At 40.4% G+C, this 144,179-nt stretch overlaps 1 long non-coding RNA gene across 1 annotated transcript; it reads right to left on the bottom strand.

The window, feature by feature from the left end:
* Positions 1-49,628: 49,628 nt before the first annotated feature.
* LOC110211161 (uncharacterized) lies at positions 49,629-133,922 on the bottom strand. Its single transcript, XR_002325289.2, has 3 exons — positions 133,619-133,922; positions 54,784-54,899; positions 49,629-50,977 (listed from the first exon to the last, which is right to left on the bottom strand). It is a non-coding gene; the product is annotated as an uncharacterized LOC110211161 (long non-coding RNA).
* Between the last annotated feature and the right edge of the window lie 10,257 nt (positions 133,923-144,179).

Below are 144,179 nucleotides of genomic sequence, written 5' to 3'. Positions count from 1 at the left end.
TATATATTATATGTGTGTGTATATATAATATACATAATATATATACATACATATATACACACACATAAAAGCTCTCACAAATATGTAACAAAATAGAAATGAGGAAATTTCCTCATTTAGAAGTGAGGAAACAAGACATCCTGCCATCTGCCTATTTATTTATGTTTTGAAATCATAGATCAGAGCTCATTAATATCATAGAACTTAAAAGAAAAAAAAAAGATCATGTCATCTAACTCCTCCCCTTCATTTTACAGTGGAGGGAACTGGAGTGTAAGAAAATTAAATTACTTGCCCAAAGTGGCTCGAGTATTATCAGAGATTAGATTTGCTCTTTGCATAGTTCCATGGAGTAGTAGATCTCTTCAGTTAAGTGACTTACTCCAGGTCACTTAGCTATTATCAGCAAATCCAGCACTAGAATTCGGATCTCTTGACTCCTAGTGTCAATCAGGTTTTTAAATAAACAAGAACAACAAGAAAAGTAGAGCTACAAGTCTTTCTTCGTTTCTACCTCCTGGGCAACAGAGATAACTGCCACCCCCACCCCAATCCACTCACACACTGACTATTCTTTATACAAAAGGTCTGGAAGGGATGATGCCCTCCAATCCCTTGATAAGGGACTCGTTGCATATCAAATGTAATGTTTAAATAATCCTATTCTTGCCTTTCCCTGACACAGCTGTGTCTGAGAACTGACAGGCACCGTGGGAGGTAAACAAGGATAGCAGCCGATCAAAGAGAGGGGGGTAGGGTAGGGCATGAGGCACCAGAGGTCTTAGTCCAAAAGAACTAAGACTTTCGATTAAAGACCCACAACATGGAGCACACATCTGCCAGTCAGCAGGGATGTAAGAACTGTTGCATTTAGTAAGACAAATCATTTGGACAGAGAGATGAACATGAGTAGATTAATACCAAATGTTTTGCTCCCATGGCATGGCAAAGAAATGGGGGGTGAAGTGGGGTTAAGGACAAATTGTTAAATGTCAATAAGCCAATTGCCAGCTGTGGTTCCAAGTGATTTCTCCAATAATTTGACATTCAGTAACCAAAAAAAGAAAAAAGAGAAAGATTAGGAGATGTGATATCAGTTTTTCTGGACTTGCTGGGGAAGACAAGTATATAATTTGACCAGTAAGAAAATAAATCAATAAAACAGTGAAGCTTTCCAAGGAATGCAACCCAGACGCTTATTTTCCTAATCATTACATTAGGATAAAGGGAAGCATGCAGCCTAGGGCTTGAGTCCCCAGTGACTGCTCAAAGTGGCGTGATCAGAGACAAGCACGTGTGGCAGTGGGCTGCAGCTTTGCCTATTTGTGGGTCCCGTGGTGTGTCCAGCCGGCAGCTTTCCCTTCTGTAAAGCCCATGGTACCACTGAGTGGTTAGGTTCTTTGAGTCTCTGCCATCGGAGCAATGATGTTCTGAATTTTTATACGGGCAGTCATGCTCAGTGTTTTGCAAGTCACTTGCCTCGTTTCAAGACCATACATGGTTAGGGTTTATGTCTATTTATTTTCAAGGTTCAGTTAGTTAGGTCCTGCAGGACTTCACATGCAATTCAGTGTAAACCTAGGGCTTTGTTATTCTAAAAAAAAAAAGTGGCTCGGGGGTGACTGGGAAAGTTACCCATCTATAAGACTGACAGAGAGAGGCTGTGAACTCTATGGGAATTTCTACAGGTGGGCTCTAGCAACATACTTTCCTCTAAAAACAATGTGTTGAGGCAAAGTCCTGATGTTTTAAAATGACATGGAGTTGGCAGAAAAATAGGCCTGAATTATTGCTCTGTTGATGGAATTTTACACTTGTCACTACAATGTACTTGCTGTTGGTGAAAAAAAAGGGCTGCGATTTTGTTCTGAGATAAGCACATTCAGAGTCCACTGGATGATTTATAAGCATCATGGTTCAGGAGGAGTCCTACCCCATCGATGATTTACAAAGTTGAAAGAGAAATCGAGCACTCTAAAATCTTTGGGTGGGGAAAGAATCTGGACACTGGTCTTGTGGCAGACCCCAGTAGCAGATCCCAACCCAATACACACAGAAAAGGCTATCTTATATTGGAATTGGATTATTGCTAGACAGCTTTAAAAGCTATAATATAGTCATATATAAAGTAAAGTGTGAATGTGTATGGAATTAGATCATTTTTGAGCTGAAAGTGACTTTACAAGAGATGACCTAATCCAGCTCCCTTATTTTATAGCTGTGAATGTGTTTGAAGGCTGTTAGGAGAAAAGTGAAAGGCTCAAGCAGGGCGCTGTTAGTATTATGTGTTAAATTTAATGTACAATTGAAAAAACAACACCCCAAAGCCACATGTAAGAGTTTCATCGTTTCTTGTACAATCCTCTGTCTTTTCCTTGCATATTGAAATGTTCATGCTTATTAAGTTCACAATAAGGTACAAAAAAAATTTCAAGACTGCTGGGAGTATAACAGCTGTTAGTTTAAAAAGCATGAGATGGAGCCTCTCGGGGGGAATCTGGAAAAAGCCTTTTTTCTTTTCAACTGACACTTTGCTGAACTTGTGATTTCAAAGGTGTGTACTCTCTCCACTGTATGGGACAGTTCATCATCTCCCACCTCTGGGCCTTTGTACAGGTTGTCCCCATTCTTGAAATGCTCTCGCCCATCAAATTCCTAAGCTCCATTTCAGCCTCAGTTCAAGTCCTATGAGAGGTCTCTCCAGATCACCATTCCTCACTCCTCCTCATTTATTTTTTACCTTGTTTATTTTAATTTTTTTGTATTTACTTATCAGTATATTTGCTGTGCCTCCCACTCTCAGTAGAAAGTAAACTCAATTCAATAAACATTTATTAAGCTACTACTACTGTGCTAAGCCCTGGAGATATAACAAAGAAAATAACAGTTGATATGCTCAAGGAGCTTACAATCTAACAGGGGAGTCACCAGGGGATGCCCCAGGGGGCACTAGGGATGTCTGGTATAGGGGCAATTTGTTTAGTGGAGTTGAAACCAGGAAAAGCAGGAGAGAGCTTAGAGTCCAGTTTCTGCCTCTATAAAGGAAGGCATTGGGAGGAGTTTGGTACTCCTCTAGTCCTCCAATCAGAAAGGAAAAGTGGCTGAGGGAGGTGATGTCAATCAAAGCTTGAGTTAGCATCAGGTGATAAAATTAGAAGTGATGAGTTTATCCTGGGAGGGGCATCTTGTTCCAGGGAATTGAAACCAGGAAGAGTAGCTGATGTAAAGTGGAGTCCCTCCTTCAGGGAAGGGATTGTTTAGTTTTTATCTCTGTATTTCTGGTGCCGAGCACCACTGCCTCGTAACTTGGTATCTGGCACATTGAAGACATAGAGCAAAGAATTGTTGAATTACTGGATTGAAATATCTCATCTGAGAGATAAGAGTTGATTCAATATTGGTCTTGGAGTCAGGAAAACCTAGATTTGAAACCTGCTTCTAACATGTGTGAGCCATGTGAGCTTGGCTAAATCAAGGTATCCTCTCCTTCAGTCTCAGAAGCTGAGATGAAGAATCATCTTGCCAAAATTCATCTCTCCACCTGTGACCTTAATCTTAACCCCTTGCATCTCTGTCAAGTGTTTACTTCAACTCATCATTCCAATTCTCTAATTGTCAATCTCTTTCTCTCTACTAGTTTCTTCCCTGCCTCCAAATGTACTCAGGCTTAAGAAACAAAAAACAACCCTCCCTTTATGAGCACACTAACTTTATAACCATTTTGATTTTCCAACCATTCTCGAAAACAATTTGAAATTATGCAAAAAAGGGGGAGGGGCTCATAATATTTCATTGTCTTGACCTTGCTACAGATCTTGCTACTAGGCTCATACCTTAAGGAAACTAGTGACAGCGAGAGAAGGCTCATATGTACAAAAATATGCAGTCACATTATTTGTAATAGCAAAAATCTGGAAACAAACTATGTTCCCAATGATTAGTAATGGCTAAGTAAATTGCATATAAATACAATGCAATTTTATCACATCATAAAGAATGATGAACATGAAGAATTCAGAGAAACGTGGAAGTACGTGTGTGTCGTGATGCTGGGTGAACACAGCAGAACTATGTACACAATGACTACAACAATGTAAATAAGGTCAGTGTCAAGAGCTGCTGACATTTAGGTCAAATTCAGTAGACAACACTGGTACCAAATGATTAAAGTCAAAACACACGTTTTTCCATTCTGTTATGAATTGGTTAGCTACAAAAGAGGAAAGTGACACGTAATATCGTTTACAACCACTTTTTTTTTCAGGTGACTCTGCTTAACTGTTTTGAGGGAATAGTCCGTACATGGATTTATGCATTTGTTTTGATGGGTCTGCTGGGTCAAGTCAAAATGTATCAATAAAATAAAAATTTCAAGCAACCTTTCCTTCATCTTGACATCCCCTCAAGTTCCTTCTTTTCACTGCTGAACTTCTAGAAAGAGTAGATTGGGCTCACTGCTTCTACTTTCTCACTTCCCAATTCCTTGAAATGTGTTTCCAGACCCGACTGAAATTGATCTTTTCCAAAGTCACGTATTCTCTGCTCATTTCTGATCCTTCTTGACCTTTCTGCAATATCTGATGCTATCCCTTCTCCTTCATGCTGTCTTCTCCTTTGGCTTTGGTAAAACTGCTCTTCCCTGGGGCTCTTCCATCCTTGAGCACTTCTCAATCTTTTTTTGCTATTTCATTGTCATCCTCCTGCCTCTCCACCCAATTACATTGTTGTCCACTAAAGTTCTGTCCTGAATCCACAAGTCTCTTCTTTACCTATGGTCTCTCTTCCATTATACTTTCATCTATGCCCTCATTTGCTCTGTGGGTTCAATCATCACTTCTATGCAGAAGACTTTCAGGTTTGTACATCTAGCTCTATTCTTTTATCCCAACTCCAGCCCCACACCTCCAACCTCCTGAAAGAGATCTTCACCTGGATTTCCTACCAGTACCTTAAACTCAACATGTCCAAAACTAACTTCATAATCTTCTCTCACCCCCACCCATGTTGTCCCTTCCATTTCCGTTGATGGTACCATTGGCCTCTTAGTCTTGAAAACATATTTGAATTTTCCCTCTCCATCAATCCCCATTATCTAATAATCAGTTTCTAAATTCTGTTGATTTTTACTTCTCTAAAATCTTTTCTCTTCTCTCCACTCACAATGTCACCACACTAATTCAAATCCTTATTGCCTTTCATCCAGACTACTGTAATAGTCAGAGCTGATCTCCCCATCTCCAGGTTATTCTCTCTCATCCATCCTTTACATAACTGGCAAAAATCATTTTTCCCCTAGGTACAGATCTGACTCCATATCTCAAAAAAATTGAGTGGCTCCTGACCATTTTTCCACTGCCTATAGAATGAAACACAATAAATGCCTTAAACTTCATTTAACTCTCTTCACAATCCAATTCCAAATGATCCTTCCTGTTTGGTTTCATGTTATTTCACTTCATGAGCTCTCTGTTTCAGCCAAATGGGATTTCTCACTTTGAACTCAACACACTGTACATCCTGTCTCTGTGTAGAATGACTTCATGGTTGGAATTCAGTCCTTTCTCATCAGGGCCTTTCAGAAACTTCCTTAAAAGCTCAGGTCAGGTGTCTGTGAACTGTTCCCTCAGACCACAGCTGAAAATGGTCCCTCTCCTCAAATATTCCTAAGACCCCACCACATCTTACCTCGTATTGACTTCTTTGAATGTTCTGCCCTTCCAGTAGGGGGTTACTTCCTTTGGTTTGATGACCGGGTCAGTTTTTCAGTCCTTTAATCTCCAATGCCAAAAAGAGTTCTTTGTTCCTTAGTAGGTACATAACAAGTGTTTGTTGTTGAATAATCATCAGGGATTAAAGGAAATATAGGTGCAGAGATTGGGACAGCTAGGTGGTGCAGTGGCTAGAATGCTGAGCCTGGAGTCAGGAAGACTCATCTTCATGAGTTCAAATCTGGCCTTAGACACTTATTTGCTGTGTGACCCTGGGCAAGTCACTTAACCCTGTCTGCCTCAATTTCCTTATCTGTCCAATGAGCTGGAGAAGTAAATGACAAACCACTCCAAGAAAACCCCAAATGGGGTCATGAAGAGTTGGACATGACTGAACTACAAAAGGTGTGGAGATTAAGGTCCATTTTCAAAAGGTTGAAGACATATCCTACAAAGGAGGAAACGAGGACAGGTATATACTGATAAATGTTGAACAACTGGTTCTCTGAGAAAGAAAAATGGGTGCATAACCCTGTTGGTAAGAGGAATTATAGAATCAGAGCTAAAAGGAACTTCAGGGCCCATCAAATCCAATCCCCTCATTTGATGCCCCAAGGGGGAAGAGTAATTTGCCCAATGTCACACACCTAGTAAGTGTCTAAGAAGGAATTTGAACCCAGGTCTTCATGACTCCAAGTCCAGAGTTCACCTGGTTTGAAATGAATGCTCCCCTTATGTCCCAGACCTCCTTCCTATACTCAAATCTTGCTGCATCACTAGACTAAGGGACAGATTAAGTAAATTAGGTAATTTAGAGGTAATTAGGTAAATTAGAGCCCTATTGGGGAGAAACTTAAAAGCAGGTGGGGGTTGTTGATTTTGAGTCTAGCCAGTTTGGGCCACATTTAGAAGATGCAGCAGCAGATCTAGCTCCATGCAACTTAGGCCTCAGACACTTACTAGCTGTGTGAGCTTGGGCAAGTGACTTAACCCCAAATGCCCCCCCCATGTGACATTATCTCCTGAGGCTTGACTCTCTCCCTTCCCCATCCGCTGTCATGAACTGCTGGTTTGTTCCCCCTGTACCTCCTCACCCACATTCCCTTCTCCCTCCTGTTTCCCTGCCCCATTCTCTTCCATCTCTGGTCCTGCTCTTCTGATCTTTCCACCCTGTCATCCTACCATTACTCACCATACACGGAATACTAACAGATTTCATGCAATGGAAAGATTAGGATAACTATATAACCTTAAAAATAGATTAAATAAACAAAACTACATGTGATAAAATGCTTCTACATTTTTTCCCCAGAACTGTAAGCAAGATTTATCTTTTCTTAACTTTGCATAAGTGAGTAGAGAGTATTTGTATCCAAGTACTAAATAATCCTATCCTGGAGGTGATGGTGAGGAAAAATGTGGATCATTTTTGGAAATAGAACAGAAGAGGGATTGAATTGAATCCAAATATGATCCAAATCAGCTTTACCTCTCAAGCCCTCTGTCAATGGTACTTCATTCTCCCAGTCATTTCTAATTCCTCCCTTTCCTTCATGTCTCACTTCTATTTAGTTACCAAGTACTGTCTCCTTCCCTTCTTTTCCATCCCCTCCCATTCCCTTTCTTTCCCTCTCTTCCCTTCCTCTTCCCTTCCCCTTCCCTTTTCTTTTCCTTTCCTCTACTTTTACTTCAGTCCTATATCACCTCACCATCCAAACTATTATTATTCCTTATCTTGTCTCCTTAACTCCCATTTTCCCCCAATCCAATCCATCCTACCCATAAAAGTCAAGTAATTCTTCCTAAAACTGCTATCGTAGCATTCTCCTGCTAGAAAACAAATAAAACAAAGATTCTTTTGGTCCTGTGTTCTGCCTCACTTTTAAGGCCCCATGACCCTCCATAGTCTGACCTTATTTCCCACTCTTACTCAATGAGTTCCATCCTCTCTAGTCAGGATGGTATTTTCAGCCCACAGCATAGGCCCATTTAATCCTAGGAAATCCCTTAAATTTAAATTAAATCTTTTCTCAGCCTCATTTTCCTCATCCATAAAATCAAGAAAATTATAGCACCTACCTCACATGTGAGGATCAGATATTTGCACATGTAAACCGTTTTGTCAACCTTAAAGCACTAAATAAATATTGGTTATGATTATTATTGACCTGGATCAGGAGATAAGATAAATTGGGGTATAAGGCTAGCTTTCATTGAATGACTAATAATAGGCCCAACCCAATGTGGCTCATTGTTTAGGTTTCTATGGCTTAGAATGAGAGTAAATAGCAATAGTTTTCTGTTCTGGCCAGAAACTCTGAGGGTCTTCCCCTCCCACATTGAGATCTTTGGGATGGTAAATTGGGACATCTTTTGTCTCAATTCTTGCCTAGCCCCTAGTCATTGAATGGGTGTGGCCTCAGACAAACTGAGACCAGGGAAAGACCCTAATATAGAAAGACCAGGGTCACCCACTACACCCTGGGCCATCACCAGTTATCCTCACCTTTGTCTTGCCACTGAACTCAGACAAGTGGAGGGGAGAGCAAGGCTGACAACTTTGCAAAGCCCTGCCTCATTCAATTCTAATTCACTCACAAGTCAAGATCACAGTCGACTGGTCTTCCTTGAGGATGAAGGATGAACAACAACCTGGATTGGGAGCCACTCTAAATTTGAGTATAAAGTTTGAAGTCCATTGTAAGGAGGGTTTCCAGAAACTGCTCTCTTCTTTGATTTGTTTGCCATTACTGTTCTCATAGACAGTCAGTCAAGTAAGCAAGCAAACATTTATTAAATCCTTGTTATGTACTAGGTACTGTGCTAGGCACTGTAGGTATAAAGAACCAAAAATAAAAATACCTGCCCTCAAGAGGCTTATATTCTAATGAAAGAGGCAACATATATGTAACACACAAGATACATACAGAATAGACGCAAAATATTTATTTGTATGCAGTGAAGGCAGGGCACTTCTAGGACAGTTCTAGGAGTCTGGCTATGCAAACACACAGGCTCCCTGCCTGACTATGGGGAGGTTTGATGTGTTCTTAGATCACTTTCCATCTGAAAGTGTGAGGGAGCCTCCAAGTCAGACTTTTCTCCAAAGGATAAGGAAGTCTGTAAGTCTCACCCTTATCATCTTGGCTGGTCTATGAAATTGCCTGTGGCTGGCAAGCTCTTCCTGGAGGCCTCCCATGGGCCCAGTAAGGGTGAGAGGAAGAGATGTCAAAAATTTTGATTGAAGGGCATTGGCAGTACACAGTGGAAAAGATGTTCCAGTTCCAAGCTTGAGGCATGGCTTTGAGTTCCTCCCCACTTTCGTGAGGACTAAATTCATGCTCTCATTTAGACAGGCATGCTAAACATTACCTCTTAAACATTCTGAACATTGCCATGGGGGCACAGTCTGCTAGAAGCCATGTGATCTCTTGCTAGAGTTCTGTGAGGTCACCCTGGCTGAGGAACAGGGCTGTGATAAATTACAGGGACACTCTTCCTTTGTCATAGGAAGAGTTCAAAGGACTCTTCTCCCTTCAGAACTCCCTCCCCCATTTATTCATACCATTTTATCTTTAAAAATATTTTTGTTGTAGACTTAATAACCATGAGTACAATCAAAATAAGCTAAAAAAAAGGGACAGAATCACACATAAAGCTATGAACTCCAAACTGTGTGTGTGTGTGTGTGTGTGTGTGTGTGTGTGAGAGAGAGAGAGAGAGAGAGAGAGAACCTGTGATTTTAGTTGTCTAGAGAGTTCCTAGTGGGGAGATTCTCTCTACCAATGCTAATCAGTCCCTAATCTGCCATTTACAGTCTCAGAAAGCTACTAAGAGTGTTGAGAGTCAGGGAGGGCACTGACTTACTTAGTTTGGGTCACACAGTCAATATGTCTCATGCAGGAGATGGACCCCAGTCTTCTGGATTCCAAGGCCAGCACTTTATCAGTCATGCCATGATTACCTCTCAATTTCTTAAAAGGGAAAACTCATATACGTAAATAAACTTTAACACCCCCCCCCATGCACATATAACCATTGACATCATTTGCTTTTCAGTCTTCTTCCAACCATTTTTTTGTGTCTATGATTTATCAGGGTTTTTTTTTTAATTGTCAAGTGTTATATTGTTGGTCTGATTCTGCTTTCTTTGCTTTGTATCATATGTATGAGTCTTTTATGAGTTTTAGCCAGATAGGACCTTGGAAATCATCCAATCCAACCTCTTCATTTTACAGATGAAGAAACCAAGACCCAGAGAGATTAATGACTTGCCCACAGTCACGTAGCTAATGGATGTCATTACCAGGGCTCAGACACAACTCTTTCTACTCCAAATCCACCAATCTGCTCCCTGTTTCTAGGTGCAACAATGAAAGACTTCAAACAGTATCTTTCCTGGAGTTTCTGGGGCTGATTGGAAATATCATTTGCAAGGAGATTTACTGAGCAAGTTCTGGCTGTAACCTGAATGCTGGCATTCTATGAAGTGTCAACATTGCATTTCATCTCAGCTAAATACACTAGAATACAACCCACAGAAAAAGGTAGATCAGTGTGCCTGGGGGCTACCAAGTGAGGATGCTAAAGAGGTAGCCTGTACTCTGATGGAAAAGCTGGGGTGGACTACACATTCCTGGTCAATTTCTTCTCTAGAGGGCAGAAGCCAAAATCATTCTCACCAAGTTAATAACTAAGATGATTTCATTATGTGCCTTTGTAGACAGCAAGAGTCCTTGCTATCTTAATGTGGGACAGAGAGGAAGAGATCCAGAGAATTAACACCTGTAATGTGGTTTATCTTTTTATCTGTATGCCAGAGCATAAGTGGGAGCTACCTATATGGTGTGATCTGGGGGGTCCTGGGAAGAAGCCACCATTGATTCAGCTATCATTTATTAAGTGTCTACTATCTGCAGAGTAAGTCAAGACAACAAGCATGATATTCCAGACACTCTGCTAAATGCTGGGGATACAAAGTAAGGCAAAAGCCCAGTCCCTGCCCTCAAGGAGCACATAGTTTAAAAGGGAAGACATATACAATTGTGTACAAAAAGAGATACATGTGCAGGACTGATTGGGAGTAATCTCAGAGGGAAGACACTGTCATCGAGGAGGACCAGGAAAGTCATTTTGCAGAAAGTGAGATTTTAGCTGAGACTTGAAGGAAGCCAGGGACACCAAGAGGTAGGAATGAGGAGGGAGAGAGTTTCAGGTACAGGAGAAAGTCATTGGAGGGCAGTAAGGTATAAAAGTATTAGAAAGGTAGGAAGGGAACTAGTTATGAAGGATTTTGAAGTCCAATCCAAGAATTTTGTATTTGGTCCCAGAGGAAGCCAGCCCATCTTTATCATTAAACTCTGAAATTCCCTTCGCACAGCCAACTCAATAGAATTTGTGCTCTGAAAATAATTTTCACAACAGGCTCAACATACTCACTATGTGATAGCATCCTGAAGGATGCAAGGATTCTTTCAAAAGCATCATTTACCATTCATTTCTAAGAATCATTTGGAAAAAAAAACACAACAACACTATCTTCCCCTTTCCCTAACTCCGCAATTAATATAAAGAGTCATGAGGAGGACAGGGCAACTGGGTGTTCTAGGGTGCTAACATGAGGTGGGTCCTTTCTCCTCATGGTTGTCATTTATCCTGCTGTCCTAAATCTCATGGTCCCCTGTTAATCTTGTGCCATGCAGTATAAATGTCCCACTCCCTCACCTTACCCAGGGCCACCATCTCCTAGGTCCTTTATCCATGGACAAGTCTCTTAGGGTTTGTCTCTTTCCACCATGGCCCCCATATGCCTATTCCTAGGAGTTAGTGGGGCTGTGGACAATTGGCCATGCTACAGGAGCATAGGCCAGACTCTCTGATTATAGTTTGCCCCTTCCTCCGATAAACTGTACCTTGGATAGACTATTTCATCATCTCCACCTCCTTCTGTTCCCCCCACTACTCTAACTGAAAGAAAAAAGAAAAAGGAAAAAAAACCCTGATTTCATTCCTGGAACAAGAATTCTCAGTTATAACTCTACTCATAAGTAGCAATGATTTCTAACCTGTAGTATTTGTGTGAACAAATCATCAGTTTGTTGACAGCTTTGATAGCATTTAAGAAGATGCATAATATGGCGCACCATCTCTTGAGGCATGGGAGAGACACTTTCTACTTTCAAGTTATGTTAAGACCCTTTAGAAACATTAAAGTACGAACATTTGAGGCTTTCAGTTTCAGAAAATCACAGATCTGAAAGAGAGAGGGAACAGTAGTCTCTTAGACAAATGTCTGAGACCATGTAATCCAGATTGACAAAAGACAAAGTCAGCTTTAGGGACAGATATATTTGGGAGAGGTAGCGTTGTAAAATAGATAGAGGTAGGCCCTGGAATCAAAAGGCCTGGGTTCAAATTGTACCCTTGATACATCCTGCCTTTGTGACCACGTCACTTAGTCTCTCAGAGCCCCCTGCAACTCTCCGAGACTTCAAATTGCCAATAATTTACCAAAGTGGAGAGTTTCCCATAGTGACAAAATCCTAGGTTATTTAATGAAAGCATAGCTATTTGCAAGAAGGGAATTACAGTGAACATGGGATGTCTTCATATATGAGAGGGAAAAGTAGCATCAACACGGAACTTAGGGAAATGTTTAAAGTCCTATTGTCAGAGAGGGAAGATGAGGGAGTTCTTTTCCCACTGTCTTTCTACCAGATTTACAAAAACCAGCTGGTCTTGGAAGTTCTAGGGAGATAGATTTCAGAACAACATAAGAAAGGACTGGCTAAAAATTCAAGCTGTCGGGAAGTAGAATGGGCTGCACAGGAGAATGAGCATAAACTCCTTGTTACTAGAAGTCTTCTGTGACAGACTAGACGCTTACTCGCTGAGTATGTCCTTAGAATGTGAGCTCCTCAATGTCAAGCATTGTTTTATTGCTGTTTTTAGTGCCTAGTGGGGTACTTGGTAACAATAGGCATTTAATAAATGCTTGATGAATTGACAGACTGATAGTGTTCATGCTTAAGATAACTCTGAGATTCTTATTTTAATGTTCTAGTTTGGGGAGTTCATGATCTATTTACAAAATAATCAATCTAGACTCAGTTAAACCTAACCTAAATTTGGCTCACAAATAGTTAAATAAGTCAAATAGAAATCACAAAATATAGTCCGTGTGAGAAGTGCACATATGCACGATTTTCCTCTATCTTCAAAGAAGAGGAATTTCTATAAAGTGTGTGAATGTGTGTGTATGTGCATGCACGCACATGTACTGTACATCTGGCATCAGATCTGTTCAAGATCACTATAAAAATATTATTTATAACTCAATAGCTACTTTTGTTTACTACATAGATTACATCATCATCCTGCATAGTTACATTAAACCACCATTTCCCACTTTTATTACATTTGTTATCCAGCGCATGGCTCCAGTACAAAATCCTTATAAAAAGTTATCCAGCAGGTAATGAATAACATTTGGTTCCAGTCTTCTCTCTCTCTCTCTCTCTCTCTCTCTCTCTGTCTCTCTCTCTCTCTCTCTCTCTCTCTCTCTCTCAGGAGCATGAGTGTTCTTTCCAGGGTCCAAGGGGGTGACATTCTGTATCTTTTTCTCTAGACCACCCTTCCCCAGGTATTCTACCCTCAAGCTAGGACTGTATCAGATAGGAATGGAAATAACAACAACGACAACAACAACAATTTGCATTTATCTCACATCTTATGATCCTAGATATCTGTGTATGCTCTGTCCTGGCACATTATCCACAGAAGAAGTGTTTAAAAATCATTGATGATGATAAGGACCTAATTTGATCCTCCCAAGAAAACATTAAAGAAATGATTATCCACATTGTACATATGAAGAAAATGAGTCATGGAAAGGATGAGTGCTTACCACAATGTGACAGCTAACTGGCACCAGAACTAGGACTTGAATATGTCCAGTATTCATTCTTTTATCCTAACTTGTCTTCCTTCATCATTCTGACATTTCTCATTTTCATTAGAAGCAGGGTGGGCAAAAGGTCATATCAAAGCCCAGATCATTTTCATCACCTCAAAATATCAAGAACTGCATTAAATAAGGTAAAACAACAAGAGAAGAGAAAGAAAAGCAATTTCATACGAAAATAACACAGAGAAAACACCAGAAACTGAATAAATGAAGCATCATAAAATTTTAAAAAATATTATGGGGTAGAAGACCACAGGAAAAATATCAAGAAGGATAGAATAACTTCACAGTAACTACATCTGGAAATGAGATGGATCAGCTATAAGAACACCTAGAGTGACTGAAAAATCCAACAAAAGAAAAAAAATGAAGCAATAAAAAAATCAAAATCAGAACCCTTCAATAAAACTCAAAAAAGGACAGTTTATGTAGTAGAATACTGAAAAAGAGGATGGAAGAAATGAAACATAAAAATTCAGAGACACAACAAGAAATATTAGAGCTAAGTTGTTGTTGGTTTTTTTTTAAATAGCTAAGCTAGAAGATATGAGATCAGTACAAGCCAAAATAATTGGTTTTGAAAATGGAACTTGACAAAATAAACTCTTTGTCAAAGAACTGAACTCAAAGTGGGTTCCTATCAATTGAAGAGTAGCTGAACCAACTGTAATATATGAATAAATGGAATAGTATTGCACTGTATGAAATAAAAATATAAAAAGTTTAGAGAAATTTGGAAAGACTTAAACTGAAATAGAGTGAAGTAAACAGAAGTAGAACAATTTATATGATGACCATAATACATAAAGGAAAGCAACTTTGGAAGATTAACCAATGCACTGAAGAGTATAATTATCAATTCAGTAACCAATTGTGACTTCAAAAAACTGTTGGGGAAATAGGCTTTCCACCTCTTGTCAGGGAGGTAATGGACTAGAGATGTGGAAGGAAATAAAGTTTCAGACATGGCTAAGATGCTGATTTGTTTTTTTCTTGACTTTACTTACATTGTGAGGGAGGGCTACATGGAGGTAGGAGAAGAATTAGTGGAAAATGACAAGAATGAAAGAAAGAAAAAAGAAGAGCATCAATAAAACAGAAAAAACATCAGAATAAAAAAAAGGAAATTGAGAAGAGGACATGCAATATACAAAATACAAAATAATGGAACAATTTTGTTGTTATTGACTTTTTAAATTTAATGTATGCTTTAGAAACAAACCATAAACCAGTATATAGTTTCATTCACAGTCTTCTTTTTAGTTCATCTTTGTGTATTTGAATATTTGTCTTTGTTGATGATTAAGTTCATAATAAAAAAGAAAATATTAAAATAAATTAATGGAAATCCTATAGAATTAATGCCGCTAGGAATTTCTTTTGAGAAAACTAAAGTTGAACAGAATATTTGAAATACAAATACAAGGGACAAAAAAGTTAAGGAAACCAGAAATGGCTTAGGGATAGCCCAGTGCTTAGATAACAGAAAGGGAAAACAACATGATTGTCCCTTAGGGGTCTCATCTTTTCTATATGTCATTGAGGGGATAAAGGGAGGCAAACCATAGATTTGCATATTCAAAGAGATATTCTAGATGAGGTGTGTGTGTGGGGAAAGAAAGACACGCAGACACACAGACACACACACACACACACACACACACAGAGAAAGAGAGAATATGTTTTGAAATTAGGGTTCAACAGGTGGAGGTCATTATTAAAGAGGGGAAAAGGGAGAAGCATATTCTAGCCTGAACAACTGAAATGTCAAAATAAAAGTTATAGCATTAAAAGTAGAAACAGAGAAAGGGGACTGTACTTGGGCTAGGGAGGAGGACAAGGGTTTCTAAGTCTAAGGATGGAGTCAGGGAAGAGATTGCAAAACAAACCACAGTTACCAAAGGCTGCTTACAAAAAATAAAATAAAAAAAAATGTGTGAAGTGCAAGATCCTGTGATTTGGATCTGATTTGAAAGGGGTAGGGGAGCAGGACATTTATAATGGAGAGAGGATGCTGGGATTAGATTGTTTGAATTGAAGCAAGGCATGGGTACCTCCTGATCAATTTTTAAAAAGAGAATTTAACAGGATTTTGTTGGGAAAAAATCTCGGTAATAACTTTGAATGTTAGGAGGCTGAACTCACCCATAAAACCAAAGAGAGCAGCAGAATGCATTAGAAAATACAATACAAATGTTTTCTGTGTGTAAGAAATATACTTAAATACAAAGGTTCACACAGAGTTTGAATGATGGACTAGAATAGAATTTTTCGTGCTTCACCTGAATTACAAAAAGTAGAGATGACAATAATAATTTCGGACAAGGTATCAGTAAATATAAACATTGTTAAGAGAAAAAATCAGAGACATTGTATCATATATAAAGGTACCTCAGTTAATATCAGCATAAACGTATGCATCAAGTAGCTTAGCATCTAAATCAAGGGAACTTAATCTTTTTTATATCATACACTCCTTTGGCAGACTGGTGAATCCTATGGAACCTTTCTTAGAATGATGTTTTGAAATGCGTAAAGTAAAATACATAGAATTATAAATAAATGATAATCAATTACATTGAAATAGAGTTATCAAAATATTTAAAAACAAAAAGCGAGTTCACATACCCCAGGATAATAATCCCTAATTTAAGCTGTAGATAGCTATCAAAGCCTAAACTACACTAAGACTTTGAGACACAATTTATTTAAAGGAAAGCCAACTGAATTACAAGAGGACTTGACTACAAAGGCAATTGACTTCATTCTGTTCCTTGACTTGAAATCATCTAGTACAGCCCCTTCATGGTATAAGGAAGGCTACATTGATTTCATTGTGTTTCTCTCATATGTAGACAACTCTAATAGAAAGTTAAACAAGAAAGGAATTATGGTTTTAACAGAATGCTAGAAAAAGTAGATATAGTAGAGTTGATTAGGCGTTAGAGAACACACAGAGCTCTAACAGACACTAGATAGGGCCTAGAGTACTCAAATAAATTCAGGAAGTCAAAAGAATTAAACATACTTATGGACCATCACAAAATAATCACTCTAGAACCTTATAATCTAAAAGAGAAAATCTTGATGTGGACCAGAAAAAACATGCAAATTGTATATGGTGACTACATAGCAATATGTTAACCTCAAATACAGGTGATGATTTGTGGGAATGGTCTATTTTTAGCACACATAAGGAATCTTGGCACCCTTTACCTATCCTGGTGCTTGTTCTCACAATGGTCGCACAGTCTGACCACACAGGGTCAACCCTGAGCGACATGTGTGGGTTGAATCAAGCTGAGGGAATGATGTGACCCAATAGTCTCTCCATCTGAAAGTAGTTCATTGTAGTAGAGAGAACTAGGAGTCTTGAGTTCTATCCCTCTTTCTTTCCCTGGCCATTTGTGTGACTTTGGGCAAGTCATTTAAATCTCTCCATGACTCAGTTTCTTACACCATGAAGGGGCTGTATTAGGTGATTTCAAGCCCCCTTCCAGCTCTAAGCTACTGTAACACCATGTACAAGAACTCCTGATGTGCTCTAAAAATGGACCGCTCCTGTAACAAGAAGACAGAAGAGGGCTGACTTGATGCTCTGACTCACATGCAATCCTCTAGTCTCTTCTCAAAGTCTTTTGATCCTTTGAGTGTCTTTAAAATCAACAGCAACTGAAGAAAATCAATATTGATTGGCAGGTTTTGTTCGTGGTGCCTACTACTCAAACTTCATGAGTATAATCATTGTTTCTGTTCTTCCTGTTAACAACTTTGACACGAATCCAGATGTTACCATGTGAATTTCCTCATATTGTTGTTTTCCTTCCTCCCCCAAGCCTACCTTATTTAGCTCAGGCTGTGATTCATGGCAGAGGCAGGAAGCTGGGGCAATGCGGAGCCCTCACTTATCTCTTTCATCTTTGGCTGCTCTGAGGGCCAGGAATAGCAAAGGCAAATCATTGTCCTCCCAAGCCTAGCTGTAGAAACACAATAAAGCCCAGGGAGTCACACATGAGCCATGTACAGAGTGGGAAAGGAAAACAGAGATGTTTGATGGAACAAAAAAACCCAAACCCACAAGTCTGGGTTTGAACTGGGATGTCACTCAGACTGGAGTCAAGCACCTAACCATTTCAAATGTATTTCTATGTGAAAAATAATATTGCCTGTTCACTGGAGTCAGAGTTTTTGATTGGCAAAGCACTTGGCAGGCATTATCTGGTTATACATATTAATATTCATCTTTTAAAGAGTGGAGCATGGGACAACATGATGATTTTCCAGGGAAGATAATTGGTAAACTCACAAATAGTATATTGGAGAATGACAGACTGAATCTGTTGGCAATCAAGACCACTCAAATTAATTCTGGAATCCAAACAAGATCATTAAAAGACTTTTTTAAAAATAAAAATCTATTTTCAATTTTTATTAAAATCTTTCTTTTAAGTCATTTTCGTTTGTTCCTCCTTCTCTTGACCAATGAGTCATCCCTTATAACAAAGAATTTAAAAAGAACGAGAAAAAGAAGAGTAGTTCAGCAAAATTAACCAACGTATCGCCCAACTCTGGTAGAGTCTTCCAACATTCCCCATCCACTTCGGCAAGAGAAGGAGGGAGACATATTTCTTCAACTCTTCTTCAGAGACAAGTTTGGTTATTGTGGTTAGAAAGCATTCAGTATAGTTTGTCATTCTTCTTTCTATTTACATGGTTGTAGCCATCATGAATATTGCTTTGCTGGTTCTGCTTGCTTCATTCTGCATCAGTCCATATGTCTTCCCATGCGTCTTTGAATTCTTCATATTTCTTTGTGTCTCATGATGCCATAACATTCCTTTCCATTCCTGTACCATAATTTGTTTAGCTGAGAGATTCTCGTTAACTTTGTTTTTACATACAATTGGCCTGTGAGGGATGTCTTGGTCCAAAAGACCCAGGACCAAGGTTGTTGACAGAATGATATGGCAGAGATACTATTATTACTCCGCCAGACAAAGCCTCTATCTAAACCAACTAATCTCAAGGATATAGCTTCCCTACCTCTTTCCTGTTGACTGCCTGGCCTCATGGGTGACAACCTAGAAGGTTGGGAATTAATCTCCCTCAATTCATTGCTCTTACAGTGCCCGCGTCTTGCCATGGACTCTAATGACTTTGGAGGATAGAGTGAGGCTGATGACTTTGCACAGCTCTGCCTCACTCAAATTCAACTCATTTGCAAAAGTTAAGACATCACCTTCCTGATATCATTGGTCCTCTTCAAGAAGGAAGTACAAACAACAATCATGAGTAATAATAGCTGCCCCTGGGGATCCAGCTGGCCAGTTCCAGTTGGGCAATGCTGCTATTTCTTCCTCCTCCTCCTGGTCTTCTTCCTTTGTCCACGTGGGGAGTCATGCCTTTACATGTGGCTGCTCTGTCCAAAGGAATATAAATTTTGATTGATTATACTTTGCGAGATATCTTGGAGTTGGGGGACTAGACTCTTTTTATTCCCTTTTCATTGCTCTTATAGTGATGTGCAGAAACCCTTCCAAATCTATCTAGGGCTCAAAGTTACCACAGAGTAGAGTGAGGCAGGGCTGGCTCCAGGCAAGATCTGGAGTAAGATTTGCTTTCACCTAAAACAACCCATGGCCTGATTCAGCAACTCTTTATTGTATCATGGACCCCTTTGACAGTCTGGCAAACCCTCCTGACCTCTTCTTAGAATAATATTTTTAAGTGAATACGTAGGATTACAGAAAAAAATAAATTATATTGAAATACAGTTATCAAGGTTTTAAAAAACAAACATGTTCATGTTCCCCAGGTTAAGGACCTCTGCTCTAGGCTCTCCTTTCTCTGGGACTGGTCCTATAATCCTAGCTTATGTATTTTTGCTTAGTGACAGCCATGTGATCAAGGAAATTATGTGTGTTAGTTCCTTAATGCCTAAGTGATCTCTCCCAGGTTACTTATTTGTGCTGTAATAGAAACCATGCTAGAAGGATTACCTTGTTCCAAAGAAAGAGATTAATAGGCTGGTTACAAGGAATGGAGGTTGGTGGTAGTTGAGCTGGAAGATCCAGGGAGTCAGGCCTAAGTTAGAGTATTGCTGCGTTCAATTTGGAGTGCTGTGGAGTTGTGTCAAATAGACTTACGTAACTGAGTGGAAGAGGGAGACAAGGATATGGTAATGCTTAGTCCAAATATGAGGTTAAAGGGCTGATTGGCATGTGTACATGTGGATGTATTCTGCCATACAAATAGCCATCTTGACCTAAGGGAAGCCAGCGCAGAATTAGGATGAGCATAATGGGTGCTCACTAGTGTTTCTCTGCTTGGAGAACTATTGGGAATGGAAGAACAGGAGATGTTATGAGGTGATGATATCAGGGAGAAGAAGGCAGTCCTGCCAGAGGAGTGATGAAGAACACCAGAAGTCAGGCGATGACAATGGAAAGTGACCCTAGCCAAAGGAGAGTGAGGCTGGTAGAGGCAAGGGAGACTGCCTCTAGCCCTTCCCAACCTCCAGCCTCTGTGCTTAAGCAGGTGGGGAGATTGAACACTGTGGACCACAGAAGGGAGGTAGGGTGGAGCTCCTGAGGACCAGCTGCTGCTTCTGCGGCTACAGTCTTGAATGAGAGGTAGGGGTGGATGGGAGAGGGGGAGCCAAACTATGCTGAAGTCACTGGGGTCAGTGCAGGAGAAACTATAGCTCTGTGTTTACTGAAAACTAGGATGGTGACCTTTCCCTTTCCTGTGTGCATGAATTTCATTTGCTTAAATGAGAGAGACAGAGAGACAGAAACAGAGAGAGGCAGAGACAGAGAGACAGAAAGAGACAGATGGACAAAGGGAGACAGAGAGACAGAAATGGACAGAGACAGAGAGAGACATAAAGAGACAGATGGACAGAGACAGAGAGACAGATAGAGAAAGAAATAGATACAGAGACGGAGAGAGACAGAATGAGAGAGTCAGAGACAGAGACAGAGAGGAAGAGACAGACAGACAGAGACAGGCAGAGACAGAAACAGAGAAGGAAGAAAGAGACAGGAAAAGGGAGGCAGAGAGAAAGAGACAGGAGAGAGTATTAATCACTGCAGGGAGCTCAAATAAACTAAAGAAATTTTTATTGAAAGTCTATTATTAAACTCCTAAGCAAGGAGCTTAAATCCAGACTACTCATTGATTCTTTAAGCAAAGAATGAACTAATATTTACTAATGGTGGCTATTATTAACATTACTAATAGGTGGCTGGAGGGTTGGTTGCCTTAGGGCCTCAGACATAATCTCCTCTTTATTATCTCATATCTTCCAACTGGTTAAAGGAGATCCCCACCATTCCCAGGGTGAAGACAGGCTGGAACTAGACAGAGTTGCCTGAAGGGAGCAGTTGAGAAAGAGTGGCCCCACCCATACAAGGTAGAGGTGGGACCAAAGGGAGGGAGAAAACAAATCTGCTAATGCAAACCCCTCCAAACCCAGCCGTCTTTACGCAAGGATATGTATGTGTTAGTACTTCTATAGACTTGTGATCTCATTGTGACTATTCATTCTACCAGCATGATTCTGGCTCAAGGCTTTCATTCCCCCAGAAGACCCACCCACTTCCCTTTTAATAGTTCACAGATTCAGTTCAGCACTTGGGCTGTCCTGGGAACTCACTTTCACTGCATGACCAGCATACTACTTTCTTTTACAGCAATATATGGTAAGTAACTCTGATGTAGAGAAGTCAGGAGAGATCTGGGCTCAGATCCAGTTTCTGTTTCCTTATCTTTAAGACAGAGAGCTAGACAGAGGATTTATTAAGCACTTACTTTGTGCCAGGCACTGAGTGAAGCACTAGGGATACAAACACAAGCAAGCAAGACCATCCTTGACCTCAAGGAGCTTACATTCTAATGGAGGAAGTCAACACATATGGGGATTCTTGAAAGGGAGGAGGAAGGCTATTCATGAAGGAAAGGGCTGTGCTGCAGGTGAGGAGAAGGAGGCTTCCAAAGAGAGCCCATGTGAGAGTGAGATGAAGCATAGGTGGGACCCTTTAAAAACGGTGGTGTTAGGGAGGGAGTCATGAAGGACGCAAAGAGGGCTCCAAGGTGGAGATTTCTTAGGTGGAGATGTGGCAGGTGAGGAGAAGGAAAAGGATTCTGGAGAGTGACCACCTATGCCTACCTCACAAGGCTATCATGAGGCTCAAATGACATAATGTTTAGAAAGCACTATATCAATGTCAGCTATTATTATCACATATGCCTTTTACTCAGCACCTAGCAAATGACTGTCAATAATAAACTACAGCCTGCTCACATAAATCTTTACATTGTCTTTGGATCAGTTACAACTTGGATTCTTCTGAGGTCATGGTGTTCTGTGATTTGCAGCCATCTAGCATTTGGTGCAATATGGGTGTTTTTAAAAGATGGGCTTTTTGCCTTAGTGAACAGCTTGAAATCGTCAAGGTGTCTTGTGTCTTAGACATATGTAGTGGTCATGATAGGGATGAATGTCAGTCATGGGCAACTCTATCCACTGAGTAGTGGAAGGAAGCCAGAGAACAGTGATAGGAAATAGTGATATTCGTGGTAACATGAATATTACATATTAATAGTACTTTGTATAATCTAGTGATAAGCTAATGGTAATATATTTTCATATTACATACTTGTAGCTCATCCTTCGTTTTGAAGAGGACTGATGACATCATGGGGTGATGTCTTGACTAGTGTGTGAATTGGATTTGAGTGAGGCAGAGTTGCACAAAGTTGTCAGCCTCAACTTCTCTTCCAGAGTCATTGAAGTCTGTTGGCAAGATAAAAGTCAGGCTGACTGGGATGGCCAGGGATGCAATGGATGACCTTGGCATCTTTGATGTCTGACAACTCTACGTGCTCTACAGCACATGCTTCAGTTGTCTTCCTGGCCATTGGAACACTTTGTTCTCATCTGCCCATTCCACCAGAGGAAGTCTTCACATGCTTGGGGAAGACATCCCCCTCACTCATTGACGGGTTCCCTTAACCTGATTTAGCCTGTCTGCCAAGATGGTTTTTATCAGGCTGTGGCTGCTGTACATGCTACAGCTTCTTGGAGCTACAGATGAGAGATGGGTGAAAGGTAGACACCAACGATGGATGAGCAGCCCTGAAAAGGGCTCAGCAAGCCTTCACTCCAGAGGTGCTGGTCCTCCCTGGACAATAACCCTATAAGGTAATGTGTGTATCACCTCACTGAGGAAACTGAGGAAACTGAGCTGTAGTTAAGTGGTTACATATGTCAGAGGGATCAGAATCAGAACTCAAACCAAAGTCTTTCACATCCAACTGCACTGCTGGTCCCATGACACCATGCTGCTTCAAAATGGAAAAAAAAAATCCCAATGTGAGGAAAGATGAGTAAAAGCCAGCTAGCTGGAGGGATTGTGGGAGGAGCAGTCAAATGTAAAGAGCAGAGACAGATGGGTCTGGAGTGAGAAGGTCAACAGCTGAACAGAGTCAACTCTCAGTCATCTGTGCCAACAAAGAGCTAGCATTATACAGGAAATGGATCCCTCACCCCCTTCTTCCCCACTCCACTCCCCAAAGGAGGGATAATCCAAAATTAGTTTCTCTTTTGATTTAGAATGTATCTTATTTTTGTATCTAAACATAGGGCATCTCTGATGTTCTGGGAAAATATAACACTTCCGGCTGAATAATGGGGCCCCACTCGGAAGGGCTGACTCAGCCAATGCTATAAAGCTGATCCCTTCTCCCTCTAGCACCTGTGATCACCCCACCTTTTTCTAGTCCTTCCTGGGAGTACAGGACATCACTCATTTCGCTGATGCAAATGCACCAGCCTAAGTAAAGCAGCCTTCTGGCTCCATGATGACTGCTTTTCTTACTTATACCTTCTTTTGGCAGAATTAGTGTTTCAGCAAAGGTCTTCAGCCTGCTACTGGATCCCATGAAGGAGCATGAGTAACTAGGATTAGCAGTGCCAAGCAAGGGCTTAAGAAGGCAAGGGGAGGGAAGATGTCAAGAAAAATGGAAATTCCACACTTTGTAGATTAATTGCAATGAGAAAACTCAGTTTCCTCTTATGGAAAATAAGGAGGTTTGACTGAATACTCTCTAAGATCTTTGCAGCTTCAAAGTCCTGTGAGAAGTGAAGATATGATAGATGTGAAAAGGGGGCATACTTCTATGGAAATCTATGAACCTTTGGGCAGGAAGTATGGTAGAAAAAAATGTAGATAATGATGAAAAGAGAGAAGAAAAGAAGTCATGTTGTTGTGGGAGAAAGCCAGCCACACGGAGGCTATGGGTAATATTTTCCTAATAACATATCATGAAACTGGCACAGATGCAAGAATGATAGCAACTTTAAAAAAATCCATATATGTAAGATGAGGAACTAGGTCTGATTTTGTGAAAAGTCAAGCATCTGAAAATTACTCTGGACAATTTCATCTCTTAGGAAATGGAGGAAGTATGTTCTGAGTCAAATGAATAACTGGGGTGGAAGAATGTGACAAAATCATCTTAGGGTTTGTAATAGCAAGGAAATATTGGGCATAGTGAGCTTGAATTTCAGCGTCATGGACAACAGGTGGAAGGTGAGACACACAAACCAAGGGCAAAAACATGAGAGGACCTCAGAGGTCCTTTATTCCAACTGTCTCATTTTTACAGATGAAGAAACTGAGTTGTAGGAAGGCTAAGGGACGAGTCCAAGATCACGGAAGTAGTAAATTGGCAAAGGTAGGATTCAAACCCAGGTCCTCTGATTTTAGAGAGTAGAAGAGAATTTTCTTGACTTCCTCTTTGTATCCTCCCCCCCCCCACACTATACAATACCAAGAATTGCATGAACTTATAAGAAGAGAGGAAGAGATTTTGTAGTTATGCTTCAGGTGAGAAAAATGGAGAAGGTCCAGGACTCTGAAATGGGGCAGATGGTTTAACTATAACAAATGGCAGAGAGAAAGTAGAACTTTTGAACTTCTAATTTTTATTCTGTCTTCTTTATCAAGCAGCTTTATCTTAAAACTGTAAAGAGTGGAATGGGAATGATTAAGAGGACATTAAAGCCCAAGATGGGTGAGGAGATAGTAAGAGAATACAGCTTTTTAAATGGATTCTGATCTCTGGGCCAAAGAAAGCAATCATTCAGCAAACATTTATTAAGTACCTACTATGTACACTGGGTCAGTTCCTGGTGACACATTAGGGTTATAAAAAACAGAAGAAAAAATAAAAAGGAGTCACTGAAATGTTTTTTAAAATGAGTAAAAGACAACAGAAGGAAGGCCAGAAAGAAACACAAAGAAGTAGGACAGCTTTGAAATTTTCACATTGAATTTCTTTTATATTTAAAAAGAAAAGGAAGTTGAATGTAACAGAGTGGTGGTTCCATCTAAAATCCTCTTCTTCTGTTCTACTTTGTATTTGGAAATGCTCATTTTGTTTGATATTTATTAAGCTCAGGATAAAAATTAAACTAAATTTAAAAATTTAAAAGACCTAATGAGTTTAGCTGATTTTTCCTTATGAGCCGAAGCTAACATAAACTTACTGAGGTCCTGAGGTTTCATTGGAACAACAAAAAGGAATTACCTCCACCAAGACTCAATAATAACAACAACCTTAGAACCTTTAGGGACTTCTAGTTGAGGCACATAGAAATGAAGAGATTGGCCATGGTCACACCTCTAGGAGACGTCAAAGGCAAGATTTTAACCCAGGTCTCTATGAGTCTAAGCCTAGCATAGTTCCCAGGTTTCTATGCTGTCTCTGGAATGTAAATATAATTTGCATTAAAAAGACAGTGACCAGATCAAGGGATACAAATAGTCCCACTGTACTTTTCACTGGCCAGAACATATCTAGATACTGCCTTTGTTGTCCTGAGGCAGATACCCCACCAAAGTGGTGAAGTATCTAGGAGTCACATTTTATGAAGAAACTTTTGAAGAAAAAAGGGAATATTTTGGTTTGGAGAAGAGAACATTTGTTGGGTGGAAAGATGATAGTTTTTTCAAATCTTGTTTCTTTCACTTATTATATTATATGATTTTGGGCAACTCTCTGGGCCTCAGGTTCCAAATCTGTTAAAAATGTAAAAGGAGGTTAAATTCAATGGCTTCTATGGTCCTTTCTAACCCTAAATCTTAGATCATAGCCCTGGCATTTAGCACAGAGCCTGAGACATAATAAATGCTTTAATAAGTGCTCGTTGATTGATTGAGGATCCTATGATCAGATGATTCAAATATTTTTAGAGGGATTAAATTTACCTGGGTAGCTCCAGAAGGTTGAGCTAGGACAAAGAGGTAGAAGCTATAGAGAAGCCAATTGGAGCAGATACCAAAAGGAATATCTTGCCTTCTGAAGTACTGAGATTCCTGTTGCTAAAAGTATTCAAACAGACGGTGAATATCAAGGATCCCAGAGAGGTTATTGAGTGGTTTCATTAGATGTTTCCTAAGTTCTCTTCCAACTCCAAAATTCTATGATTATTTGATTCTATAAGGCTATACAATGTCACAAAACTAGGGCATCTCTAATGAGAAGGATTTCAGGTACTATTGCTGGGTAGGAGGATATGTTTGGTGGGTAAACATTTTGGTGCCTCTCAAACCACACCATGAAAGCACCACCACCACCTTGACCACCATCTTGACCCTGATGGAGACAGTCCAGCACCTGGAACGTAAGAGCCTCAGGAACAACAATATATCCACCCAGCCCTGTTCTCAGTCCAACTCCAGTGGAGATGCAGCCTGGCAATTGCTTCTGTGGGCATTATGGCCAAAGCCACTGAAGACCCAGAAAAGAACGTTCTTCCCACCATAGTTCTTGGCATAGTCAAATGGTTCAACATCAGAAACTGATACGATTTTGTCAGTGGAAATGACATTAGAGTAAAGCCATTAGCATCTGCTTTGCCCCTGCACCCTAAGGATCATGGGGCCTCTCTATCCAACTTGTAGTTGAACTCTTCCATATGTCTGGCCTCCGCCATTAGAATGTGAATTTTCTGTGAGTGGAGTTTGTTTTCCTTTTCCCTTTGCATTCCCAGCCATTAGCACAGTGCCTTGCACATAGTAAGGGCTTAATAAATGCTTCATTCATTCTTACTTATTTCAGCAGCTGCCTGTTCTGTCAGTGCTTTGGGCCAGCATCCATCCCAGAATTTTATCCATTAAAAAAAAATCTTTTTGAAAGCTTGTGATTAATCAGTGACCTTATTGGGCCCAGACCGACGTCCTGGCTTCTCGTATTGGCAACCACAATCTCACCGTCACTGGTCTGTAATGCAACCGGGGTAAAGTTAACTCATTTTCCATCTGGTTGGGGGTGCAGAAAACTCAACTTTCCTGTTCATTTTTCCTGGAATGTTTGATCTTTTTCTGCATTACACATCACATCTGGGCTGTTCAGAGTAATAAAATGTCTTTCTCATTTATAGATGCAGATGATGAGATGTCCAGGGTCTAGGCTGACATTCTTAAATGCATTCCTCTAGTAGACTCATAACAGCGATAAAAGCCTGGCCCTTTTCTAGCAGTGTCATATCTATCTATCTATCTATCTATCTATCTATCTATCTATCTATCTATCTATCTATCTATCTATGTGTGTGTATAGGTATATGTGTATGTGTGTGCGTGTGTGTGTACACACACACACGCACACACATATACACACACATACGTATATTTATATATCTGTAATTTTCCACATATATGTGTCTGCCCTGACCTGAGGAAGCTTGGTCTGGATGCTCCCTTCACTGCAAAGCATGAACTCCATCAGATGGAGTTTGAGGTCATGAAGGGTAGCTCGCCAAAGCAGGTGTAGCGCAGAGAAGAGAAGAGAACTGCAATAGATGGGAGTGTCATCGTTTGGTTGTGTCTGGCTCTTTGTGACTCCATTCGGGGTTTTCTTGGCAAAGATGCTGGAGTGGTGTGCCATTTCCTTCTCCAGCTCATTTTATAGGTGAGGAAACTGAGGCAAAGAGGGTTAAGTGACTTGCCCAGGGTCACACAGCTAGTAAGTATCTGAGGCCAGATTTGAACTGAGAAGCTGACTACAGGTCCAGCACTCTAACCTCTGTGCCACCTAGCTGCCCCTAGATGGAAGAAGGCCCAAGCTAAGAGGCAGAAAAGGCTTTGAAACAGAATTTTACTTTCCAGAGTGCTGGGCTAAAGCTACAGGGAAGCTCTTGAGTGTATAGTACAGGGACTTTTGCGCAAGTAGTAGATTTCCAGATGTCAGTGGATCTGGCCTTCCAAAGGCTGTAGCTTGTTCTCATCGGAGATTCTACCTTCTCTACAAAGTCCTTCCATGATCCTCTGTCTCTGTCTGTCTCTCTCATTCTGTCCGTCTCTATCTCTGTCTGTTCTGTCTCTCTGTCTCTGTCTCTCTGTCTCTCTCTCCTCTGTCTCTCCCCCTCTCTTTGTCTCCCTCTCTCTCTCCCTCATCAAATTGAGTATAATAATTTCCCCCTCCTGGAATTTCTTCTGGCACATTGTCTAGGTTTCTCTTTTACATTTATTTTCAATTTGCATTATAAATATCAGCATACATATCTTACTCTGTCCTGGCCCCTTGCTGAGACTGTAAATACTGGGAGACCCGGGGCTGTATCTTTTTTCACAGGTCATCCAGTTCAGAGGAGCCAAACACACAGCCTGGGGCCTACATATCCTAAGTGAGGCCAGGACCAGATTAAAATATAATTGGGAAATATTTAATGAAATTAATCATATCTATATTAGAACATAGATGATGCTAACGTGTGACTTTCTAAGTCAATATTCAGCCTTTGGGGATTCTTATGTATAATGAATGGCCCCTGTTTCTATTTGAATTTGACATTATTAGTATAGTAACTCCAGGGTCCAGCAAGATTAAGAAAGAGACTTGCCCAAGGCCACAAGTGCAGCATCTATCAGAGGCAGATTTTGAACCCAAGTCCTCCCACTCTAGAAAAAAATGCTCTTCTCCCTGTGCCAATGCTGCTCCTGCCTTTGGCTCCCCAATACGCCCGATACAGAACCTTCAAAAAGGGCATTGAAGTGAAATTGAATATCATGTCTATTCTATAGTTTGAACTTCGATAGTTATTCATAGATACAGCAGACTTGCCCAAGGTCACAAGCTAACATGTGTCAGAGTCTGAACTTGAACCCAAGCTCTTCCAACTCCAAGACTGCAGAATTTTTAAGTATACTCCACTGCTTGCTGGCTACTATTACCAATAAGGTTACTGGCTTCTTTAGGAGATGCTAGTGCATTAAAATGGTTTTTGTTCGGTTGGGCAAAATGATAAATTCTGCTTGTGCTTACTATTTTGTTCCCAAAGCTAATTTTTTTAATTGTTAGCACCTATTTGGTGCCCAAATAATTCCTAATGAGAACATTCAAATGGACACGCTTTAAAGTTTAATCTATGGTATTAACATTTTTCCATCAGTTTTCCATCAGTTTCTCAAGGCTAGACAACCAACGAAATAGTAAGTCGAAGTCCTGATTTGTCTTATTTGTTAATTTCTGAGGTGTAAATGCTCACACTGAAAATTGAACCAGCTCAAGCTGGCTCCAGTGTACATATGAATGTAACATGCATAATATATACATATACCAAGGGCTTTGGGGCATGCAGGAACATACATGTAGGCATATATTTATATATGCACATTTATCACACACACTTGTATGTGTATACACGTGTATATATTCATGCATTTACACACATGTGCACATGTGCATGTAATTTCTATATGTCAGCACAAATTCATCAACATTTCTTCTTAATTTAAAAGCTTATTACTATAAATTGCCTCGTGAAATTCTAGAATTTAGTTGTCATATAACTGGATGTGAAACATGGGTGGAAAACCCAGAACATTTTCCCTGAAAGTGAAATTTAATTACTCAGAGAAAATAACACTTGTGATTCCAGGATGGAAATTATATTGTTCAGAACAATAGTTTGGGAAAAGAAAAGTCTGCCACACTTCTGTACAGCATTGGGCTTAGGAAAAGGACTCTATTCCCTCCCTGTCCCTCATAAGCCTCTCCACAATCTGCTGATTACTGAAATTCCCCAATTAGAAATTCATTTATATATTGCTAGACTCTAAAGACTTTTAAAAAGTGATTATTCCAGAGTGGTGTTGAAGGAAGCTTTTCTCAGTCCCCCCAGCTGATGCTAATACCTTCCCCTTACAGATTAACTTCCATGTATTCTCTCTCTAGGGACAGTTAGGTGAGACAGTGAGTAGAGAACTAGGCCTGGAATCAAGAAAGACCTGAATTCAAATCTGGACTCAGACAGTTACCAACTATGTGATCCTGGGCAAGTCACTTAACTCTACCTCAGTTTCCTCATCTGTAAAATGAGGTGGAGAAGGAAATGGCAAATCACTCCAGTATCTTTGCCAAGAAAACCCTAAATGGGGTCATGAAGAGTGGGATGTTACTGAAACAACTGAACAATAATAACTCTATCTTATATGTGTCTAATTATTTATACGTTGTCTCTGCCAATAGAATATACACTCCTTGAGGGTAGGGACTATGGGAGGTTTTTGTGTGTACGTTGTCTTGCCTTTCTTTGTATCTCCAGCACTCGCAGTGTATCTGACACATAGTTGAAGTTCAATAAATGCATACTAGGAGTTTAATGAATGCTTATTGACTTACTTAAGTATCATAATAAACCTTATCAGGCATTTATGTTTAAATGAGAATGGGTTTCTCAAACCTTTTCCTGAGAGCAGTTTTTAATAGTGTGGAACTAGAGAGTATTGGTGGAGGCAGTTAGGTGGCTCAGAGGATAGATCGTAGGACCTGGAGTCAGTGCTGAGTTCAAATTTGACCTCAGACACTCACTAGCTGTGTGACCCTGAGCAAGTCACTTAACCTTTGTTTACCTCAGTCCACTGGAGAAGGAAAAGCCAAACCACTCCAGTATCTTTGCCAAGAAAACCCCATGGACAATATTGTTGTGCTATGTTCCATGGGGTCATGAAGAATCAGACATGAGTGAACAACAACAGAGAGTCCTGGAACGTGGAGATGAGGTAAGTGGAGGGAGGAAATGCTGTTCTGCTGTAAAGAGAAGAAAAGAGGGGCAGCTAGGTGGCGCAGTGGATAGAGCAGCAGCCCTGAAGTTAGGAGGACCTGAGTTCAAATTCAGCCTCAGACTAAGCACTTGACACTTACTAGCTGTGTGACCCAGGGCAAGTCACTTAACCCTGATTGCCTGAAAAATAAATAAATAAATAAATAAATAAACAAACAAACAAATAAATAAATGAATGAATGAATAAACAAACAAACAAATAAATAAATAAATAGAAGAAAAGAGAAGTTCGAACTGGTGGTCTGGACTATGCTATGCAACATGAGTAGGGGACAAAGGACTTTGGACTTGGGAAGACTTGGATTCAAATCCTATCTTAGGTACTTTGAGAATCTGTGCAAGACACTTAACAGAAGAATTCCTATAAAGCTCATCTTACAGTGTGTCAGTGAAGATTAGAAGCAATAAGTATATGTGAAGTCTTTCACAAACATTAGAGTTCTATATAAATGTCAGTTACTGTGATTTTAGTGTTTGCTTCTTTCTTATGACCTGCATGTTTTGATGAAGCATTGGAAATGAAGGCAGTGATGAGGATGAGGAAAGAAGGAAAGTGGGGGGGGGGATCAGGACACCAGGGAAAAGGACACTCCCTACTATGGGTTTAAATCAGGGTCAAGTGCATGTGCATTCAGGGAGCCTTAGAAGCAAAAAGATGGGGGAGGGGAAGGTAGGCAATCCTCATGTTTCCCAGGCTGAGCAAGCAGAGGGAATGATCTGGCCTCTCTTTCCTCTGTGCATGCTTGTGTGAGTGTGAGCATGGCCGGCATGGGGAGTGGGGGTTGGGGTGAAGGCCCAGCGATACCAGCCAAAGACTGTCACTTGCAAAGGGATGTGAGAAATAAAGATGTGGATTCTGACCCAAAAGGCTAAGTATTATTCATTTGAGTCAGGGTTTCTTAACCTTTTCAGGGTCACGGACAGTCTACTGAAGCCTATGGACTCCTTTTCATAATATGCATCAAATAATGCACACAGGATTACAAAGAAAACCAATTATACTGAAATAGTGACATATATATATTTTGAAGTTCATAGACTTCAGGATATGAGCCCCTGATTTAAGCATGCCCTTTGTTTGGTAACTACTTCCAATTTGCTAAAGCAAGGTTAACAGCCACTGTTATTTAACCTTGGGGGTTAAGGAGCCTCCCTCCCTCCTCAGGATTTCTTTGCTCGGTGGTGGGGGAGGGGAGGCCAGCTACTGTCCCTCTGGACAGTCTTAGAAAGGGTGTGAATTCCTCAGACAAGTGTTTGTGTAGGGGGAAGTGTTGGGAAGGCATAGGGGTGTGCTTGCAGATTTCCAGATCTGGAGTAAAGGTGCAATCCTCCCTGTGGATGACCGAATAAGGCTTCTTCCATCTGGTCCCCTTGGGAGTGCCGAAGGCAAAGACAGGACTGTCTGTTCTCCCTGGCAGTCCCAAGAAAGTCTACAGCGTTTAGTTTTGCTGAGTACCGCTCTGTGTCCTGGCCAGACGCCCCACGAGATGTTTTTGTGCATCTCCAGTGAGGGCTGGGGAGCAGGATTCCCATGTTTGTCGCCTTCAGCATGGGGTTGTCCGATCCAAGAATGATGGAACCAGAAGGCAAAGGTGGGGGGTGAAACTCCATAGTTGGAGCATCATTTGTATTTGGACAAGTTTCCCCAAAACAATTAAAGCTGAAGGATGCTAGGAAGAGAAGAGGGGAGAAGGAGAGAGGGAAGAGAAGAGGTGGATTTAACAGACATTCAGTTCAACGAGCATTTCTTTTTTTTTTTTCTTTTGGTGAGGCAATCAGGGTTAAGTGACTTGGCCAGGGTCACACAGCTAGTGTTAAGTGTCTGAATCCAAATTTGAACTCAGGTCCTCCTGACTCCAAAGCTGGAGCTCTATCCGCTGTGCCACCTAACTGCCCCCAACAACATTTCTTAATATGGTCCTACTATGTGTAAGGAATGGAGCCAGTTAGGGGGATTTAGTTCATGTTTTATTTAGGGATGGGGGTTATTATTTTTTAATAGATAATCAGAACATCCATTTTCACAGTTACCACTAGAATCCTCATTAACACTGTCACTCAATGTTTGTAAAAGTTAAGGCATGCTAATGAAAACTTTTTTTTCAGTACTATACATTTATTTTATTTTTAGTTTATGGAATAAAACAAGCATTTCTGTAACATAGTATAATGAAAAAGATGATTGCACACAAAATGCCCTCTGCTACTCATCCCTGTGTGCCTTTGAGCAAGTAACAGCCTCTCTGGGCCTCATTTTCTTCAATCTATGAAATAAATGAGAGACTTGGGACAGATGACCTCTGGGGTACCTTCCAATACTCAATCTGTCCTTATAGTCTTAATATTTTCAAAGGCTTTCACATACACTGTCCTGTTTCATTCTTAGAACAACCCTGTGATATGGGTAGGACAGATGTTATTCTCGTTTTATATCAGAGATACAGAATCTTTGGATCATTGGTTTAGAAGGGACCTCAGAGTCTTTACAGATGAGGAAGCTGAATCCTATGGGGGGTAGGGTGTGTTAAACAATTTCTCTAAGCTCAGTCATGGTTACAGCCTAAGACTGAAATATTAACTTAGATTTCTAAAGAGTTGTCCAGTGTTACAAAGCACTTTCCCCATAATAATCATGAAAGTCAAAATATTATTATTCCCATTTTACAGGGGAGGAAAATGAGGATCAGAAGTTCAGGGAGCTAGGTGACATAGTAGAGAAAATACTGGACTTAGAGTCAGGAAGACCTGAGTTCAAATCCTACCTGAGACACTTATCAGCTATGTGATCCTAGGCAAGTCACTTAAAGTCTCTGAGCCTCAGTTTCATCATCTGTAGAAAGGGGAATTAATCATAGCACCTACCGCACAGCCTCATTGTTCTTCTGAGAATCACGAGATAATAAATGTAAAGTGTTTTGGAACCTTAAAACAGTGTAAAAACATTGTTGTTGTTCGATCATTTCAGTTGTGTCTAACTCTGTGACCCCATTTGGAGTTTTCTGTCAGAGACACTGGAATGGTGTGCCATTTCCTTCTCTAGCTCATTTTAAAGATTAGAAAACTGAGACTAACAGGGTAAAGTGACTTGTTCAGGGTCACACAGCTAGAAAGCATCTGAGGCCAGATTTGAACTCAGGAAGATGAGTCTTCCTGATTCTAAGCCCAGTGCTCCATCCAGCTGCCCATATAAACATTAACTATTATTATTATTAATGACTGAAGTCTTACCCTTCCCCTTTTCCATGGTTCTTTCCACAAGCTGTCTCTCCCAATTGGATCAACTACTTAGGTTAGTGAGGACAGGTTTTTGACCTGAGTGCACTTGGAGCTTTGGAGGGGATAGAGTGGAGTGGGTGGGGAAATTTAGGACTGAGATGAGCTTTGGAAATAGCCTTTTGCTGAAACTTCAGATATCCAGCCAGGAGACTTGGGGGTGGGTGTGGGAGGGGGATTAGGGGTATGAGAAGGAACCAGTCCTGCACCTTCCCCCACCATCCATGCATACCCCATTCAAGGCTTACTTTTATGGGAGCTCCTGACCAAACAGTTCCTTGTTCTGGTCATCACGTCCTGAATAATGCGTCCTAAGACACTACTTTAGGGCTGAGTCCTGCCTTTGGGAAGACATAGGTCTAGACACATTTTAACATGTCTTAAGAGCAGACTTTTAGTACCAAACATAGTGTTTCTGGGATAGCTGCATAAATCCTCCTCTCCTAGTCTGATGCGAGAAGTCCACATCCCACCCCAGGCCTCAGTCAAACTGAAATCAGCCAAGGTGTCTTCAATGCCCTGCTCTGTTGCAAATGACCTACTCCTTCCAAGGTGCCTAGTACTCTCATAGAGGCCTCTGAAGGCCCAGTACCTCACCTTCACCTTGGCCTTCTTGGGTGTATTTTTGCTCTGAACTTCTCCATCTTTCCTTATCAAAAGTTTAAATGTCTCCTATCAACTAATTTATACTAAGTTGGAGGTAATTAATTATAGCTGTATGGGTATCTGCCTCCCAACATATTGTCATTCTAATAGGAAACAAAATTCAAAAAAATAAATCTCTAATGGTAGAATATTAAGAACACTAATATTGATACTAAGTGTGAAGGAGCAGGATACTTAGTTTAGACTGCTTTGTTGTTCTCTCTACCTTGTTACTGTCTTCCCTTCTCTACCCTGGGGATAGGAGTCTTGCTGTGTAGTCAATAGCTCAGGAGCAGCTAGGGTGGCAGAGTGGATGGAGCACTAGGCCTGGAGTCTGAAAGACCTGAGTTCAAATCTAACCTCGGAATATTACTAGCTGTGTGACCCTGGGCAAGTCATTGAACTTCGGTTTCCTCAACTGTCAAATGGGAATAATAATAGCACCTATCTCCCAAGTTTGTTGTGAGAATCAGTGCCTGGCACATAGTAGGTGCTATATTGATACTATTTTCTCTATTCCTTGAGATGCTGACCCAAGACTTCCTGGTCCATTGGCAGCACTTGCCCAGAAACCTCTAGGAAGCTGTGATAATGCCTGTTGATTATTTCGTGAACCTTTTCAATGGCCCCTTTAAAAAAAATCAATGTTCTTTTTTTAAAAAAAAAGTTACACTGCTTTTCTTGTAACATTAAAAAATCCTGGTGGTGGAGGAGGGTTGTTTTTTTGTGTGCGGGGAGATGTGGAGGAGTAAGGACGAAAGAATACCTGAAGCATCATCTTCATTTGTAAAAATTCAGAAGAGATAACCTCTTGTGATCTTTCTGAACCTTAGTTTTCTCTCCCTTCTCTAGACTCTTGGTTCAGAGCATTTTTTATTTTGGTCCTTACTCATACACTGCCTTATGTCATCTTTTGTGTTCATGTCTTTAGCTATGCTATTCAATTGTATTGGACTGTCACAGAAAACCCCATTTGGGGTTTTCCTAGCAAAGTTACTGGGGTGGTTTGCCATTTCCTTCTCCAGATCATTTTACAGATGGGGTAACTGAGGCAAACAGGGGTAAGTGACTTGCCTTGGATCACACAGCTAGTGTCTGAGGCCAAATTTGAACTCAGGTCTTCCTGACCCCAGGCCCAGTGCTTTATTCACTGCACCACTGAGCGGCCTTGCTCTTGTCTTTCACTGTTTTTAACTCTTATGTTGCTATTTAACTTCTCATGTTATATATCTTCTTATGCATGTCATAATCTCCACAACAAGACTGATTGTGAACGCTCTAAGGGCAGGGACTTTGTACACATTATTATAATTCTTTTTCTTGCATCTCAAGGGGGAGGGGGAGAAAAGGGATTAAGCATTCTATAGCACCTACTATGTATACACCAGGCACTGTGCTAAGCGCTTTATAAATAATATCTCATTCAATAGTGTTATACACATGACTCTGGTTTGATAAATGTCTGCTGAATGAAAATGCCCATTGTACTACTATCACACATTCTCAGGGTTTCACCTGGAGAAGTTGCCTGTTGCCCGCTTACATTACTTTCCTCAATTGATTTCATAAGGGGCAGAGTTGAAAAGAAGGTCGGACTGCACATCAGAAGATTTGCCTTTAAGACCAGATTTTTCTACTCACTTGCTGGACCTTGGAAATCTGCCCAACCCTTGAAGGCCTCAAATTCTTCATCTGCAGAATGATGAGGTTGACGTGATGGTCTCCAAGGTTCTTTCCGGCTCTAAGAACACTGGACTACAAGTTAGGGGTTCTGAGCTCTAGCCCTGGCTTTGTTGTTCATTAGCTGTGTAGCCTCAGGCAGCTAAGTGGGTTATGGTATGGCAGAAGGGAAGGGTGGCTTTACCTTTCATTCCTTAGAGGAGGCTAGTTGGCACAGTGGATATAATCAGGAAGATCTGAGTTCAAATCCAACCTTGAACACTTAACTAGCTGTTTAACCATGGGCAAGTCAATTAACCTGTTTGCTTCAGTTTTCCTATCTGTAAAATGGGGATAATAATAGCACCTACCTCCTAGGGCTATTTTGAGGATCAAATGAGATTATATTTGTAAAGGGTTTAACACAATGCTTGGCACATAGTAAAAGCTATATAAATGTTAGTTATAGCTATATAAAATATGTACATGTACATATATGCACATGTGTGAACGCATATACACATATATATACATACATACATTGTATTGCATCTATCTGCTCACGTGTACACATATATTGGTACCTACATGCATGCATGTTTATGCATATATAGGCAACTACGTAGATCAGTGAAGAGAGCTCCTGGCCTGGAGTCAGGAAGACCTGTGTTCAAATCTGGCCTCAGACACTTACTAGCTGTGTGATCCTTGGCAGGCCTCTTAATCCTGTTTGCCTCAGTTTCCTCATCTGTAAAATGAGCTGAAGAAGGAAATGGCCAACCACTCCAGCATCTTTGCCAAGAAAACCCCAAATGGCGTCACAGATAGATATGACTGAAAGACGACTGAACAAAAACAACATATATGTACATATTATATGTGTGTATGGACATAGATATAGATACAGGTATAGATATAAAGTCTACTTGTGCAAGATAGTTTTTAAGTGCTATAGAAATATTAACTCAGCACGGCCCTTAAGTCAGGAGGACCTGAGTTCAAATCCGGCCTCAGACCAAACACTTGACACTTACTAGCTGTGTGACCCTGGGCAAGTCACTTAACCCTAATTGCCTAAAAAAGAAAAAAAAAAGAAATATTAACTCACTTTAGCTTCACAACAACACTTGGAGGTATATATTTGTAAAGCCCTTAGCATGGTGCCTGGCATAAGTAGGTGCTTAATAAATCCTTTCCCCCTTACTTACCATAAGAATGGCCTAGTCCAGGCTGAGGAACCTGTGGCCTCAAGGCCACATATGGTCCTCTTGGTCCTCAAGTGTGGCCCTTTGACTGAATCCCAACAGAATAAGATTTGTTCCGTGAAGTTTGGATTCAGTCAAAAGGTCGCACTTGAGGACCTAGATGGCTAAGTGTGGTCTCAAGGCTGCAGGTCCCGCACTCTGGCCTAGTCCATATGGGAAACTTTTAGGGGTTTAGGTGTAATTCTTAGTGAACAAGCTCTATGAAGGGCCCTGTGGAATAGCGGACAATGTGCTGAAGTTAGAATTGGTGGATCCCAGGTTTTGAGTCCCATTGTTTTGGGGAGGTCACTTGACCTCCAGTTCTCTTGTCTGTAAAATAAGGTGGTAGGTCTAGATGGCTTCTAAGGTCCCTTTCAGCTCTAAACATATGATACTACGGAATTTCGTGCATGGTGCCTCTTGGCTCATCAGTCACACAGGCAGTTAGCAAACAGGGCAATTGTGTGGCTGCGGGCACAATAGGTGTCTTTTGGGAGGGAGGTGGAGTCTTTGCCTAGCAGCTTTACTCGAAAAAGTGAGAAGAATGAGAATGACTACTTCAGGAAAAATCACCAACCCCAAAGAAAGGCCGAACAACTCAAACTCTGTCTCCATGAATAGAACAATAGAAAGAGGCAGCCAGTGAGTAACCAGGTTCCATTGCTTTCCCAGCCACACCAGGCACCTGTCCTTTGCCAGAATTCTTTGTGGAAATCACTCCTGACCCTTCTCCCCGGCTGCCCCCACTTGGGGTGGGAAAGCAGAACCAACCAGAAGCATGGGCGTGGTTTTTCATAATGGAAGAGATATTTTTGCAAATTAAAAAGTAATGTTTTAGACACTTAATAAAACACCAAGATGACATAGTTTAATCTGTCTTAAGAATATAGGCTGCCAGGGGCAGCTAGGTAGCTCAGTGGATAGAGCACCAGCCCTGGATTCAGGAGGACCTGAGTTCAAATCCGGCCTCAGACACATAACACTTATTAGCTGTGTGACTCTGGGCAAGTCACTTAACCTCACTGGCTAACCAAAAAAAAAAAGAATGTAGGCGGCCCTGAGGCATGCATGAGACATCAATTCCAATGATAAATCATTTAACTCAGGAATTCCATCCTGTTAATGAACAGGCTGTTGGAGGAGAGTCAGGAGACCTGGGTTCTAATCTGGTATCTGCCACTGACTACATGTGTTCAATTATACAAAACACTTAGAACAAGGGTTATTAACCTGGAGTCTGAATTTGTTTTTCATGTTTTGCTAACTGAATTCGGCATAACTAGTTTCGTTTCAATATAATTGGAGATAGGTTGGTGTGCATTGGATAAAATGCTGAACTTGTTGTCAAGCAGACCTGAATTATCCTCAGATACTAGCTGTATGAGCTGGGTGGCAAGTCATTTAAACTTTCTCAGCCTCAATATCCTTATGAGTAAGACAGGAATAATAATAGCACCTACCTCCCAGAGTCGTGAGGATCAAATGAGAAATACGTGGTAGGGGGGTGGAACCAAGGTGGCAGAGAAAAGATAAAGACTCACCTGGGCTCTCCCAAGTTCCCCTCCAAACAACTTTAAATAACACCACATAACAAATTCTGAAGCAGCAGAACCCACAAAAGGATGAAACAAAACAACTTTCCAGCCCAAGACAACTTAGAAGGTCAGCAGGAAAGGTTTGTTGCACCAGAGTGAGAGTGGAGTGCAGACCAGCTAGGGTTGTGCCAGTACCAGCTGCACCACAAGAACCCAGAAGCAGGCCTTGGGGGCAACTGAATCAGTGGCTGCAGTAGCTGCTTCTGGAACTCTCAGTCCACAGATGGTAAGGGGGGTCACACAAATAGTCAGCAGGGGATTACAGAGATCTCTTTGCTGGCACCTGGTACAGGGTCGTAGTCTTGGGTTGCAGTCTCAGGGCAAAAAGGATCATTAGCACATCAGAGCTTGCAGCTACTGGGGAGCAGGACCCTGGTTGCAGTTCTAGGGTAGAAAAGAGTGCTTGTGGTCACTCACAGACTATAAACACACCTCTCCTTAGATCATACTATTTTGGAAGAAATGGAAAGCTTAGAGATCCCCAGAACTAGCTCTGAAAACAGCTTCACAAAAATCCTAAAGCTTGGGATAGTGCCTCCTCTACCCCAGGAGCAGAGCCCAACTTTAACATAAAGTTAAAAGTCAAGAAATAAGCTGGACAAATGAGCAAACAACACCAACAAAAGATACTATAGAAAATTATTATGGTTACAGGGAAGATCAAAACACAAACTCAGAAAAAGACAACAAAGTCAAAACTGCTACGTCCAAAGCCTCAAAGAAGAGTGTGAATTTGTCTCAGGCCCCAAAAGAATTCCTGGCAGAGCTCAAAATGGATTTTAAAAATCAAATAAGAGAGGCAGAGAAAAATAGGGAAAAGAAATAAGAGTGACACAAGAAAATCATGAAAAAAAGAGTCAATAGCTTGGTAAAGGAGACACGAAAAAATACTGAAGAAAATAACACTTTAAAAAGCAAAATAGGCCAAATGGCAAAAGAGGAACAAAAATCCAATGAAGAGAAGACTGTCTTAAAGAGGAGAATTGTCTGAATGGGAAAGGATACACAAAATTAACTGAAGAAAAGAACTCCTTAAAAAGCAGAATTGGCCAAATGGAAAAGGAAGTACAGAAGCTCAGTGGAGAAAATAATCCTTTAAAAATTAGAATTAGGTAAGTGGAAGCTTATGACTCCATAAGACATCAAGAAGCAATAAAACAAAACAAAAAGAATGAAAAAATAGAAGAAAATGTGACATATGTCATTGGAAAAACAACTGACCTGGAAAATAGATCCAGCAGAGATAATTTAAGAATTATTAGACTACCTGAAAATCATTATTCAAACAAACAAACAAAAAGCCTACACATCATCTTTCAAGAAATCATCAAAGAAAACTGCCCTGATATTCTAGAACCAGAGGGTAAAATGGACATTGAAAGAATCCACTGATCTCCTCCTAAAAGCATCCCAAAGTAAAAACTCCCAGGGGTATTATAGCCAACTCCCACAGCTCCCAGGTCAAGGAGAAAATATTGTAAGTAGCTAGAAAGAAGCTATTCAAACACTGTGGAGCTACAGTCAGGGTAACACAAGATTTAACAGCTTCTATATTAAATGATCACAGAGCTTGGAGTATGATATTCCAGAGGGTAAAGGAGCTAGGATTATGACCAAGAATCACCTACCCAGCAAAACTGAATATAATCCTTCAGGTTAAAAAAATGGATATTTAATGAACTAGAGGACTTTCAAGCATTTCTAATGAAAAAAAGCAGAGCTGAATAGAAAATTTGACTTTCAAGTGCCAACCTCAAGAGAAGCATAAAAAGGTAAACAGGAATTGGTTCAAAAAGAGAATAACATACAGACTCAGTTGGGTATAGAAATCTATCTTATCCTACAAGAAAGTAGGAGGGAAAAAGATAAGAGAAGCAAGGGGAGCTGAAAGAAGAAAGGGCAGATTTGGGAAGGCAGTTGTCAGAAGCAAAACACTTTTGAGGATGAATAGGGTGAAAGGAGAGAGAATAGAATAAATGGAGAGGAAATAGGATGGAAGGGAAACACACAATATTCATAACTATGAAAAATATGTGTATAGTAAGTATCTCTGATAAGGCCTTATTTCTCAAATATGTAGAGAACTGAGTTAAATATATAAAAAATAAGAGTTATTCTCTAATTGGTAAATGGTCAAAGGATATGAACAGGCAGTTTTCATACACAGTATTCAAACTTATCTATAATCACATGGAAAAAATGCTCTAAATCACTATGGATTAGAGAAATTCAAGTTGAAAGAACTCTGAGGTACCACCTCATATGTATCAGATTGGCTAATATGACAGAAAAGGAAAATGGCTAGTGCTGAAATAGATGTGGAAAAATTGGAATGTTAATGCAATAATGGTGGAGTTGTGAACTGATTCAACCATTCTGCAGAGCAATTTGGAACTACGCCCAAAGAGCTATAAAACCATGCATACCCTTTGACCCAGTAATACCACTACTAGGTTCCAAAAAGATAAAAAAAAAGAAACAAACAAAAAAACAAACAAACAAAAAGGAAAAAGACCTATATGTACAAAAATATTTATAGCAGCTCTTTTAGTGGTGGAAAAGAATTGGAAATTGAGGGGATGCCCATCAATTGGGTAATGGTTGACTAAGTTGTGGTAAACAATTGTGATGAAGTACCATTGTGCTGTAAGAAAACACAATCAAGATGCTCCCCCAAAAACCTGAAAAACTTACATGAACCGATACAAAATGCAGTGAGCAGAAGCAGGAAAACATTGTACATAGTAACAGTGATATTGTAAGATGAACAATTGTGAATGACTTAGCTATTCTTAACAATACAATGATCCAAGACAATCCCAAAGGAATCATGATGAAAAATGCTATCTGTCTCCAGAGAAAGAACTGATGGAGTCAATGCTGATTGAAGCATACATTTCTTTGTTTGTTTGTTTGCTCCATGTTTTCTTTCACCACAAGAATAATATGGAAATATGTTTTGCATGACTGAACATAAAGAAATAGACTGGATAACCACTTTGGGGGGAAAAAGAAACACATAGTAGGGGTGGGGAAACTGGCATTTATTAAGCACCCACTATGTGCTAGGCACTGTGCTAAGCCCTTTACAAGTATCATCTCATTTGATCATGGAAAGCCCTTTTCAAACTTTAAAGCACTATGTAAGTGCTAGTTTTTGTTATTCTTAGTCCTTTGAAATCCCATACATTTTATTTAATGCATTTAAAGACATTACTCTGAGAAAGGTCTCTAGGCTTCACTAGACTGCCAAAGGAGTCCGTGAGACAAAGATTTGCAAAACGCTTTACAAACATTATCCCATTTGGTCCTCACAACAACCCTGAGAGGTAGACACTATTATTATTCCTATTTTACAGATGGGGAAACCAAGGCAGCCAGAGGTTAAGTGATTTGCCCAGGAATATACAGATAGTAAATGAGTCTGGATTTGAATGCAGGACTTCTTTTTTTCTTTTTTCTTTTTTTTCTTTTTGGCTAGGCAATGGGGTTAAGTGACTTGGCCAGGGTCACACAGTTAGTAAGTGTTATGTGTCTGAGGCCAGATTTGAACCCAGGTCCTCCTGAATCCAGGGCCGGTGCTCTGTCCACTGCAGCAGCTGCTGCCCTAGAATACAGGCCTTCTTGATGCCAAGTCCAGCCCTCTAAACACTGTACCGCCTAGTTAACTCTTTGTTGTTTGCTGTTGAGTCATTTCAGTCAGTTCACCTTGATTCTTCACGACCCCATTTGGGGTTTTCTTGACAAATATGCTGGGGTGGTTGGCCATTTCCTTCTCCAGCTCATTTTACAATTGAGGAAACTGAGGCAAACAGGGTTAAGTGACTTGCCCAGGTCACACAGCTAGTGTCTCTGAGGCCAGATTTGAACTCAGGAAGATGAGTCTTCCTGACTTTAGGTCTGGTACTCTATTCACCACCTGGAAGTCCCCTGAAGTTCTTTTCAAGCTCAAAGGTTAAGTATGATCTTTTACAAAATCAGAGAATTTCAGAATTGGAAGGGACCTCTGTGGCCATCTAGTTGCTCCAAAACATGGAGAAGAATCTTTTTTTTACAACATAGTTAACAAGTGGTCATCTAGCCTTTGCTTTAAGAACTCTCAAAGAAGGGGAACTTCCTACCTCTGAAGGAAGTCCATTATAGCTTTGGATAACTCCAGTTGATAGATGTTTCATGTACTCTCCTCACACATGGACCCCCAGAATAGTTACACACACTCTTTGAGTCTGAATCCCACCAGTTGTTTCCCGTGACCTCTTAAGGATAGGACTATTTCATTTTTGTCTGTATCCCCAAGACATTTAGTAAACAAGTAACAAAAACATGTTGAATAATTGTTTGAATCCACTCAATGCTGTCACTTCTCTCTTTATTTTCTCACTGAGTAAAATGTACTTCTACCATGTGGGTAAGTATATTTTTCTTTCCTTTGTTGAGGCTCAAGTGAGACAACTTTTGAATTCATGTTTAACCTGGGACCTCTGCCTCTGAAGATATTTGGTCCAGACCTGTGATTTGCATCATTATGAGGAACTCTGGGTGTGTGGAAACTTCAGAAATGAACTTAGAGAATTGCCTGGAGCCACAGTAAGGGAAAAGACTTTCTCACGGTCACAGTCAACATGTGTCACAGGCAAGATTAAAATCCAGCTTTAAATGACTTTTTTTGTTTTTGTTTTGATATTTTATTTTCCCCCTAATTACATGTAAAGTAATTTTTAACATTTATTGTTAAGTTCTGATTTCCAATTTCTGTTCCTCCCTCCTTCCCTTCCCCTCTCCCTGAGATGATAATTGATATAGGTTATACATGTGTAATCACGTAGAACATTTCCATATTGGTCATTTTATGGGAAAAAAAGCACAAACAAAACAAAACAAAAAAGAAAGCCAGAAGAAGGAAGGAAGGAAGGAAGTGAAAAAATAGTATGTTTTGTTCTGTATTCAGACACCATCAGTTCTTTCTTTGGAGGCAGATGGCATTTTCCATCATGAGTCTTTTGGAGATGTCTTAGATTTTTGCATTGCTGAGAAGAGCTAAGTCTATCAAAGTTGATCATCACATAAGGTTGCTGTTACTGTATACAATGCTCTGGTTCTGCTCACTTCACTTTGTATCAGTTCACGTGAGTCCAGGTTTTTCTGAAATCATCCTGCTTATCATTTCTGATGGTACAATGACATTCCATCACAATCATATGCCACAATTTCTTTAGCCATTCCCCAATTGATGAACATCCTCCCAATTTCCAATTCTTAGCTACTACAAAAAGAGTTGCTATAAATATTTTTGTACAAATAGGTCCTTTCCCCTTTTAAAAATTTTTTTCTTTGGGATACAGACCTAGTGATGATATTGCTAAATCAAGGGGTATGTACAGTTTGATAATCCTTTGGGCATAGTTTCAAATGCTAATTAACTTTTGTGATTATTCAGAAATCTCCAAAAAAAAAAGCAAGGAATTCACAGCCTTAAATCAACATCTCTCTTAGCATTTTGTTATCTGGAGGGTTAAGCAAACTCACTTGACATAATTCTAGGGACTAGTGACAATCCAAAAGTAATAGGATGGCTGGCCATTACTAGACTGGTCACTTGCTATAGACAGTGCATCTCATTCTATCAACATGTCGACACGCATACAAACATATATTTAAAATTTGGCTTATGGAGCTGGAGTGCCAACAAAGCAAGGGCACAGACCTTTGAGAAAACATTGAATCTAGCTGGCATTTGCCTTCTCCTCTGCCCTTGTTTGGTTTCCATGGAAAGTTGTGTTTGGACTAGAGCTCTGAGTATATTTGTTTCAGGCAGACAGTCATTTTCTTTCAGCCTCCTGGTGTGGAGAGCAGGTGCTACTGCCTCCAGGGAGTGAAAAGGACTATGGACCCCAGTGGGAGGTCTTGTGGCTTTCCTGTTCTGTGTACACAGGTAATCTTTCTTTGGGTGAGCCACTAGGGCCATGCCCCGGGCTTCTTTGTTGGCTTTAGTGCAAACCACTCTCAGCTCAGATAGAGCCCCTTGCCCCTCGTTGCCTCAGGCAAGGCACCTCTACTCCACCTTTAGGGGTAAAGAGCCTGAGCTTGGGATCCAGGAGGCCTGAGTTCTCAGTTCTGCAAATCCACATGGCCTTCCTCAAGTCACTGAACTCTCTGTTTCCTGGGCTATAAAATGGGGAGAATGATGCCCATTCAATTCAATTGTAGTATTATAGTCAGAGCTGTTTGGGACCTTAGAGGTCACTGAGTCCAACTCTTTCATTGTATAGAAAAGGAACCAGCTAGAAACGCCAGCTAGTAACCAGTCAGTCTGCAAGTATTTATTAATGTGCCTGCTCTGTGCCGGGAACTGAGCTATGCTCTGGAAATACAAAGACAAAAATGAAATGATCTCTTCTGTTAAGGAACTTATGTTCCTGGGAAATGGCGTGGGGGGTATATATATTAAAGAATGTTCTACATACATATATGTATATATACACATATGTGTATACATATATAAACATACATGCACATACACACATACATATATGTGTACACACACATAAAAAATTCAAGAGACATAATTTTTGGGTAATTAGCATTTTAATAAAAGAGACCAGTGGCATTCTCAAATATCAAAGACCCTCATGTCAGGCAGACTCAAAGCTTATATGGCCTTGGAAAAGTAGGTATTCCAGAGGGTGGCAATCAACTCTGATTGGTTAACAATTAATGAGACAATGAATATTATAATGAGGGGCAGGGCCTCTTCTAATGAACTTTGATTATATCATTTACTTCTAAATGGGGGGAGGAGAGGGACAAGCAAAGAATTTATTTCAACTCAAGACTAAGTAGAACACAATGAGATTAAATTCCTTGTAAGGCTGAGTGGGGTCCGACCAAGATTGAGGAGAGTTAATTCAACATCCTTTGAGAGACTGAACTTTGAAACGGGGACTATAGAAAAAGGGGAAACTCTAGATCTCCCCAAATCATCAATTATTAATAACCATTTCTCTCAGTAAGTATGTATCTATTTATATACGTACATATCCATGCATGCATGTATGCAATAGTAGCAGCAGCAGTTAATATAAGAGTATTGTGAATTATTTAAAAAACTGATTTCTATTTCCACTTTGCAGTTTTGGTTTGTTAATGAAGATCTGGTCATGGGCACTTTTTGTTTTATTTAATTTTACTTCTTGGAATGCTTTATTGACGCCTTTTTAAAAGCACTGCTGTAATTTTCCAATGATTCCCTCTATCCCCACCCTCCAACCCTACCTAGTAACAAAGAAATAAATAATAAAATAAATCAAACACGTTGGCCCATTGGTCATGTCTGACAATGTTATGTCTCATTCCCAAATTACTATCTATAGTTACCTCTTGATAAACTAAGGCAGTTGGCATTCTGGAGCTAGAGGACCTGAGTTCAAATCCTGCCTCATGCATATCTGCTTGGGGCACTTCTGAGTGAAGAAGAGTCTTTTGTTTGGCTGCTTAAGGTGGGAGTAGGATTGCACAAAACAGATCTCAGTGGAGAAACTTGGCCTTTCCCCACCTCATCTCTCTGAAGCATCTCCCCATATATAGCTTCATGAACTTAGTAGTAGCAGCAGCAGTGGTAATAGCAGTAATAGTAGTAGCAGTAGCAGTGACAGCAATACTAATAGTAGTAGTAGTAACAGTAGCAGTAATAGTAATAGTAGCAGCAACAGCAATAGCAGTATGCTAATAGTATTACTAGTGTAGTATAGCCACAGCAGCAGTAGCAGCAGTAGGAGTAACAGTAGCAGTAGTACCAGTAATAGTTGTAGAAGCAGCAGCAATAGCAGCAGTTGACAGTGAAGGTAGCAGTAGTAGCAGCAATAGTAGTAGTAGCAGTAATAGTAACAGTAGTAGTAGAAGTAGCAGTAACAGTAGCAAAAGTAGCTGTAGAAGTAGCAGTAACAGCAGCAGCAGCAGCAGCAGTAGTAATGGTAGTAGTAGTAGTAGTAGTAGTAGTGGTAGTAGTAGTAGTAGTAGTAGTAGTAGTAGTAGTAGTGGTAGTAGTAGCAGTAGTAGTAGTAGTAGTAGTGGTAGTAGTAGTAGTAGTAGTGGTAGTAGTAGTAGTAGTAGTAGTAGTAGTAGTAGTAGTAGTGGTAGTAGTAGCAGTAGCAGCTACAGTTTGTATAGTGCTTCAAGGTTTGCCAAGTACTTCATACATATTGTCTTGTTCGATCATCACAATGACCCTGGGGTATTTTATTGTTGTTATTCAGTCATTTCAGTTGTGTCCCTGTCCTGTGACCCCACTTGGGGTTTTCTTGGCAGAGATACTGGAGTGGTTGGCCATTTCCTTCTCCAGCTCATTTTACAGATGAGGAAACTGAAACAAATGGTGAAATGACTTGCCCAGGGTCACACAGCTAGTAAGTGTCTGAGGCCAGATTTGAACTGGTGCAGTTATTATCCCTGTTCTATAGTTGAGAAAACTGAGGCAGACCGAGGGTACATAACTTGCCCATGGTCTCACAACTAGTAAGTGTCTGAGGCTGTATTTGAACCCAGGTCTTCTTGACTCCATTATTTCATTGGTGAGTTCTAAGCAGTTTTACTGAGGCTCAGAAGGTTAAATGACTTGGCCAGGGGTCACAGAGTTAATAAATGTCAGAGGCAAGATTTGAACCAGGGTGTTCTTAAGGCCAAGTTCAGCACTTGATCCATTAGGTGAGACTGCTTCAATAACTCTACGTAACAATAACAATAATCGTCAGATTAATCTGACTCATAAAAATTAGGTAATGAAATCACACCATGCCAGGAGGATGTTTTGTGGTGATGAAGGAATAAAACATTTCTAAATGAGACAATAAAGTAATCATACTCTTTTGAAGTCAAGTTATGTGTGATCACCCACTGTCATCAGTTGAAACTAATAGAAAGGAAATAGAATGGAGAATTAGGAGACACAGGTTCTACCACTAATGAGCTGAGTTAACTTCTCCACCTCTCAGTTTTCCTAGCTGTCAAAAGAGGACAATAATGCCTGCTTTCCTTGCCTCCCATCAGTGTTGTGAAGGTCTACTAACATCATGCATATGAAAACGGCATCTATCCGTTATCCTCCTGTTCTTCCACACTCGTTTTAATTCCTTTGCTGGCCACATACACACTTATCTTCCCTGCACATGTTCTTGGGATGTTTCTGCTCAGTGGAACAGCCTTATCAAAAACTTGCAGTTTTATTAGGTTTTTATCAAAAAGCTGTGGACCAGAATTTATGATCAGTTACAGTTCTCCTCCAAGGCAATTTCTAGCACATTTTAAAGCCTTTTTTAAAAAAAATGATTCAGTGTTGATTCATTCTTAGTATTACCTCAAAGTTAGAGCTAACTATTGGTGCATAATCACTATGCCTAATCCATGGCCGCCAAATTGGCAGATCCTTTAACATCTTAAGGGATGGGCCTTAGCCGTGGCAAATCCAGCTACCTCTAGAGAAGTCTCAGGACTTAACTAGGAAACTTTTAATCTCAGGAGTAGTGTATTACAGTGTTCTTGGCTAATGCACATGGAATTATCCAGTGCTAAGATCAGGCAAATAAAAATTGAGTAGAAATGCAATTATAGTGTATATTGTTGTGAACGTGTAGAATTGAAAATCCTTACAAAGAAGAGGCCTGTGGCTGGCCCTCCTCGGCTCAGAAGGGAGAAAGAGATGGTCTCATCTTCCCACTGGAATGCTTCTGGGAGGCAGAAGACCTGAGCTGGAATCCTGATTCTGTAGCTAACTGGCTGTGTGAACTCAGGAAACACATTTCACTTTTCTAAGCTTTGGTTTTCTGTTTTGTAAAAGGAGAGGGTTGAACTGGATGATCTTTAGAGACCCTTCCAGGTGTAAGGGTCAACAAGGATGACCTTCCTTTCATGGTTCTCTGACTGTACCTGCTGTGCTGGTGCTGCCCCTTTTGGAGAAATTCCAGTTCCCTTCTGGGAAAACAGCCTTTTGACGGCTCTCAAGAAGAGCAGAGCAGGGCAAGAAGGTTTCTGGAACCCAAAATACTATTGTAGTTCCTTATACTTCCTGACACATAGGAAAACATTTTATTTTAATCTGCCCTTCCTCCTTCTCAGTGATCTGAGGGCACAAAGTTCCTAGAAAGTCTTAAGCCATCTCTATATAAGGGATTCCAAAAATCTCAGTGTAGCCATCCTGTGCTACTACAAATATTCAGATATTTAAGTATTGTTTAGAAACCCCTGCCTCCTTACATGGTGAAATCTGTGAGGGCAGGAACTATTTTTGCTTTTAGAGAAGGCAAGAAACAATTCTGGAAATCAACAAGCTTATGTTCTATCTAGAGAGACGACATATACATATATATGTACATATAAAATACTTATAAGATAAATATAAAAAGACAAGATGATATTGGGTGGGAAGGTACTAGCAACTTGGAGAAATCAGGAAAAACCTCATATAGAAAGTGATCACTGAACTGAGCTTTGAAGAAAGCTAGGAATTTTAAGATACCAAGATGAGGGGGAAGTACATGCCGGGCATGGCAAGGAGCTTAGGCAAAAGCATTGAGATGAGATATGAAAGACTGTTGCATGTGAGGAATAGTTTGGCTGGAACACAAAGTACAGGAAGGAAAGTCACTCATGATAAGACTGGAGAAAGGTAGGTTGGTGCTCTATTTTGAAAGGCTGTTAAGTCAAAGAGCAGTTTGTATTTGACCCTATAGGTAATAGTGGGTCACTAGAGGAGTGACCTGGTCAGAGCTGCGGTTTAGGAATATGATTTTGGCAGCTATATGGTGGGTAGATTAGATGAGGGGAGAGGCAAGATAGGGAGATCAGCTTGGCTTTGGAGCACCTAATTTTGAATCCCTTTACTCCTTTCCCCATTTTTATGGGTTTCCCTTCCCTAGTACCCTCCTCTCTCTGACCCTTCAGCAGCCCAGTTTCCTTATTTGATCAAAAAGTCTGCTATAGAAAAAAAATTTTAATGTGTCATTGATATCTTTCATTTAAAGTGAATTGCATGATTTCATTGGGTTAGATATACTTCTACCAACTCAGACTACAATAATCTTTCGATACCTCAACACCTCAGTGGGCAATTAGTTGGTGCAGTGGATAGAGTATTGTGCCTGGAGTCAGAAAGACTCATTTTCCTGAGTTCAAATCTAGCATCAGACACTTATTTCCTTTGTGACCCTGGCCAAGTCACTTCACCCTATTTGCCTCAGTTTCCTCATCTGTAAAATGAGCTGGAGAAGGAAATGACAAACCTTTCCAGTGTTTTTGCCAAGAAAACCTCAAATAGGATCACAAGGAGTGGGTCACAACAGAAAAAGACTGAACAACAGCATATCAAGTGATCTTTACGATTGCTGGAATCAACTTTCTGTCAAGCTTTATGAATGAATAAATGAATGAAAAAAAATTAAGTGTTTACTATAGGCATTATAAATCATAAGTGCTGGGAATACAAATAGGATAATACAAATAGAAAGGAAAGACGTTCCATTCTCAAGGAGCTTACATTCTAAAGGGGGAGATAATACATATGGAAGATTTCAGCTGCAGGTCAGATGGGAAAGTTCCAGGGTCCAGAGGGTGCATTGGCGAAGCAGATGTTACTGCCTTTTTTCTGATGTCATTTCTACTGATAAAATCATATCAGTTTTTGATGTTGAACCTTTTGATAGGGTCAAAGACTTTGGCGACCAGAACATTCTTTTCTAGGCTTTCAGTTGCTGTGGCTGTGGTACCTGTGGGAGAAGTTGCCAAGTTACATCTCCACGATCCTGGGTTGTTTTCCAAGATGACAGCTAAGGGCACTGGGTTGGAAACATTATTATTCCCAAGGCTCTTGGATTCAGGGTTCTGGGCTATCTCCACTGGGGTCTGAGAAGAGATAGTGGTCAAGTTGGTGGCGATGGTTTGACTTGCCTGGCACATTCTGCCTCCCATCTCTCCTATTTGCTCACCTGGCTTGCCTGCCTTGTGGGTGGCAGTTGGTGGGGATGACTGGCCCTTTCTCTAGAAGTTACTTCCCTGAATGATGACTGAGAGGGCTGGGATGAAAGTAAGACTGGTGGTCTGAGGAATCTACCCACTGAGCTCTCTGAACTTCCTCAAACAGCTATGTGGCCCAAGACAAATCATGTCACCTTACTAGGCTTCATTTTTCTCATCTGTAAAATGAGGAATTTGGGCTAAATGACCTCTAAGGTCCCTTTTAGTTCCAAATCTATGGTCATAGGATTCTCTGCTCCTCTGAACCTAGCTAGTCTGTTTTTTGCATAACAAATACATAATTCATCTGTCTATCTGTTTTTCTGTCTGTCTCTCTCTGGAAGTGACCAAGATAAAAACAGAACTATTGACAAAAGTACAGCAAATATAGCAGTGGAAGCCAAGACCCCCTTGGGTGGGACTGGTCCTTGGATGACAGATACACAATCCATTCATCTCTGTCCCTCTCTGTCTCTTTCTCTCTGGAAGTGACCAAGAGGAAAACAGAACTATTGACAAGTGGAGAGGGTGTGGGAGATATGGGATTAGAAGCCAAGACCTCCTAGGGACTGGTCCTTAGATGACAGACACACAATGTATCACCCAGCCTATGCTCCAGTTCGTTAGAACCCACTGAACTTGACCTCCACTGGCATAAATTTTGAGGACTGAGGCTCACCACAGCATGACAAGGAACGGGAGAACTTTAGAATTCAAGATATTTCTCCCATTGTCTTTTAAACCAAATGTCTAATTGTGGAATGAAAGATTTCTTCCTTGTTTAGGGATTTTCAAGCATCAATGGATTGGTTGGGGGGATATGTTAGAGGAAAGGGACCCTTCTTGGTACTCCTCCAATTCTATTTGGGAAAATCCAATCCTGCACAAGGTCAACCCTGCCCGAGCCTGGGATAGCTCCTTTGTCTGATTCATCCTCTTTGAGTCAGGAATTATGGAATCATAGATTTAGAGCTGGAAGAGACATTAGAGACTATTGAGTATGCCCATTTCATTTTCATATGAGGAAACTGAGGCATAGAGAGATGAAGTGATTTGTCCACGGCCACATGGCCAGTATAAAGTGGGATTTGAATCCAAATCTTTCTCACTCCAAACCTAGCACCTTTTCCATAGCACCACACTGTCCTTCTAATTCAAGTTGATTCACATGTACACTCCTTCCATGGATTTCCCTCCCAGGAACTGAGATTTGTTGCCCTGGCTGCTCTTGGTAAAATAATACCAGAAGCCTCCTTAGTCCCCTGAACCTCAAAGAGAAGAATCCAATTAGGAAGAGCCACATGCCTCTGACTCTTAACTAGGGGATAGAGAGTTGCTGCTATATAGGAGACAACTTGGCAATGAGGCTACAGGTCCTACATCCCTTAATCTTGATCCAGGAGCATTAATTATATTACTTGAAGGCAAGGGGAAGGACTAGGCCACCTCTGCAGGGTCTCTTTGCTTTTCTGAAAATTAGACCAGTTGCTACAATGTAGTATTTTAGGAGCAATGCTTCCTGACGTGAAATGGGAATGGATACAGGGGAACCATGGACATTGAGGCAGAGCCAAAGTGCTTGCTCATCTGAAAGGTTGGGACATGATCCTGCAAAATAGGCTTTTCTTGATGTTGTTCGGACTGGAAGTACCCTATCTGAACTACCCCAGAATGGAGTCCATCCCTATCTGTATCCTCTCCCTTTTGCTCCCCTCCCCCACCCACTTTTTCTGGGCCATTCTATTCTCACTCCCATTTATTTCCTTTCCCTTCTCTGTGGGATTGGGTTTCCTTTCCAGGGCCACAGCAGCCAATTGGAAAAGTAAACAAAAATAAAAGTCCTAGAAAATCAGTCTTGCTGAAGAGTTTGCTGATCTTCAGGGAGAACCAGACAGGAAACGTGGCCATTAGGCTTTTACTGACATCCCAGATAATGTAAATTCCCTGTTTCCTTTACAGCTGGTGTAGGACTTGGCCTCTTTGACACAATGAGGGAAGATTCAATTCCCCATTTATTTAGCTGTTGGACACCTCCATGATGTCTTGGCTTCTAATGGTCTATTTCCCACCCCTTCCCCCCTCGTTGATGGCTCTGTTTTCTTTTCTTTTCTTTTTTTTTTTCATCTTGGTCACTTTCAGAGAGAGAAAAAGACAGAGACAAAGACACAGAGGAACAGGGAGACAGAGAGGCATAGAAACAGAGAGAGACAGAGAGATAGAGGCAGAGATAGAGACAATGAGAGAGACAGAGACAGTGAGAGATGAGATAAGAACAAGAGTGAGGCTGTGAAAGACAGAGAAAGAAAGGAGAGAAAGGAGAGAGAAAGAGAGATAGAATAGAGAGCAAGAGAGTAAGGAGAGAGGAAGAGATAGAAGAGAGAGAGAAAGAGAGATAGAAGAGAGAAGGGAGAGAGAAAGAGAGAAGAGAAAGAAGAGAGAAAGAGAGAGAGAGAAGAGAGAGGAAGAAGGTGACAGAGAGAGAGAGAGAGAGAGAGAGAGAGAGAGAGAGCGAGCACTAATTATTTTTCATCACTGCTAAACCTGCCTACATCTTCCTGCATGTGCAGGGGCTTTCTTCTAAAGCAGAAGGGAATGTGATTCTGGACGCCAGCTCTCAACTGACATATTGTTGTTATTCTTTCCAGTAAAAACATTTCTCCAAAAGAGGACAACTGGTGGTAACTGAATATGTTTGCAGAGAAGAAGCAATTAATATGCAGTATGTAAAAGCCATGTGAAAGTTGAGCATCCTCTGGACCCAGGCCCAGGCTAGTCCTTGCAGTCAGAATCATCCATGTCTTAGGTGCTCTCATAGGTCAGTGGAGACAAGCGTAGCCCATCTCTGTTTAGCCAACTGGAAGCCTTGCGGGCTGTCATTGCAGTCTATCAGCTGGGTTTTAATGGCTGTCTTTTTTTAAAAAAGTAAATAAATAAAAAAGGTATTGACCTCAATTTAAGTGTGTCTATGAAAAAAATGTCCTCAGGGGCCTCTTTCTATGATGTAACAGGATAAAGTCAGGATCCAGAGTTAGACAGGACTGTGGAGGTAAACTAGTCCAACGCCATCATTTGGTAGACAAGGAAACTGAGACCTGGAGAGGTTAAGCTATTTGCCCAAGGTGGGTGACTCCATAAGTCTCAGAATGAGCATGGGGACCAGGTCCCCTGACTCCAACAACAGCCATACCAAGGTCAGCTGTCCCATGAAACAGACTTCCCTGTGCGGAGGATAGTGATAGATATTTCCTCCCAGAGGGGAGGCAGCTATCTTGTTTGGGACAGCACGATGCCAGTACTGTCTAATACTCTAATATCATAGAAATAAGAGATAATAATAATATCTAGCATTTATAAAAACACTTTTTAAGGTTTGTAAAGCACTGTACATAAGTGATCTCATTGGAGCCTGACAACCTTATGGGGAAGGTGCAGGCCTTATCCTCATTTTGCAGGTTAGGAAACTGAGGCTGACAGGGGCTAAGTAACTTGCCAAAGGTCACTTGGACAGTAAGTGTCCAAGGAACTCAGATCTTCCTGACTCCAACGCCGGTGTTCTTACCTACTGCACCAGCCACCTGCAGAAGGCCTTTGCGCTTTCCTAAGCTTGACGCTTCACTGCAATCTTTTCTCAGAGCATCCTTAGGGCCATGATTGAAGTAAGTAGAGACTTTTGACCTAAAAAGATACACAAATGACAGATATACAGTCCACAAATCTGTTTTTCTACGTTCCCTGAATAGTGAGCATTGTTCTACAATGCATCTTCTTTTGTCCCGCATATTCAGAATCACTTTAAAAGTTTTTTGGGGGGCATCTTGCCTAGTATTTAGTCAAGAACAATTTCATGTTATTATATTGACATTGATGTTTTGATACTTTGAGTCTTTCTTCATTGGGTGCCTCAATAAATCAGAGCTAGAAATGTTGACGCTACAGAATTTGACACAATGATCTAATGTTGGTCTCATGGTGTCCTCAAAGCAAGGCTAAATGTTATTTCTTTGTATGCTTAGAAACTTACTTTATTTCTTTTCTTTCTGAAGTCACACAGCCTTTCTCAAAGACCACGCTGTACCTGTCCTTTGCTCCAGAAACTTTGTGAGGGCCTACAGCCAAAAACAATAGAATTCTAACGTAGAGGGCTCTGGGCAGCTCCTTCCAACTCTATGACTCCATACCCCCAGAGAGCCCATTAAAAGAATTGACTGTCCAGTTGTTGGAGTGGCTGATTGTGTAGATGATGGGAACAGTAAGGCTGACATATGATGTGGTTTAGCTGCATGCAGTGAGTTTTCCAAATGTTGTATGGGACCTATGAGATTGACTTTCTGTCCCATTCATTGGGCACTTGCCCTGTCCTGCCTTGTATTTGTAACTATTTTCTTATCTCCGCACTTAAATAAAGTATATTGGGGGACCATATAAAGTTCCTACCCTGATCCTTATTATATGCCTTTCGCTCCCATGGTGAATAAGACTATATCCAACTTGTTTATCTGATAGATGAGGAAACTGAGGGAGACTCAGAGAGAGTGAGTAGATTACCAAAGGTCATACAGGTAGTTGGTGGCAGAACCTGAAACCTAGTTCAACTCCTACTTTTAAATATGAGATATCAGAGTAGGAATGTGAACACACTAGTTTAAGTGACTGAAAGGGGAACTCTGGTTCTCCCAAGTGTTGCAGACAAGCATTTAGATTGTTTAGTATTTTTTTTTTTCTCTTTTTGCTTGTCTTTAGGTACAATGGCTAATGAAGAAGAAAGGGAAATGTGCAATAAAAGAGTCCTGGTAATCCATGGAATAAACAATTCACCCTTGGATAATCCAGTGGTGTCAAAACAACTAACGGAACCTTTTAAGATTTTATATGAGATTCCTGTTTTGAGACATATTTAGTTTTTATATCAATAGTTTCCACACTTAAATAATTCCTTCCTAGGGTTTTAGTGCCAGAAGTCACCTCAGAAATAATCGTAATCTCAATATCTTCATTTATGGATGAGGAAACTGATTTTAATCTATTTCTTGGCAAGTTCCTCTATTTTTCCTAGCCTTTCCCTCTGGGACAAAGCAGAGTAGATCAAAACTTTCTTCCACATGAAGGTCCTTCAGGGTCATGAAGACTGCAATGATGCCCTCCCTGAATCTTGTTTTCTCTAGGCTAAATATCTTCATTTCATTCTACCCTTCCTCCTATGCATAGTCAATAGTTCTTTCACCATTCTGTTTCATATAATCTCATAAATGTGGTGCCCAGAAATGAGCCCAGTGATTCAGATGTGTTCTGATTAGGATAGAACACAACAGTACTATTACTTTGCTTGTTCTGCACATGATGCCTCTCTTAAAAAAGCTCAGGATAGCTCTAAACCTTTTTTGGAAGCCATATTAGCTTGTAGTTCATTAAAGCTCCCAGATCTTTTACATAGGAACTATTGCATAGCCCTGACTTCCTCATCTTGCATTTGCAAAGGAGATTTTTTCAACCTAAGAATAAGACTTACCCTATTAAATTTTTTCTTAGAAAAATTAAGTCCACTGTTCTAGCCCACCAAAATAATTTTGGATCCTGACCCTGCAATGGTTTCCTCTCACTTTGGGGTCATCTTCAAATTTGGTAAGCATGCCTTTCACAACTTCTTCTAAGTCATTGATACAAATGGCAAACAATACAGATCCAAGTACAGAGACCTGAATTTCTTCCCTGGAAACTTCCTTCTAAGTTGAGTTCAAGGCATTGGTGACTACTCTTGGCTTTGGTCAATATACCTAGTTCTGAATCCATCTAACTGAATGTTTATCTTGCTCATATATCCCCCTCTTGCCCATAAGAGTGATATGAAAGATTTTATCAAATATTTTTTGAAACCCAGTTGTTGTGTGTCTGCAGAATCTCCATGATCAACTAATCTGGTTACTGTCAAAAAAGGAAATGAGATTTATCTGGCATGAACTACTTTTGATAAAGCCACATTTGCTCTGAGTAGCCACTCTTTTCCCTTTCCAAACACTTTAAAAATAATATGTACTAGAATCTTTGCCAGGAATTGAAGTCAAGTTCATTGGCCTATCATTCACATATTCCAACATTTTCCCTTTTGAGGAAAAAACTGAGCTATTTGCCCTTCCCCAGTAATGTAGTTTTTCCTTCTAGACTGTACATGACTCTCTTTTTGAAAGAATGAATAGATGGATGATTTTCTATTCGTTAGAACACAGTTGTGATAGAAGCTATTTCCGTAAAATCATAGAACTTGGGGGCCACTTGAGCTCATGCCCCCAGAGATTCTTCCTTAATCATACCTCGGTCATCCACTGTCCCAGATTTATAAGTAACAAGCCACTGGAAGTTAAGCTTAGCTGTTCTCTATCAGAAACCTTTTCAATGTCTAACACTAACTTCTACATATAATAGGGGTTTGGCACATGTTCACAATACCTCTGATACTATTCAATACAAGGAAGAACCTAGGGACCTTGCTTTCGGGAGAGTTGCAGTGATATATTATGGAAATGCCTTGGAGAGCCTTGACAAAAACTGGAAAGGCTCTTTATTGGCTGGGTAGCAAGAAGGTGGGGGACTTTCAGAAAGCACCACTAACTCCAGCCTTAGACATTTTTCTCTTGTGCTCCTCATTCTTGGTCAAGCTTTTTGACTCATTTGTTGACTGTTGTCTGATGAGAGACAATGCTGAAAGAGGAGAGACCTTGGGTTTTTTTTTTCTCACTGAGGCTGACACAGAGCCTGAGAAAACAGGCCTGGGTTCTTTGCTAGCCTGCTTGTGTATTCTTTTATTTTAGGTGAAAGGATTGGCAATTGTAACTTTGTGAGGTTTGAAAGACTGGAAGAGGGAGCCATTTGAATTCAGGAGTCTTTGATTCTAGGAGACTTTGTTCATGACTGTCATGATAGTCAGACAAGCATCGATACCACGATAAACAGGAAGTGATCTTCAGGAATGACCTTTGGGATCCAGCCCAGAAATACCGGAGAGAAGGACTCATCCTGCATTGATGCCAAATTTGAACATGAAATTGGGAGGACAAATGCTAGGTAGGGATTGAGAGAAGAATGACCTTACTCTCTCTAGAATCTAAGGTTTGCTAGGGGAAGAGTGTGCCCCAAGGTCCTGGTGAAAATGTTTCTACTTTGATGCTTTATCTTTCCTTTCTAAAAGCTAACTGATACTAAGTTGTTAAGTGGAACTGGGGCTCTAGTCACTGGCATCTAAAAGTGAGGGGAATGCATCCAGTCGGGCTTAAGCTGATAGCAGGAGAGAAGACTTTACCCAAACCCCTTAGGGTACTCCCAAGACCCTGAGGGGGAGACTCAGCCTGCCTGGCTCTGTGATAGTGAGCCCAGAGCATACCAATTGCACATACATCACATTTTATGGTTAGGTGTAATTGGAGCCCAAAGTCATATAAGTAGTCAGCATGAGAGCCAGGATTTGAATCCTGTGCCAGGCCTTCCCCTCTATACACTTCCTGCTGCAATTTAATCATCAATTTCCATTTTACAGTTTAGTATTGCCCTTCTTAGAGGTGGAGCCCAACATTTTAAAAACATGACAGGTCTCTTAGCTGTGTGCCCATGTGACCACAAATCCTGAAACCTGCCATTGCAGTCTGTGGGTAAGGAATCTCAAATGCAATTTGAAATGGTTCTGTGTTTTCTAGAGCTCAGGTGCTTATGGCTGCAAACAGATCCACTATATGTTAGAGCAAACGTCCAGTTTCCTCCATAGAGGGTTAAGACATGCTTGAATTGGCTTTTCGATTATCCACATCCCCTTTGACCTGAGCCAGTAGTGTCAATAACATGTGGCTTTGGAGGGTTCAGAAGCATTTTGGCATATTATCTATTTGACAGTCCTCATAAGGGAAGAGAACTAGTTCTTGGTACTCTAGTAGGAAAAAGACACAGAAGACTATCCTTGAAAGGGCTCAAAGGGGAAAAAAAAGCTCCAGCATATTAGGTGAACTGTTCCTTTAAGAATTAGAACACTGTAAGTGGTAAACAGAGAAAGTGAGAAGGAAGCACAGTGCTTTGGTAAGAGAGCCGGTCAATGACATTGCACAGATAGAGTTTCAAGTTCCAATGAAATAATTGCTAATGTCAGAGCAAAGTATGCTGCTCTATGTCACAGTGGCATCTTAAGAAAAAAAATTCACAAATATTTATTTTCCAATCTGAATCCTTCTCATAAACACAGTATCTTTTTTTTTCTCTGAGGTACACAAGGGAATACAATGAAAGCAACCTGATGTTCAGCCTAGATCTGCCACAAAAAGGAAAAGAGAGATGCTGAATCAGTGACAATAACATAGTGTATATCCGTTGCCCCCTCCTGTTCCAGGGGAGTTCAGAGGGCTGAACAAAACTCTTCTCTGGAGGCTGCTTCATCTATCATAAAGAGGCAGGCCATGTGGTCCAGGATGTATGCATTGCTTTACAGATGTGCAACAGCTGCTGAAAGTGCATAAGATAAGAAGCAAAGGAGGAGAATGGTAAGTCTGTGAAAATTTAAAAGAGGATTTCTGTATTAGAATAAGAAGAGCAGAGGTTATGGCACCTGGCATTTGACAAGGCAGTAGAGAGCCCACGTACCACATCATTTGGGAATTTGTTTGTCTGAAGGATCTTGATTTTCCATTTCATTTGACAGATGCTGCCTCATGTGACACCAAATCTGCTTATACCTTGATAAAGGGGGAGATGGTAAGACAGGATATGGCTGCCCTCAATTAGATCAAGTCAGCAGGTCCCCAGAAAACTCCCTTTCTGAATCTTGAAAGAACTTGGAGATGTAATCATTGAGTTATTATTGATGATCTTTAAAAGATTTTAGAAAATGAAAAAGTGCCACAAAAGAGGAAAAGGCAACTGACATGCTTTTTCCAAAAGGGGAAAGAAGGTAGATACTTGCGACTATAAGCTAGTGAGCTTGCTTTAGATTCCTTATAAAATTCATAAAGGCGTTACTAAAGGGTTGGTTTGTACACAATTGTACAGGGACCCAGGATGTCTTCAGAGATTCTTTAAGACAAATTGTTACAACTGAAGCTCTCAAATATGCCCCCCAGATGATGGAAATGATGTCTCAGATAATCACACCATCGGATGTATAACCTGGACTATGCCTCAATTGCCTTATTATTTCAGAATTGCCCTCACAGTAAATTAGCTCTTTGTTCCAAGAGGTATCAAACACCAGGGAAACATGGACTCATTGACTGTGATCCCATTAATCACCCCATTGAGAAGGGCACAGGGAAGAATAACCCACAGAAAGGAAATTCCCTGGGAGACCCAAAGAATGGAACTGTACCTTTCCTGAGTCCTGGAGTCTTACGTGAGTCTGATCCTTTTTCTGCTGATAGTTTCCCAGATGCAATCAAGAGTCAAGAGCAACCTTAAAATCCACCAAGAATAACCAGCTTCCTCATACTGAAATGTCTCAGCTAAACACCACATCAGCAGGAGTGGTACAATCTCTGCTTACCCTGCCTGGAGCTCCACTCATTCTTCAGCTACTGTGCTAACACAATGCTAGAATAACCTTATTTCCATCTGGATAGGTTGACAAAGTAGATGGAAATCCATTGACAGAAAATACCTTGGTTTCAGGGAGACATTTGACAGTGTTTTTTAAAATATTCTAGTGGACACGATGCAAATATATGGGCTAGATAATAATACAGGTTGGTGGATTCAATTTAATGATGAGACATTGATTGATGGATTGAAGTCACTTTGATAGGGGGTGTTTTGGTTCTGGGCAACACTTTCATCTGTGACTTGGATAAAGCTATAGCAGATATGCTTCTAAAATTTGTGGATGACTCAAAGCTGAAAGGAATGGCTGACATGTTGGATGACAATATCAGAAACAAAAAAAAATGGCAGTCTATAATGTTGGGTTGAATCAACAAGATGGCCTTTAATAGGGAGAAATGCAAAGTCCTGCACTTATTTAAAGAAAAATCAAATTGACTTCATGTGTATAAGATGGGGGAGGTATGGCTGGTCTTCACTCCACAGCCATCTTCTCCCCAGTCAACTTGCTGCAGGGAATACCCTGAGAAGTTCAACCCTCTTGCCTCCTTTTAGATTCTGGAACCACAATCAGATCAATTCTGTCATTGCTCCTGGAAAGCATATGTCGATCTAGTTCCATTCACTATCCAAAACAAAATACATGCCCTTGAACACCTCTCCCCTCTATGTATTAGGACAGGAGTTGCTTCAATTTTGCATTTGTACCCTCAGGGTTTAATGCTCATTCATTCATTCATGTAAATAAGATCTGGGAGATTTAGTTGATTGCCTAAAACAACAATGTGATGTAGTAGCAAAAAACCTAAATTGATCTTGGTCTGTATTAATAGAAATTGAGTGTCCAGAACCAGAGATGAGTTAGTCCTGCTGTTCCTTGCCATTGTCAGACCACATCTGGACTGTTGCATTCAGTATTCTTTTTTAAAGGAATATCTTCTGCAATCTGGAGAGTGTCCAAAGGAGGGTTACTAGAATAGTGAGTGGGGCTAGAAACCTTGCCCTAACAGGATTAGAAGAAGAAACTGGATATGTTTAGCTTGGAGAAGAGGAAATGTAGGGAATGTGGACAGGAGAGCTGTCTTCAAGTATCTGAAGGGCCATCATGTGGAATAGGAATTCTATTTGTTTTACTTGGCCCCAGAGAGCAGAATTAGCAGTGATGGGCAGAGGCCACAAAGAAGCCAATTTTGGCTTAACATAAGGAAGAGCTTTCTAACAATCTAAGCTGTCCCAAAGTAGAATGGGATACTTCTGGATGTAGCCGGCTCATTGTCACTGGCAGTCTGAAAGCACAGGGTGGGAGACTTCTTGTTGAGAAAGCTGCAGAGGAGATTCCTACTCAGGTTTGGATTTCAATGGAGTCTCTCAGAGATCCTATCCTGCTCTGGAATTCTGTAATATTGACCAAGAGGAGGAAAAACGTATTTATTGCATGAACAATTGCTTGTCATATCATCAGATTTCTTGCATGATAACTCTTAGAGACATCCTGCTGATAGGCAATTAGATTGATCAGAGCTCAAGATTTTTACTGGGCCCTCCCCAATTCCCCCGCCATCACAAACATTCCACTAACCTTAACCAGCTGTCTCAAAAACATGTCATTGTCACAAGTGGGACTGCATCAGAATGTGAATGAATCATCCAAGCTCATTACCACTATGAAAACAATTAAAACGTATATTGTTTGCCTGCCACCAAACAAGCAAAAGGAAGCTATACTATAGTATCAGCGTCTGAGAGAGGAGGTGTGGTGTGCCGCACGCTAGGCAGGAGAGACTTGAGATCAAATGTGTTTCCATCAAATTTTAGTTCTATGCCTATGAACAGGCCTCTCCAAGCCTCAGTCTCTACATCTGTAAATTGGGCATAATAATAACTACAGTACCTATTTCACCAGGTTCCCGTGAGGTTCAAATGAGATAACATATGCTGAATGTTGTGCAAATGTCAGATGTGAATTCATCTATTATTATTAGCCATCTAATGGTATGAGTGTAGTGATGTAGTGACTTATGATGAATTATACTTCTCTGGGAGAGCTATTATTTGGAAGAATGATTGCAAGTCAGCCCGCTAGTCATTGGGAGTTTGTCCTTAAAACTGCAGGAATGCATCGATCTTACGCATTCTTAAAGGACCTATCACTTGAAAATGACTTCTTTAAAATTGTGATTTTAAAGGAAAAGAAATCTCAAGGGAAAGAAAATTTCTGAATATTGAATGATACTGGTTTCCATGATCCTTATAGTATAGTAGTTTGAAATGTGACAGAGGATGAACTGTTGGATCATAGGATTGCCAAATATTAGAACTGGAAGGGATCTTATAACACAGGACATCAGGGCAGGAAGAAAAGTTAGTTTTATTCTGGTCATTTTATTGTTGTTTTTCAGTCATTTTCATCATGTTCGACTCTTTGTGACCCCATTAGGGGTTTTCTTGGACAAAGATACTGGAGTGGTTTGCTATTTCCTTCTCCACCTCCTTTTACAGATGAGGAAACTAAGGCAAGCAGGATGAAGTGACTTACCCAGGGTCACCCAGCTAGTAAGTGTCTGAAGCCAGATTTGAACTCAGAAAGATGAGTCTTCCGCTGCAGGCCTGGCACTCTATCCACTGCAACACCCAGCTGCTCATGATAGGGATACAAGGCCAAAAAACTGCCCTCTAAGAGTTTACCAGAAGAAACAAGTCAACTAATAATGACTCTAGCTTCTATAGTACAATGCAGTTTACAAAATGTTTGACTTCTGCTAACCTTGTGAGACAGGTATTGTTACTCCCATTTTCCATTTGAGGTAAATGAAATTTAGAGATTGTAAATGACTTAAGATCAGTGACTTAGAGTCAGTAGGGACCTCAGAGGCCATTTAGTTCAATGCTTTCATTTTGACAAATGAGAAAGCTTCCAAGAGATAAAGAATTTGTCCAAGATCATACAGATAATGCCAGTAGAGACCAGATGGGAACGGGGTCCACCATTTTTCCTACTGTGGCATGCTTCTGACTTGCCCCATGTCACATAGATGGTAGTAGAACAAAGGATGAGTGTCTTCTGATCCCAAATCCAGGCCTCTTCTCTACAGTAGTGTTCCCTTTAACTCATACCCTGTATCTACTATTTTGGCAAATCTTATCAATTCTTCCTTCATAATATATCTCACTTGCTATCTCTTCTTTGCTCTGTCTCCTCTTCACTCAGAAAGCCACCACCCCGCTTTGAGTTCTTATCACTTCTGTCTTGAATTAAAACGATAGCCTTCTAATCTTGCCTCCCAACATTCAGCCTCCCCCTTTTGCCAATCCGTCCCACACACAGCTGCCAAATTAATATTCTTAAAACATAACTCAGACCATGTCGTTTCACATTCAAGAAGCGTGAGGGGCTCTTTATTACCTCTAGGACAAAATATAAGAAAACTCCTCTGTCTGGTATTTAAAGTCCTTTATAAACTGACTCCAATCTACGTTTCCAGGCAGATTTCATTTTATTTTCCCCATGCAATCTATGCTTCTGCCAAACTGGCCTCCTTTTGGCTCCCTGTATATAACACTCTGTCTCCTATTTCCATGTTGTTTCCCATGTCCAGAATGGTCTCTCTCCTCACCCTTGCTTCTTAGAATCCCTAACTTTCTTTAAAGCTCAGCTCAGGTGACACCTTTTAGACTGTTTTCTCAGTTGTTGTGTCCTCGCCTCTTGAAATTTGAGAAATTACTGTTGGTCTACTTTGTGTACATACCCATAGTGAAATGTAAGCAATTTGAGGGCAGGGATCATTTTGCTTTTGTCTCTGCATCCCCAGCTTCTGACCCAAGACCTAGCTCAGTAGATCTTTAGTAACTGTTTATTGAATTTCATTTTATGCTTTGAATTAAAATTCAAAATAATTTGATATGATTCTTTAGGATTCTTAGTAACCTTGTGGTTTATCATTCTTTCATTCTTCATCTGAAGAAACTAGAAGGCTACTTGTGGGGGATGTTGTCAGCGGAATTCATGATTTCAGTAGGGGTGGGACTAGGTGACTTCTGGGCACTCTTCCAACTCTAAGACTCTATGATGTACCAGTAGAGATGGATGAGTTCTCATGTTTCCCAGCAAAATCGAATTCTTCCTTTGGCCAACGGCAAAACTCCCTACCAGGGGATTCACTATGGATGGGGGTTGGGGGGGAAGTTGTGATATTGTGCCAATTATAAGGCTGCTTCAAAACTTCCATTCTGCTCTATTGATTAAATTCCCCAATCGAAAAGAAACACACTAAGGAGGTGGAGGGATTAATGAGCCCATGAATTGTATACATCTGTAATACTTGGAGTCTACAAACAGTTGAAATGAAATGGGGTTGTACTTAAGCCCTTCTTGTTACAGATCACAGCTTTAACAACAAATCCTTGAATGGTTAGTAGGAAATACAGCTTTCTGACAACTCCTTCTCTGCACCTCACATCTGACTTTTCTTCTGTTCATTCATCTAATGCTCAGCTGGTTTCTCTAGGCTATAATACAGCCAGCTTACATCTGGTACTGATGTCACATGGATATTGACCTGGGCTATATGGACAGGTTCTCTAGAAAGCCTTTGATTCCACAACACAAAAAGAAAGCTTCTAAAACCAGGAACTAGTACCAACATTTGTACTGACGTTCCCTAAGCAATGACCAAGAGAATCTCTGTTGAGAAAGGAGCAATGTCAATCCCTTAGAATAATTTTTAATGAAAAAGAAATATTGAGTTACCATTAGGGCCACAGTTTCTGGGTGGTTGGTTTTCACTTTGGCAATCAGGACTCAAAAGGGAAAACACTATGGATTTAATAATTTCCAGATGTTCTCCTGGTCCCAGATGAAAACCTTGTCATCATTTACAGTTAATATTTTTGTCAGCGGCAGAGTTTTGTTATAATTCCCCCATCTTAGTTGCAGTGACTATTAGTCATCAGAGAAACACCATATAAGAACTTAATCCTGGGGTCACTTGCAGTGTTCCATCTCAGCTCATTTAATTAATAACTGTTTAGTGGTGTGGCCTTCAGAGCTCTCCTGTTTGTATAATAAATGTACATTGTGACTTTCTCTCTGATGAAAACCATTCATTGGAGTCATTTATAAAATGTCATGTCCTATAATAACAATGACTGACTTTACAGAAATCTCTCGATGGAATGAAAACAAGGATGTTTGTGCCAGTAACAGATGGCAGCCATCTTGGATGAAGAAGAAGAGCCAAAAAGGACATATTTTGCAAATCAAAAATGGCCTTTCGCATTGCAGGATTTAAGTCAGATGCTTCACACTCTCCTGAGAACATTTAAACAAGTCCTTCCTGAGAAGACCTCTTTGGAGGATCTGCTAAAAGGAAAATCTTGGTCATCAGTACAGTAAAATTATAGCCATCTGTACTCCCTAAGAAGGGGACAAAAGTTGACTAAGGCAGAGGTGGCTGTTAGTAGTTATGGCAGGCAGATAGTTTAATAATGATGAGCATGATTGCAGCTATGCCTCGTTTTCCCCACTGGTGGAGTAAGAACACCATAACAGGTCTCTCTTGCAAAAGTCTCTCGTTAGAATGGTTATTTCTGTGTCCCTTTTGGAATCACAATTAATGGCTACAAATTGCCCTGGATGATAATAAATGATTATCACCACTGCTAATCTCGGAGCAGAGTTGGGAGAAATAATCTGGTTGGGAAAAGAGTTTAAATAGTCTAAGGTTAGGCATGGCTATGGAAATTTCTTGAACTATATAAATTGTTGCCAAGTGTATCCAAGTTTAAACTGACAGTTTAAAAAAGTAGCGTATAAATAGTCATATTGATTGGCAGAAGGGACAAAATTTCTAAAGTTCACAAATGGGGAAATGTTTAAGTGGCACTGTGGATAGAGCCTGGAGACAGGAAGACCTGAGTTCCAATCTGACTTCAAATGCTTCCTAGCTGTGTGACCTTGGGCAAGTCACTTAACCTCTATGTGCCTCAGTTTCTTCAACTGTAAAATAGGGGTAATGATACCACTGACCCCCACCCCCCAAGAGTTGTGGTGAGGATCAAATGAGATATCTGTAAAGTGCTTAGCACAGTACCTGACACATACTATAAATAAATGCTATTATTATTATTATTATTATTGTATCAATAACTGTAAATTATAGGGTAGGACTAAAGGTCTTTATAGCACTTTTTTACTGATTGATTTTGTGAGTACAGGGAAATAATGGGATTTACCTGGATTGTTATAGTTCCATATACATATAGGTATATATGTACATATATGTGTATACATGTATATACTTCTTTATGTACATACATGTACACACATATATGCACAATACATATAGGGAGAATAAATCAGTTGCTGCATTACCAGGTCTTGTCTTTGATATCCTACTTGGAAGCCCATGTAATAAAAGTTTGCATTGATGTAGAGCATTAAGGTTTACAAAGCACTTTACTTGCTTTGCTTTATCTGAGCCCCACTATAACCCTCTGAGTCGGGTGCCTTGACTCTCCTCATTTTACAGATAACTGAAGCTCTTTCCAAGGTCAGACAATTGATAAGTGTTTGAGGTGAGATACATATGCAGGTCTTCCTGACTCGATATCCAGCACTCTTATCTACTTAATCCACCACTCTGCCTTCCAGTAATAGAATTTATCTGGGAGTTGGAGTCAGGAGAGACCTGAGTTCAAATTTCACCCTTGCCACTTGCTAGCTGTGGGACCTTTGAATCTTGGTTTCATTATCTGTAAAATGGGGATTATAATACCTACCTTGCAAACTTGGGAAGTAAGTGCTTTGCAAGCCTTAAATCATTATACAAATGAGAACTACTGTTAATAATGGACTAAAAGGGTGAATGTTTGCCCTTCCTGATTTTCCTCCTCACTGACTGTGCTTCCTAGGTCTCCTTCCCTATTTCATCTTCTGCCAGTTCTCTGTCTATGGTCCTCCCTCTCTGCCTTGATGTCATTCACTCATGGCTTCTATGCAGATGACTCCAAGAGCTACGATTTCAAGTATGACATATCCTCATCCATCCTTCATAAAACATTCATTCATTCCAAAAGCATTAGGCTCAAAGTAATCTTCCTTAATGCCCAAGCGGTCTAACCACGACAGTCTTTTGCTCAGCAATTTCTCCCATTGCCTGTACCTGTGGTTTCCAGACTTTTTTTGATTACACATTCTTATCAGATAATAGTTTTTGAGCCTGTGTTCCAAATATATATATTTATATATTTATAAATTGCATACAGGTGCTACTGCACCAATAATTTCATGTCTATGTTATACACGCGTATTATAAAGCTTACACAAAAATGCTATTCAGTCATGTTTGGCTCTTTGCGACTCCATTTGGGGTTTTCTTGGCAAAGATAATGGAGTGGTTTGCCATTTGCTTCTCCAGCTCATTTTACAGAGGAGGAAACTGAGGCAAACAGGGTTAAATGAGTTACCCAGAATCACATATCTAATAAGTGTTTGAGGCCAGATTTGAACTCAGGAAGATGAGTCTGACTCCAGGCCTGGCGCTCTATCCATTGCGCTACCTAGTTGCCCTTAAATGTCTGTACGAAAATAGACATTTTAGAAGGAGGAAGATTAGGGGAAGGGGGAGGAAATAAACATTTATATAGCTCCTACCACGTGCCAGGCACTTTGATAAGGACTATTTCATTTGATCCTCACAACAATCCTAAAAGGTAGGTGCTATTATTATTATTCCTATTTTATATTTGAAAAAACTGAGGCAGATGTATGTTAAATGACTTGCTTAAGGCCACTAGTTAATAAGGTTCTAGGGCTGGATTTGAACTCAGGTCTTCTTGACTCCATACCTAGGTGCTCTGTACTCTTTGCCACCAGTACATAAATGTGAAATAATGTTTGATCTTAGTGTCGAGAGTGAATCCCCGGAGTTAATTGAGCAGAGGGTAACATGGTCAGACCTGTGTTTTAGGAAAAATCCCTTTGGCAATTGCATGAAGGGCGAAGTGGGGAGAACTTTGAGTCCAGTCAAGAGCTCATGAGAGTAGTGGTTGATTGAGTAGAGAAAAGATGTGAGAGATGAAATGGACGTAGCAACATCAAGATTTGCTGATTGATTGGACGTGTGTTATGAGTGAGGGAGGTGCTGAGGATGATTTTAATGTTTAGAACCTGCATGATTTGAAGAATGGTAGAGCCTTCATGGAAAATAGGGAAGAAGAGAGGATTTGGAGGGAAAGGTAAGGTAATGAAAGCTGCAGATCACAGCCCTCCCATATCTGCTCAATTTTGGGGACTCAATCTGTGAGTGAAAGGGGTGAACAGCTCTCACAGGCTGCAGTCCCAGATCACTGAGCCTCCCTGCCATGGTCAAGAGGGCATTTGAGTACAAGGTGTGGATAATGGCTGGGTGGAGGAATTCTTCCTGCACCCCTACTAGTATAGGTACTAGGGTCCTTGTTAGGTTATAACCACCCCAAGGGACCTGTTCCTGGTGGAGAGAGGGAGAGGCTGGAAGTTTCTACAGCTACTGGAGGCCACCAGCAAGATAGGTGGAATAGGGAAGTGTTGATGATAATGGGTGAAGGGAGTGTTATGGTTGTGTTGGAGATAAACCCAAGAACTGACTGTCAAAGGAAGGGTGGGATATTATTCATCTTCCCACCTTCTGAATGGTTGACCACACACTTTTGTCCCTCCCCTTCTCCCAGCTCCAACTTTGAAAATCACTGGACTAAAAATAAGCCCACATAAATTATCAGCATTTCTATACATCACCAATAAAACCCTGCAAGAAGAGATAGTAAGAGATATTCCATTTAAAATGTGATGGTATAAAATATCTGGGAGTATACCTGCCAAGACAAACCCAGGAACCACATGAACATAATCTAAAACACTGTATACAAATAAAGTCAGATTTAAATAAGTAGATAAATACTAATTGTAAGTGGGCAGAGGCAATAAAATAAAAATGACAATTCTACCTAAACTAATCAACTTATTCAATGTTATCCCAATTAAATTACCAAAAAAATTTTGTTCTGAGCTAGAAAAAATAACAAAATTCATTTGGAAGAACAAAAGGTCAAGAATATGAAAGGAATTAATGAAAAAAAATGTGAAGGAGGGAGTTTTAGCAGTACCAGATCTTAAACTACATTGTAAGGCAGAAATGATCAAAACTATCTGGTACTGGCTAAGAAATAGAAAGGTGGATCAGTGGAACAAAGTGAACATACAATACATAGTAGTAAATTATTATAGTAATCTTGTGTTTGATAAATACAAAGATTTACATTTTGGGGATAAGAATTTATTATTTGATAAAAATTGATGGTCAAACTGGAAAGCAGTCTGATAGAAACTGGGTATAGAACAATATCTTTTAAACACTTTTTTAAAAAACATCATTTACCAAGGTAAAGTCAAAATGGATACATGACCTAGATATAAAGGGAGATATGATAAGAAAACTGGAAGGACCTGGAACATATTATCTATCAGACTTATGGATAGGAAAAGAATTTATGGATAATCAAGAGAAAGTATCATGAGATGTAAAATATATCATTTTGATTACATTAAATTAAAAGGTTTTTGTACAAATAAAATCAATGTAGCCAAGATCAAAAGGAAAGCAGATAATTGGGAGAAATTTTTTTATAGACAATTTCTCAGATAAAGGTCTCATTTCTCAAATATAGAGAGAACTTTCTCAAATTTATAAGGATATGAGTCATTCCTCAATTGATAAATGGTCAAAAGATATGAACAGGCCGTTTTTGATGAAGAAATCAAAACTATATATAGTCAAATGAAAAAATGCTCTAAATCATCATTGATTAGATAAATGCATATCAAAACAACTTTGAGATATCTGCTCACACCCGATTGGCTAAAATAATAGAAGGGGGAAATGACAAATGTTGGAGAGGTTGTGGAAAAATTGGGGCAATAATATGCCATTATTGGAACCGTGAACTGATCTAGCCATTTAGGAGAGCAATCTGGAACTAGGCCCAAAGAGTTACAAAACAGTGTATACCCTTTGACTCAGGCAATACCACTATTAGGTCTGTTTCCCAAGACGATTAAATAAAAAAGAAAAGAACCTATATGTTCTAAAATATTTATAACAGCTTTTTTTTTTTTGTGGCGGCAAAGATGGAAAATGAGGGAATGTCCATCAATCAGGGAATGGCTGAACAAGTCGTGGCATGTGATTGTTATGGAATACTACTGTGCTGTAAAAATGATAAGCTGGTTGATTTTAGAAGAATATGGAGAGACTTGCATGAAATAATGAAGAGTGAAATGAGCAGAACCAAGAGAACTTTGCATATAGTAACAGCAATATTGTTTGAAGAGCAGCTGTGAATGACTAAGTTGCTTTGAATATTTTAAATACTCAAATCAACTACAAAGGACCTATGAAGGAAGATGCTATCCACCTCCAGAGAAATAACTGATAAATAGAAGTATGCATTGTATGGTTTAAATATGTGTGTGTATATATGTGTTCGAAATGGTGGACTTTGGGGGCCACCCCAAACAGAGTGGAGAGGGAGGGAGGGAAATAGTTTGGAATTTAAAATGTAACAAATAAAAAAAAATTTTAAAGAAAAAAAAGAAAAAGAAAACCATGGGACAATAGAGGACCAAATGCAATCTTCTCAGCCTGAAATTAAAGGCTCAAAATGAAATCTAGCTCCAGTTAACCTGTCTTGTCTTATTTTGCATTACTCCCCTTCAGGTGTTGCCTGTCCAGTTAACTTGACTGCTAGCTGCTCAATCAGGCGATCAACAAGCATTAATCATCTACTATAAGCTAGGCACTACTCACCAATCTCATCCTTCATTGTTAACTTTACACGTTTGTACTGGACATGGCCTATTCCTGGAAAGAATTTCTTCCATACTTGTATCTTTTGAAATCCTTCCCTTCCTTCCTGGTCCCCCTCTGGTTCCCCTTTGCCCAGGAAGCCCTCCCTGATTTTCCTCAGTTAAAGGTGATTTCTCTCTCCTCGGATTACTTTGTTGAAGTTTGTCAGGAGATTTTTGCTCCATCACGTCCTACCTTGCATAAGTGATTCCTATTTGTGTATAGGTCTGGTCCTCTCTGTTAGATTATAGATTACTTAAGGTGAGAATCTTACACATCCAGATTGTAGCATAGTGACTTTCACACTGATTTTAGTGAATTTATTCAATACTTTAATGTTCAATACTATAACGGAACCAGGGTCTAACTGACGTGAGTACTTACTCTAATGGTGTAGATCCCCATCCATCCATGCTTTCTTATCTTACATAGTTCTTGTTTATTATGAGGGAGCTCTGGGCCTGGAGTTAGGAAGACCTGAGTTGAAGTGTAACCTATGATACTTCCCAGTTGTGTGACCCTGCGCAAGTCACTTAACCTTGTTTGCTTTAGTTCCTCACCTGTAAAATGAGCCGGAGACCACTCCTGTGTCTTTGCCAAGAAAACCCCAGATGGGGTTATGAAGAGTTGGACACAACTGAAATGACTCCACAACAACACATGTTTCTTGCACCAGTGTCCTAGATAGAGGGATCAGATATGCAGACCCGGGAGGACAGCCTGAACCATTGAAATGTAATTGAAAACTCTTTAACAAAATGAATAAAAATAAGATAGAACAGATAGATGATTTTCTAAGTCAATATGCGGCCTCCAGGGAGTCTCATGTTTAGTTTCCATTTGAGTTTGACATAGTGTTTTTAACAAAGTCAAGTTGCCCCCTGACATAAAATCCCACTTATTTTTCTCTTTTTAAAATCATTTCTTCCAGCAATGCTATCTGGCTGAAAATCCTCTAGCATCCCAAATCAAAATGAGGGTGGGGTGGGCAGGAACTAAAAAGGGCTGAGGCAAGCCCTTCACATACTTGAACAGAGCTACCCAATCCCCTTCTATCAGTACTCAGCATGATCTTGAGATCCTTTTTGGGACTCTTTTAGACTCTTTCCAGTTTATCAATCTTTCCTAAAATGTGGCACCCTGAACATCCTTCATACTTCAGATGTAGTCTGACCACAGCAGAATGCAGTGGGATTCTTCCCTCCTTAGTCCTGGCCATGTTACTCTGTCAACCTATGTTGAGCTTTCAGCCCACTGAAACCTTTGATCTTTTTCTGACAAATTGCTATTTATTCACACTTTCCCTATATTATATCTATAAGGCTGAATTAAAAAACCAAAACTTAACAAAACCCAAGTACGATATTTTTCACAGACTTCCATGTACCATTCTTATCTAGTCAGGACTCAAGGCACATTTAAGGCTCATCAGCTCTACATGAACCCCAGGATTCTCTTTCCTCTCACACACTCATTCTTCCTATTCTAGATGTTATACTCACACTTTCTTCTTGCTTTTAAGTTTTTCAAGACTCTCTGAACACACACAGGGCCACATTTCTACTACCATCCTTCTAATGGCTACATTGATAATACATCTTCACACTTCTGATTTTTTTAAAAAAATAAACTGGACTCATTCAAGGAACTCCCAGTTAGGAAGCTCCTTCTACCAATGAAAAACAATGACTGCCCTGAAACGTACAATCTCAAGGCAAGATTCTCAGCCTGAGTCCATGTTTTGAAAAATATTTTGATAACTATAATTTATTACAATTGGTTTCCTTGGTAATTCAATGTGTTTTACTTTATCCATTAAAAAATACGATTCTAGGGGCAGCTAGGTGGCGCAGTGGATAGAGCACCGGCCCTGAAGTCAGGAGGACCTGAGTTCAAATATGACCTCAGACACATAACACATAACACTTACTAGCTGTGTGACCCTGGGCAAGTCACTTAACCCCAATTGCCTCACCAAAAAAAAAAAAAAGATTCTGAGAAGGGTTCCATAGGCTTCATCAGGTTATCAGAGAGATCCATGACACCCAAATGGTAAACAAACCTTGCCTTAAAAAGGTGTTTTGGATGCTGAAGGGCTAAGTGAGTTGTCCAAGGATGCACAACAGATCTGTTTCAGAGGCAAGGCTAGAGAAAGATTGCTTCCAAGGCTGGCTCTTTGGCCATAGGGCCATGCTGCCTCCTGACCTCTTAAATCAGCCTGCCAAATTCTGGGTAGCTTGTATATAAGCTGGCATAACCTCTAGGGCGCAGCTGTTCCACATTTCATCTCAATCATAGCCAGACATTGTCACATAGAACTTTTTAGTGAGATGGGATATGAAGGGATCATATGTCCACCCCTCCCCCTTCCATTAGTATCATTTAGATCAGACAAATGACCGCAGTGGTTAGATTTATTAATTGACTGTTAAAGTGGGGGTGGGAGGTGAGAAAGCAAAGTTCTGGAACTCAGAGGGGAAAGAAAGCAGAAAGAAATATGTTTCTGCACTTTCCAAAACCTAACCACAGGGAGGTCTAGAAAGATCATTATTTTGTTTGATAAGGGAAATATTTTGGTGCGAGGTTTGAAGCAGTGCTCAGTACCATAAAGTTTTCCATAATCTTATCCTTCCTTATCTAAGGAGTCACTAGGGATCTGTTAAATATTATCAAGGCTCCTGACACATTTTTATTAAAGGGAAGGTTTGGTGGTCAGAAGATTGATATTATAAAGATGGAAAACAATTCCATTGCTGAGTACTTAAGACTGGTAGACTGATTTGACAGATCTGGCTAGCCTCAAAAAGGTTTTCTTTAATTAATAAGAGAGAAAAATGTAAGGAGATTTTCTTGAATTCTTTGTAACTTGGAGATGAGCTCTAATTGACTGACACTGTAATCTTGTTCTCTGGAGTAACTGGAAACATCTTTCTCACTTTCATGTTGGGCCTGTGCTATTTTTGGCTCAGGAGATGCTGTTTGGATCCAAGGATCTCAAAGGGCTCTTCTGAGATTATTTTATCTTAGAGTTACAGGCTGTGGTGCAGTGTGTTATTGTTCCCATTCTACAGAGACTTAAACTGAATCCTGGAGGGAAGCCACTTTCCCATCTAACCCAAAGGCAAAACTCTGACTGGGTGTCTGCTGTCTCATCGACAACCATGGCATCTCATTTAGCGGCAAAGAGAAGAGAAGCTATGTCATGCTGGAACCAGGTTGAGAAGCAAATGTTAAATTTTTAGTCTAAGCATTTACACCTTAGAAATGGAGAAATGTTCCGAATCAGGGCATGATTTGTTCTTTTGTTTGTCTAGAATTAAGAAAGTCATGGCCAAAATGTTAACTGTTGTTCAGTCATGTCTGATTCTTCGTGACTTCATTTGGGGTTTCCTTGGCAAGGATATTGGAATGGTTTGCCATTTCCTTCTCCAGCTCATGGATGAGGAAACTGAGGCAGTGTCACACAGCTAATAAGTATCTGAGGATGGATTTGAACTCAGGAAGATGAACATTCCTGACTCCAGGCCCAGAACTTGCTGCCCCATAAAAATGTTAATACTGAAGATTAAACTTTAAAGAATGTCATGTCTACATTTTGTTCTCAGAGAGCTGGTTATTAAACATTTTCTAGTACGTCTATGTAAGATTGATTCAGCTCTCTAGATCAATACAGGACAGTATACTTTAATTTCAGCTCTTAGAATGACTCTATAGAATTACAGAATCATCACATTTTACGCCTAGAAGGGATATTCACTCACTTGACAGATAAGGAGGGGCAAGCAATGTAATGCAGTAGAAATAATATATTTTCATTATTCAAAGGACCTTGGATTCAAGTCATAACTCTGACACTAGCTCTTTAGCAAGTCACTTACCTTCCCCGATCTCAGTTGGGCTCAATGACCTTCCCAGTTCAAGAGCCATGATTTGGACCAAAGGCCAAAGGAAAGAGAGTAACATCTCAGGTCACACAGCAAATTTAGGGCAGAACCACCAGAGAACTATGGGGAAATTGTGCTGTTCTCCTCTTATTATACCTTTCATGATTTTCTTGGAAATGTTTTCCCTGAAGAGGAAATAAAGTGATCCGCAAAACCGAAGATATTGACTCAATTTTCCCTTTAACTTTACTGATTGGAATCATTCATTTATCCTCAAGAAGTGCTGCTGATGATATTAGCATGCCTTTATATAGCAGTTCTGAGAGGTGGCATTATACACAGAGTGCTTCATATACATAATCTGATCTTTAAAAACAACATTATAACAACCCTGTGAAATGGGTTCTGTTATTATTCCCATTTTACAAATTAGGAAACTGATGCTGAGAGAGGTTGTGATTTGTACAGGGTCACATGAGTACTAAGTCATGATTTGCATTGAGGTCTTCTTGACTCTAAGTTCAGCAGTCTACACACTATACTAGTAGTGGTGACATAAAATGAGAGATGATTATGGAAAGAAAGAAAGAAAGAAAGAAAGAAAGAAAGAAAGAAAGAAAGAAAGAAAGAGAGAAAGAGAAAGGGAAAGAAGGAAGGAAGGAAGGAAGGAAGGAAGCAAGAAGGAATGAAAGAAAAAAGAAAGAAGGAAAGAAAGAAGGGAAAGAAGGAAGGAAGAAGGGAAAGAAGGAAGGAAAGAAAGAAAAAATGAATGAAGGAAAGAAAAAAGGAAAGGAAAAAGAAGGAAGGAAAGAAGAAAGGAAGTCATCTAGAAATTAAGGTGGGGATTGAGGAGGATGGGGCCTGAAGCATTTAAGTTCAGCTTTCATGAAGAGGAACAGTCCAAGCCTTTAATGACTACGTGTGTATTGGCCCTCAGACTTTAACTTTGCCCTCAGCTCTTGAACAGCTTCATTGACATCTCCATAACATCCTCCGCAACAAACCTTCAGTTTGGGAGCTCTCTTCTGCCGATAGTTTTTCCTTCTCTTCTCTTCTGACCCCATCCCCCACCTCTTCTCCACTTTATGTGAGGAGCAGTGTCTATTGTATTTTCTCTGGAACGGTGAGACATTTTCCTAACAGTATTTTCCTGCTCCCTCTTTTAGCTTGGCATCCTTTGGGTAGAGGAGACAAAAAGTCACACTAAAGATATCATTCGGGGACAGGGGTGGGAGACAATTTCCAAAGGAATAAACTATTTTAGTTTGAGTTTGGCATTAGTAATGCTGAATTCTGGAAAGTTTTCTTCTTTTTTTAGGATTGGGGAGTAAATGGGAAGAAGCACTGATCTCTGAGTGCAGGCAGGAATTGGTACTAATGGAGCCCTGAAAATAGGGATGTGACACATACAAAGATAAATAACTGTGGTAGAGGAATTTCCAGCTGGGAAAATTCCCTCAGTTGGCTTAGGGTCCTGGCCAGTCAATCAGCAAGCATTGATTCAAGTCTTCTGGGTGCTTGTGTTCCTGAATTTTAGTCACTGTTTTCCTTCTCATGTTCTCAGAAGAAATATGAATTTTGTGATTTCCATTTTTCTTAAGTCACTCTATCTGACTGCATGTTTTTGTGATTTATTGGTAATAGAAGGAGGAAGACCTGCCAATCAGGATCACAAGCAAAGATAAGGTGGTCACTAGCCAGACCATCATGGAACTCAGTGGACCATGATAATTAGTTTCCTAATGGCCCTTGGCAATCCTGACAAGGGCAACAAGCAACTACATTCTCACAGTAGGTGCTGATAAATAAAGTCCTTTTTTTTTTCTGGAGGAGAAGTCGCTTCTTCCCCAGGATCTTGACAAAAAGATGTTTCCTGAGCCAACACCCCATTCACCACAGGTAGTGGTGTTGTGAGCGCACAATGAACCACATGATTTATGATCTGGTCTTTGAAGTTGGCATCAAAGTCGTGGTATATGAATGTAATGGAATACTATTGTGCTACGAGACATGATGAACAGGCTGACTTCAGAAAAACCTGGAAAGACTTGTATGGTCTGATGTTGAGTGAAGTAAGAAGAACCAAGAGAACGTTGTACACAATAACAGCCATGTTGTGCAATGACTAATATCGATAAACTTAATCCTTTTCAGCAATACAAGGATCCAAGACATCTCCAGAGGCCTCGTGAGGGAAAATGCTATCCACATCCGAAGAAAGAACTGTGGAAGTTGAATCGCTATCATTTTTTCTTCTCTTCTGTTGAGTTTTGTTTATTCTTTCTGATGGTTCCTCCTATTGGTTTTAATTTTTACTTACAACTTCACTAATGTGAAAATATGTTTAATAGGAATGTAAATGTATATAGCCTGTATCAGATTGTGTGCCATCTTGGGGAGGGTGGTGGGGAGGAAGGGGTAGAAAAAATTTAAACTCAAAAGCATATGGAAGTGATTGTTGATAAATCAAAATAATTTAATAAAATTTTTTTAAAAAGTGAAGTCAGCATCAGAAGAATCTTAGGACACCCCAAGACTTAGAGTAGAATCTAGGATCTGGTGGCTTGACCTTGGATGGAATCCAAAGAAGGGGTCTTAGTTATGAAAGTATCTGGGCTATTGCCTTCCGTTGTGTCTCCAGCATCCTTGTGAAAAGAAAGCATTTAATGAATGTTTATTGGCTGTTGACTGACTGACCCAACAGACCTCATCCAATGGCACAGAATGGTCTCCTAGGTCCTTCTATTACCAATAAACAGAAAGATTCCAATGAATGCCATTTCTGAACCTTGTACCTAGGCAACTGGGTGGCTCAGTGGAAAGATCACTGGGTCTAGAGTCAGGAAGACATGAGTTCAGATCCTCTCAGATATTTACTACCTGTGTGATCCTGGGTAAATCACTTAACTTCTGTCTGCCTCAGTTTCCTTAATGGAGATAATAATGGCAACTATCTCAAAGGGTAGATATGAAAACCTAATGAGATAATATTTGTAAAGCTTTTAGCATGATGTCTGGCACATAGTCAGCTCTTAGTAAATGCTTATTCCCTTCCCTTTCAGGAAAACCTATCAGGGTAGAAGTCCCAATTTTAGCTCTATGGTTTTTAGTTACTTAAATCAAAGCCAAAACACTAAGACAGCAAATGCCACTTTTAACATATATACATACATACATACATACATACACACATATATGCATATATACATATATCATATATATACACACTCAGCTTCCAAGGTGCTGGAGGAATATATGGGTTCAGATCCTTTTTATGTAGGAAAGGTAGGGCATTTGATCATCCTTTTAAATGGGGCATATGCTTATTGCCAATATTTAAGACGTGTATTTATGGGTAAATCAAAACCAAAAAAAAAGAGATCCTGTTGAATTAATCCAATGATCTATATGTTTTTCAAAAGATTGGGGAGGGGTAGATTTGTGAGAAGGAGGAGGGGAGTTGTTCTATATACTTCAAGTACTTATAGTACTGGCTATAGGATCCCTTAACATCTCCACTCCTTTGGCTTCTCCAGCCATACAATGGGAGTGGTAGCTACTATAATGCCTGATCTAACCTTTTTTCTCTGGACCCTTGAGGACCTGAATGATGTCTATTCATTTTGGTAGAGTATGTTAAAACATTGTTGAGTTGTTTTTTAAATTGTCTGACATTTCATGACCCCATTAAGGGTTTTCTTGGCAAGGGTACTGGTAAAATCGGTCCTTCCTTTAGGCAAATCCAGTATATGAAAATCTGGATTAGGCAAAAGGTAAATTAGGAAATTATTATTGAAAAAGAATTTTCTTCTCTTTTCAAAAAAGAGGCTAACTCCATCAGTTCACAAGAGTGAGATCTACTAGTCTGTCCCCCAACAACTACTGCCCCCTCCAGTTACTATTCTCCCATCCTGTCATAAGTCAAAGTACAGCTACATATTGAAAATGGGTACCAGAGTACATAGCTGTTGTCACTGTCTTGGTTAAAATACTGTCTGTGAAAGGTTGATTGAAATACAGCAGCATCTAAAACAGGCATTCATGAAACAATTGAAACCTTACATTGTGAAATGATGACTAAGGTTGGCCCCAAAAAAGAGATAAAGGAAGACATCTGTCCCAATCCTTTACAGAGATGGGGACTCATGGGTGTGTGTGTGTGTGTGTGTGTGTGTGTGTGTAAAACATTGAATGTAATGTCAGATTTTTGGATGTGTTGATTGGTTTTGCTGAACTTTTTCTTCTTCCTCTTTTAATTATTCTCCATTATAAGGGATGGCTCTTTGAGAGGAGGGAGGGATAATTATAGCTAGCATTTACACAATGCTTTAAAGAACACCTTATTTTCTCATATTTTATTATCTCATTTGATCCAACACTTCTGCGCTATAGGTGCTATTATTATTCCTGTTTTACAGGAAACTGAGGCAGAAGGAGGCTAAATGATTTGTTCAGGGTCACACAGCCAACATATAAAGCAGGATTTGAATTCAAGTCTTCCTGACTCCAAGCCCAATACTCTATACCACCATGCCAACTAACTGTACAACGAAGGAGAAATGGTGGTGGTGATATATAAACAAAAGATGTCTATAAAAAATTTTTTAATAGTAAATTAAAAAAAAACACAGAGGTTCACCTCAATTCTGCCCTGACTGCATACGGAGTTTGATTTCTTTAGTGGCATACAAGGGTGAAAGTGTTGCAGGTGGGTACATCCCAGAAAGAAGATATATTATAGATCTCAAACCAGGAATTTGAGTTGGGAGGAGTGGCCTTGGCTGAGGCTCTTGTAAATAGATGGTTATTAGCTGACTGTCATAGTCTATAACAATTATTTTAGAAGATGGTATTGTCTGTACAGGTAGCTTTACATCTAAGACCAATACAAGATACCATTCAAATATAGAAAACAAGAAAACTCGGAGGTGAAGGTAACTTCTTTGTTAATACCTACCTGACAGCATTATACAGACAAGGAAAATGTAATTTTTTTTTTGGCTGGGCAAGGTGGTTAAGTGACTTGTCCAGGGTCACACAGCTAGTAAGTGTTATGCATCTGAGGCCAGATTTGAACTCTGGTCTTCCTGAAGGAAAATATAATTCAAAAATAAGAAAAGATACTTGGACTTCATTACAATGAGGGCTGCACCCTGAAGGTTAAAAGATTTGAGAAGGAAAGGAAAGGCAGGAAAAGACAATGATGAGTATGAGGAATTTAGAGAAACGGAAAAACTTGCGTGAACACAGCAAACAAAGCAGGACCAGGGGAGTAATCTCTACAATACATATTGCAATTGTGTAACAGGAAAACAGCCACTAAGAGAGCTGGTCTCAGAGGCAATAACCAATATTGCTTCTAGGACCTAAATGAAGAAACATACCTCCCTTCCCTGGGAAGATGTGAGGGACTACGGTGCTGAATGTCACATACATGGACAGGCATAATCATGAATCGGATGATTTGCTTACAAGTTCTTGACAAGAAAATGTTCTACAGAGTTTGGAGGAAATGTCTTGGGTGAAAAAAAGTTATTGATAAAACAAGCAAAAGAGAAAGTTGGGCAGGAAAAAGAGAAGAAAAGTATAACCACAAATCATTCCACTTAAAAATTTAAAAATATAAAAAAAGGCTCATGTTTAATATGTGCAGAGATCTGAGGGATTTTAGTTATTAAGAGGTCTTTAGCACACCACCTTATGACCTCTCCATTGCCAGTAGCCTAGAGTCTTAGAAGGAGGCTTTTTCATTGAAGCTTGAGTCCCGTTTTGGATGCCTGAAATTTTGCGTTTCATAGTTGTCACTTTGTAATGGTGGTGCAGCGATACACTGTGAATCCAGAAGGCCAAAGATGAAACGCACCAACAACCTCCCACCAAAGAAGTGATGAGCTTAAAACGCAGAGTTCCATGGCCCACGTGAGCATTTGTTTTATTGGGGTATGCATGCCTATGATGACAGCTTTATTTTCCCTTGTTGTTGTTGTTGTTCAATGGGGGAGGACAGATTATAAACATGTAACAATAAATCTATTTTTTAAAATAAAAATTCTTAAAGGGTATTTTGGAAATCTTAGATTTCACCTCATTTACCAAAATTACACACTCAATTTGAGGCGGTCCTGGTCCTGACTTTATTCAGACTAACCAGTTGTGTGAGGCTGTCTCAATCTTAGTTTCTGCGTCTGTCATGTGATGGGATTAGTTCTGTTGTTTAATTGGTTCAGCAGTGAATGACTCTCCTTGATTCCTGTTTGATTTATCTTGTTCCTTTCAGGGTTTCCTTGGCAAAGACACTGAAGTGGTTTGCCATTTCCTTTTCCAGCTTATTTTATGGATGAGGAAACTGAGGCAAACAGGGCTAAGTGACTTGCCCAGAGTCACACAGCTAGTGAGTGTCTGAGGCTGGATTTGAACTCAGGTCATCCTGACCCCAGTCTCCCTGCTCTAAGTTCCTTCTAGCTCCAACATTCTATGATTACAAGAATAATGTAGTTGGGAAGAGCTTGGAAAGATTCAGTCTGGCGGCCAGGGACTTAAAATTACATGTTTGTTTTAAGTCTAAAACATTAATTTATTTTTACTCCAGGTACAAAAAGTTTGGTCAATATAGCTCCTGGACCAACTTGGATCTACTTACAGGGAGGTCAGTTTTCATTTGGGACTTTTCAAAGCATTTCCCTAAGAAGAATGTGTCCATTGACTCCCGATTGATTCGAAAGTGATACTGCCTGCCCCAGAAATGAATCGGGCGCTTTGGAGCCATCCCTTGTCACCTCCTGGAGGGTGGGTTTCACTGAGGGTGGCCGGTCCCAAGATGAATTAATTTCTTGGTTCACATCCTAGGAAGGAAAAACTCTTGTGGGAGGAGCCACCCCTTTGGGCTTATAAAAGTGACTTGGTGCTTTGGCATTTCCCACCTTTCATCTGTAACAAGCTCCTCCTAGTACAGCAGGATTATCTCCCCCATCTCCATCTTCCTTCCCTCCCCCCCAAAGTCTGTCTTGGGGACAGAAGCACATGTGAGCAACACATATGCTCTTCCTTGGGACCTGAGGGGAGAGCTCTTAGACAATTCAGGTTCCTGGACCCAGCTTTCTGAGGGAACTGATAATGATTGCCTCTCTAACAGCTACAAGTTTGAACATCCTGATATCTGGACTTTTAGTTTAGAGAAGGAAGATTTTCTAGAATCATAATTCCAGAATAGCCTTCTATCCAGAAAAAGGGAATTTGGATCATACTCACATGGCCCCAAGTAAAGGGAAAAAAAGTATCAAGAGACTTAAGCCATGGAACAGTAAGGAACCTGAACTTTGTCCTCCAATATTGCCATGAGTTTATTCAGATGGTGTGGGTCAAACTGGAAGATGGGCTGCCTGTAGCAGTCCCAAGAGCATTGCCCTTCTTGGAGAATACAATCCCTCAACATTGTCCCATGAGATGGAATTTCTCATTGGGTTTCTCTGGCATGAAAAAGGGCTCACTAAAATTGCCAAGTTCAGTGAATTTCTGAGAGGAATCTAAATTATGCAGCAGCACTGAGTCTGAAGGACTTTAGGACCTAGTGGAAGTAAGATTCAATAAAGTGGAAGAAAAATTGTATTGACTATCAGTTACCGTGAATCCTTGATGTTGTTGTTTTTGTTGTTTGCACTCACTTATGGATTCTAGTGAGTCCTCTGAATTTTCTGCATTAACTGTGGAGTGAAATAAAGGCTCACACACACACACACACACACACACACACACACACACACACATCGTTATCTTGAGTTCTTCTACGGAATCTGGGGACCCTTTAGCCAAATTGGTATAGGCTTAGACATAAGCTCTAGGCTGAAATTTCCCAGTGTAAACTCTGGGTGGGGGCCATGAGCCGATGAGAACAATCTTTCAGGGATAACTTCCTAGATTCATCTGGCTCTATGTAGAACCAAGGTTTGGGTACGTTGGGCCATGGATTATGTGACTGTTTAAATCTTTCTCTTTATAAAGATTATATAATATGACTTGTACGCTAGGGCGGGAGGGAGTCTGAAAAGCAAGTCCATGTTAAAAATCTTTGCAGTTTCACAACTTCTTCTTGCACTTATTCCTCACTGGCCTAGCTTCCAAGAACCTTTTCCACCACAACAAGGCGGTATTTGAGATGTACTTCCTTGACGTTTTCACATCTTGAACCTAAAATGATTCCAGGTCCTTTAGACTTTCATCAAAGGCACTGTTTCTCAATCCTTTAATGGCTTCAGACCCACTCTTCAAGATTTCCTCATGTTGCTTCAGTTCCAGCATCCTAAACCAGATACTGTTCAAATACAGGGCCAAACAATGCTGAGTGTAACAGGAAGATTGTGGTTCTCAAACCAAAATGTTCCTTTCTATGAACACATTCCAATTCTAGGCTCTGTATTTTGTTTTTATTTTTCCTTTTTTGGACACTAGTCTTGTACTGTTGACTCATATTGTCTCCCATGATCCCTTGATCTCTATCTCCCACATTTTTTCAAAGCATTCTTTTCTTTCCTCCAGCCTCCTATAATGGCCCCTTCCCCCCTCCCTCTTATAGAGGAACTGAATGCCTACTTTACTGATAAAATAAAAACCATCTATTCAGAGCTTCTTCATCCTCCCTTTTATACCTCAAAATCCCTCTACATTCTCTCCTCCTTTGTTACAGTCTTTAACAAAGAGGTGACTTTTTTGTCAAAGTCAATTTGCCCCTTCTGGGAGTTGGCCCCTTCTATCATCTCTCCTCCCTTTCTTTTTCCTGTTAAAGTCTCATTATGTATACTCTTCTTTTCTGGTGCCTACAAGCAGGGTCAATTCTCCTCCATTCTTAAAAACCGAGGACAAAAATCCCTTCAATGCCCTGCCATCTCCTCATGCTATCATCTATAACTCTTTTCTCTACTGGCCAAAATCTTGGAAAAAGTTATCAACACCATTGCCTCCATATCATCTTCCACTTACTTCTTAATCCCTTGCAATCTGGATTCCAGATCTTAATCACTAAACCCAATGGCTTTTTCTCGGTCCTCATCCTTCTTGACCTCTCTGCAGCTTTCGATAATTCTGACCTCCCCTTGTACCTGGATGCTCCCTCCTCTTCAATCTCCTTGGCTGGATGAACACCTATGCTCCTTAATCATGTTGTCCAAAAGACTCTGAGGCCTCCTCTCTCTATTCATTCTCTACGAGAGGTCATTACTCAACAGCTCTCCTGGTTTAGTCATCATTAACTTTATGCAGATGCCTCTAAAGCTACTCTATACAGTCTTACAACAATGTCTCTTCTGAGTTCTAGTTTCTCATCTCCAATCCTCTGCTAGATATCTCCACCTGGATGTCCCATCAGCACCTCAAGTTCAATGCGTCCAAAAGAAAACTTGTTATCTTTTCCCTTTCCCATGCTTTCAAATCCACCCTTTCTCCTAACATTCTTTTTCTCTGGAGTAGTGGTTTTCGAACTTTTCAGCCTCAAGACTCCCAAATTAATGAAGACCACTCAAAGAGCTTTTGTTTATGTGAGTTGTATCTATCAATATTTACCACATCAGAAATGAAAACATCTAAATGTTTTTTTGAAAATAGCTGACTTCATGGACCCTTGAAAGGGATGTGGGGGTCTCCATGCTTTGAGAATTACTTCTGTAAAGGGCACCACCATTCTTTCAGTATCTCATGGTCATAATCATAATCTTAGAGTAATTATCCAATTTTCTGCTTTCTCCCTTTCCTATATATATTAAATCAACTGCCAAATCTTGTCTATTCTACTACCACACATTTCTCATTTATCCCCTTCTCCCAATTCACATGACCACCATTATAGTTGAGGCTCTCTTCATCTCATTTCCTAAGAGCCTAAGAGCTAGTTTCTTCCTTCCAATCTGTCTTCCACAGAGCTGACAAAATCCTCTGACAGTCATTTTCTTCTTCAAGAAGCATTAGCAGCTTCCTGATGCCTCTAGGATAAAACATAAATTCTTTAACTTGGCATTTAAAACCCTGTTTAACCTTAAGAAATTGCATGGTACAGTGGGAAGAGTTCAGGATTCAGAAGATCTGAGTTCCAATTGTATTTCTGGTGCTTATTACCTGTATGACCCAGGCAAATCACATATCCTTCCAAGGCCCCATTATCCTCAACTGTAAAATTAGGATAGCCTTTCTCCACTATGATTCTATAATCTGACCTCAAGTCTTATTTAACATTTATTTTTCATTAATTAATTCAATTTCCTGCCTCTATGCTCTATACCTAGAATGTATCCCCTACTCCTTTCTGCCTCCTGTAATCTTTATCTTTCTCCAATGTTTGTATCTCTGTGTCTTGCATACATAGCATCCTACACATAATTAGGTGTTCCAAAAATATTCATTGAATTGAATTGACAGGAAGCCAGCTTTCTTGATTTGTGAAATTTAACTGACTTTTTCCTAAGTCCACTGGGAAACTAGCTTTTGGCCTTGTAAGCGTTGCCCCTGCCATCTGTGAAGAAGTAGGGAGAATGAAGACACTAAAACAAAATATGTATCTGTTTTTCTTCCAAAACACCAAGATCTTCTGAGACTTCCATTTTCTTCTGCTCTTTCACTGATAACAATAAAAAATGGTTTTTTGCCACTGCTTTCGTTGGCTTAGCATTAGGACTCATAAGAATGCAAACGCTTCCCTAAGGACAAATACATTTAGGGAATTAAGAGATTCAGTTTCTTTAAAGGAAAAACAGAAAAAAAGCCTTTAAAAAAAGGCAAATGAGGAAAGTAGAGAACAGTATTGAGTCACTATCCTGGAGAGGGAACAAAGAGGGAACCTTATGAACCTGGAGCCTCATGAACCTTGGATGGGTCACCTGTAAAGACCTCTCTCACTCAATGAGGATTTAAATGGATTCTGTTTTCAACAAGCTTTCTGTATTTAAACCACTTGCTATTTTGTCAGATCACACAGATTTGCTCTGACACTTTAGGGAAGCTATGGTGGTGTTGGGAGTGAAAGTCCCCTAAGTGGCAATGCCATTCTTTATTTCCTCTCTTCTGCTGCTGGCTGCCTCAGTTTATTAACCATCCATCCCCAGAATCATGGAATAGTGGGATTGGAGGGGGCCAGTCCTTCTTGACATCCTGCAGTCTGGCTTCTGTCCTGACCATTTTACTCATTCTCAGTCTAGAATGTCATCCACTAACTTCTTTTCATGAAATCCAAAGACCTTTTCACAAAGTAATGGGATAAAGCAGAGAGAGCACTAATCTAGGAGCCAGGGAAGCTGGGGACAAGTTCTTATTTTGCCGTCAACATGATATGTGACTCCAGTCAAATCATGTAAAGTCCCTGGGCCCCAGTTTAGTCACCTGTCAAATGACAAGGTTGGACTTTCTGACCTCTCTGGTCCCTTCTAGCTCTCAAAATCAATGACTATATTTGTAGCATCTGACTCTGTTGGATGGCAGTAATCTGGCATCTCCTTCTTTGGAGACGTTAGTCTGCCTCTTCTCTCCCTTCTCTGGTACTCCTCTACACACTCTTGAACCCTATTCAGATGTAGGAGTTCCATAAAGATCAACTCTTGGCCCTTCATTGGTGTCTTGCCTTGGAGAACTGATCCATTCTCACTGCCTAAATGTTGTCTCTGCTGAGATGTCTCCCAAATCCTCATCAATGATTTCTCTCTCTCTCTCTCTCTCTCTCTCTCTCTCTCTCTCTCTCTCTCTCTCTCTCTCTCTCTGTCTCTCTCTCTCTCTCTCATTTTAATTCTATTTTTTCTACTTAGTAGTATTTATCCCAATTACATGCAAATATAGTTTTCAACATTCACTTTTACAAGATTTTGAGTTCCAAATTTTTTTTCTCCCTCCCTCTCCACACCCCTCCTCAAGACAGTAAGTAATCTAATATGAGCTATACATGTACAATCATATTAAACATATTTCCACATTAGTCATGTTGTGAAAGAAGAATCAGAACAACCCACATGTACAAAAATATTTGTAGCAGCTCTTTTTGTGGTGGCAAAGAATTGGAAATTGAGGGGATGTCCATCAATTGGAGAATGGCTGAACAAGTGGCGTACATGAATGTAATGGAATACTACTGTGCTATAAGAAATGATGAACAGGGAGTGGCTAGGTGGTACAGTGGATAGAGCTCCAGCCTTGGAGTCAGGAGGACCTGAGTTCAAAGATGGCCTCAGATACTTGACATTTATTAGTTGTTTGACCCTGGGCAAGTCACTTAACCCTGATTACCTCACCAAAAAAGAAAAAAAAGAAGGAAATGATGAGCAGGCAGACTTCAGAAAAACCTGGACTTACGTGAACTGATGCTTAGTGAAATGAGCAGAACCAGGAGAACGTTGTATACAATAACGTTGTGTGATGACTGACTTTGATAGACTTGGCTCTTCTCAGCAATGCAAGGATCTAAGACAACTCCAAAAGACTCATGTTGGAAAATGCTATCCACGTCCAGAGAAAGAATTATGGAGTCTGAATGCAGATGGAAGCATACTATTTGCTCTCATTTTCTTTTGTTGTTTTGTTTTATTGCTCCATTAATTGTTCTTTACATCATAACTAATGGGAGAACATGCTTAATATGAAATGTATAAGTACAGCCTATATCAGATTTCATACTGTCTTGGGTCAGAGGGAAAAGAGTGGGAGGGGGAGGAAATTTAAAACTCAAAATCTTTTTTTTAAGCTCAAAATCTTATGGAAGTGAATATTGAAAACTAAAAATAAGTAAATTAATTATAAAAAAAAAAGAATCAGAACAAAAGGGAAAAACCATGAGAGAGAGAAAAAAGGAGACAGAAAATAGTATGCTTCAATCTGCATTCAGGCTCCATTGTTCTTTTTTTGGATGGGGACAGCATTTTCCATCATGAGTCCCTTGGAATTGTCTTACAATATAGTTGCATTGCTGAGAAGAGCTAAGTCTATCAGAGTTGGCCATCACAAAATGTTGCTGTTACGTACTATATTCTCCTGGTTCTGCTCACTTCACTCACTATCAGTTCATGTAAGTCTTTCCAGGTTTTTCTGAAATCTGTCTGCTCATCATTTCTTATAGAACAATAGTATTCCATTACATTCAGATACCAAAGCTTGTCCAGCCATTCCCCAAATGATTGAGAATTTCCAATTCTTTGCCACCACAAAAAGAGCTGCTATAAATATTTTTGTACATGTGGATCCTTTTCCCTTTTTTATGATGTCTGTGGGATACAGAACCAATAGTGGTGTTGCTGGATCAAAAGGTATGCACAGTTTTATAGTGCTTTGGGTATATCAACAACGATTTCTCACCTGAAATCAAGTCTTGTGTTTTCAACTATTTGCTGGAGTTTGCACTTAGATTATCTCCCATTACTCAAAATCTCAAAATGCCTTAAATCTAATCCATCATCTTTTCCAAAATATACTTTCCTTCCAAGTTTTTTTTTTAATCTTTGTCAATGTACCTCCCAGTTACTCAGGCTTGAAACCCGATAATCATCTTAAACTAATTTATCCCTTCCATTCTGTTACAGGAATTGCTTCCATGGCAGGCAATGTAGATGAGTCATGCCATACACAGGCAACCAGTGGTGCTAATAGGGCAAAGAGGCAGTGATTGACTTCACAGATGGGAGAGCAGCCGTTCCATAGCTGTTAGGTTGATAGTTGGATGATGTAGGCACCAACTCTCCCAAGTATGCCAGTGAGTAACAGAAGATAAAGATGTAGCAAAGGTTTTAAATTTTCCTGATGCTATGGAGACCAGCCTTGCAACTACTGTGTATATAATGTATATAAGAGGTATTAGTAATCATTTCAAGGATGGGATTCTATGAATTTTCCTTGAGTTATAGTTGTTTCAGTGGCCCAGCTGGTGGTAGAGAGGATAGCATCCTGAGTCTGGAGTCAGGAAGATCTGAATTCAAATCCAGCCTTAGACATTTACTGGCATTGTAACCCTGGGCAAGTCACTTAACCTCTGTCTGCCTCAGTTTCCTCAACTGTAAAATGGAGGTGATCATACCTTACAGGTTTGTTGTGAGGAGCAAATGAAATAATATTTGTAAAGCACCTAACACAATGCCTGGAACACCACAGGTACTTAATAAATGCTTATTCTCTCCCTTTCTCCCTCTCATTTTGCCTTTTGTTTGAGTGAGTCTGTTTTTGAGGTTCTGACCACCAGAATTGACTTGAGGATGGTCTATTCTCTCTGTGCATGTCTACATGCTACCAGATCTTGAGAAGAAGTGCTCTTTTTAAGAGAGGGAGAAGTTTGGTTGGCCAGAGAGTACCCAGGTTGGCATGGGAGGGCTATGATGAAGGCTGGGTTACCGTCTACACTAGTGCATGATCTCGCTATTCTGAGACTCCCCCTAGTGACTGCATGGAGAATACACTTTGGGGACACAATTCTCGAAAACACTCTTGATGATTTGCCATTCAGTCTCCAGGTGAAGACAATTGACACGTTTGTTGAGCTCCCACTTGGTGTTAGGTACTGGGAAGGAAACGAACGAGTATAAGCCCAGTCTGAAGACTCTGGGTACTGGGGAGCCATTGAAGATTTTTTGAGGAGGGAATAATCTGACAAAAGCAGTATTTTAAGATTATTCTAATGGTAGGAGAAATTAGAAGGAAGAGAGACAGGTCCTTTGGGCAATTAAGAGATTGAGTCTTCCTTCAAGATTTCTCTAAGCCTACTTCTTCCTTTACTCTCTCACTACCTTCACCTTGGCTTAAGTCCTTATCATCTCATGCCTGAGTTATAGCATTAACTTCCTAACTGTCAGTCTCCTTAATTCCAGTTACTCCTCCTGCCCTGACTTCCATCCATCTTATTCTCTGATGACAGATTAGTCTTCCTGAAATACCGCTTTTATCATATCATTCTCCTATGCAAAACCTCCAAATGATTTCCCATCGCTCACAGTATAAAATCTAAATTTCTCTGCCTGGTATTTAAGAGCTTTGGCTATCTGATCCCACCCTACCCAGCCAAGCTTGTTTGCTACTACTCCCCACCTTAAACCATCTGCTCCAGCTTCCAAACACACCGTGTTGATTTCCTCTGCTAACCTTTTGTTTATGCTGTTCTCTGGTGCTGGAATAATATTAACAACAATAATAACAGCATATTGACAGAAAATGGCTATTAATGTAGTATTTTAAGGTTTATAATAGTGCTCTAATCTTTACCAGATTCTTTGCTTGTGACATCACTGTCAGGTAGGTAATGCATTATAATCATTTTTCATATGAAGAAACCAAGGCTCAGGAGCAGCTAGGTGGTGTAGTAGATAGAGCTCTGGCCTTGAAGTCAGGAGGATATGAGTTCAAATCCAGTCTCAGACACATGACACTCACTAGCTGTGTGACCCTGGGCAAGTCACTTAACCCTGATTACCTCACCAAAAAGGAAAAAAGAAACCAAAGCTCAGTAGTGAAGTGACCTGCCCATGGTCATACAGTTAGTAGTATAAGAGTGAAGGCCCAAGCCCATATCTCCATGTCTTGCTTCTTTCTACTATACCAAATTTCACTGTTTTTGTTTCCCATGTCGGTCAACATCCTACCATCATTCAAAGCCCTGTACAAAATCCATTTCCTTCCAGGGAAACTTCCCCAATCTACTTTCAGTCCCTTATTGGGGTTCCTAGAGCCCTTATGTGTGGGGTGTTCAGGAAGGACCAGCACTTCTGATGTGGTCCCTTTCCCGTCCCTTATTGGGGTTCCTAGAGCCCTTATGTGTGGGGTGTTCAGGAAGGACCAGCACTTCTGATGTGGTCCCTTTCCCGGGCTGCTCATCCACCTTTGGTGTCTGCCTTTTCACCCCACTTTCACCTGTGGCTCCAAGAAGCTATAGCAGCCACATCTGGGTGGAGCTGTCTCCAAGACAGGCTCAGATCCGTTAGTGAGTTAGGGGGATGTCTAGTCCAATCATGTGAAGACTTTCTCTGGCAGAATGGGCAGATGAGTGTTCCAATGGCCATGAAGGTGGCCAAAGCAGGTGCCATGGAGCACTTAGAACTTGGTCAGACAACAAAGACCCCAAGGTCATCCACTGCATCCCAGGACATCACTGTCACCTTGACTTTTGTCCTGCCACTGGACTTTAACGACTCTGAATGAGAAAATGAGGCCGACAATTTTGTGCAACTCTGCCTCACTTAAAGCCAATTCACATGCAAGCCATGATGCAAACCATATTATAATGTCATTGGTCTTCTAAGAAAATGAAGGATATAAACAACAATTTTTCATCATTTATTTTTGGGAGAACGTAACAGTTGTTTGTCTTGTCTCCCCAACCAGATTTAACTCGATTTAATTCAACATGCAGTGGGCAGCTACTTTTTACACAGTACATGGTACTAGGTGCTTTCTCCCAAAGAGCTTACAATCCACTGAGGGACTGTACATAGTTCAGTAGAATACAAAGTAGGGTACGATAGGACCGAAGAGCTTTAGTGCGATTCGGGGAGAAAGCAACGAGCATTTATTAAGAGTGTACTACATGTCGGTTTCTCTGCTAGACCAAAATAAAACAATTCCTGCCTTCAAGAGGTCTTGACCATATAGAAGGGGGCCAGGAAAGTCTTTTCATAGGTGGTGCAAATGAGCAGAGCCTTGAAGGACAATTAAGGATGCTAGTAGGCACTGGTTAATAACAGCTCACATTTTTATAGCCCTCTGAAGTTTGCAAAGCATCTCTTTCATAACAACTCTGTGAGGGAGTAGTTGCATTTTTAAAACAAAAAATTTTGATAACTTTTTAAAAGATGACATCTATTTCCCAATATAGTCTCCCCTCACATCTCACCCCAGAGAGCTAACAAAAGTGGTGTCTGGCTCAGATAGAAACAGGAGCCATCAATTAATACATAAGGATCCCTGTAGGCCGTATATTGATTTACTTTTCAAATGTGATATTATCTATGCTTTATTATATTTTTTATTTATTTTGTTAAATATTTCCCAATTACATTTTAATCTGGTGCCTGTCCTTGGGAGTATCGAGAGCCAACATGATATTAAAAAAAAGAAGAAAACAAAGTTCAGTGAAAGCTAACCCAATATATTGAAAAGTCGGACATTATCTGTAGCTCATCCCCATAGCTCTACTTCCTCTGCAGTGAAGCATCATTATGTACATTTGACTGAGGACATTGAAGCACAAGAAAGCTCATTTATTTTTCCCAGGCTCCCAACTATTAACCCTGAGTCAGAAGTCAAAGCTCGGCCTCTTGAGTCAGTATCCTGCACTCTTTCTATTACAATATCCTTCTTTGCATGAGGAAAGCGTGCTTTCCAAGGATGAACTTGAGAATACCTAGAGGGGGTAGATGGGCCCATGAAGTTCAAGTGCAGTCCAGTTTAGCTGGAACACAGTGTAGGAACAGAACCAAGTCTGCTCCTTGGAAAAAACAAGAGAGGAAATGTTTTGCCTGAGAGCTCCATAGGGAGAGGGGCAGAGCAGAAAGACCAGATTAGGTAGGTTAGATATAGCTTATACAGAGCTTTAAGACACACAAAGTGTAGTTTGTGTGTTTGACTTCTGTTTGCCACAGTTTCCTCAACTGTAAAATGGTGATAATACAACCCTGGAGTCAGGAAGACCTGAGTTCAAATGTGACCTCAGCCGTTTGACACTTACCAGCTGTGTGACCCTGGGCAAGTCATTTAATCCTGATTGACTCCCTCAAAAGCAAATTTTTAAAATGGGGATAATAATAGAACCTACCTTACAGGATTATTATAAGCATCAAATGAGATAATATTTATTTTTAAAAAGCCCTTAGCACAATGTCTGGCATATAGTATGTATGCACTCTATAAATGCTTATTTCCCTCTCTTCCCCCTTCCTTTTCCTGTAGACAACAGGGAGCCACTGAAGGTGTTAGAGCAGGGGAGGAGCCTATACATGATCAAAATTAGGCAGATTATTCTGGCAACCATGTGAAGGATGAATTATGGAGAAAGAGAATCTGAAGATGGGTAGACCAGTTTAGTCTGGACAAGAGGTGATGAGGGAGGTCCTGAAGAAAGAGATGGTGGAAGTAATGAGCAGAGAGAAGGGGACAGAAGTGAGCAATGCTGTAGAGTTAAACTCACTAATGCTTAATAACTGCTTGGATGTGGGTGGCATGGGAACTAAAAGAATCAAATAGGACTCCAAAGTTTCGTGCCTTGATGCCTGGGAGAATGATGGTGATATTGACAGAAACAAGGAAGTTTGGACAAAGACCCAGTTTGGGGCGGGGGTGGGGCAGGTTGAGGATGAGTTTGTTTTGGGACATGATGACTTTGAGGTGCCAGGGGGATGTCCAGGTGGAGCTATCCAGCAGACATCTAGAGATGTGGGAATAGAGCTCGGAGGAAAGATTGGGCCTGGTTATATGGATCCAGTCAACTGCATTGAGGTGATAACTGAACTCATGGAAGTAGATAGGATTACAGTGGGAGAGATGAGAAGAGGGCCTAGGACAGAGCCAGGCAAAGGAGACTACGAATGTCATTAGGGCTAGAATTGTATCACATGTAGATTTTGCATGGTACCTAGCACAGTTCTGGGCACATTGAAAGAGCTTCCCCCCACCTTCCTCCTACTAAATTTAGTTGAATCAAATTAAGTTGGGCATACCCAAGATTCTCTTCTTCCAGAATGGAGCACACCCCCAAGCTTCACTCCAAGCACAAGACACCACCCACCACCCACTGACTCCCCATTCTCTATTTTCCATAGCACCTGGCTATGTCTCAGTCTGATGTGCTGGAAACTGAGTAGGTCATAGGTCATGAATACCAAGGGGCTCTAAGGGGCTGCCCTGTTGGAAGAAGCTGCTCTGGTTTCAGCCAGGCTGACATTCCTTCCCAGCAGGACTTTATGAAATGTCTGCTCTGACAAATGTCAGTAGAATTGAGATTCACTGTGGCTGTTTATTCGAAGAACAGAACTGCTCCTGACGTGACTGAGGTCAAAGCCAGGTTTCCCCTTGGATAAAGAACTGGCCAAAGAATTGCTGGAACTTCTCTTGGACAATTCCCCGTACTGTCAGAGGCAGGGAAACAAATCTTCCAGAAAACTTTCTGATTTGGCCATAAAGCTTTTCCCCACTGAAACCATAGGCAAGAGCAGCTAGGACCATTTCCTCATTACCTCCTCTTGACATAGACCCGTGCCTATGTTTGTTGGTGTCCCAATGACGGACTCCATGCTGTACCTTTTGTCAAAGGCATGGACCTATTCATGGATGTCACTCTCATCTAGGAAAAACTTGTCTTTGCCCTCTGAGTGTCAAAGTAGCAGGGTCAGACAAGTTATTTGCAAATTACATTTTGCATTACTATCATTGACAAACTTTCACTGTCACCTGCTATGTGCAGGAGACTGTGCTGAGCCTCCGAGGAGCCAAAGAGATATAAGACATAAGCCCTGCCCTCAAGGAGGCTATGATCTAGTCGAGGAGGCATGCCATATACATGTAAAGAATGTCAATGCAGACTAAGTGTCAGATGAAGGGTGCAGATGTTCAGTGTTGCAGGAGCCAAGTAGAGAGAGACATAGCTGCGAGTTGCTATTTTTCTTTTGAACCAGACTTATGGTTTTATTATTTTAGGATACTTCCAGTGGTGAAATTCCTTCCACCACTGCAAATATTTCAGCACTGGCTCTGTAGCTTCTAGCTTCAGAGAGCTGCCTCATTGACAGGTTGTGTGACCTCATTGAGAGGTAACTTAATTTGCTCAGCTCATGTCTTCCTGACTCATTGTTGGTAAAGATCACATATATTTACACAGCTCTTTAAAGCTTTGCAAAGTGATTTAAATTTAAATTATATTTGATCCTCACAACAACCTTGAGAGCTGGGTATTGTAGTTATCATCCCCATTTTATAGATGGGAAAACAAGATACTGAGAGAGAGAGAATTTACCCATAGTTTTCTCATGGCTACACAGTGGGTTTTAGGAGAACTATTCAATTATACCTAAATCCAACTATTGCTTCACCAGGTCTGCTCTGCACCCTCATCCTTATCTCCTTCCCACAGGAATTTTGTATTCTGTCTCTGATAGATTAGCTTTCTACTTATCTTTCCAGGGAACTAGACTTTCTCACCAGTTACCAGCTGTCTTTTAACCATGCCACCGGGCTCATGCGCCCTCCCTACTACCTATCCTTTCCCGGGCCCATTTATGTATTACATTCTTCTGTTAATATATAGGTTCCTAGAGAACAGGGGCTGCCTTGCTGTTTTATATTTATATTTCCAGCACTTAGAACAGTGCCTGGCTCATTGTAAGCACTTAATAATCTTTCTTTCTCTCTCTCTCTCTCTCTCTCTCTCTCTCTCTCTCTCTCTCTCTCTCTCATACACACACACACACACACACACACACACACACACTCACATACACTCATCTATTATCTCTATCTATCTCACCATTCTGCTAAGCCTTAGAGATAAGAAGAACCTCTTAGACACTAACCCAGTCATGTTGTCCAAGATTATGGTGGTGCCCCCACTCCCTTCCAGACATATGTTTCTCATGTCTACACATACAGTCTCTTTACCCAACCAACCAAGGTTTGGGGTTGTGAGGTCATAGGTGGAGGGCACTGAAAAGCCCCTCCTAGAGGGGCTATATTACAGAATGAAATTGAAGAGTCTTAAGAGGCCACTTCTTATCTCAGTTTGACACATATATGCTGGCCCCCCTCAACCTGTCTTTTGAGGTGAAATGAGATATCAAAGTTGGTGGCCAGAAGCTGGAGCTGAGTCTTGGGGCTCTAAGCTAGGAAGCACTGCTGTCACTTCATTCGGCACAAGGTAGAAGTTTAGTGTATGTGTGTGTGTGTGTGTGTGTGTGTGTGTGTGTGTGTGTATAACATCCCTAAAAGACCTCACATAAAGATGCTCCATGATAAGAGCTGGTCTTCTTGCCTAAGGGTATCTTCCTGCCAGGTTGAGAAAACAGCTTTTGTTCATAGGCTCTTGGTTTCATCAAGAGAAGTTCTTCTATATCAATCGGTGGTACAAGTCAGCAAAATCATGCTGAGGAAATGGGAAATATGCCAGCGTACCTCACTGAGCCTCTCTAAGCACACAGCTTGGGTTCCGAGAGAAAATGTGAATGGCTTCCTAGACCACATGTTCACAAAGGCCGTTCTCCTAATGTGTGTGTGTGTGTTTGTGGGGGGGAGGGGGGTGGAACTCATATAATTCACCATCAATAAGGAGATCATGTAACTCAACCCTGGCATTCCACCATGGCTTGGGCTCAGTGAGATAGTATTCAGCTAATGCCCTCATCCTAATAAACCAGGCAAAAACCTTAAACCAAATAACGAAGTATTTGAGATACAATAGTGTAAATATTAAGGAAATATCAAGAAATAGAACGATTCTGAGCCATAATACACAAGTATTATGTATAGAACTCTCCCCTACAGAGAGGAGGAGGAGGAGGAGGAGGAGGAGGAGGAAGAAGAAAGACAGACAGACAGACTCTCAAGCCTTTGGGAAAAAGAGAAAGAAAACAGTTTCCTTGGAAAACTCACGTGGAATTGGGTTCCTAGATGTTGTCTTCTCTATAGAGAGCAAGTCAAAAACTTGGACATCAGGTTAATCCTGGCCCTCCTACAGCCCAGGACTTTTTACTCTCCCCTGTGGGTCTCAAGAACACCTTAAGCCTAGGACCAGCTAGGTGGTTCAGTGGATAGAGCACTGGCTCTGACATCAGGAGGACCTGAGTTCAACTCCCACCTCAGACCAAACACTTGACACTTACTAGCTGTGTGACCCTGGGCAAGTCACTTAATCCCAATTGCCTTAAAAAAAAAAAACACTCCAAGGCCGCTAAGCTCCTGGATACAGAGCTACCCATAAAATTTTCCTCATTATGTCTTACAGCTTCATGGCAAAAGCCTCCATTCTTAGATGTTTTCTCTTAAGATTTGAGTCTTATTGACTTCTATGAGACATCATAGGAATTATACCTCAATGTATCCCTATCCCATAGTAAACTTTCTCTTTGCATGGTGATGAGAAAAAGGAAAAAAAATAACCTTCAGATTGTCCTTCACTTTTGCATATTTCCATTTTCAATCCATTCTTCTCTTTTTTGTTTCTTGGGTGAGGCTTGCCACCATGAATTAAAGTTTTTCTATTCTGCCGATTATTTCTGTTGTGCAGGCCATCAATTCTGCTTTCACAATTCTTAGTTCTCTTTTAAAAGGAACATCTTGCTGTTCAATTAAAAACCAGGCTTTCCCTGACTCAGTCCAGCTCTTTCTCTCTCTCTTTTTAATTATACCATATTACACATTTTAAATTTTATTTTATTGTATTTTAATTATACACACATTAGCTGTGTGATCCTGGGCCAATCACAATTTCTCTGAGAATCAGTTTCTTCATCTATAAAATGGGAATAATAATATTTTCACTACCTATTTCATTGGATTGTTGTGAGGAAAATGCTCTGGAAAACTTGAAGTACTGTAGAAATACAGGCAGTCATTATAATTCTGCCTGCAATTCCTGTTCTCTGATGCGAATGCTAAGACTGCTGAAAAACTGGAAGTTGGAGAAAGAAGGTGGCTGGACTGTCCATGAAACAACCAACCAATTCTGGAAAAATGAAGGGTTATGCTGGATTAATGACATAGAGGTTCTGATGTGGATTTAAGATAGAGATGGATGGACTCCAAGGAGGCTTTAGACCTGATGATGTCTATTCATATAAAGAAGGCCTTTGGAAAAGTCACCTAATCAATAAGCATTTATTAAGGGCCCATTATGTGTCAGAAAGCGAGAATGGCATAGACATTGGTGTCAAAACTGAATTCCAGACAACACGAATCAACCAGAGATTGAATAGAGAGTTAAGCCTCCCCCATTAGACACTTCTAAGATGAAACTGCAGTAACCTACAAGAGAATGGACTTATTGAGGAGTAGAGAGGAGACAGAAATTTGAGGCTGTGTATAAGAAGTCAACATAAAAACCACATCCTACCACAAACCCAAATCCTATCAACATTTAATAGTTTAATGATGAAGCCTGCATCTCTAACCAGCAGGAAGTTGCTGGTGGAGTACCATGAGGTACAGGATTTTTTTCTCAGTTGAAGACTAGTCAGGGGACATCATGGTTTGGGTGGTAGAAATAACCTTCTTGATTTTGGAATTGAGTACAGAGGTTTAATTGTGTGCTGGTAACAAGTTTACCAGATTCCTTTTCCAGTGTCCAAGCCAGATGAGGGTATATTGTTTTGCTCTAAACATCCCTCATTAAGCAGACCTTTAATTAAGAGGATAAAACTAAGGCTTTGCCTCAGGGTACCAACATTTAGAAGGTGACAATAGCCTATATATCACTTAGTCTGAAGAAACAACTGAATGTAGCACCAACTTAGCAAGAATATTCAGTTCAAATAGTATGCTACTAGATGCCCTGCCTCCCTTTCTTGGCCTCCTACCCTTCTACCAATGACAACTTCCTATGTAAACTCTTCCCTGACTTGGTTCTGTTCTGCCTTGACCCATTCCATTCCCTAGCCAAAGTCTCTCAGTGTCATGGTATCTCTCTCCATAAGGCCTTGTATCCCAAGGTCTGAGATCTCCCCACCAACTATATTCATCTTAAAATGTTGATCTTAGGGCTCATGATATGATACCTGCCCTGGGCGTTAGAATTGCTAAGCTATTGCCCTTTCCCAAAATACTAGACCCAAAACCCCTTCTTTGCCCTCTAATTAAACCCCAGAGTTTGTTTTTTCCGTTAAGGCATTCTCAATCAGAATGGTGAGCACAGAGACTTTCCCATCAAAACAGCCATGACAGAAAGCTGAAATGCGAAATGACACGCCCTCAAACCTGAGGCAGTTTTGCCAAGCTTTGGGCCTACGAATCTAAATCATGTGCCACTAAATTGAGTGACTTTTATAGTGGAACTGTGGGGAAGATAGAAACGTCCCACAAATGCCCTCATTAGGTCATAGACACATCTGGTTCCCACCAAGCAGGCCCTTTCCCAGAGGTTTTTCTTTCAAAGCATCTCATTTTATTGGGGCTCCCTCCTATTTTATAGGGAGGCAACTCAGCATATCTTTAAGTGGTTTGTCTGTAAGGGGCCATTGTTGTGATAGAACACACTGAGCTCTATCTGGTCTGGAAGCCCTGCGGTAAGTTTGCAGTTGGGCAAGAATATGTGCATTCTTGGCTTTAAGGGGAATGGAAAGGAGAACAAATAAATTATAAGCATGAAACCTTGGGTCAGCTTTTCTCTTCAGATATGTTTTACAGCGAAAGCATGGAAGACTCTGTTTTATCTTAGAAACAGAAGGGATAGGAATGGGATTGGGGAACTTTAAATTGAATCAATGGGTCCTAAATTCCTGAGAGAACAGAACACTGTGCTTTGAAGTTCCAGGTCACTTGAATTAGAGAGATTCCTGTAAGGCTGACTGTGGGGAGAGGATTTGAGCCAGTGGGCACTAATCCCCGGTGGCCAGTCATGTGGAAGGTGGAAGGGTCTATCATCAGAGTACTTGGCATTCGTTGGTTTCATATATGAGGCTGAGCCAGACGGGGTGGCTCTGTAGACAGCGGTGTTGATTTCAGGAAGAAGAAATAAAGGCAGGAGACGTAGGTTCTAAGGAAAAATGGAAAACTCCATAGAAATAAAGAGGAAATCTGCTTCTTAAAAAGGCATCAAGGCTCCTGTGGTTTTGTTGGAGGTGAACTTGGAGGTAAGAAAAAGAACAGGAACAGGGTTAAGGGCAGGCAAAGGAAATTGTTGGGATTCCATTCACTAGACTGCTTCCAAGGATGGGGCTTGTGGGGGCCCAGCTTTCTCAGTCTTTGCTAGAAATTTGGGTCCAGAAACCTCAGTTATTCATCAGTAAACTCATTTGTCTGAAGAAATGTCATCTCTGTTAGCTGTTACCCTGTTAACATTTCTTCTTGAATTCTGGAAAAGCCTTTTAAGTCCAATGACTTTCCACAGAGTGTGACCGCATCAGAGAGGGAGCATATATATCTGGCAAACTCAAATAGATCATATGTCTAGAGCTGGAAGGAACTTCTAAGGCCATCTAAGCCCTACCCCATCATTTTACAAATGAGGAAACTGGGGCAAAGGTATGCTTTTCCAGCATCATACAGATAGTAAGCATTTAGGGCAGGATTTGAACTCTCAATTTTCCTGTTCTCAGAACTTTGAAAAGAAACAGTTTAGTAAGAGACAGCAAGCGTAGTTGTCATTGTTGAAGAGTAAGAAGGGAATCTATACCAAGTCTCAAGGATAGTACATATTGGTGAAACAAGATTTTTTTTTTTTGGTAACTGGGATTTCTCCAAAAATAGAATTGAATGATGGAATATGCCACTATGGGTAACTACATAACAGCTGGTCCAATAGTCAGTGGGGAGTAGAGTAAGAATAAACTTAGTTAATCGTATGTTGAAATCTAGGGCCATATTGAAGTTCTGGGTGGTGTAAGCAAAATAGCTTTTGGAAGAGTATGTATGTAAGACAAGATGAAAGACCATTCCATGAATTCCAGATAGAAAAATAAATTGAAAAGCTGGAGCTATGGTCATCTTGCCCCTAAAAGAATACTGAGATTTTAGAGTAGGAGTCAAGCTTTATGCAGCTTCTTTGAAGTTTAGAAATTACCCTGGGCACATTAGCTAATTTGGTAGTCAAAACAAGCCTGAGAAGTAGGTACTTTTATTATCTCCGTCTAATAAATGAAGACACAGGCTTGTTAAAGACCTTAGCTTGAAAAGGCCAAGGTCTCCCACTGCTTCCTGGGCCATCTCCAGTTTTCCTGATCTATATCTGGCCACTGGACCCAGATGGCTCTGGAGGAAAAAGTGAGGCTGGTGACTTTGCACAGTCCTCCCTCACTTAAATGCAATTCACTTGCATGTCATGGCACCACCTTCCTGATATCATGGTACTCTTCGAGAACGAGGGACAAACAAAACAACAGATGAGGACACAGAAATGTAGACAAGTCAAGTGACTTCCAAGGGTCATGCAGCCAGCAAGAGTTGGAATAAGACTTTGAACCTCCATCTTCCTGACTCCAAGCAGTGATGGTAGTAGTAATAGAGTTAAAACACTTGTAGAGTGTTTTAAGATTTGCGAAGTGACTTACAGATTTAATCTCGTAATCATCACAACCACCCTAGGAGATATGTGCTACTGTCATACGCATTTTACAGAAGAAGAAATGAAGGCAAATGAAGGCTGATTGGAGTCATACGGTTGCAGGTGTCTCAGGCTGGGTTTGAGCTCAGGGATTCCTAATTCCAAGTCCAGAGCTCTCTCCGCTGCTGTAGCTAACATTTATGTAGCCCCTTTATGTCTGTAAAGTGCTTTGCATATATTATTTAATTTGATCCTCCCAGCCTACCTGTGACGTAGGTGCTATTACTTCTCCTATTTTACAGATGAAGAAACTAAGACTAACGGAGGTGAACTCGGAGGGTTCACCCAGCTGGGCAGTGTCTGAAACAAGATTTAAACTCAGTTTTTTTCAGATTCCAAGTCTAGCATTCTGCTCATAATTCCACTAAAGAAGTCTGTATCTTTATGGATACTGACTGGTAAGCAACATGTTTTTGGCGTCTTTCAGCTGCTCCTATTGAGTATATAAAGACCTTTCCTTCTCTAGAGTGATCCCCCTAGAGTGGGGAGAGTTGGAAGAGAAGGGTAAGATGCTCTATCTTGGTTGATATGAAAGTTGGCCCCATCTTGGGAGGAAACTTGACTGAATCTAGAGGAAACTTTACCTTCAAGGATAATAATGGAATGATAACGAAGAAGTCTATGTATGAGGAGCAATTTAAGAGGAGCTTTAGTTTGAAGAACTTGTTTGAAAAAATGAGAATATTTTGAGTGAGTATGCAATGGCCAGTAGCTACTGCAAGGAAGTTGACTGTCTAACTACTTTGTATTTTATTTGTATTTATTCTCTTTAATAACAATAGCTAGTATTTATATATTACAAAATACTTTACACATGTTAATACATTTGATCCTCAATATAACCCTGTGAAGTAGGTGATAATATTATCCCCATTTTTACAGATGGGGAAATTGAGGGATGGTGAGGTTAAGTTATTTGCCTGAGGTCACATAGCTGGTATGTGTCAGAGACTGGGTTTGAACTTAAGTCTTCCCGACTCCAATTTTCACACTCTATCTAGCCGCTTTGCCATGTAGCTGCTGGACTTCTTCATGTCCTTGTTTTCTCCCATTAGAAAGTAAACTTCTTCAAGGTTGAGATTGTTTCATCCATTGTCTTTGTATTCCCCAGAACCCAGCACAGCAAGATAGTAGGTAATTAATAAAGGCTTGTGGATTGACTGATAGGAAGTGGAAGAGGTTAATGTCCTATGGGTCACCCTAAATGGCCAATTGTTTCCATCTCTGTCTAGGAAGTCTTTTTTTTTCCTTTTCCCAGATTTTTCTAGTCTGACAAGAAGATCTTTGATACTTAGAGGGAAACTCCCCCATTTGGACACCTTTATGTCTTCAGAAACAAGGTCTTGAGTTAGGTGGAAAAGGAGATGTCTTGGAATGAGATGGCCTTAGGCAAGCCATTGGTCAATAAACAGGCAGTTATGAAGCACTTGTTACATGCCAAGCACTGAGTTGAGTGCTGAGGATACAAAGAAAGGCAAATACTTGGTCCCTGCCCTCATGGAGCTCCCATTCTAATGGGAGAGACAACATATGAGTAACTCTGACCTTATAGATGTGGAAGGTGATTTCAAGCTGTAGGGGGGAGGATGGGGCCCAGAAAGGCTTGCTGCAGAAGCTGTCCCTGGGAGAAAGAGAACACAGGAATGGAGATGCCAGACCGGAAGGGGAAATTCTCAGTTGAACATCAAGATAAAATGTCTTTGATGTAATTTAACAGCATCAAAATGATGGATGTTAGGGAAGGGAAGAGAACATAGACTGAAACACTCAGGATCCTGGACTTAGAAAGGGTAAAGACCTCAGAGGTGGAATACAATCCTCACATTTTGCAGATGAGAAAGGGAGGCCCACAGAGGTTGGGTGACTTTACCAGGCTTCCCCAACTAGGAAGCGTCTCAGTTGGGATTCAAACCCAAGCCTTCCTGACTTCAAGTCCAGGACTCTATCTATGCTGCCTCCTACCAGTCACGGCTAGGTATATCTTTTGATGACCTTTTTGAGAAATCCCATGCATAAAATTTTAGCACCTGAAGGTATGGAAGAGATCATCTAATTTGTTTTCATTGTACAGACAAGCGAACTGGGTCCAGAAACATGAAACCATTGGTACCAAGTTTCAAATCTGACTCAGGGACAAGGTGGTTTGGCTCCTGGAATCCTCATCCATTGCCTTCTGGTTCAAGGATAGCAGACATCAGTGTGAGGACCTGGCACTGCTGATCATCCCAATGCCAGGGAGGGAATTGTTGGGAACTCTCAAGCCTGTTATCTGGAAGGTATTTGTGGAGGGAGCGAGATCAATCGGTGCTACTACTATTAGGTCAGATTTGTCTATTTTGATGCGCATAATTTATTCATTTTATCCTTGGAGCAATGACGAGATACAGTGTTATTATTTATTTGGTGAGGGACTTGATCTGTGACTTCACTGGTGAAGTCAGTTAATAAGCATTTGTTATTATGTGTCAAGGCACTCCAATCAATTAATAAACATTTATTAAGCACCTACTATGTGCCAGGTCCTGTGGACTATAGAAACCTGAATAATAATAGGAAGGAAGATAAGGAGGAAGGCAAGGAGAAAGTAGAGGAGGAGAGGAAGAGATGGAGCAATGAGGAGGAGGAAATGGAGGAGAAGGTGGAAGAGAGGAGAAGGAGGAAGAAGACGAGAAGGAGAAAATGGGGATGTGGATGGAATTGAGGGGGAGGGTCTTGAATCATTATACCTTCACTAAAAAAAAAAAGCCTGGAATTTGATTTTTGACAGTCCCATGTGAAAAGACAATGAAAGGGTAACCATCTATCTCCAGGCTAGGCCCAGATGCTCCTGTCTTAGTGGTTCTTAGTTGTGGTACGATGGAAACAATTCTGGATTTGGGGTCAGAAGACCTGGCTCTACCAATTCATTACTAGTGTGAACCTGGGCAAATCTCACATTAATTTTTTCATCTATAAAGGGACTGGACAAGGTGGCTATTGAGGTCCCTTTTGGATCTAAATCTATGGCCCTATGAATTGTTATTATATACAGCAGTCAGAAGAGGAGGAAAAAAACAAAAACAAAACAAAACTCATGTCCTTGACCAGGAGTTCTTAACCTGGGCTCTGTGAACTTGTTTTTTTTTTTAATATCTTGATAATTCTGTTTCAGTATCATTGGTTTCCTTTGTGATTCTGTGTATCTTCTCTTATGCATTTAAAACAATTGTTCTGAGAGAAAGAAAGGGATAAGCATTTATATAGCACACCTACTATGTGCCAGGAACTGTGCTAAGGGTTTTACAAATATTTTCTTATTTGATCCCCTCAACAACTCCATGAGAGAGGTGGTAATATAACCTCCATTTTACAGTTGAAGAAACTGAGAAAAAGAGAAGTTAAGTGACTTTCCTAAGGTCATATAGTTAGTAAATGTCTGAGGTCAGATGTGAACTTAGATCTTCCCGACTTCAGGCCCAGTACTCTATTCACTGCAGGGCCAACTGCCTCTAAAGGGGGTCTAGCAGACACCTAAAGGGTCCATGATACAAAAAAAAAAAATCCCTGCCCTAAACTATATGAGGATAAGGCAAGGAAGGAACAGAGGTGAAAATCACTCAATCAACAAACATTTTTAAAAATGTGATTTAATTCTGTGTGACCCTGGGCAAGTCACTTAATCCCAACTGCCTCACCAAAAAAATATATATATTTCTTTTAAATTAACAAAAATCTATTTTCTCTCCCTCGCCTCATCAAGTGTTTACTAAGCACTTGCTTAGAAACTATTCCAAGTTGATAAAACAACACCACCACCACCAACAAAAATCCAAACATTTACAGATAGCTATAGCCAGAGATCCAACTAAGTCATAGGTCATAGCTCACAAGTACCATTGAACCAGGGGTGTGCTGGTAAATGTTTCAACAGCCAGCTCTCTGGGGGGAGATGTGTATTCACAACACACTTTTGAGTTTAATCTGTATTATGAACGCTTTATCCATCATGTTCTTCAATCTAGAGTCTGGACATTACCAAAATAATAAATCAAGCCCTGATTTGTGGAGATTGCCAATTTTCAAGGTGAAAACCCTGAAGCTGAAAATGTAACAATTAGCTTTTGTAAGCCCATATAAGACGGCCCCACCACACCCCTGCACTGTTGTAAAACACTATTCTGCAGGCACAAAGCCTGAAGATGAGGTGCCTGTGGTACAAACTCTGAGCAATAATTCAATTCTATCTTTAGGGAAGCCTGATCCATGCCAAAGCTGTTCTGGAGTTCCACTTTGGGATGATCCCTGACCCAAGGACCTCTACGTGTGGCCCTCTACTGGGGTTCAAGTTCAGTCAGAGATGGTGCTAAGCAATCCCAGTTTATTACTTGACTTAACTCTGGGTGGGTCAGAACAAGAGAGGTTCCGGAAAGCAATTACTATTTTCCCCTGGAGAAACTGGAGCAATGATGAGAATTCCTTAGTGCTCCATTCAGACTCTTGGGGGTACCACATACCTGGTATCTGGCTGGTTACTTCTTGTTGGTAGCGTGACTGACACTGATACAGAGGAGAGATAGGAGCCCGGCAAGACGCCCTGAAGAAGTCATTGGAGGTGTAATTGAGGAGTTGATGTGGGGGGAGATTACATCTAATAGTGAAGTGAGTTGGAGCCAGGAATACCAGGGGCCGGGAGATGTCTGACAGCTGAGAAAAGCAGCTGACAATGTTAGCAAGAGGAAGAAACAGATTGAGTGTAAGGAACAAGAGAGAGAAAGGCTGGGATGAAGTACAGAGGAATGGAGCTGAAGGCAATGAGAAATGGAGCAACGGCAAAGTGTGAGTGAGCTGTGTCAAAGGACGGGCAGTCAGGGCCTTTGGTGGGGAAGAGGTACGGTGAGCAGTTTTAGAACAAATCAGAGACAATAGATAGGCATCACAGCTGTCCTCACCAGGAGACGTTTTTGTCCTCTCTCACAAGATCTTTGGTGAGTACATTTTGGCTTTTAAATAACATTTCTAAGTCATACTCAAGATGTGACCCTTGGTCACATAGCTAGTAAGCATCAAAGGTGATATTTGAACCAAGGTCTTCCCGATTCTAAGCCCAGCATTCCATCCGGTATACCACCATCCCCCTCTAAAGATGAGCCCCTGCATCTCCTTTGGTTCCCACCTCAAATAATAACTTCCTCTTTGCCAGCTTTCCTGACTCCAGTGCCCTGCCAACTTGTTAGCGCTCACTGCCACACCCAAAGTTGTTTTCTCTGTCTCTTGCTTGAACCACACCCAAAGTTTCTATAGTGGCTTTTGATAACATTATGGATCAAGGCCAGGGTCTTCACCCTTGGTGCCAAAACTCTTCCCCAGGATACCCGGAATTACTTCTTGCCTTTGACTTTTCCTCTGACCCTGCCAATTTCTCCTTTTCCTCCTAGGCACACCTGCTCTAAACTGTGGTGGTTTTAACCTTCTTTCAAGTAGTACCCATGCCTTTGCCTAAATACCCCTTCTCCCATCCTCACCCTGAACTCAACTTTGCCCTATCATTCTGACAACTCCTAGAATACCATCTGAGGATGATAGGGATATAGACATAGAAGTAGGGGAGATCTCAGTGGCCAACTGGACTGACTCATTTTACAAATAAAGAAACTTATGTCTAGGAAACTGAAATGGTTTACCTGCCAAGGTCCTACAGGGAGTAGGTGGCATAGGCAGAGTTTGAGGGCAGGCCCTCTGACTAAAGAGCCGGGGATCTTTTCACACTATGACATTATCCTTTGTCTATTGTCTGCAGACTTCCTGGCTTGACTGGACGAGACCTGACTTTCCTTCCCCTGTTTAGCAGGGTATTTCCAGTATTGTGGTTTTTTTTCTGTCCTCCCCACTCCAAGTACATTTGTCCTTGACTTGTATGAGATAAATAACATACTTTATTGTCTGGTTTTGTATTGTTTAAATGTTTGCCTTGTTGTTTGGACAATTCTGTGTGTATGTGTGTGTGAGTGTATTTGTCCATTTCTTAGCTTGTAAGCTCTGCAAAGGACAAGGGAGGTCTGTATAATTCTCCTTACACAATATCTTGTACAGTTCCCTAGGCAAAAAGGTGCCTAGTTATGTCTGATGATGGTGGTGGTGATGAAGGTGGTGATGATTAAGAAGAAAGAGGAAGAAGATAAGGAGAAGGAGAAAGAGGAGGAGGAGGAAGAGAAAAAGAAGGCAGAAGGCAGCTAGGTGGCACAGCGGATAGAGCACCGGCCCTGGAGTCATGAGGATCTGAGTTCAAATCCAGCCTCAGACACATAACACTTACTAGCTATGTGACTTCAGGCAAGTCACAACTCCAATTGCCTTGCCCCCCTCCAAAAAAAAAAAAGAAAGAGGAGGCATAGAAAATTTACTTTGAGAGCAGACATGTGGAAATTATCTGAGAAAGCCCTTCAAAATTAGCAGAATAAAATTCAGCAAGGCCAAGATGGCTATTCAATCTGAAATTGCTCTTAGGAAATCATCTTCTGCTAGGGAAATGATTCAGCAGGCCTCTCCTGTGTTCTCTCTGGATGATTCCCCACTGTTCTGGACTGGGAAGTTTTTTTTTTTTAATCTTTGTCATTACCTAGGAAGATTTTGCGTTGGAGTGCCTATCTTTGTTTCTCTTGGCAGATTTGCCTGGGAAATGGCCAAGAAAGGAAGTGACACAGACCCTATAGTTTAAGGGCAAAGCCCCCATGGTTCCAATTCTGGTCATTTCTTGTTAGAGCTTTGTTTTTTCCCTTTTGGTTATAATAATCCTTGCGGACTTTCAGGGGATTATTACTCCATTCAAATTATGGAACCATGGAGATCCAAAGTTCAGGTTTTTCCCAATTAAAGGAAAAGGGAAAAAAAAGAACAGTTGACTTAGCTTTGAAAGTATAAGTAGTGCCACGTACAGGAAACTGTGCTTCCTAATACAGCATGCTTTACAGGACAAAAACTTTTAAAGTGGCCATTATTTGTGTAGAACATACTTACACAAACCTCTCATCCGAGGCTCTTATCACACTTTGCTCATAGGAAGCCACATTTATCATCCCCACTTTGTGGATGACTATGATGCACTCTAGGGATTAAACTGTGTTCCAAGGCAAATAGGGAAGTGATTCGGGAAATGCAGCCAAGAGTTCTGACCCCAGTTTTTCAATTTAGACAGTCCTCCTCAACAACTCCAGAACAGCCCTCGGTTAAGCATTTCTGCAGGCTGGGACCCTTCCGTCATTGCCAACAGTCCTAGGAGGCATGATGATGAATACATTTGTAAATCAATCTGCAATAAGAAAGATACATACTTAATGAAATTTAATATTGTCATATAAGGACATTAAACCTTACAGGACAGTATTAAATTTTAAGAATTAGAGGATCTTGGTTTTACTTCCATTTCTGGTACAGAATATCTCACTTCTCTGTAAAATGAAGGAGTTGGACTAGATAATATTTAGCATTTCTTAAGGTTTACAAAGTAATATATATTATATGCATATATGGTGGATGGATGGATGGATGGATGGATGGATGGATGGATGGATGTTATCTCATTTAATCCTCACAACAAACTTGTGAGGTAAGTTCTATTATTTCATTACCATTTTACAGATGAGGAAAATGAAGCCAATAAGAGGTTAAACAACTCAGTAACTAGTAAGTCTCTGAAGTAGAATTTGAACTCAGGTCCTCCGACCTCAAGTTGATCATTATCCACTGTGCCACATAAACTGCCTCTATGGCTAAATGTCCTCTGGGATCTCTTCTAGCTTTACATTTATGATCTTATTATTCCATGACATAAACCCATAAACTTCTTGAATCTGAGCCATTCTCTGCCATTAAAATCCCCTTCCATCTGTTTTCTTTCTCTCTTTTTAAGCCCCCATTCCCCCGGGAACCCCTTCCTTCTTTTGCTATGGAAGCTGCTAAAACCTCTCTCCAGTCCTCTTTCTTCCTTCTGGCTGGTGGGTAGTTTGCCACCTATCCTGCCATGACGGTTGCCCCTGGAGTGGCATCCCTATCCCCCAAAGAATGATAGAATCTTAGAGCTGGAAGGAACCTTTTCAAGTAACTCAGTCCAATTCCCCATCTGATGTAAAAATGTCCTCTACTACAATGCCCTGATAGATCAGTGTAGGCCAACATCACCTCGATGGGGCTCCCTTTCCAGGCTCCCTCTTACATTCAGGTTCATGATATTGTTGAGATATTCAGAGGGTTTTCAGTCTTAGTAGTATTTGGAAAGACTCAATACTCACGGATTTAACTCTGAGCTCCCACCAGGATATCACTTTTTTATTATCAAACTAAGTCTGCTGACATGGATTCAAACAAAAGACATTTAATGAAACAGAATAGAAAAGTAAATAAAAGAGAGAGGAAAAATTTTCCCAAGTACAAAAAGTTATAATCTCCCAGAGATTCTCAGGTTGTCTATCTTCCTAGAAACCCAGACTCCTATGGTTGTGTCCCAGCTGGAATAGCTTTCACAACTCTTTTGACTCAGAGTCCTAGCAGCTGGTGGTGCTTTTGAAGTGTTATTCTGACTCTTGAGCTGCTAATTGCTAACTTCTCTGCAGAGATGCTTCTGTCACCTGCTTCTGAGACTCTTCTTTGCTGAGCTATAGCTTCCATCAGATAGAGTCATCTTCATCATTATCAAACTTTTATGAGATTGCTTAGGTCAAAATATATCTCAGGATAATCAGTATATTTTTAGCTCTTTTGCTAGCCAGGGCCATAGCCATATTTAGTCAGCACAAGTAAATCTCTCAGGTCAAAGCCTTTTTTCCCCCGAGGACTCCTCCCTAAAAAAAAAAAGCAACCCTCTACAGACTCCCTTAATGTTTATATTGGAGTGAGTAAAATCCTATCACCTCTCATTGTATACTGGATGACTAGCTCAGCCACACAGCCATCATCCAGAGGTATAATACTGCAGAGAAGGGTCCTGCCATCCTGGGCACCACCACTGCCACTGACCATTGGCCTTGTTTCTAGACTCCTTCAGTAGCTTATCACCTAGGGGAACAACCTGGTAAGTGCTTCTGAAGGTGCTACAGCCCCTCCCTCCAGCAGCCACAAATATCAAAGGCTCAGAAAAGAAAGTTCTTATCACCAAAAACTCCTTGGCACCATCAAATGACTCAACATCAGAAATAGATACGGTTTTATTAATAGAAATGACAGTAGGGAAGATGTATGATTATCTGCCTTGCCGCTGTACCATAAAGGCCGCTGGGCCTTCTTTTCTAACAGCTAATGCTCCTGTATGTGCTGTCTACATCATTAGGACACGGACTCTTTGAGAGTAAAGACCCGGTACGCTGAATACTTAGCATAGTATTTTGCATACAGAGAGTATTTAATAAATACTTTCCATTCAGTAAGTCATTCATTCATTTATTCATTTATGCATTCATTCACTGAGAAATTCCAAAGGGGACAGGATGCAGCTTTCAATCATTGCCCTAAATTTCTATAGCAACATCCAGATTGCCAACCTTATGCTAGTGTCCAAACTTTGCTTGAACATTTTCAGTGACAAGGAGCTCAGTGCCACAGAAGACAGCCCATTCCAATTGTAAAATCTCTAAACACTATATAATTCTTTCTCATCCACATGCTAGCCCATCATTTATGGGTAATTATTATGTCCTCCCTATCTTCTCTTCTGTAGGCTAAACATTCCTAGTTCCTCTGGTCATTTACTTCCTCTGCACATGGTGCAGTTTATCAATGTGCCTCTTAACCTGTGGTCCCCAGAAATTAATATAATACCCCTTATGCAGTTCAGCCAACTTCAAGAACAGTGGGACCATCACCTCCTTTATTCTGGATGCTGTGTTCCTATTAATGCATCTGAAGTTCTCCAGAACTAGGAATATCCCTATTTTAGTTCATCTTGAGAACTTTGACCTATTCCTACAGCCTGTTATTAACTTTTTTTGGGGAGGGGGCTAGGCAATGGGGTTAAGTGACTTGCCCAGAGTCACACAGTTAGTAAGTGTTATGTATCTGAGGCCAGATTTGAACTCAGGTCCTCCTGAATCCAGGACCGGTGCTCTATCCACTGTGCCACCTAGCTGCCCCTATTATTAACTTTTTAAACCTTGATTTTGTCCCCTAGTGATATTAACTGTCCCTCTGAACTTAGCACCGTCAGCAAATTTGGTAAACATGCTTTCTACATCTTCACTTAAGTCACTGATAGAAATGTTGACGAGGCCAGGACCAACCAAATGGTGTGGAATTAGAGGCTCCCCTCCAGATCCATTAGTCAATGTTCATTCTGCAGCTATAAATCTACTTCTTATTATTTACCCGTCTTGTCCATAATAATATTATGAGAGACTACAAGATATCTTGCTGGGCTTTAGAGATGTGGTGTCTAAGGAATTCATTGCAACTACAGTAAAAGAATTTGCCGACTTCCTTACCTAGTTCACCCCGATTCATACATTCATTGGTGCCTATAATCTCCTTACTTGACTTTGGTTCATTTATAAAGGACTCCAGGAGAAAGGATGTGGGGGAAGGAGCAGTGTGATATAGGGTAAAGAATACTGGATCTGGAGCCAGATATCCATGGTTCAAATCCTGGCTCTATCACTTACTACTTGTATGACATTAGGCAAATCACTTAACCTCTCTCCGCCTCAGTTTCCTCATCTGAAAATGAGAGAGTTGGAGTAAATAGCTTTGAAGGCCCCTTCCAGCTCTGGATCTATAAACCTTTATCCTCCTTCATATAAGGTAAAGTCTGAGAGCCATTACAGTTAGGCTGTATTCCTGGCAGAGCTGGCTGACTATTTCCTGGATGACCCTCTTGTGTGTCATGGCACATCCTGCACTAAGAAAAAAGAGCAGCTAGATCACAGATCAATACTTGTCTCTCCTGTATCCCTTATTTCAATATCAGACAATTATTTCTAGATAAATTCCCCATGAGCAGGAACCATGTACATTCTCTTCCTTGGAGCCAAACAGACCATTACAATCTACAAAGGTCCTTGCCAGCTCTAATATTCTGTGTTCTATGTTCTTATCTTGGGCTTCAGTTCCCTTTAAACCATGTTTGTTCTGCCCTTTTCAATTTGGAAATTATTCTCCTTGACAGAAAAAAAAAATGAAAGCAAAGTTAGCTGAGTAATTTTGCTTGCTTTCTGTCATCTGTTACTATGACACTAGCTGCCCCCAAGAAATGGTCTTATCTGTTCCTTGGACTTTTTTGCTCTTAATGTTGCTTGTTTTTTTTAAAGGTCCTTTTGTTTTCCTTACTTTTTTTTTCAAGGCTTAGCTCATTCTGGGTTTAGCCTTTCCTACCTTGTTTTTATGTTTGACTTTTTATATTTGTCCTTGGCAATGTGCCTTGCTTTCCGTCTTTTTTATGGAACTCTTGGTAGCTACATGGCAGGAAGACCTGAGCTCAAATTCAGCCTGATGTGAGTTATATGACTCTGAACAAGTCATTTAACCTCTCTCTTCCTCAGTTTCCTTAATGGTAAAATGGAGATAACAATAGGACCTATCTTTCAGGGTTGTTGTGAGAATCAAATGAAATGATATTTGTGTAAAGAGCTTAGCACAGCGTCTGGAACACAGTAGGTGCCTAATAAATGCTTGTTCCCTTTCCTTCTCCCTTATCCTTTTAAAAAGCTGAACTCCTTGAAGAGTATTCAAATTGCTAGAATGTACATTGGGTGAAGCAAGTACGGCCATCATCACCACTAGTATTCAATATTGTACTAGAAATGCTAGCTATAGCAACAAGAGAAGAAATAGAAGGAATTAGAACAGGCAATGAGGAAACAAAACTATCACTCTTTGCAGACAGTGTGATAGGATGTTTAGAGAACCTTAGAAAATTCAACTAAAGCACTAGAAATGGTGAACAACTTTAGCAAAGTTGCAGGATAAATAAATAAACCCATATAACTCATCAGCGTTTCTATATACTACCACAAAACCCAGCAGCAAGAGACAGGAAGAGAAATTCCACTTAAAATAACTGCAAACAATATAAAATACCATCTGCCAAGACAAACCCAGAAATGATATGAACACAGTTACAAAACACTTTTCACACAAGTAAAGACAGATCTAAAAATTTGAGAAATATTAATTGCTCATGGGTAGGCCAAACTAATATAATAAAAATGACAATTCTACCTAAGTTAATTTACTTATTCAATATTATACCAATCAAAGTACCAAAGAATTATTTTATAGAGCTAGAAAAAATAAAAAAACAAAATTCATGTGGAAGAACAAAAGGTCAAGAATATCAATGAAAAAAATGTGAAGGAAGGTGATCTAGTTGTTTCAGATTTCAAGCTGTATTATAAAGTGATAATCAACAAAATGATCCAGTACTGGCTAAGAAATAGAGTAGTAGATCCATGGAATAGATCAGGTACGTAATACACAGTAGTAAATGACCACAGTAATTTAGTATTGGGTAAATCCAAAGAGCCCAGCTTTGGGGGTAAGAATTCAACATTTGACAAAAACTGTTAGGAAAACTGGAAAGAAGTTTGGCAGAAATTTAGGACAGAACAACATCTCACAGCTTATACCAAGATAAGATCAAAATTATATGTAAAGAAAGATATCATATATAAATTAGGAAAGCATGAAAAAATGTACCTGTCAGATGTATGGGTAAAGGAAGAGTTTATGACCAAACAAGAGATAGGTAGGATCATGGGAAATAAAATAGATAAGTTTGATTACATGAAATTTTTGCACAAACAAAACTAATGTAGCCAAAATTAGAAGGAAACAGGAAGCTGGGAGGAAAATTATAGCAAGTTTCTCTGATAAAAGGCCTCATTTCTCAAATAGATAAAGAATTGAGTGAAGTTTACAAAAATAGACATTCCTCACTTGATAAATGGTCAAAGGATAAGAATAGACAGTTTTCAGAGGAAGAAATCAAATCTGTCAATAGTCACATAAAAAATGGTATAAATCACTATTGAAGAGAGAAATGCAAATTAAAACAATTCTGAGTTACTACCTCACACCTATTAGATTGACTAACATGACAGAAAAGGAAAATGACAAATTCTTGAGGGGATATAGAAAAATTGGAACACTAACACAGTGTTGGTCGAGTTGTAATTTAGTTCAAACATTCTAGAGAACCATTTGAAACTATGCCCAAAGGACTATGAAACTGCACATAGTTTTTGACCCAGCAATACCACTACTAGCTCTGTATCCCAAAGAGATCAAAGAAAAGGGAAAAGGACTTATTTTTACAAAAATGTTTATAGCAGCTTTTTTGTAGTGGCAAAGAATTAGAAATTGAGGGGATGCCTATCGACTGGGGACTGGCTGAACAAGTTGTAGTATATGAACATAATGGAATACTATTGTCCTATAAGGAATGATGAGCAGGGTGGTTTCAGATACCTGGGAAGACCTATATGAAATGAAACAAAGTGAATTGAGCAGAACCAGGAGAACATTGTATACAGTAACAGCAACAGTGTAAGGATGTCCAACTGTGAAAGACTTGGCTACTCTGATCAAGACAATGATCCAAGACAATTCCAAAGGATCATGAGAAAAATGCTATCCACCTCCGGAGAGAGAAGTGATGAACTCTGGATGCAGATTGAAGCATACTTAATTTTACTTTCTTTATTTTCTTACTTTTGTGTGAGGGCGTTTTCTTTTTCAACCTGGATAATATGGAAATATGCTTAGCATGATTTCACATGCATAATCAATATCAAAATGTTTGCCTTCTCAAGAAGGGGGAAGGATGGGAGGAAAAAAGAAATTTGGAAATCAAAATTTTTAAAAATGATCATTAAAATTTATATATAATTGAGAAATATTTAATTTTACACATATATACACACATATACATACGCATACATACATACAGATAGATAGATAGATAGATAGATAGATAGATAGATAGATAGATAAAATGACTTGTCCAGAGTCACACATCTAGCAAGTGTCTAAGGTAGGACTTGAACCCAGGTCTTCCTGACACCAAGCGCAGCACTCTATCCTCTACCTCACACTGCCTCTATGTACTTGCAGGTTTGTTGCCCTTAAGACTGAGGAATAATAGCAGGGATATAAATAAGAGAGACATTCAGAAGCCTGAGGATGCTGTTGGAGAAAGGAATAGCATTTATTATTATTAAGTACTTACTATGTGACAGGCACCCATGCCAAACACATTATGAATATTTTTTCGTTTTGACCTCAACAACAACCCCGAGAAATAGGTGCTGTTATTGCCCTCATTTTATAGTTGAGGAAACTGAGGCAAACAGAGGGAAAGTGACTTGCCCAGGGTCATACAACTAGTATCTGAGGCTGGATTTGAACTTAAGTCTTCCTGACTCCATTGTGCTACTTAGCTGCCTCGGGAGCTGTTAACAAACATCCTGATGCTGGAAGTCTTGAGGAATTAGTTCCTCTGGCCATTTAAAGGCATTAAAAGAAGGATGCTTACAGTACACTTCAAAGTGTCTTGATTTGTGTGTGTGTGTGTGTGTGTGTGTTTAAACTATTTTATTTATGCCTGTTGTTTTTCTGTCACTGTCAATTCTTGCCATCTCACTGCACATCACCCCCTGCAGAATTTGCGTATCTTATAAGTCCACACCACTGACCCAGTTAGTTTTTCTTTATGAGCCATTAGTTCGCTGAAGGTAATGAGTGAAGGGCACTTTCAGTGCAAATGATGCCAGGTCTATGCTTTGACCTTTCCACCCATTGGCCAGGCAGCCATAAAAGTTTAAGAGGAGCAATTAGTGGAAGCATTTCCAGGCCAGGAAGTAAGGTCAAATGTTTATTGTTCTGACCTTTCCTTCAATATTTGGTGTTAGGTCCTATTCTCAAGAACATAAATTGAAGAATCTTCCCCAACTGGATGTTGAATCAGGTTGAAATCAATAAAGACCTCTTGCTCCCTTGGATAAAGGGCCACACCAACGAGTTGAGCCCAGAGCTTTACCAATTCAGGCTGTAAAACTCTTTGAACCTTTACAAAGTAGGTTTAAAGAGATTGAGAGATGTTGTAAATGTTTCAAAGGGACAGGCAGCCCTTTGCCTTTTGCAGCAAGAATCAAACATAGTGGATAAACTTTATATCCCAATATGCCAAGGCTGGTGTCAGCAGCAATGTTCTGTTAGTAGGTGCCTTGGGGGTGAGAGAATTGTTATAGTTTCCTTCTGCTACAGTATATTGTATTAGATATTGTGCAAAACTGCAGTAAAAGACCGTGCCTACCATTAGGGAGCTTACAGTATGAGTGGGACCCAAAAGAGATAAAGTCATCCTACCCCACCCCACCTCTCCACCAAATGCAAGGCGCTCTCTCTCTCTCTCTCTCTCTCTCTCTCTCTCTCTCTCTCTCTCTCTCCTCCCCCTGCCACACACACACACACACACACACACACACACACACATACACACACTTAAAATGTCCTTTCCTCATTAGTGCATATTTTAGATTAAAGGGCTTAAAAAAAAAAGAGTTCTCTGAAAGATGGCAATGGCTCAGAGAACCATTAAATTGCCGCCCTGGTGGCCGCTATCAGCTTATCCAAAAAACTCCTTGGATTCCTTATAGCCATACATGTGGTCAATGTGATTAATTGTCAAGATGATAAGAACATAGCAAGGCACAGCTGACTTGGCTGACTCAATACTCAGCACCCAAGCCTTCAATGCAAGATTAAATAGTGGAACCCCCAGACTTCTCAGTGGGACCCCTTCTTGCCTTCAAAAATAAGGAACTCTAAAGGAAATCTCTTTTTTGGGCTCTGAGGTCACTGCAAGGGTTGCTAGGTTGAGACCCTCTGGTGTCTTAGTGAATTAGAAGTCATAGGGGCAGCTCAGTGGCACAGCGAATAGAGCTCCAATCTTGGAGTCAGGAGGACCTGAGTTCAAATCTGGCCTCAGACACAAAACACTCACCAACTGTGTGACCCTGGGCAAGTAACTTAACTCTGATTGCCTTACCAAAAGTCCAGAAAAAAAAAGTCATAGGGGTCTCATTCCTACCTACCTGTCTAAAGCCTATTCATCCTTCAGGGACCATCTCAAATTTTACTTTTCATGAAAGAAAGTTCAGTTGTTTTAGTCACATCTGACACTTCATAACTTCATTTGGGGTTTTCTTGGCAAAGATACTGGAGTAGTTTGCCATTTCCTTCTCCAGTTCATTTCAGAGATGAGGAAACTGAGGCAAACAGGGTTAAGTGACTTGCCCAGGGTCACACAACTAGTAAGTGTCTGAGGCCAGATTTGAACTCAAGTCTTCCTGACTCCAGCCCTAGCATTCTATCCACTGCACCACCTAGCTGCCCTAGGCAACTCCCTTTACCAATACAAATTAGTACCTTCTACCTCATAGTCACAGAGTTGCCTAGACCCTTGGTGTCAAATTCAAATAGAAGTAGGGGCCACTAAACCATTCATAAGGATTCCTGCAGGCGCATGTTGATTTAGAAAACCACATATTAACATTATTTATGTTTTACTGAATTTTTATTTTGTTAACCATTTCCTAATTACATTTTAATTTGGTTTGGCCACACTCAAGAGTGCTATGGGCCCCATGCTAAGAGTCTGACTTGCCTAGGATCACCCAGACCATACAATTCAGTTGTGGGACTAGAACCCAGGCTTCCTGACTTCTGGATAGCTCTCTCTCTACTACACGATGCCACCTCTCTGCCACTTAGTATGCCCTCTGTACAGTGCGTGGTACCTGATAATAAGTGTTTATTGACTGGGTCAATAGAAAGTGAATTGAATTGAAGGTGGGTCTCTCACATAGCAAGAGTAAGGCACAACTGATGGACAGTCTTCCTGCTGCCTTGGTATCCACATGATGTAAGAGGTTGAGATATTGATATCCAAACCATTAACGGGGTGCCCCCTCACCTTTGAAGAGGACCTGGCCATGTCCCTGGGCAAGTCTTTTAATCCAATAAATACTATCTCCCAATGGATAACTTGTTTAATTGATTTGAACTCAGAGTTGCTAAAATGAGAAATGTACAAAAACGTCATTTCTTCCCTAAGGAAACTAGAAAACTATTAAACTACCACCAGTGATTATGTTGCTGGAGGTATGCAAAATGGAACCAGCAATGCAAAACAAAAGCTCTAAGGTGGAGTAAGCTAATGCTACAACTATTGCCTACCTCTTTTATTCTTGCTTATAGGTTAATTTTCATGGCAATTCAATTCAACACAATTTTATTAAACACCAATCATGTATAAGGCTAGATTGGGAGTGGGGTACCTCCTTGACCCAGCCCTACTTAGTTCCTTTGCAGTTTTGTTAGCTGAGGCATTCCAAGATGATCTGAGGGAACATAGACTGACAATCAGGCATTTGAAGGGAATGCAGAGGAATTTTATGATCTCAAGTCAGAGAGTTGACTGGGGCTGGGGATTTTTAGTGACAACGACAAACAAAAGAAGAGGCTTAATCTTAGTTTATGGGTATCTGCCGGCTTTTACTGGTGGCCTGGCTTTGGAGCACTACCATGGCCTTCGGGTATATGGATTATGAGAAGTGTAGCTCTTCCTTGTAAGAAGAGGCTTACTAGATATTGATTGTACTACAGCAGATGGTAGCAAAGACTCAGTAAATGGCCCCCAAAAGTTGAATAACTGGATATCAGTAGATAGTTGCAAAGGGAAGCTCAGTAAATAGTAGAGACTAGAGGAGATGTATAGCAGGGAGAACACAACATTCAATGGAGAGCAGAGAGGCATAGAGAAATAGAAACCAGCTCTAGGACATCATCAGAGTACATTGATAGTGCTGAAGCATCAGCAGTGTTGAGATGCTCTGCCCACTCATATGTTCCCTAAATGCACCAGCCTTTATACATGTTCCTTGACTACATATCTTCTTTTTGTGTGGTGGTGGGTAACCTGTAGGAGAGAGTAGCCTTGTGGGGAGAGGGGACAGCTTTTCTAGTCACTTAATTTGCCTTGAATATATTCGATTACATCTATTTTGCTTTGAATGAATATGTCCTTTGAAGTTGGCTTACTAGACAAAAAAAATGGTGGGGGCTCTTGAACTTTAGGTAGAAGTAGGTGATCCAGAAAGTGCTGTGAATCTAGGATCATTTTCTGGGTGTTTATATATGATGGGTCACATCAGTTGCTAGGCTTCCATCTGTCAGTAACTACTCTTTGCCCAGAGAAAACAAAATATAGGATTGCCCTGTCTGAACTCAAAACACTAAAATATCTCAGTGAATGTGACAAATACTGTAAGAAAGCCATCTAATGAGAATTTTTCAACAATAATTATTTGCTTTTCCAAAGTATTACCTATCTCTAGGCAAAAGAAGCTCTACATTGAATATGAGCTCAGTTCCAGTACCGGATACTCAAAACAAGACTTAAAAATATCTTTAAGTCACTTATAACTTCACTCTGGTTGACAGGTCTAGAAAGCCTATTTTTTTGCACCCAGTTTTTACCAAGTCACCAAATGTAGGTTAGCTTTTGCAATTCTGTCTCTTTTTTCCCACAAAATTGGCATCTCTGCACCCAAGAGATAGGCTATCTATGTATTGCCAAAAAGGCCAGTTCCACTGTGAACAGGACACAGTATGTCGATTACACAGAGACACTTCTACATTAGAAGCCAACTCTGAACACAGTAGGTGTTCAATATGTTTTTGGGGTTGTGTTGACTTGACCTTGCCTCAGTCAGAAGAAAAACCAGGCATATAGCGTATATCATGTCATTTCCAGAGCTCCAGATGGTACATGTCTTTGTTTCCCACTCTGGAATAGCTATTGCCCTAGTGACCAACTGTGGCCATAGAAGAGCTATTGGTTTCATGATCTAGTCTAATAAGAGGTCCCTTGTGATTTGGACTTCCAAATGTGCAGCAGTTCAGGGAAAGCAAAGCGTGGGCATCAGTCTGACCTGAGCTCCCCTAGGAAAGGTCTTCTGGGAGTTTTAGAATTGTGATAGATCATGTGATTGGAACAAATGAGGTTAAGTTCTGCCAGAAAAGTGAATCGAGGCAATTATCATTCAGGACAAAATCTCTGTAGCCTAATTATTCCATCCAGTTCAATAACTTCACCTCTCTGGGATTCAGGCTCTTCACCTATAAAATAAGGGAGCTTGATCTAGCTAGATCCTGATTAGGGTGAATAAGGAGTCCTGTGAAGTAGTTGCATATATCTGAATTCACAATATGCAAAAGTTATAATTATGCAAAATATGATAATTGGCTAGCCTAATGGAAATATGCAATGCAAATTTGAATGAAACCACTTCATGGAATTCATCATTTTCAGTAATAGGGACCTAGCTGTAAATAATTTCTAGGGTTCAGGTTTAAATGTATTACGTATCAAAAGAATTCATCTTTATTGTGTTGTGGACCCCCTTAGCAGTCTGAAACCTATGGACCTCTGTTCAGAAGAATTTTATTTTTAATTCAAAATTGAAAGAAAAGCTAAATTTCAATTAAAGGTAAGTGAAATTAAGGATGCTTTTCCTCTAACTTAAATACATAGACTCCCAAAATCTAAGAACCCCATACCTGATATTTGTTAGATGCTAACATTTATTAAATCTGGTAGAATATAAATTCCTTGAGTTCAGGGACTACTTTGTTTCTGTTTTTGTAGCCCTAATGTGGTACCCTGCACACAGTAGGTGCTTAATAAATGCTTGTTGAATTGAATTGAATTGCAGTCCATATGGTAGGCAGTGACTAAGGACCTGGAAATATAAAAGTGAGCCAAGATAGAATCCTTGTCCATGATGAGCTTACAATCAAGTAGAATATATTATGTATGCACACAAATGAACATAATACCATTATCAGAATGGTGACATCTTAACAAAGTGCTAGGAAAGATCTAAGGACATTGTGAGATTGCTTCTGGTTTGGGAATTGAGGAGTGAATCAGGAAGAAAATAGCCTTTGAAGGGTAAGAAGGATTTCAATTCTCTAAATAATAGAATTTTCTTCTTGGACAATGGAATCTTGGCCATGGTGAATAAATTTTTTTCTAAGCCTCGTGGGGACAGAGATTTCATTGTGATTTCATTGTTCCAGGAAACTCCTGGGCAAGAAAAATTTAAGCTTCTAGTCTTATTTATTTGTCCATTCACTTAATTCATTTGTTCATTCATTCAGGCTGGACCTACGATTTCACTGTGCACTGGAGGGAGCTCCTGGTGAGACTTCCTCTGCAGCACCTTCTCCGAAACATAGAGGGGGGTTTAGGGAGTTATCTGGGACACTGAGAGGTTGTGATTCTCTCAGAGTCACCCAGCCAATGGGAACTGAAGCACGGTGTCAAAGGAGATCAAACCCAGGTCTTCCTGATTATGAGGCCAATATTCTATTGACTAAGAAGCATCTCAGTCCCTTATGTACCATGCCGTAATAATTTCCACAAAACAACTTTACATAAACACTCTCTAAAGCAGAATTCCTGGACCCAGAGCCCTTTAAATACCAACAGTCAGGTTGGTGTAATATATGAAAGGCTGAAAAACCAGATCATACGATGGTCAAGGATATTCAGATGTACCAGGACCAACCACTTGTGGGACCGCATTAATAAACATCAAATTAGCAAATGAGATGGAGCCAACCTCTAGGTTATAGTTGATGGTATCAGCCTGGTTAGGGAGATAAGGCCCCTGAATCACCACAAGCTGGATTAAAGATGAGTGAGCAGATTTGGTTCAAACAAGCCTTGCTTACCCCTTTCACACAGACTAGGACCATTCTAGGTTCCAAGTTCACTGGGCTTCCTCATACTTTTTCTTCCCTTTGGGAATTTGAGTAAGTCACTTCCCCCATCTCTCTGGGCCTCAGTTTCTCCATCTGAAAAGTGAGGGTTGGATTAGGTGCCCTCTAAGACTCCTTTAATTCTAGGCCTACATCTTTGTAGTCTTCCTCACCTGTACTTTCCAGCTATTCCTAGAAAAGGAAATTATTCTTATTAAATACCGAATCTGATTTTTCCTAACCAAGAGGTCTGAGTCCAATACAATAAGCACAATTGCTTTAAGGAGTGGCCTCTTTCCACAAAACAAATCCTACGACCAGCTGAGTTTTCCATCCAAACTGCCTTTTTTGGAGGAGTGGGGTGGGGTGGGGGGTGGGAGTTATTACTAGGGCCACCTGGAAAAACAGCTTCAAGGTATTTTTTAATCATACATGCCCCTGGACCTTTTAAAAGAAAGTTTTAATAGCCTCCTGCGGCTTGGTGAAAGTCTTTTCTTACTGAGATGCTGAAAAATCAGCTTTACAAACAAAAAACAGACTGGTCAGGTAAAAGGGTATAATTTCTCTTTCTCAGCACTTTCAAGATCCTGGTGTTTCAGATTCTAATACATTCTGAACCGCTCACTGCTTTTGCCCTATTTTCTGTGTTTATTTATTTATGATCACACATTTCTTTTGCTTTGAATACTGACAACATAGAACTCATGTCTAGATATAGAAGTTTGTGGCAGAGAAATGGGAAAATTCATCCATTCGACATGAGACAAATGGAACACTCATCACCTATGTAATATGATTTTTTTTTCCACCAAGAGCAAATCCTGACCTCTCCACCTGGGGAAATCCATCCTTCATTCTCCTTCCCCCCCCTCCTCCCTCAGTTCTTTGTTGGTTATCTCAAGAAGGTAGTGTTTGTAGGCCTGGGAGCAACCTTAAAACTGGAAAGGCAGGCAGACCAACATGGACTGTGTGTTTGGAGAATGGAAAGTCAAATGGTCAAGGCTGGGAGTGGAAGGTCTGGGTTGGTAACCCAAGCATCCCCTAGACTAGCCCATTTCCTACACTCTCCCCAAACTAAAAGTTTGAACCGTCAAGTAATTCAGAAAAATACTGACAATCTTCCATCTTTCCTATCCATAAGGAAGATTGAAAAGCTAAGCAACAGCCAGGAGGGAATATCCCCCATGAGTATTAGGTACACATCTGGAAAGAGAGAGAATGGGAAAGTTAAAATGTGCTATAAAGCCCCAAGTCAAGGGGCCAGAGATCCCTCCCTTCCCTCAACCAATCCTTGCTGGCTCCAACAAGGACAGATTAGATTTGTGGCCTCAGTTATTATTTATAACATTTATAATATTCACTACAGGGTTCCCTTGGCATTATTCCAATACAGAAGACAGAACCAGAGTTTCTCTCAATTCTGCAAGCTCCTAGGCTTCCTGGAATTTCCATAAACAATTCCAGACATCTCAGGAATAATTTCTGAGCCCCATTTTCGTTAACAAGTGTTTAAATGTGCTTTTACTTTAAGCACGCATTTTCCTGTGTTAATAAGCACCTAAGCTCTTGGCTGAATTGGGACTACAGAATCAACCTGCCAGGACTCAATATGGGGTTTAAAAAACCCCAAAGCCTTCCAAATGGCATTGCTCCAAAATGGAACAAGCAGCCCTGTCGGGTAGTGAGCTTTCTGTAACTGGAGGTGTTCAAGCACTTAGTGACCACTTCTCAGGAATGCTATAGGGGAGTTTTCTGCTCAAGGTTAGGTAGGGCTAGATTCCTCTGTTCTCCCTTTCCACTCTAGCATTCCATGATTCCATGGCCATATCTGGCAGGCTCCAGCTGTAGGCATCCTTCTTTTTCTGACTGATGCATCCCAATGTTAATCTCTGAGGTAGGTTTCAGCGCACTGAGCTATTCTGCATGCTAACAGGTGTGCAGAAGGAAGGAGAAATCTGTTATTTAAAAAGGATGTCCATCCCATTACTAGAGCGATTGCACAAGCTAGGATGTAGAACTGTCATCCTCAGCTCTTTCCTGCTCTTTACACTGTGATTCCTGATCTGATTTTAATAAATTAATTCAATTCAACTCAGTAAATATTTACTAAGTATCTACTATGTACTGGGCACCAGGCTATGAACTAAGGATATAAATACAAAAATGAAATAATTGCTTCTTTTAAAGAGCTTGTATTCTACTAACGGGAATCAACATTTACATAGAAAAGTCAATATAATTTAAAAAAAAATAAACACAAATTGTCCTGGTAAGAGGGTCAAACAATCAGGAAATATTGTATAAAATGTGCTGAGCCTTTAAGGGAGATAGGTCTTCCAAGAGGCAAAAGTGAGGAGGGAGAGCATTCTAGGCATGGGGCACAGCTTGTATAAAGTCATGGAGGGGAGAGATTAAATGTTCATGGAAAATGTTATATAGAGAGTATGTGAGGGGCAATAATGTGCAATCTGCCTGAAATGGTAGTCTGGAGCCATGTTATAAAGAACTTTAAATGCCAAACAGAAGAGTTTATATTTTATTATCGAGACAATAGAAAACATGGAAGGTTTTTAATCAGAGGAGTGATATGGTCAGAACTATGCTGGTTGCTGTGTGCAAGGTATATTGGATAGGAGAAAGGCTGTATATACAAGAGACCTAATCTTAGAGTGAGAGTTACAACTAGGGTGAGGCAACAGGAACTTTGTCTCAGGACACAAACATTTACAGGACACTAAAATTAACATATTTAACAGTCTTTTTAGAGCAACTGAGCTCAACAGTAAATTAGCAAGAATAATTAGTTAGAATAGGATGATAGAAGATTGTATCTATTATCAATAAAACCCATCTGTGAGCCCCTATAGCAATACCCTCCTTCTCAACTTAATTTGTCCAAAGTAGTTCTTTTCTTATGAACATTACAGAGCTGATTTCAGGCTTGTTTCATGCTTCTTGCCCTGAGTGCCAAAACTGGTAATCATTATTGGAGTTAGAGAATTCGTTTATTTCCCCAAGATTCTACAATAACTTGAGTGTATACAAAGAAAATTGTGGGGCAAGGTATATGAAAGGGTACTGTCTCTAAGGGGCAGAAGGCACAGGTAGCCATAAACTGAAGATGTAGCCATCTTGACTCATCCTTTCTTGTCTTCACAGTTCCAAGATGGATAATTCTGTAGCCGATATAGTAGAATAACAGATAATGGCATGAATATTGGTGAGAACAATGAATTCCATGAAGAGGTCACTTATATTTGAATTTGCACCAATTGAAATTATAATTATGTAAAATATGGTTATTGGTTCCAGCCCCATGAAAATATACAGTATGAATTCCAATCAGGTGACCACTCCATGGGAATGAATTAGTCACACTAATTAGAATCTGACTGTATTAGGCATGCCTTTTCTGATTTTTCAAATATACAACTCTGCGTTTGAAAACAATACAAATTACATTATTGCCTAGACTATGCAAAAGCATATTTTGTGCTTTGTAATATCCTAACGCATGCCAGGCTTTGACACTAACCCTAATAAATGCTAATGGGCTTCTACTCTAAGTACCTGCTGATTGGAGTGTCTTCCTGGGAAGAGCTCCAGTTGCAGCAGGTAACTAAAGGACTCATCGGAGAAATTTCTAATTAGCTGGGAGGATGCTTTGAAAGAAGATTTTGCTTCTGCTACATGCTTGTTAATGAATGCTGAGGAGAAAGCAGAACTAGACATCCAAAGTGTGGGACAGAGCCAAAGAACTTCAGAGGGATGGCCCATGGCCTACCTCTCATGGTTTCCAATAAAAACCCACTCCTTACCTCTGGTTCTGTTTTACTGACAAATTAATGTACTCTTTCTGTTCTCTTCCTCTTTCCTTCTAGGAACCATCAGTTGTGGTCACATACCATTACCTCAGAGAAATACATACATTGACCAACTCGTGGATGAATATATTCATATCCATGATACAATACAATAAGCATTAATAAGTACATACCATGTGCCAGGCGCTGTGCTACGAAATCATTGAAATGCAGGGTATCCCAAATATCATAGTGAAGCTTTAAGCTTTAATAACTTAAAACTACACTAAAACTTTTGCTTTAATAGTTGAAAATTGCATAAAAATTGCATTTAAACAGCATTAAAAGTTGCACTTATATTGCATTAAAATTGCATTTTGGGACACATTAAAATGTTCAAAATGCTTTATATACATACACTCTCATTTGAGCTTCTCAACCACTCTGTGAAGTTGGTGATATAGATAGTATTATTCACATTGTACAGATGTGGAAACTGAGGTTCTAGAAAGGTAAGTGATTTTTCTCAGGATCACACAGCCAGGAGAGGAAGTGTGAGGTAACAGATAGTAAATCAGAAAGAATTGGGTTTAAGGCCCAACTCTGATATTAACTGTGTGACCCTAGGCAAGCCATTCAGCCTTTCCATGTTCTAGGCAACCTTCTAGGATTATAAGTGGCAAAGAAAGTGCTGATCTGCATGAGGGAACCAGAAGTCCTCTATACCAATGAAATGACAGATCTGTTCCGAGCCATACAACTAGTAAGTGTCAGAGGCAGAACTTGAACACTTGGTCTTCTTGACTCCAACTCCAGCCCTGTCGCCACTAGGCTAGTCTGTGTTTTAATACATAAAATCACAACCATTTAGACAGCACACAGCAGCAGTTAGGGATACAAATCATAAGACATTGGCATCTAAGTCACATGGAAGAAGGCATACATTCACATGAAGTCAAGGGGGTGAGAGTGAATTGGGACATCAGGCCAGAAGAGAAGGAGAAGGCTCATCATCATGACCCTTGACTTATATCCTGTAGCCCCTCCAAAGAGTTCAGATACCCGTGCTTGGGTAGGAAGTCCTCTGAAAAGAAATTCCAGAGCAGAAGAGAAGACTGTGTTCGGAGATTGATCTATCCTTTGCTTTCCAGCAATCAAAGAAAGAACTTCACCTTCCTCCCCTGACCAGCTGGGCTGCTGGATCCCTGAGTATTTTTCACATACCTTCATGTCTCCAATACTTTCTGTGACCTGTTGGGTTGTTACCGTTGCTGTTTGTCCTTTGTTATTGAAGAGGACCATGGCATCAGGAAGGTGATGCCATGACTTCCAAGTGAATTGGATTTAAGTACAAAGTCACCATTCTCAGTCTTTTCTCCCAAGCCATCTGGGTCCAGTGGCAGGATATAGAACAGGACGACTGGTGATGGCCCAGATGCAGTGGGAGACCTTGACCTTTTTAAGTTAAGGTCTTTTCCAGGGAAGGATAAGGCAAGTCCTACCGATGGGTATCCTCCTACCTTTTCCCAGGATATGGGGTTTGGCTGTCTGTCAGCGCTGCTCTTACAGACTATAACAGGAAAGTGGGGAGGACACAGTTGAAGCCAGCTTTGGAAGGTAAGCCTAAATCTCATGGCCCAGGATATTCACCAGCACCTACCCTGCTGAAAGGAGACAGTAGGCAGCATGGCTTGAGGAAGAAGAAATAGAACCCAAGGCAGTTCTGATCCATCAACCCAAATCTTGAGCTAGATGTAAGGCAGATGTTTGGGCCAAGCCTGCCCTGCTAAAGGTCGGTCATTGGTCTTCTTATTTGACTCTGACATGAGGTCTGCTCTCTGAGTAGAGGTGCTGGCAGTGCATTGATTGCCCAAAGAAGATAGACAGGAAAATCCTCAAGACTTTAAGATAATTCCCATAGCGACCAAACTAGCCCCTTCTACCAGTTCAGTTGACAGTTGGAAAACCAAGATTCCTTTCCTGCTTCTTTCTATCCTCCAGGCCCTCTTCACTCCCACCCAACATCAATTACCAGCACCTGAGGTTATCTCCAATTTAATCTGTTTATTTCTTACTTGGACATAGTGGTTTGTGTGCGGTTCCCTCCATTAAACTGTGAGCTCCTTGAGGGCAGGGACTGTTTTTTTTCCCTTTCTTTGTATCCCCAGTGCTTAGAATAATGCCTGGCACTTTAAATGCTTGTTGACATATTATAGTTTCCTCTGTGGGTATATGTACGTATATACATATACATGAATATTTAGTCACAGATCCAGAAAAATATACATATTTAATATATATATATGTATCTAGAATTTGGAACTCAAAACAAAAACAAATATTTTAAATTATTTTAACATGTAATTGGGGAAAAATAAAATATATTATATAATTATGTATAGAGATTTATATGATTATATATATATATATATATATATATATATGTTTATTATGTAGAAGCTTCCTTATTGGGTACTCTTTACATCAGTGAAATCACAGATTCACATAAATTACATATATTATAATTTGTAACATATGAATATATATCTTACATAATATAGCATTAATATTTATATAATTTATAGAGTCATATTATTGGACATTTATATTATATTAATATTTGTATTGTTTTATATAACTTATGTAACATTTATCTAGTATAATTATGTTATACTATTATATTTAAATAGTATAATTTATATCATATTTATATAACATTTAATTATGTAATACATTATTCTAATATGTATTATTATATTTCTATGGGGCAGCTAGGTGGCACAGTGGATAGAGGGCTGGAGTCAGGAAGATTTGAGTTCAAATCTGTTCTCAGACACTTCCTAGCTATGTGACCCTGGGCAAGTCACTTAACCCTGTTTGCCTCAGTTTCCTCATCTAGAAAATGAGCTGGAAAAGGAAGTAGCACACCACTCCAGCATCTTTGACAAGAAAACCCCAAATGAAGTCATGAAGAGCTGGATACAACTGAAAGGACTGAATAACAACAAATTATATTTATATAGTATAATTTATGCAAAATGTATATAGTATATATAATTATATAGGTCCATTGTTATATGATATATTAACATAATATTTCACATTAATTATATTAAGAATATGTTATATCAATATCTTTAATGAATTATTAATTATTTAACATATGTGTGATTTATCTGGATCTATGATGTCACTGATGTAAGTAAGAAACTCCCAATTAGAAAACTTCTCCCGATGCACTTGGTTGGTAGTTTTAGAGAGTTGTCTATGAGCACTACAGGGTTAAATGGCTTGTCCTGGATCAGACAGCTAGAATATGTCAGAGGAAGGACTGAATTCAGGCCTTTCTGAATCTTCGCCCCACTCTCTTTCCACTGTGTCAAGATGCGTCTTGTGTATCATGGGCCCATTCATTATTCCAGGAGCTAAAACACAACAGGCTAAAATCTAGCCTTTCCAGGTTTTTTTGTTTTTTGTTTTTGTTATTCTGATTGTGTTTTTCAACATGCTAGGCAACCCCAGTTTCTTAGCAATTTGCAGATTTGTTCAGCATGCCATCTAAACTCTGAACAGAACCAATTCAAAGATAGACGCTGCCTCAGACACTTATCAGCTATGTGTCCCTGGGAATGTCACTTAACGGATCTCAGCCTCAGTTTCCTCATCTGTAAAATGACGATAATAATAGCATCGAATCACAGGTTGTTGTGAGGATCACATGAAATAATATATGGAAAGAGCTTTTCAAACCTTAAGGAACTATATAAATGTTAGCGATTGTTATTTTTATTTTTTGTGGTAACGTGCCAGAGACCTCCCTGCAAAGTGACATCAGGACTGAGCTTTGGAAGTGATTATGGAAACTGGTGGCTTTTGAGGTCTCAGTGGCTGAAAACATGTATCAGCCTGAGGCCAATCAGGTGAGGAACTTCTCTAGATTTAGCTGGGCTGGCGCTCAGAAAACACAGACACATGCTAATACTGCCCCAGCACCAGGACAGGACACCCCCAGGGCTTGTGTTCACCAGCACAGCCTTTGATAACTCAAGGTCACCTCTCAGCCTAGCCGAGGTGGAGCTTGGCCTTTAATCCTTACAAAGCAAATTATTGATTTAGTACTTACCTTGGGCCCACTTCCAAAAGGATTAATGGAGTCTTACCAAATCAAACAGCATTTATACAAGGACAGATGAAAATCCTAAAAGCTACCCCACTATAATTTAAGACCTTCTTCCGATCGGGGTGGGGGGGGGCCCTTGACAGAAAGAGAGGTGAGAAGGTAAGAGGAATAGCTAACAATTTAAGGAACAAAAATGAAAGCCAAATATCTCTGAAGGGAAAATTCAACCTTAGATTTACAAAAATCTGATTCTCACAAAATTTTCCAGGAAAACATTTAGATCAATGACCTCATCAATTAATCATTTATTAAATGCATATTATGTGGCAAGAACTCTGCTAGGTACTGGGGATATCAAGGCAGAAATGAAAAGTTCCTGTCCTCAAGGAGTCTACATTTTATTTTATGTGTATACTCTTTCTAGAGGGGCAGCTAGGTGGTGCAGTGGATAGAGCACTGGCCCTGGAGTCAGGAAGACTCATCTTATTGAGTTCAAATCAAGCCTCACACACTAACTAGCTGTGTGACCCTGGGCAAGTCACTTAACCCTGTTTGCCTCAATTTTCTCATCTGTAAAATGAGCTGGAGAAAAAAATGGCAAACCACTCCAATATCCAAAACACGCCAAATGGCATCACAAAGAGCTGGACACAACTGAAATGACTGAACAAACACCCTTTCTAGGTGCATAAATTATAACCTAGTGGTGACTCTTTATTGCATATAGTCTTATCTTCTTGCTCCAATAAATCTTCTCTAGCCCAAAGTGTTAAACTTTTCTTAAAAAGTAACATGGCATTCCTGAGCTACATCATTGGCTCTAATAAGACTAGGATTTTGAGCCAGAAGAATACTTAGCAATTTTCTAGTCCAGGGGGGTCTGTGAACTTGGCTTTTTGAATTTTGATCAATGTATTTCAATATCATTGATTTTCTTTGCAATCCTATATATCTTTTTTAAAATTTTAAAATTTTTTTAATTTACAATTTAAATTAAATTTAAATTAAAAAATATTTTTCTGAGAAGGGGTCTGTAGGTTTAACCAGACAACCAAAGGAGTCTAGACACAAAAAAAGGTGGAGAAGCCCCGAGCCAGTTCAGCCTAAGTAAGGAAACCCAAGGTCAGAGAAAGGCTTAACTGATCTGCTCAAGGCCACCGTGCATTAAGTAAAAGGACTGGGGTTGAGCCTTCAGTCTCTGGCTGTTTCTACATTCGATCTACTGTGACCACCAGATATTTTCCCAGTGTCGATCTATAAAGTCAGTTCTTCCCCACATTTAATGTGTGTGGTTAGCTTTACTGTCTTTAAATATCCTGACTCGAACCAGTGCCTTTTGACTTCTCCCAGACACCTGGAACTGTCTTCTCTTTTCCCTGTAGCTGACATCTCTCTTTTGGTTAATTTTGCTTTAAAAATGCATGTTGATTGATTATTGATGAAGGGATGAATCTCAGAGCTGCAGTTCTGGGGTAGGCAAACAAGGAGTGGGTGTGACTGTCACACCTTCAGCAGAGAAGACTGTTTCACATGGAGGAGCCTGAGACAAACCTTTATTTCATCCGGATCTACCTACTGCTCCCTTCATTTGTCATTAGTAAGAGGCAGCTAGATGCTGCAGTGGATAGAGCACCAGCCCTGGATTCAGGAAGACCTGAGTTCAAATCTGGCCTCAGACACTTGGCACCTACTAGTTGTATGACCCTGGGCAAGTCACTTCACCCCATTGCCTTGCCAAAAAACAAACAAACAAAGAAAACCCTAACACTTATTAAGTGCCTATCCTGCTTCGGGAGTCATGCTGGGAACTGCTGATATGAAGACAAAAATAAAAGCAATGCCTTCTCTCAAGGAGCTAACATTCTAGAGGGGGAGGAGAGGGGTGGACAACATGTCCATCGTCAAGCAAATAAATAAATATAAAATAAATACACATGAATTTAGGGAGTCTAACAGCTAAGAGGGGTGAGGAGAGGCCTCATGTTGACAGTGGCATTTGACCGAGCTTTAAAGGAAGCTTGAGATTCTGATAGGCAGAAGTATGGGAGAAAAGTGTTCCAGGAACAGAGGACAGTGCAAAGGTTCAGAGATGAGGGCTGGAACATCTAGCTAGAGGCAGCTAGTGGCGCAGTGGACGGAGCACCGGCCTTGGATTCAGGAGGACCTGAGTTCAAATCTGGCCTCAGACACATAGCACTGGCTAGCTGTGTGACCCTGGGCAAGTCACTTCACCCCATTGCCTAGGCCCCCCCCCAAAAAAGGGGGACATCAAGCAAGTTTGCTGAGAACACAGAGTATATGAAGAGAGAAAGCAGCACATACAGCCTGGTTGGAACCAGCTTACAAAGGGCTGCTGCGAATGAAGGAGCTTGGACTTCATCCAAAGTTTGTGGGGAGTTTTGTAATTTAGCAAATGAGATATTTATAAAAAGCAACATTTATAGAAAAAAACACTTAGCTCAGGGCCTGGCACTTAGTAGGTGCAATGTAAATGTTCATTCCCTTCCCCTTCCCTTGAGCCTAGAGACGACGAGGAGCCACTGAAGCTTCTTGACCCAGACAGTCTTACTATATGGCCAGCAGTGTTCTTGCCTTCCAGTGTGTTTTCCCTGACCTACTCAGTACTGATGTCTCTCGAATCCTCCTTGACCCCTTGAATTTAGTTGCCTTGTGAACTCTGGTTAGACTCTGCTTACTTTCTCAAACCTGTCCCTTGGATCATGCAGCACCGTCTTGCCCCAAAGGCTACTCTCTCTGGCCCAAATAATTACTCCTGATCACCGGGGCACATAGGCTCCGAATGTGGGTGTCTTCATAGAACTGGATCTTCCTCATTGGCTCATTCCAATCCTCTCATTTTACTTTTTTTTTTTTGGCTAGGCAGCAGAGTTAAGTGACTTGCCCAGAGTCACACAGCTAGTGAGTGTCAAGTGTCTGAGGCTGGATTTGAACTCAGGTCTTTCCAAATCCAGGGCCAGTGCTCTATCCACTGCGCCATCTAGCTGCCCCATTCCTCTCGTTTTACAGATGAGGAAACTGAAGCCCCTACAGATAAAGTGACCTACCCAAAGACATTAAGAAGCTTAGGCAAAAGCTCCACATGCTGGGTGTCCCAGAAGAACTCACCTGGTCTCCAGCAAGTTAAAGAACAGTGGTCTCAAGGTCACAAACCAGCTTCAGCAGTACCGGAGGCTTCTGGTGGGTGGTTTTTTTTGAACACATTTTAAATTTCCAGTAAATTATGGGGCTTTGTTTAAGGATTCCTGTGTCCTTAAGTCCTCCATGGCCTCATGCTTCCTGCGGCCTTGGATTTTCCTGAGCAGGGAAAGCAGTGCCAAGCACAGCCCCGCTGTGGGGCTGTTTCATAGCAGTTGGGGGATGGCCCAGCACATCCTCTCTGATGGAAGCAGGCTGGGAGGCACCTATAAGACCAAGCTGGGTCTCTGCTAACTTTTCTAACAAAATTTGCTTTGTCTAAATTTAATGACTTATTTGAATGAAAAATTCCCCCTTTTTCCAGGGTGACTGAAAGCAAAACATAATCAGCTCTTTCTATTCATTAAAACAGCATTTTTCAAGGGAAAGTCATACAGGGCACAAATCATCTAGGGTAGACAATAGAGCACTTACTAAGTACTTACCATGTACCAGGCACGGTATTCAGAACATCACAGAGCTAGAGAAGACCATCCTGACCTTTTTATTTTTTATCTCATGGACCCCTTTGACAGTCTGGTGAAACCAATGGACCCCATCTCAGAATGAAGCTTTTAAACATACAAAATAAAATAATGACTTGGCAAAGAAGAGCAATTATAAAGAAATATAGTTATGAAATTTTTTCATGCTTTTTTTGATGAGGGAATCAGGGTTAAGTGACTTGTGTCAAGTGTCTGAAGCTGGATTTGAACTCAGGTCCTCCTGACTCCAAGGCCAGAGCTCTATCCATTGCACCACCTACCTGCCCAGAAAATATTTTTTAAGAGACAAATTCATGGATCCCAGGTTAAGAATCCTTTTTGTAAAGAGACCTCAGACTTCATTTAGTCTAACCACCTCATTTTACGGAAAATGAAACTGAGGTCTGGAGACCTCAGGTTATACAGCTGTCAGAGGGAGGATTTGAACCCAGGTCCTCCAGAGTCTCCAGAATCACTGTTTTTTTCATGGTACAGTGCTGCCTTCCCTAAACTAGTCTAGACCTTATTTTGAATTCAGAGCTTGAATTATAATTTGGGCTTTTCATCATATGTATTTTAATTGTTTTTTAGTGAATAGTCATTGATTTTCTCTTCTCCTTCTCTCCTCTCCCCAACTGAGAAAGTCAAGTCAACAAGCATTTATTAAATACCTACCGTGTGCCAGGCTAAGCATTGAGGACACAAAGAAAAACAACAAAAAAAAATGTCCCTGGTCTTGAGATCACGATCTAATGGAAAGAATGAGATTAAAAAAAAAAAAAAGAACAACAAAACCTTTGTAACATGTATACCAAAAAGTGAAAAAAAATTCCCACATCAATCACATTAAAAAAAATCTTGGTTTGTGAGTCTTCTGTTAAATGAGTAGCATGCTTTATAATCATATTTAGTCATTTCATTGATCAGAGCTCTTTATTCTTTTAAAGTTTTTGATTTTACAATGTTATTATTATAGAAATAGTTCTGGTTCTTCTTACTTTACTCTGCATCAGTTCACACAAGTCTTCCCAGGTTTCTCTGCAACTGTGAAGTATATTTCTAGCAGATAATAATTACAATATTTAGATGAGAACAATCAATATCTTTTATTTCTCATTTACAAACTAATAAAAGCATAATCCTGTAAGGGAAAGAGATGACAGGCATTAATATCTCCTTTTTTTCTCAATGACCAATGAGGAAATGAAGATGCTAGAAACATTAGCTAAGTTAAGTAGAAAGCACTGGCCTTGGGAGTCAAGAGATCTGGATTCTCATCTCAGCTCTGACACTAACTAGCTAAGGGACCTTGGACAAGTAACTTAACCTTCTCTGAGATTCAAATGAAGTAGGTAAAGAAGACTGTTAAGATTTCTCACTTCCAGTTCTGAAAGTGTGTGACACAGTCACAGTTAAGTCAGTGGAGAAATGAGAACCTGGACAGAAATTGCTGGATTTTGAGTCCTTTTCTAATCCTGAAACAACTCTCCCTTTACTGTTCTCCTTTGATGTGGAATCTTATTCTGGAAAGGGTCTGGGTTCAGCCTTGCCTCAACTGTAAGAAAGATGTGACATTCAAATGTGAAACAAAACATGATGGGACAGAACTATTAGACCCTAGGACATATTCTGCATTTTTCAGTAACAAAACCATAATTTAAAAGATCATTTTTTAAACTGCCAAGTATATAATTTATTACAAGTCTTGCCTCAAGGAAAACCTCTTCTTGAAGTGAGGGGAGATTTGCTATCATTGGTGACAGCACTAAAATAAATAATAAATATAAGAGCAAGGATTGTTTGAGGGAAAAGTTAAAACGAATTCTTATTTCTACCTTCCTTGAAGACTTGGCACTTAAGGTTTTCTTTAAAAAAAAAACAGGGGGAAAAATTACATAAGTAGCCTGGTATAAATCAGGATCAGAGGATTTAGAACTTAAAGGAACCTAGAATTTATAGAACATAGTATCATGAATCTAGGACATGAAGAAATTTCAGCAGCCACCTAGTCCAGGGGTTCTTAACCTTTTTGTGTGTTTGACAGTCAAGTGAAACCCGTGGACTCCTTCTCAGAGTAATGTTTCTTGTCTGCATTCTACATTCACAAGAAAAGGAAATGCTACATTTCAGTTAGAGATTAGAGAATCGATGTATTTTTTTCCCATTCAGTTCATGGCCCCCCTGAAATCTATTGATTCCCATCTAAGGACTCCTGATATAATCCAGCTCCTTCATTTTACAGATGAGGAAACTGAGGCCCAGAGAAGTTAAGTGACTTGCCAGAGTTCCCGGAGGTAGTTAGCAGCAGATTTAGGACTCAAACCTAGGTTTTCTAACTCCAGGTCCCATTATCTTTCCAATGTAGTAATTATTAACCAATAGTTAACAGAAGTAATAGCTGACCACAGCGAGGGACCCAAATAGATATGATGGGGAGTGGTGGTGGAAATGGGCATAAAATAAACAGAAAACACAATCCCTTCCTGAAGGAGAAGGTCCTCAGCTTTTTTGTCCAGTAACAACTATTGTTGTGTAAAGGGAGTGCAAAGCTCCTTACAATTCCCGCCTTTGAACGCCAGGTGGCATAAACAGGAACCTCCATTAAATGGCTGCCTTTGGAGATAGATAAAAGGAAAGGGGACCATAGGAAGGAAATCCTAGAGAGCCAGAAGGAACCTCAGAGACCAGTTACTCAAACCCCTCTTTTTCAGGTAAGGTGAGGCCCAGGGAGTTGCCCAAGGTTGCTTAGGTAGTAGTCCAGCAGAGATGGGATTTGAACTCTTGTCCTTTGACTCCAGATTTAGTCCTGCCATTGTACTACAAATGGTACTGGGGCTCCAGGGCACTGGGCTACTGGTATCTCATTTGTAAACTGTGACCCAGTGCCCTTTTATGACCAGAGGATTATTTTACAAGGACCCTAAATGCTGGCTGTTCTCCTGGTCTGTATACCCCAGGGTTACTCTCACTTTAACAACTCAACAGTTGATTGGACTGGATTAAATGGAGAGCCAAAGAATTTAAGAGGCTGGCTCCTGGTTACGAAAGCGAGTCTATGAAAGCAAAGGAGACAGCATCAGAATTTGTTTTTTCTTGCCTCCTGCTGTAACAAAGGCACCAACCCAGGCTTGGTTTCTATAAACCAAGGAGTGTTACTTTAAAAAATTAGCTCCTCATTTGAGCTGTCATCTCGGGCCCTGTTGGAAGTCAGTCTGGGCTGAGCCACTAAGAGCAACCTTTCTTGTGTATCTCCTGGTTGGAAAGCTTCTCAACATACAGAAGAAGCTAGAAATAAAAGGGCAAAAAAAATAAAAGAATCATTTAGCCCTGGATATTGGATTTAATCTATAATGAGCTGCTTAAATAAACCCAGCATTCTATCCAACAGCTCACTTCCTCCTTCCTCTGAATTTCTATAATCCTATCTGTACCATTGGTTCTGAGGATCAACCACATATTCCTTTGTGATAACCGTTTTATTATTGGCTTGAAGAAGACCATAGAACCCGAATCCTTGGGAGCTAAAATGGACCCCAGAGGCCATCTAATCCAACTCCTCATTTTAAAGATGAGGAAACTAAGGCCTAGTGCCTGGCACTGGGTACTTAAGCACATAGGTACTTAATAAATACTTGTTGACTTAAGTGACTCACTGTTTTTTACACCTTGAATTGTTATTTGTTCAGATTTATGTACCTGTAGGTATCTGAGAAAGTGAGGCTGGTGACTTTGTGCAGTCCTCTCTCACTTAAATCCAATTCACTTGCAAGTCATGGCATCACCTCCCTGATGTCACGGTCCTTTTTGAGAACAAAGGGCAAACAACAACAACTTAGTATCTCCACTGAGACACGATCTTCTCCTAAGTCTTAGACTTCTTCATATGGACACTGTAACTAGCACATAGTAGGTGCTTAATAAACACTTCTGGTTGTGAACAATAGTTCTTTGAGCTTCCTGAAGTCCAGAAAGGCTCAGAGGAGGTTCACTACTCTAAATCATCCTCCATTCAGACAATAACAATAGCTAACCTTTGTATATAATTTACTATGTGTCGGGCCCTGTGCTAAGCACTTTACATTATCATCTCATTTGACCCTCACAACAACCTTGGAAAGTAGGTACAATTATTATCTCCATTTGACAGATGAGGAAACTGAGACAAGTGACTTGCACAAGATCACACAGCTAGGAAGCATTGGAAGTCACATTTGAATTGATTCCAAGCCTAGCACTCTATCCACTGCACCACCCAGTCAACAAAGTGATTTTCCTAAAGAGCAGGTCCAACCATGTCACTCCTCTCATCAATAAACTCCAATAGTTCCCTAACCCCTCCAGGACTAAATAAAAAATGTTCTTCTTGGCATTCAAAGTCTTTCATGACCTAACTTACTTTTCTAGTCTACCTTTACATTATTTATACTCTGCCTCGATTAAATCCAATTCACACACAAGTCATGACATCAACCCAGGACATCATTGGTCTTTGAAAAAGAAGGACAAACAATGACCCTACTATGTACTCTTTGATCCAGTGACCCTGGCTTCCTTGCCATTCCATGAACAAGACCCTCCACCTCTCAGCTTTTTTTCCCTGGCTGTCTCCAGTGTGTGGAATGCTCTGCCTCCTCATCTCTCCCTCCTGGCTTTCTTCAAGTCCAGTCTAAAGTCCCACTTTATATAGGCAGTCTTTCCCAATCCCTCTTAATCCTACTGCCTTCCTTCTATTGATAATTTCTTATCTATCCTTTTTATGGCCTGTTTGTATATAGCTGTTTGCATTAGAGTGTGAGCTCCTTGAGGCTAGGGACTGTCTTTTGCCTTTCTGTGTATCCCTAGCTTTGGCATAGTACCTGATGCATAGTAGATGCTTAATAAATCCTTATTAACTGACTTGCTAACAGAGGAGAGGCACAAATATGATTAAAGGATTAGAAAATGTTAGATTCTCTACCTTCCAGACCAATTGGCAAACTCACCTAGATTATTGGCATACTTTACCCAAGATAGCTTCCATGTCTGGAGAGTTCTCCTTCCTCATCTCCTCTTGAAGAGCCTCCTTCAAAGCTCAGCTAAGCCAGCACTTCCTATTTGAGGCCTTTCCTGATTTTCCCAGCTATCCCTGCTCTCCTTCCCATTGAAATTACTTCATGTGTACTTTGCATGTCTTTTGCATTTATTTACCTTTGTGTATGTTGTATACCCTCATGCCCCCAGTAGAATGTGAGCTGCTTAGGGATCCCCAATTGTTTGGATCCCCAGTGCCTTCCATGTTATAGGGGCTTAATAAATGTTTATTGAACTTAAATGAATTGAACTAAATGATATTAGACTTAGCCCCTTGGGGAATCAAGCAGCTGCCTGCTGGTCTGTCAGGTAGCCCATGCTCCAGTTTTTTAGGCAGCCAAGGAGGGCTGCTTTACTTCCATAGGGATTTGCCTACCCTGTTTTGTGGAGAGCCTCTGGGTTGGGGATTTTTCGACTTAAAGAAAGGAAGTCTGAAGTGTGATTTACTAACTCTTCTCCACCTATGAACTCTTCTCATTCTCCTTTGAAGAGACTAGAAATTGTGGCCTAAAGACTTGAGATCAAACATACAGACACATTTCCTGAGAGGCAAGGTTGTTAAACATTAGAAAGGGTCACAGAGGGAGGCCTTGCAACCTCCTCAGGAGGTCTTGGAATTTTCTGTAAATTTAGCTTTTCAATAAATTCTCATTTCTCTGGCACGACTTCAGTGTGGACTAAATGTTTCCAAGTCTCTCCCTTGCTGGGAGTTAGTCTGTAAAAAAGAATGAGTGAGGAACTTTAAATTTTCAGGGACGCCATGTACAGAGAGAGAGAAACCCCATGACCACCCTTTATTCCAAAGCTCTTTGTGTAAGGAGGTAACTAAAGGCCAATACCACTGGAACCAGAGCTAAAGTTCACCAAGAAACCAAACCCCACGAAATGGCCAAAGCCAATGGTAGAAGGAACCCCAGGAAACAGGTCTAATGTTTAGACAGGGAACGGCCGAAGGCAACATTAGAAATCCCAGGCTGCCTCTGGCCTCCACCTTCAGGACCCTGCTATCTTTAAATCAGCCCTCTGCTCAGTCAACAAGCATACATCCTCTGACTCTGTGCCCTTTCACCAGCCGCTCCCAAAGCCTGGAGGACCCTCCCTTCTCTCTTCTCTGGCTTCCTTCAAGTCTTACTTAATAGGCCACTTTCTGCAAGAGAACTTTCCTGGTCCCCTTTAATGCTAATGCCTTCCCTCTGAGATGACTATACATATACATATACATATACATATACATATACATATACATATACATATACATATACATATACATATACATATACATGCATGTACACACATATACACACACACACATATATTTATATATATGTATATATGTATGGGCAACTAGTTGGCACAGAGGATAGTGTGGGGCCCAGAGTCAGGAAGACTCATATTCCTGAGTTCAAATCTGACCCCAGACACTTACTAGCTGGGTGACCCTGGGCAAGTCACTTAACCCTGCTTGCCTCAGTTTCCTCATCTGTAAAACGAGCTGGAGAATTCCACACCGATGTCTTTGCAGAGAAAACCCCAAATGGGATCACGAAGAGTCAGACATGACTGAAACAACTGAACAACAACAACAAAGATCTATCTGGAAGATTAAGGGAATTTGGAGAAACAAACCATGTGGGGCAGGGGAAAGGCTGGGGCTGGTGGTTGCTTTTTAGGGCATAGGCAGGGGGATGCTGGGGTTTCCCACAGAGCCAATTTTGAAATTTTCAATGTGAGCCTTTGCATCTCAAAAATCTGCAAATACTACAAACCAGGGTTTGCCATGTCGTTTTGTTTATTTCGTCTAGACTTAAGGCGATAGAGGAAATGTTAATAAAGCAATTCAAGCTTAAAAACATATCATGCTTTTCAGAGAGCTGGTTGTTAAACATTTACCAGGACACCCCCTGTCAGGCCAGAGATTTAGAGTTAGAAGGAATTTCAATGATTAGCTAGTTTGACTTCCTCATTTTCTTTCCCTTTTTTCAGAGGCAATGAGGATTAATTGACTTACCCAAGGTCACATAGCTAGTAAGTATCAAGTGTCTGAGATCACATGTGAACTCGGATCCTCCTCGCTCCAGGGCATGTGCTTTATCCACTGTACCACCTAGCTGCCTCTGGCTCCCTCATTTTAAAAAGTATAAATGATCTGCCTGAGGTTACAAAGACAGTAACAGAAGCTAATGGATTCCATCTCTGACTGATTCCGATGTTCTTCCTCTGTTCCATATTTCTGCCCACACACATTCCCTCCTTCCATCCCAGTGTTGCCACAAAGTTTTTGAAAGGGGACTGGGGTTCTGCAACTACCTTGAAAACTTCTCAGAAGCCAACTTCCCTTCCCTGGTCTCGTCCTGAGAAGCACGGGGCCTAGAGCACGCTTTCCGACTCGGGTGGCAGTAGGCAAGGTATCCTCTGGCAAAGAGGGACAGACTGCTTACATTTCTTGGCAATATGTAAACAGGATGGCAGAACAGAATGTGACTTGTCCAGACAGCTCCGTGATGTTCAGGAGGAGGGGACTGGGTGAGCAAAGTCTGTTGTTTACTTTTATTTCTGAAGGAGGATGAGGAAAAAAAAATGAACTTAAAAACAACACAAATAAACAAGTGGAGGGAGGCATCTATGACGTGGGATGATGGCCCGAAGCTTTCCTGGCCTGGATGTGGAGATGTGCTATGAACTCCCACGGGTAAATAAGGAAGGAAGTTGTCAGTGAGCAAGAAGAACCGAAGACTAGCCAGGGTTCCCTCCTCACCAGGAACCACTCACTGCTCATGGGGAGTTGAGTATGGGCAAAAGCTGCTTTCTCTATGATAAGCAGAAACGACGCTGAATCGGTCAGAGTTCAGAATCTGGGCATTCTCAGTGAGGAATACTCAAAACAAGTTAATGGACTTTTAATTCCCGGGGAGATTAATTTCCCATCTTAGGCTCCGTGGTATTTTTGTTTAACATGCTTCTCTCTACTGATAGGAGGGCTAACCTTCTGTGGGTTGGAGAGGCACTCTGACATTTTTGTTTTCACTCTCTTCAGTTTTCTTCTACTGTACTTGGCTGGGAATTCCCTTTTGTCTGAAGGATTTTTGTTGTTACCACAGAAATATTCTTTGGGTTAACTGTAACCTGATTCAGCAGGAGTACCCAACAGCTAAGGAGTCCCATGACCCCTGCTGCATGTTATCAAGGCCCAAATAATTCCTTTGAAAAGAACACTAGGAAAAACTAGACCTTTCCTACATTTCTATTCTGTCTTGCATGTGCCTTTTTAAAAAAAGTCTACGGAGCACTTTTAAAAACGTTTTATTGATGTGTTTTCTTTTAACAGTACAAACATTCCTGGATTATACTTACCCCTTGAGAGCTCTCTTGTAACGAAATATGTTAAGCAAAACTAACAATCTGAAAGTGCATGCAACATTCCACACCTGTATTTCCCCCACATACACTCTCCACAAAAAGGAGGGAGATAAGACATGCTTATGACCCCCATCCCGCCATTTTTGGGGAGGTACGCAATTTTTGCTTGCTTGTTATAGGAAAAATCTCAGCATGAGAAAAGTGTGGGAAGAAAAGGAAGAGTATGTATATATCAGCCAAAATTCTAGAATAGGTTTAACAAAATGGAATTTGGTTATTTTCTGTTTTATGTGGTATATAGTATATAAAATGAAAAGCAGTGAAATACTGTGCAACTAGGTGGCTGAGTGTATAGTGTTGGGCCTAAAGTCAGGCAGACTCAAGTTCTAATGTGACCTCGGACACTTACTAGCTGTGTTATCCTGGAAACAGTTTTTTCTTCTTTAAAATGAGGATACCCTGATTAAAAATTTTATTTTGTGAAAAAGTCTTCGTAAACCTTAAAAAGCTATAGAAACGTGAGTTAGGCTATTAGGCATGTGCACATTGTTTCTAGCTCTTCACTAGGTTCCGCTTCACTTGTTCTTTATGTTTCCTCATATCTGCCTCCCTCAAACATCTATTCATGGCTCTTCAGTTGGCTCTCTGGGGCCAAGGAGAAGTCTTTTCTCTTCCACATGAAAAATCTTAAAGATAATTGAAAACAGTTATCATGTCATGGGCTGCTCTGAGGAACTTTCTACAAATTATTTTTCCCCCTCGCCTTTACAGCTTTTCCCTTGGGGCACATTTCCCTTCCTGGGTCAAAGAATATGAGTATAGAATCCTAATGCTGGAAAGCAACTCAGAAGTCACATAGCCCAACCCTGAAACATGAATCCCCTTGACTATATCCTAAAAAGTGGTCTTCCAAAGCATCAGATGATTTAAGGTTTGTAAAGTGGTTTGCAAACCTCAAAGTGCTATATGAGGGTTAGTTGTAACAATAATGACTAAGTAAATGATTATTATTCCAGTCTTTTTGTTTGAAGACCTTAAAGAATAGGGATTTCATTACCTCCCAAGGCAGATCATTTCACTGTTAGTCAGCTCTAACAGTTACAACTGTTTTTCCTTTACATTTCCTTATATTTACCTCACTAAAACATATATCTACTGATCCCAAGTCTGCCCTCTGGGGCAAAAAAGAATAAGTTTTTTTTTCCTCTTCTATGTGATAGACCTTAAAAATAATTGAAAACAGTTATCATGTTTCTCTAATTCATCTCTTAGTGAGGCAGCCTAGTATCACAGACAGAATACTGGTTCTGGAATCGGGGAAATCTCCATTTAAATCCTACCTTTGATCTTTACTAGTTACGTTACTGTAGTTCAGTCATTTAAATATGAAGATCTGTGATCTGACTGGGGGGCAGGGAGAGGGACCCTTCCCACTAGGAGAACCCAGTTTGGGGTTTCACAAATGTGTCAGGCTTGAACCCAGGTTTTCCTGGTTTGAGAAAAGCTTGAAGAACTTAGAATCTAAAGGGAAGGGAACAGGCTCGCCTCCGGGGGAGAAAAATCTCTAGGTTCTCTACAAA

The sequence above is a fragment of the Phascolarctos cinereus genome, unplaced genomic scaffold (genome assembly GCF_003287225.1).
Source record: "Phascolarctos cinereus isolate Bilbo 61053 unplaced genomic scaffold, phaCin_HiC Scaffold_1;HRSCAF=81, whole genome shotgun sequence".
In the NCBI taxonomy this organism is placed as follows: domain Eukaryota; kingdom Metazoa; phylum Chordata; class Mammalia; order Diprotodontia; family Phascolarctidae; genus Phascolarctos; species Phascolarctos cinereus.
Note: the sequence above shows the minus strand (reverse complement) of the source record. Positions and strands in the feature narration are given on the sequence as shown.